The sequence below is a fragment of the Sciurus carolinensis genome, chromosome 6 (assembly GCF_902686445.1).
Source record: "Sciurus carolinensis chromosome 6, mSciCar1.2, whole genome shotgun sequence".
NCBI classification, from domain to species: domain Eukaryota; kingdom Metazoa; phylum Chordata; class Mammalia; order Rodentia; family Sciuridae; genus Sciurus; species Sciurus carolinensis.
This window is the reverse complement of record NC_062218.1, coordinates 10,571,537-10,715,715: the sequence shown is the minus strand read 5'-3', so window position 1 is coordinate 10,715,715 and position 144,179 is coordinate 10,571,537.

Genomic DNA, 144,179 nt, shown 5'->3' with positions numbered 1-144,179 from the left:
GAAAAGCTTATCTGGATCTCCTGGTTTCTAGAGCCTCAGCCATAGGCAGCTGGCTCCATTCCTCGGGGCTCCAGCTGAGGCAGAACCTCATGGCAGAAGAAAGTGGTGGAGGGAAGTGTCTCACTTGATGATCGAGGCAGAGAGACAGGTCTCCACTTGTCAATTACAAATACATACCCCAAAGCCAGGCCACCAATGACATACCTCCTCTAGCCACATCCTACCACTTCAGTTGCCACTCAGTTAATCCTGGCAAGGATTAATTCACTGACTTAATTAAGGTTCTCATAACCCAGTCATTTCACCTCTAAACCTTCTCTCACACAAGAGCTTCTGGGGGACACCTCACATCCAAACCATAATAGTGTGCGTATGTGTGTGTGTGTGTGTGTGTAGGTCTAAAGTCAGACAAGTGGGTTTGAAGTGTATTTCTATGTATATACATGTTTCTCTATGGTATTAAACTTCTGGCTTTCCCTTTTTTCAATTCAAATACAAATAATTCTAAATGGTGATCTTGTTCATATTATAATATTTGTTCATGGAATTCCTTACTTAAAATCAGCACACTACAGTGACACAGTCACATCTATGTTTATAGCAGCTCAATTCACAATAGCTAAACTATGGAACCAACATAGGGGATCTTCAATAGATGAATGAATAAAGAATCTGTGGTATATATACACAATAGAATGTTACTCAGCCTTAGTGAAGAATGAAATTATGGCATTTGCAACTAAATGGATGGAGTTGGAGAATTTCATGGTAAGCATAATAAGCTAATCCCCAAAAATCAAAGGCCAAATGTTTTCTTTGATTAGCAGATGCTGATCCATATTGGGCGGAGGCAAGGGAAGAATGGAGGTACTTTGGATTGGGCAGAGGGGAGGGAGGAAAAGGGAAGGGGTATGGGGTGGGAAAGATGGCAGAATGAGAGTGACACTGTTAACCTATGTACATGTATGATTGCATGAATAATGTGACTCTGTGTCATGTACTACTAGAGAAATGAAAAGTTGTGCTCCATTTGTGTACAATGATCAAAATGCATTCTGCTGTTATGTATAACTAGTCAGAACAAAGAAAAAAGCACTGCACTTTTGAAGATTAAAAAAAAGGTTCATCAATGTATGTTCTCCTCAGACACCTCTGACAGATCATGTCAGACAAATCTTGGTTTCTATGGCAAATGTGACATTTCCTGTGATGTAGTCATAAAGTCATGAAGCACCAGTTTTATCAGAGCAAGGTGGGATTCTTGGCTTCCACTTCATATGTTTGCTGCGAAGATGAAAGAACCAAATGCTTAAATTAATCTCCTGCATGCCAAGCATCTGCCATAAATAGTATAGTTTACTCTTTCCTTCCCCCCCCACAACTTTTTTTTTCCTCTAGGAAAATTTCAAAGGCAAATTTAGATGCCAATACTCTAATTTTCTATAATTTCTCTGAAATTTATGATTAAAAATTTACATTAACAGGATTAGTCTTGTCTTCTCCATCATCATTAGGCAGTGAAATAATCCACTCTACAGGAGTATCCACCAGATAACTGAGGCAATTTAATTAAACCAGTAGAGGATTCTCAGCCTCAGACCCATAAGACAAGAATCCAGGATAAGTGGCTATCAGCTAATGGAAACTTCTTGCTTCTCCAACGAACTGAAGAATTCTATTAGTAAATATTCTATTTGCTCAGTCCACAGTCTAGTTTCTGAGTTTGCTCATGGCATTCCGCCCTAGAGCACTAAATTATCTGCCTGGCACCTGCCTCCTCTGTGCACTCTGACCATTTTCCCCACAACCCTAACCTTGGCTCTGCACCCTCTGAAAAAGTGACCCATCATACAGAACAAGCTTAAAGTTGCTCTACCTGACAAATGTCCCGCAAGTCCACTTCTCTGTGCTTACACAAAGAACTGGGTCAACTGAAAAATTAATGTCCAATTCTCTAGTAATATTTGGAAAAGAAATATCTAACTCCTGCCAGCACGTCTTTTCCCAAACCATTTATTTACTGCTGTGCTTGTCCCCTCTCACTCCCAAGGCATGGAGACACTCACTGTGGGCTTGTCTGAGTAGCCAACAGAAAATCTGTCACTCAGAATGTGTCTGTCACAGAGCAGAGATGTCTGCAGGACTGTGACTGCTCAGCATTTTCTCACCTTACAGTTTCTTTCCTTAGTATTTTAAAATTCCTCTGGCACAGAAAAAAAGCGACTTCTTTTAATTATAATTATAACAATCCTAGTTAATGTATGGGCTCCATAAACAGCATTACCACTTGAACACGGCTTCTATCCAACTTCTTCTTTATGTTTTTTTTCATATATGTATTTTACACACATACATTTGTGCATATATATATATATGTTTGTGGATTATCATGATATCTTTATTTTTATTTATTTATTTTTATATGTGGTGCTGAGAATCGAACCCAGTGCTTCACAAGTGCTAGACAAGTGCTCTACCGCTGAGCTACAACCCCAGTCTTTCCATATTTTTAAATTTGCTTTTAGTTGCCAATGGACCTTCATTTTATTTATTTATTTGTGGTGCTGAGAATCAAACCCAGTGCCTCACACACGCTAGGCAAGCACTCTACCACGGAGCCACAACCCCAGTCCTTAGCCCTTCTTTATATCTTTGAGGGTCAACAAAAATATTTTACATTTTTTATTTACATGCACATGTTATTACTTTCAATTAAGATAGATGTGTTTATTGTAGTAGATATTATACAACATGCTGTAATGTAAAAAGATATGAGAGATTAATAAAAGTCTATATTCTATGATAGTAACAGTATTGGAAAAATGAACACTTTTAAAGTTCTGTAGTTTCACGGAACAGAAACAACACATTTCCAAAACCACTAAGTTTTTATGCATCCATGCTTTTGAGAGTTTCCTGATTTTGAATTTAGAGTCAATCAGCTCCAACTCAGCCAGGACATTCTCCCACTAGCAACATTGGTAATGTTTTACTAATTTTAAAAAAATTATATTCTAAACCCAGAAACAACAAATGCCAAATAGTGGGATGATTGTAATCATGAAGTGCACTAGAAAGGTTTACCTCCCTCTCGACACCACTGCATCACTCTCTGCTAGATAGTGAATGTACAATTGAATCCTGCTTTGCCTTGGTTCAATTTCATTTGCAGATTCTTAGATATTTCAAGAATATTATCAGAATTCCCTCTACTGGTCTCTTAGGAATGATGGTGGAGTGTTCCTGAGTAGAGACTATGTCTTTGAAATAATATTTGAAATATTATCATCAGTAGCTAGTTCTGAATAGTTGATTCATTCCATTTTATACCAGCTGATGTCACTGGGTGAGCAGTCTCAGGTGTGTAGACTCTGTGAATTATAGTAATCACATTCAGAAATGATGAAGCTAGGGACATCCGTGACTTGCACTGTATTCCTGGGATGAGGTTGTGACCGCAATGTCATCTGCAGGTGCAGGTTTATTTCATTTGCTCCAAAATGAAAATTTATTCTCTCACATTCCATCAGAGCATATCAGGTAGCAAATTACTTCTTGCCTTAGAGCTAGGTTGAGTCAAAGGCTTCTACTAATAGTGACACCTGAGGAATTTGTGACAGATGACTAAGCAGATACATCTCTCAACAATATTGAACGAAACATTCCACATGGGAACTGAAATGACTTTGAGTGTCACAGAGATCTAGGTCAGCTCCAAATACTGAACACTTGGATGTTTGTACAGAAATTGTAACTCTGAATTACAGATCAGGTTTACAAAATTTGGCATCCTTAATAGTATTTACTGAGATAGTTCTCAAAGTCTCTTCCCACTTCAATATAAAATTCTTTTACTGAAACTTTGTGAATTCGTTTCTTATTTGGACAATTGTCAGATAAGATGAATATAATTTTGGTTCTCTTCTAAGAAGAAAAATTTCTTTCAGGCACATATTTTCAGGTAATTTCAGAGTGTAATGTTATCACCTGGATTTTTAAAGTGATAATCTGCAAATATTCTCTGCAGGTACAGGTTCTCTCTGGGTACCCTCCTGAGGCTCTCTGTGAACTACTATGGCTAATTATAACTAAATGTGCATCCATTTCCTCCTCTTCTCCATTTTCTTTCAAAGTCACGCTCCTTTCCTGGCCTCCAACTGGTGTCATCCTGATTGTGTCCGGCTCCTTCCCTTTCATGAAAAGCAATGGCATTATCAACATCAGCACGTCCTTCAGACGTCGTTCTTGTGTTCATTCATTCAACACTTAGCCTTTATTTCAGGTCAAGGGGAGGCATAAGGAATATGAGGTGAAAAGGTGAATAAATCAGCATGTCGACTGAAATATATTTATTCTGGAAATGTGGAAGAGAGTGTTAATATTCAACAGATTTTATCCTTAAAAATTATTGACAAGTCTTCCAGACAGAATGAGGTAGCAGAAATCAGATTTACCCTCCATCTTTAAAGAAGCAAAACATCAATCAAACATATGAAACAGTTTCAAATTTTGAAGAACTTACAGCCCTGGACACGTATCACTGACACAAGGGGGGAAAGGATTATAGATTACAGAGAATTTCCAAGTTATAATACAGGGCAACAGAAAACATGAAGTGAGCATAGCAATCTTGTTGAGTTTAGGCAAAAAAGTTAAGTATTGGGGATAGAAAAGTAGCTGCAATTCATTGACTGAGGACTCAGTAGAGAACTTCTTAAGGGAACTGTATAGATGGACACAAGGATCTGGCAAGTTTCCTCAGGTGTTCCATTGAATACTGATCAGTGCATTCAAGTGAAGAAACTATTGCAACTGACTGAGGAGAACCACCAGGTATAGGTGGGATACTCCCAGAGCTCATATCCATGAATTGTAAATAAACATAGTGTAACTATATGCTTTCTCATTGGAATCAAGGTTAATTGATAGACCCTCATATACAAGATACACTAGTATTGACAAAGGTGCAAGACATTTTCAAGGAGAAAGGATGAAATTATCAACAAAGAGTACTGGATCAATTACAGATGTGGTGGAAAAATCTCGGATCTTTGTGTGTGTGTGTGGCGGGGGGTGGGGGGTTACCAGGGACTGAACTCAGTGACACTGGAGTACTGAGTCACATCCACAGTCCTATTTTGTATCTTATTTAAAGACTTATTTTTAATAGCTAAAAACTGTAAACAAACACCAATTGGTAAATATTTCTGAACTGGTTAATGGATTTTAAAAGTATAAGGGAAGTACTAGGGATTGAAATGGAACAAATTATGTTACATACATTTATGAATGTGTCAAAATGAATCCCACTCCTACATATAACTAAAATACACTAATAAAAATATTAGAAAGTGCAGTAGCATTCCAGAACAGTGTAATAATCTTTAACAATAAACACAAATGATGTGCTATTCATACATTCAAAAGAATAGATTTGAAATTAATCTCAAAATAATTATAAATAAATGAAAACCCTCAACAATAAATGCAAACTAAATACTTGGATTTATGTAAAATGTCTAGAAAATTCTAAGTAATCTGTAGAGACACAGAAGAGAGCATTGTCTGAGAATTGAAAGATGTAAGGGGAGGGAGATTACAAGACCTCAAGGTAGTTTTGACTTCATGGATCTGGTTGTGAGGATGGTTTCATAGGTATAAACACATGCCAGCATCATCAAATGGTCCACTTTTTGTGCTAATGAGTCTCAAGTTGCTGTGACTAATATACCCTACAAGACTTATCTGTTCCCAGGTGTATAGAAGGCTTAGAGGTAAGACCTAAAACTATTAAAAAACAGGGAAACACTTTCAGATATCAGCAAAGGCAATGATTTTTTTTTAAATACAACAACCCCCACCACAGAAAATGAAAGCAAAAATAGAAAAAATGGAAATCTCTGAAACTGAAGAGCAATTGCTCAGCAGAGGAGACAATTAACAGAGTGGGAAAAAAAAAGTGTCATATCCATGTGACAAAGGATTAATATATATAGGATCAGAATATCTAATGAACTCAATAAATAAATCAAACATCCAAACAATCCAATTTTTAAGTGGGCAAGTGATATGAATAAACACTTCTCAAAAGAAGAAATACTTTCTTATCTGCATGAAACTTCTATGGGGAACAAATATTTGCTTTCTAACTTTAAATCTTATATTTTGATTATAAGAATATTTATTAGGTGAAATTCAGAAAGTATAAAATTATGAATCATACAGAAGGAAAAATGTATAAAGAATATATATTGAATATTGAAAAGTAACCTGTAATTTTACTACCATACTGCTAATTATTTTAGTGTATTTTATTCATTAAAAAATACATTGGCAATTGAAAAAAAGAAGAAATACTAATGACCAGGAAATATGTGAAAAATGCTCAATGTCATTGGCCATTGGGGAAATGGAAATCAAAACTACAACAAGATATCTCCCAATTTGAATGACTATTATCTAAACAAATAAATAAAATCACAAGAAGAAAATAACAAATGGTGAGTATATGGGAACTCTCATGTACTATTAGTGAAAATGGAAATTAGTACAGGTGCCATGGAGAACAATATGGCAGCTGCCCAGAAACTTTTTTTATTTTTATTTTTTTGGCATGTATTGTAAACAGGATTACTTTCTCAATTTAGAAATCAAGATCATTTGTTATTGGCCTGTAGCAATACTATTATATTTGACCTATAAAAGTAGGTCAAATATTGATTTGGTTTTCTACCATATTGCTAAATTCATTTATTAATTCTAATCATTTTGGTGGAGTCTTTGGGGTTTTCTACATATAAAATTGGGTCCTTCATTCTGTTTGTGTCATCTGCTATGCTTACTGAATTGTAAATATTGAACCGTCCTTGCAATCCTGAAATGAATCCTACTTGGGAAATGGAATAATGTCTTCATGTGCTGTCCAATTCAGTTTGCTAGCATTTTGTGGATGATTTTGGCATTTATGTTCATCAAGGATATTGGCTTTTATTATTTTCTTTTAGGCTGTGTCCACATTTGGTTTGGGTATCAGGGTAATTCTAGTTTCATAAGAAGTGTTTGGAAGAATTTTCTTCTCATATTTTTTTGGGGGAATAATGTAAGTTCAATTGACATCTCATAGTTATCATCAATACTTTAGTAGCATAATTTCAATTTGCTATTTTTATAACAATTTTGCTAAATTGAATTATAATTGATTTTATTTTCATTTTTCTATTTTTCTCATTTTTATATCCAAAAGGTATTTGTTGTAAAGAAGAAATTCTATATATTTAGGAGTATAAATTTCCCTCTAATCATAGTTTTATGTATATCCCACAGATTTGTATATGCTTACATTTTTATTATTATGCAGGTTGAAATAGTGTCTTAAATTTTTGTTTGACTTACAGATTATTCTGAAACTCATTTTGACTTATGTTTTTAATTTTTTAATTAATTTAAAATTTGATTCAATTGTGATTGAAAAACATTAAATGATTACAATGCTTTGAAATTAGCTTTTGTTATTGTACTCATCAATTTTTGCAATTGTTCAATATTGAAATATGTAATGTAGCTGTTTATGATGTTGTTTTGATCTTCTGCATCTATGATAGTTCTATTTATGCTGATTATACAAGCTGGAAACATTACAGCACTTCCTAGAAGTGTATTTGGGGAATTGTTTAGTTTTTCAGATAGATAGGGTATTTTTTCTTCACTGAAAGGCATCTACTATTTACATAGGAACTCCTGCTTGCTCTTCTGTGGTCAGGTACAGTTTCATCTGAATGCTTTTGGGATTTTATTTTTCTCTTTTAGCATCATGTTTGTCTTAGTTTAGTTTGACTTCAATTCTTTTGGTGCCTGTTAATCTTTATGAATTTGTAAATTCTTGTCTTTTTAGTTCATTTGTGAAATTATCAGTCTCTCTTTTTCAAATGCCTTCCTTGCTTTATGCCACATTCTCTTAATTCTCTTATTCTCTTTTGGCTGATATTATTCTTACTGTATTTTTGTTAAAATTTTACTATTATTCCAAAATTCTATGAGGAGGAATTACTTTATGTCTTCATTTTCTGTAACTCTGTTTGAGATGATTTCCATTGACCTACTTTTATATTATTGACTCCTTTCTGTAAATCCATCGTAGTTTGAATTACTTCCTCTCCCCAAAGTTGAGCACTAGAGTCTAGGATGTGTTATGTGTTCCTGTATAAACTCAAAGAATGTGAACTTCAGAGATGATAAGATAAGGTAAAATGAGGTCATCAGAGCCGGCCTTAATTCAATGTAACTGGACCTTAGTGAGAGGGAAATTCTGGACATTTACTCACAAGGAGAATGACATGTTAAGATGAAGAAGAGACTGGAAAATGCTTCCACAAGCTAAGAAATATCACAGATTACCAACCACTACCAGACGCTAGGTGACAAGTAATGAATGATTGTGTCCCCCTAAATTTAATATGTTGAAAATGAGCCCTCGATGCGATGCTATTTGGAGGTGGAGCTTTGAGACCAGGAAGGCAGAGCCCTCAGGAATGGGTTTAGCCCCTGCATGAAGGGTTCTGAGCGAGCATGCCTCATCTGCTCTCAGCTTCTCAGCACACAAACTCCCAGTACTTGATCTAAGGATTTCCAGCTCTCAGAACTAAGGAAAGTGAACCATTTTTATTGAGACCACCCAGTCTACAGTAGTTTGTTACCCAGTTCACCGATAGGACACCCGGTGATGACATGGAGCAGACAGAACTTCACTTTCAGCTTTCAGGAGGAACCAACCCTGGCGTAATCCGCAGTACGCTCTTAATCTCAGTCAGTAAATTTTCATTTGAGATGTACTTCCACTTCTTCAGTTTTCATCTGTATTTACTGTTCCTTTGTCCTGTTTCTAGTTTTCTACCTTTACCATTCATGGAAAGGCATTTTTCTTTACAACCCTGAGCATTCTTAAAAATATATATAGAAATCCTAGCTTGCTATTTCCAAAATACAGGTCGTTTCAATTTGGAATCTATCTTTTCTTTTGATAGTGGGATATATTTTTCTGCTTCTTTTAAGTCCAACAATTTTAAATTGTGCTGCATACATTGTGAAGGTTATGCTATGGACTGTCTGAATTCTGTCATATTCAACTAGATACTGTTAAGATTCTCATTTGTTTGTTGCAGTAAGAAATAATTTAATTAGGAACTGCTCCCTCTTGGTTAGCATCTCAGAGTGTGGACATTTTATTCTTTGTGGTGCTTCTTTTATCTTGTGCCATGCATAGAGGCTGAAGTATTAGCTGGAGATGGCTGCAGAGTTTATTCATACATCCAGTGTCTACTTGTTCCAGACTCTCCTTGCTGGGGCTCACTCCAACCCACCCAACACACACTCTTTCCGGTGTCTGTGCTTATCCCTGCTTCTCTCTCTCCTCCTTCTTTTGTGAATATTCTATCCAAGTTCTAGCTTCTGTATGTGAAGTGCCCTGTGTTTGAAGTCTACATGCTTTTGTTTGGCAGGTGAGCTGGCTAACAAGGAATGGAACCCAGTGGAACTTTTCCATTGAGCTACCTCCCCAGTCCTTTTCATTTATTTTCACGTAGGGTCTCTACATTGCCAAGGCAGCCCTCAAACTTGCAATTCCCCTTCCTCCGCCACCTGAGTGACCAAGATCACAGGTGTATGCAGCTGGTCTTAGGAGATCTAAAAGCTTCTAACAACAAGACCTTCATCAGCTGCCATTTTGCTCTTGGAAAATCCTACTTCTTTTGGGAATCTAACTGCTTTTATTTATGCTGTAATATATTCAGGTTTAGATTCACTCCACCCCAAGACTGTACAATATTTTCCTTCAATATTTTCAAATGATTTAATATCTTGTTTTTCACTCTGTATGAATTCATTTGTGGTCACAAGGTTTTAGGGACAAGAATTATATACACAAATTTTCAAATAAAACTGAAGGCATTTTTATTTCTGAATTCAAAAATTCTGCATTATTTACTGATACATATAATAAAAGAGTATGTTTTTCACTTTCAGGATATTGGGCACTATATGCCACACACTCTCTTGTTTTATTGTATTTTTTGAATACATTATTGACATAGTCCTCATTAGTAGAATAATTTTTTAAGCACATATTGCTTTTTTTTAAATTATATAAACAGAAAAAGGCTACTTTAGAACATTTTTCATTACCTTCTTTGGATCTCTAATTCCATTTCCTCAATTTCTTTACAAAATCATTTTGAGCAAATTTCTTCTTGCCTGAGATATTGTTTGCTAAGAGCTAAACTGAGTCATATTTAATGTTTTGATTTGATAATCCTGATGAGAAGAAATGTAATGGGAGTGTTGGCTTCAAATTAAATGTGATAATTGGCACCATAATAACAACTTTATTTATTAATTGTAATCTCTATCATAAAACTGTGTCGATTGTGCTAGTGTTTCATTTACAAATGCAAGGCAGCATTATGAAGAAAATTTATTGTAATGTCACTAACAGAGGAAAGCAAAAGAAAAATAAATATGCATTTATGTTTCAGTCACCCTTTTCATGGCCGTGAATAAGACATCTGATAAGAACAATTAGAGGAGAAAAAGTTTATTTGAAGTTTCAATCCATAGATAGTCAGCTTCATTATTCAGGGCTCAAAGTGAAGCAGAACATCAAGGCTGAAGGGTGTGATGGAGGGAAGTGGCTCATAGAATGAACAGAGAGCAGAAAGAGAGACTCCATTCACCTCAAAGGCACACCCCAGTGACCCACCTCCTCCTCAGCCACACTTACCTGCCTTCAGTTACCTTTAGTTAACCCATCTCGGGATTATCATTGATTGGGTTAAAGCTCTCACAAAGCAATCAGTTCACCTCTGAATGTTCTTACACTGTCTCTCACATGAATTTTTAGGGATACATAGATTTTATTTATACCTAAATAAATTTATACCTACATAATATTTATTTATACCTAAAATATTTAAATATTTAGAATATACAATATAAATACACTTGTTTTGTTCAAGAGGGGAAAACTTTGGTGCCGTGAGCATGAGTCTGAGCCTGATTAGTTTCTGCTTACTGGAAGATTCAGTCTCTTAAAAATGTACTTTGTGAAGTAGCATATTCACATTTATCAGAAATCATTTATATTGTTAGCTTACAAATATTTAAATAAACAATAAACTTAAAAATGTGACGGTTACCTGCCAATGTGTTTGCTAAAAGAAAAAACGATTAGTTGTTATTATAAAATCCCAAGGCCTTCCATGGATAATTAGTTTCTTTGTCATCCTGAAAAATAAAAGATAAGGTTAGTTAGTATTGATGTAAGAGTATTTCTTAGTATTAAATCCACAATAAAAATATTCATATTATTTATTTTTAGGAATAAATAACTTGCAAACCACAGATAAACTGGTCTAAATCATGTGTTCTTCATTAGAGTGAAATTTATATTCACTTACATACATATTAAAAGCAAGTAAACAGCAGACTCAAATAATAATATAAACTATATTGACACGCTTGATATGATCTGTAAAAAGGATTTATGTTTTGTTATATCAATTGCTACATAGACACATGGGGTAAGAATTTGGACATTCAGATCACCTATACCTACTCCAAAGGTTTAAAATCTACCTATCCTAAATAATACTCTTCTAACTTTAAATTCATAATTTATATACTTGATAGGTGAACATAGATCCCTAATCTATAGATTTAGTGAAATTAGTTCTTAATGAGGTTGTATATTTTTTAATCTAAGTTCTTACTTGGAAATAATATTTCTGATTCTAAACCTAATCATGTATCTATATTTTTAAAATTATTTATTCATAGTTGAATCATATATTGAAATTCTTTGATTTGTTACATCAAGTTGATTTTCAGATAGGATTTTCATAGATTCCTTGTCAAAATGAAGTCGAGTATGGAAATGCTGAGCACCTGTAATATGCACAACACAGATTTTGAACAAACTTTCATAACTTTCCAGTCTAATTGCTATCATCCATCACATATATTTTATTATAATAGTCTAACTTATATAGTATGATACTAATAACTTACAATTTAATGCTTATAAATTCAGATCCATGCTTATATTTAATGTTTGAAGTTGCATTATTATAATACTTCCACATGCTTATTAGAAATTCTGAAATTGAACTATCTTACACTACTTTTATTTTCCTTCCATTGTGAATTCTTTAATTTTCACCTTGTATTATCCTTTGCATGGTATATTATTTTTCTTTCAATTTATGAGACTTTTGTTAAGCATATTGATAAAGATATCATTAGATAACAGAAATTTTAAGAAAAGTGCATTCTTTTCTCACATAAAAAATGAGGGATGCTCAGCTTGCACACATCCCTATTTCCCAAAGCCTTACAAACACCCGTTCCTCCCAGTTCACCATTCCACAGTGCCTGGATACTACCATGTTTCAATGACGTGGCCCAATCTACTCTCACCTGAAGGGGCTGAGTTCCTCCCCAGATTGGCCCTCTGTGTTGTAGGGAAACTGTTCATTGGCTTGGAAAATCCCTATCTTTGTAATCAAGATACTGGCAATTTATCTACAGAATGTTCCTCAGTTCCTAGGGTTCACTTGTGCTCCCAGTTTTGACATTAGAGAATACTACCAATGCAAAGGATCGGCCCTCTTACACTGGGTATTCTCTTTCATGCATTCCCTTCTCGTGTATCGTACCCTTGCTTTCTTAATATCCGTTTGGGAAGAATTTTTTTTTTTTTTTTTAACCAGGGCCTAAAAATGCTAAATTCTCAACCATCTCTCTACTATCATTGCAGCTCATCCTCAGATGCACCTTGAGGAACACCTGTCTTCTTGCTTGTAAACACACATCCACACAGGAGAATGCTGGCCTGCAGCTCCACACCGCACGTGGAAACTCCCTGCTCCTGTCAATCTCACCACCATACAACGGGGTAGCTCTTCCTTTGCATTTCTGGTGTGCATACGATGACTACAGACAGAGCCGAAGCCTCCTTCTCCAGATCTTTCTGATAGAGGTTGCTGCTCTTGAACACAGGACCATTTTGTTAAAGCCTAGGACTGAGGCCCAGCTTAGTTCCATGTTGGAGACTTAAGGTGGGAGGATAAATATGTACTTCTCTGTGGGGAGGTCCTGAGTGGACCCTTCTCTGAGGGGGGAAAAGAGCCTGAGTTGTCCTCTTTAATTCACAGAGGGGACCTTTGTAGTCAGTTTTCTAAAAGACAGATGGAGAAAGACAGAGAACCCCAGACAGAATGCTGAAAAGTGGGAGGTCTGATTGTAGCTCAGTAGATTGCTTGCCTTAGTGCACAAGAGGCCCTGGCTTCAATCCCCAGCAGTACAGATCCTGAAAACAAAACAAAACAACAGAGGTGCCTGCCATGTAGAAACCTAGCACATAACATAATGATAATTACGTTCCCTAATTCAACCCAGCAACGGGGACTAAGAGTAAAGAGAATTCCTCGTAATGGGTAATAGTGCTCCAGAATTAGACTAACATGGAGGCTAAGTCAGGCCCATTTGCTGGACCAACAGGCCAGAAAATATCGCACTCCCTGCCCGCAGAGAGATAAGACACAGGCCTGGTTCTTTTGAGCTCTTTATTTTGCGCGCTTCTTCCTCATAGTTCTTTCTTTGTTCTCTCTCTTTGTTCCCTCTTTGAGGAACTTACACTTCAATATATACAGTACTTGTAACCAATCAGCCTTTGAGCACGAGGGGAGAGCATTAACATATACAGGCAGCGAAGGCAGGCATATAGTGGACCTGTACTGTCCATCAGGGAGCTTAGCCAATCCCTGGAACTTCCTCAAAATAATGTCAGTTGTTTGTGCAAAAGTTAACTGCTCTGGCTCACTGCCAGGCGCCATCTTAGCCTTGCCACACCTAGGGCCAGGGGTCCGGCCGAAACCCCGACAGTTCCCCCTTTTCTCTTTTAAAAAGAAAAGGAAAGCTCGGGACCGTGCCTGTCTTAGGCGGAGTGGTCAACCACCGTCCTTACCCGTCATCGGATAACTGCAGAGCATGCTACAGCTCCTGTCTTAGGTCGGTACAGTGGTCACCTCCTTCCTTACCCGTCTGGCTAGCGATCCAGCCTCGTGAGCCATACTTGTGGGGAACTGCCGGCCTCTAGGGCAGCTATGGCCTGATGGAAGATGATACGATCTCTAACTTGATCTAGGCGCATGCGCATGATAAAGCGTGTGAGGAAGACAACAGCAACAACCATGAACATACAAAAGGCTCCCATACCTGCCCATTGTTTTACAAAACTGAAAGAAGAGGATAGCCAACTTAGCACTTCGGACATAGGGGCTACATTAACTCTAGTAGCATTGAGGCTAACAATTTGAGATCTAAGAATAGCAGTAAGATTATCAAATTCGTAAGACCAGTTTGTTTGTAGCTGAGCAGACAAGATTCTAGACAAGTTTGCTGCATAGCTGAAGTTATGGTAAGCTACAGGTGTAACGCACAGTCCCGCCAGATGATAAATACATCCCACGTTTAACAGTTCCTGTAAAATGTCCATTTGTTCTTGAAGTAAGTCCACTCGCTGGTTCATAAGGAGTATGCCTGCTGTTAGATGTTGGTTTAGGGTCTCTTTAGTCTGTAAGGCTGCAGCTATATTTTTGGCCAAGTGATTGACTGCTGTTGCTGTAGGTATGGCAGTTGCTAGTGCTGCTGTTGCAGAAACCACTATTGCAGTGACCATAGCCGCTGTGATGTCAAATTCTCTCCTGTTTCTTGATAGTAACACTGGCAATTTTGCATCTGTAACAGAGACTGGGACTGGTAGGAAGGTAGGAACACACATTAAGTCTGCCAGCAGGAACCTAGAAGCATTTTAACATTGAGGGATAGCACAAATCTGAAGTACAATTGAGAGAAGCAGTTGTTTTGTTACATAGTTGAACTGTTCCTCCTAAGAGACTAAAAAGAGGTAGTAAGTTAGTTTATTCCGTGGAAACACACAAACTGAGCCGCAGCTCCAGTAAAGCACCGGGTTACCCTTATTACACAGAGTTAAAAAAAACCCCAAACAAAGAGACAAAGAGAAAGTTTATCTTTAGGGGACCTGAAGGTCTCCTCTATTCCCCCTTTTTGTTTATAAAGAACATTTTTGAGGGTGAGATGTGTATGTTCAACAATACCTTGTTTTTGTGGGTTATAAGGTACATCTGTGGTTAGAGTTATTTTAATTTTAGTGAGGAATTGGTTCTTACCAATTTTAGTTTTTAAAGAAAAATTTAGACTTTATAACGTAGTACAATCTTTAACAGTTGCTTAACCATAATTGTATAAACCCCTATTTTTAAGACAATTGTTTTAAAGAATAAAACTTAAGAGACACAAAGTTAAGAGTAAATTAGTGTTTTTAAGAAATCCTTGTCATTTTACCATGTCATTTTACCATATAGATTAAACTTTGGCTTATATCAGAACATTAGTATTTCACCTTAGGAAAAACCTTAAATAGCTTTAGCTGTTTTACATACACACAACCAACTTAGTTACACACAGACTTGTTGAAACTTGCCCTTTGTTACACACAGACTTTTTTATCCAGAAACATTTTCTTTTCCTTTTTATTAAATACATTTTTAAACCCAGAACCTTTTATTTTCTCTTCCCTATTTGTTGACCCCTTTTTGTTCACATTCTGAAACAACTCTTATGAAATTTCTGAATTTAGATAAATCACCCTATTTTAATAAGATTAAATATTTTGTTGTTTATAGTACTCTTAATTGAAACACAGTTGAAACTTTTGGGACCCTTTATATATAGAATTCCACTTGTTAGGATATAACTCTTAGTAACCTTGTTTTTAGTTTAGTGATGACACAAAGCAAGTTTAAACCCTTTTATTTACCAACCTATGAAAACACCAATAATGTTTAAGTATGATACCCCATGAAATTTGAGGAGTTAAGAGTACTTGATGTTATTTAACAATTAGCATTTTAACTTTGTAAATTAACCAGACGTCTCTACAAACACATTTGAGTAATCCCATACATGTTAACTCCAATTTATTTATTTTATAAAAACCAAGATATCAGACAAGTGTCCTGAACAGGATCCGTTGCCTCTTTCCTGCTGAAGAAAAGTCCTAGAAGCAATTGATATTAGACATTGTTTAACATTAACATTTCATTAGTTTGACCACCTGGAGACTTGTAAGTTATTTTTAAAAATATTTTACTTTTATTAGTTTACCCAATTTAAATTGAACCCTTTTAAATCACGTGAATAAAAGTATTTGGATCCATTTTTAAATTTTAATTTTAAGAGCGCTCAGTTTTGATGCAGATAAGACATAACACCAGACAGTACGACATACAAATAACACAAAATCAAAGGCCTTGTAATTTATAGGTGAATGTTCATTGCAATGAAACAGCTGTTTAAAAAACTTCAGTTGAATAAAAAATAGAACTGATCAAAAATAAAATCATTAACCTAGGTATGTAGGATTAAAATTATGAGCTCAAAAATACAGCATTAAAGAAAAAAAACAAAACAAAACAAGAATCCTGAAGAATAAGTCAGTTTTATGCAGCGGCCCAGGAATTTAAAACGGACACTTTTTTTCTTCTTTTCTTCTTATCTTTAGGTTACCCCCCTTTTCTCCTTGAGACGCTGTAGTTACATTCCAATGTGGCAGGGGGAGGGAGGATCACCCAGGACTTTTTAACCCCTTTTTTACCTGGTTGAGAAATCAGGTTAGGTTTGAATGCAGAAAATCACAAAACATTACTTTTTACTACTTTTAAGGAATGGAGCTGCTGAGCTCTCTGCCTAGGGGGACCCTCCCCTAAACTGATTTCCCTCTTTCTAACAAGTTGTTCCTTACACCCACTTTCATTTTTATTTTTGTTTGTCCCTGATCTTATTGACGCCCTTTTTGATCTTTTAGACCTTTTCTCTTATATTTTCTCCAAAACCTGACTGCCCTCAGTCAGAGGCTCCACAAAAGAGTGTTTTTTTAACTATTGCCCACAGGTCTCGAGTCTTCACCGGTGTCAATGTCATCATTAATAGGGCGCTTAGACTGCATTGTTAGCTTCCCAAATGTCCTTTCTAGCTCCTCCCCTGAAAGTTCCTCTTTTGAATCTTCCCCTTCTGAGTTATTATTTCTTTCTGAGTTCTGAGAACAGAACCGTTTCTCTTTAATCTCTTCTAAAACCTGACTTCCCTCTTCCAGGGGTCCCTTTAGATTTTGTTTATCTTTATGTTGTAAGCAAGATTTAATCAGGGACCAACTGGCTAAAGTTCCAACAGGTAACAGCTTTTGTTTTTTTTTGTTATGTGTAGATCCTCTCCCAGGTGCTTCCACTGAGGAATATATTTAACAACCCTTTATCTAAAAACCACGGAGAGACCTTTTTTATGGTATCAAGGAATGCTCAAGCTGTTCTGCCTTCAGCGGCATTCCGTGATTCCCCAACAACTCCCTAAGAGGCTGCTTCATTCCAGTCCCAGACAGTTCTGTTCCTATGATTAAATCTTACAGCACTAAGAGCTCCAAGCACACAAACAAGCCACACAACAAACACAAAAATAACACACACCACACAAACAATCTGGTACCACTGCATCTATCTATGAAGTTTTAATTTTTTTTTTTTTTTCTGGGTTCTTTACCCTTCACTGCCGGCTACCAATGACGGACTCAAGGTCATAAATGAAATACCAATGACGGACTCAAGGTCATAAATGAAATACCAATGACGGACTCAAGGTCATAAATGAACTACCAATGACGGACTCAAGGTCATAAATGAAATACCAATGACGGACTCAAGGTCATAAATGAACTACCAATGACGGACTCAAGGTCATAAATGAAAATAAATAATTACCTCTTACTTTATCTGTAGATTCCCGGGTTTCGGCGCCACCTATCGCACTCCCTGCCCGCAGAGAGATAAGACACAGGCCTGGTTCTTTTGAGCTCTTTATTTTGCGCGCTTCTTCCTCATAGTTCTTTCTTTGTTCTCTCTCTTTGTTCCCTCTTTGAGGAACTTACACTTCAATATATACAGTACTTGTAACCAATCAGCCTTTGAGCACGAGGGGAGAGCATTAACATATACAGGCAGCGAAGGCAGGCGTATAGTGGACCTGTACTGTCCATCAGGGAGCTTAGCCAATCCCTGGAACTTCCTCAAAATAATGTCAGTTGTTTGTGCAAAAGTTAACTGCTCTGGCTCACTGCCAGGCGCCATCTTAGCCTTGCCACACCTAGGGCCAGGGGTCCGGCCGAAACCCCGACAAGAAAATATAAAACAAATCTCTTTAGAACAGGGCATTACAGAATTTTTATGACAAATCATCTACATGTTCCTCTCTTTGAATCCTTCTTGGTAATATGGGCATTTCCACTGACCCATCCTGGTTTCCTTATGTAAACTTTGGTTGAAGTAAGAATTTAACAAATGCAAAGACATAAAAAGGAACTCATCACCCATGCATATGCTATATAATATTTTTTGCAGTACAATTTTTGCTTCTTTTGCAAATTATTAACTCACTGTCACATCTGTGACTGTAGCTCTGAATCTCTGCATGTAGGGAGAATGAAAAAAAAAAAATCTCTGAATTTTGCTCTGGAACATCTGCTCTATTTTTGGAAAAACTTAAAAAAATAAGGAGAACTGGGTGCAGTGGCACATGTCTGTCATTCCAGAGGCTGAGGAGGCCTAGGCAGGAGAATTGGGAGTTCGAAACCAGCCTCAGCAAAAGTACAAAATAGGGCTGGGGATATGTGCCAATGGTCAAGTGCCCCTGAGTTCAACCCTCAGTACCCCTTCCCGCAAAAAAGTGAAAACAGAAAAAATAAGGAGAGAAAGCACTATTCACTTGCAAATGACATCTTGTTTTCCCCAAACAATATTTACCTTCACTAAGGGATGGTTTTCTTAAATGGTAGAGGTACAGATAGGGTTATATAGCACAAATATACAAAAGAAAATGTCAAATTACTTTAATGATCTGTCCCTTTGTCAAGCTGTTTCTGATTTTTCCACACAAGAAGTTCAAATAAATTATGTATTATATTTAAAAGAAATTGCATTAATACAGTAAACTTTAATCAAATATATACAAATACACTTCAAACAACAGTGGGTTTATTAAAATACTTAGTAGCAAGGTGCAAGTGACAGAAAACTTGAAGTTTTGTTATAAACTATATTTTTTAAAATATTTTAGTTGTAGATGAACACAACGCCTTTATTTTATTCATTTATCCTTATGTGGTGCTAAGGATTGAACCCAGTGCCTCACACATGCAAGGCAAGTGCTCTACCACTGAACCACAACTCCAGCCCCAAAATAGAAATATTTTTATGAAATAGTTCATGAGCTAGTAAATAAAACCAATTCTATGTGGGAATATTCTCCTAAATGAAAAGTAATAGAACCTAGTTTTTTAAAATATCTGAAGGAAAGAGAAGGAATTGGGTCAATTCAGAAGCACTCACAACATGCAAAATCTGTTTTACGTTTTTTTACAGACAGGACAAAATTACCTTTACGACTGGTTGAAGAGAAGAGGAAATTGTTTCTTGATTTTTTCACTATTTTTATAAATGTTTTTGAAAGTTTCAGAGGATTAGGTCCTAATATTCTAAGACTTTTAACATTTTTGATACAGTCACCATTTTATCATATTTAAAACAAATATTATAAACTCCGGTAAAAAATGAGTGGAAACTCATTTCATTATTAGTGAACTTCAAAATACTAATCAATGATAATTAAAACACAAATATCATACATCATAAAACTCACAATCACTATTAGGCAATCTTATACTATTTCAAAAGAAATACAATGTGTGACCGAATTTATTTTTGTGACATTGCCATCTGTTATATGATAAGTGAGGTTTTAAGAATTTTTATAAAAGCTTTATTTCATGTCATAGTTGCTCACTGTAGAGTGCAGTCACTGGTTGTCATCACCAATGAATTTTCTGCATCCTTTACACTTTAGTACATCAATGACATGTTAACTCAGTGGCAGTAAAATTCTCAGCCACAAAATTTTAATCTCAGACAAATCCAATACCTTCACTTAATGATTTTTATATATGGGGATTAAAGCTGAGACATAAATTTTGAAGAAAACATAGTTCTGCAGGAACAGGGTAATGTTGGACAGTCAGGCTGCTAATCCTTTGATGTTTGAAAAAACATCTAAGAGGTAGTAGTTATCAACAAAGTATTGTGCATTCTTAAAACAAGAGACTAGGAACCCAGTGGAGTTAGTCATGTACTTACACATTTATCAAATAAGAAAAGATCTTCATTAAGTAACAAAGGAACTCTCTAGGGTGCAAGTGAATATTTTTCAAGTTCCAAAATATCAGATTGTATTCTTCAGCTAACAAGTTTGAGGAGAACTGGAACTATCTCTGTCTCACCGGCAGATTTTCCTGAGCATTTCAGCCATTTTTTGACCAACCCATTCCTAACCTGGGTGTGTCTTACTAAAGTCTGTTTTTCAATCTCCCTATAGATATTTCATTCTGGTTACTTGGTCACTTGGTTTTCCTACTTCAGATGGAGATGTTTGTGTTAGTTTTCTAGGACTTTGTTAAAATTTCAAGAATGAATGACTTAAACAATAAAAATTTAATTTCTCACAGCTATGGGTGCTAGAAGTCCCAGCAGGATCTGTTTCCTCTGAGGCCCCCTTCCTGGGTTTTAGGATGACTTCCCTCCCACTGTGTCTTCACATGTTCCTTTCTTTGTGTACACCTCCTGGTGTGTCTGAATTTCCTCAGGAGAATCGTCAGATTGAATTAGAACCCACACACACAATCTCAGTTGATGCTTACTAAAGGCCCTATCTCCAAATACAGTCAGTGTGATAGACAGGGGTAAGGTGTACACTTAAATTTTGCAGTTTGATGTCAGATAGTCAGGCTGATAATCTTGTGATACCAAGATTTTGTAGATGAAGCCTCTGAGTTGACTTATGACATCACCAAACCTAGTTTCCTTGTCTCTCTCACCATGTCCTCCATGTGACTCCTCAGGAACAACAATCCTACCCTTTCCTGGCTTACCTTCAAAGGTCAACCTCTACCCCTGCATTCATACAAGGATTCTTGCCTTGCACAACTCAGGATTCTAATTCTGCTGGTTTCCATTCCTGAGTCTAGGTGCACCAAAGAGGTCAACACAAATGAGTTTCTTTTGAATTTTATGGATGACAATTTATTAAAATGTCATCTTGGTTGTAATCAAAGTTTTTCCTAACTATATGACTTTCCATAATTCATTCATTATTTCTGCATCACTGGACTGGCACCGATAGAGAATTTTCGTATGTGAACTCCAACATCTAGTTTGACATAAATTCAGACACAGTGCTGTTACAAGTGGCTTGGTTTTCTTTTTACATTTTTACCATACACTGGATGAAGAAAAAAAAATTAGGTACCTATTTCCATTTCCCCTTTTTGTATACCAATGTGAATCCCCATCTTATAGATAACAACTTCCAGAATAAGTAATTATATGAGTATTGATAAATCCTTTATAGAATATATCTTATATAAGTATTTATGTTTGAAAGTTGTCACAACTTCTAACAAATTTTATGATTACAAAATCATGGTATAATAAAGTTTTTACATTCCCATTTAGCAGTTGAGAGAATTATGGAAAACTTAATTTACTTAAATTTTCTTGGTGGAGGCAAAGCCTCCCAAATTCTTGCTGGAGGGCACTGCTGTGTTCTCAGTTGTTTGTCCAGTCCCTCTTTTATTAAGGTATTCCCATAAGTGCATGTGTTGCTCAATGAGATATAAGCAAAAATAAAAAGTAAATGACTGGGGGTATTTTCGATGGTGGAAGCTGGGACAGAAAAGTACCCTTTGGGAAACCAACCAATATCAGCAGTGAATTTGTATTAAAATGCAATAAAGATTATTATCAGTTTATTAGTCTCCTGCTCTATGACGATGAGATTGACTGTAATAAAGGAGTTGCATTTCCTCTAAAGAGTTCAAGCCATTTCAAACTGCAGGATCTTGGTTATATTTTTATGTGCAAAGAGTCATTTGTTTCTCCTTTCCTCTCCTGAATCACAGTTGTATTGTCATTAACAGCATTATTATCACTCTGAGTCATTTACATATGAAAAATACTTCATTAGTTTTAGTTTTCTTTTTTAAGCACTTCATTGTTCCATTGCCATTTAGCCAATTTTTGTGAAGCTCAGAGTAAATTTTTTTTCTCAATTGTGGTTTTCATGGTTTGCATTAAATAGACTTCAGATTGATTCCAAAATACCTTTCAACTCAAAGCAGCCTTCTATAAATGCTGATTACACAAACGGAACTCTAAGAACTTACATGGCATCGAAAGCTTACCTGAAAATATCTCACACAGGTCTCTTCTACCACTAGGAATTTCATAAACTACGCCTCCAAAATAACTGTAGACTTTTAGACGGAGTGGTACCATAATGGGATTAAGAGTGTCATTTAGGACAAGCAACTGTGAACTCTTGTTAAGCTAAGCTAATCATTACATAATAGGTATATACCAAGGCATTTCAGTTTTATGTATGTGATCCTGGATTCTCTTCCAAGATTCATACTCATATATTGATGCCCACCTTTATGTGTAACAGATATCTAAAAGTAAACATTAGCGGAATTTGATTTTTGATGCCCATCCCAAATATTTACTGCTTTATTTCATGAAAGATGCGTCTGCTTCAGTCAGTACTATAATCTAGAGACCTGAGACTGTTTGTTGACACTTCTTCAATATCCGAACCCAGTTAATCACTCAATCGTGTTAAATCTGTCCCCATACGTACCAATCCTCCCCATTGCTGCAAATTCCCTCTCATTTAGTCCAAGTTCTTCTTTGTCCAAACTTCATCATCCGTGTCTTCACTTCTTCTTTTCTCACTTCCTCCAAGTTGTACTTTTTTGCAAAATAATAAGAGAGGAATTTAATGTTATACCTCTTTAACTTTTAATAACTGAAATGTAAAGCTTGCACAGTGAGGAAGACCATACTAATTTATCTTGCTCAAGTTGGTAGCGATCGTTTTCCATCTCTGCTTCCTGACCACCTTGATCTTGTTCTGGTTGTTTTCAGATCCTCCTTATTAAACATGTAACATCATGAACAATTTTTTTGACTCATTAGGAAAATCTTCATTTTCTTCTTGACCTTCTCAATTTAAATCTGTCTGTAAGGAATTATTTATATTTGAATATTTGGTTAAATGTGATTAATTCAGAGGGTAACTTTTGAGCCCCAGTGGTTTTATAAGTTTCTCATAAAACTTGCAATTATCTTTCTGCATGTATTTCAACAATATATTTATTTGTTTATTTAAATTGTGTCTACACTCAAAAGACTATAGAATCAACAAAGTATGAATTTTATTTATCACTACATATTCTTTGCGACAAAACTAGGCAGTTGATAGATTTTGAATCAGTGATTAAGTCACATGAAAGTATGATGTGGATATATTTGTATTGAAGAGGCTCATAATCCATTGGGGAAATAAATTTGTAAGATAAAATAATTAACAACCCAAGATAAATATCTCAACTGTTTTTTCTTTTTTAATTTTTTTTTATTAATTTTTAAATTTATTCTAATTAGTTGTACAGGACAGTATTCAACTGTTCTTTTATTACACAAACTAATATGTATTTGCATATTCCCAGTTTTTCCATTAATGCCTTTCCTGTCTCAGATTCCAATCCACATGGCATTCAGTCATTGAATTCTAAGGAGGAACTTCCATGAGTGTAAAAATGGTAATCTCACAGTAGGACCATCTTAGAACATGGTGGTAGGAAACCCATTTTTCCACCGCCCTGGATAAAAGAGTGTGTCTCCCTCTGACTTGTGCTGTGGGATGCAGAAAAGTTTCCAACAAGCTCAGACTCAGAGGAAAACTCTACAAAGACTCAAACATACACAGGTGTTAGAAAACAAGTGTTAGTGAGGAAACCTCTTTTGTAAAAGCAGCATTGTATCTCTTTGATAATCAGAATCAGTCTTCTCCAAAGAATGCCTTTTAAATATGTCTGTTCATTCACAGACAATCACAGTCCTAAGTGACCAGGGTGCGTGGACCTGATTTCAGTTGTGTTTGTCCTACAAGGTCAATTAAGTGAAATTATTTAGTTTTTTTTTTTGTTCAACCTATCTGTATTCTAATTGACTTTGCATTTTATCATTTACTATGGGTGGTAAGACAAAACTTTCAAATATGATGGTGGGTTTGCCTATTTCTGTTATTTTAGTCAACTTTTGTTCACATATTTTTTTCAGTGTTTTTAAGGTATAATTGAAAAATAAAAATTGTACTTGTATACAGAAGGTGGATAAAGTGATTTTTGATTTATGAACGTGGTGAAATGATTACCACCATGAAGCTAATTAACATATCCATAACCTCACACTCTTATCTTTTTTCTGGCCAAAGAATACTTAAGATGTACACCCAGCACATCTCAGTGCACAAATGAATTAAAATCAAATACAGTCATGAATCTTGACATCAAGTTTCCAGAGCTTACTTGTAAATATAAGCCCTATCAAACTTTTTAACAAATGTTATTCAGTGAATACAAATTTTTACTGGAATATTTTTCTTGCTGAATTCATATCCTTTTTTTACATTTTGAAATAACCTATTTTTACTCTAGTGACAAATTTTCCTCAAAATCTACTTTATTTAATACTAATATGTTTTTTTTTTTTAAATTAGAATTTTAGGATGTGTGTGGCAGACACTCTTTTTTCTCCCAATTCTTTATATTTACATGATATTCTTCTCATATTTAAAGTGTTTATCTTACAAACCATCTGTCCATCTATTTTCTTCCAAAGGAGATCAATACCTTTGATGACTTTCTGCTTCTTGCAACATATTTTTTCATAGTGAAAGCCCTGAGACTCACTATGCTGAATGCTGACATTGCTTCATCACTGAGTATTATAGTCTCTCAAATAGTTTATATCCATCCCATTGAATTAGATTAGAGTACATTTGTACCCGTGATTTCAACCTTACATTATTATGCATGGACACAGAAAGTTTTTTAATTAGCAAATGACAAAAGGCTCACCTAATAATAGCTAAGAAAATAGGCTTACTTATCCTGCCACCAGGGGGTCACACCACATGGCCTATCAACAATTAACCAGCCTCTCTCTTTTCAGCTCTCAGAATGCTCCCGGATCTCAGGTTGCCCTTTCCTTTGGCGCCAAGTCTCATGCCTAAATTCACAGGAAGTGTGGGTGACTTCTTTTTGGATGGATCTTTTCCTTGTTCAGAAACCCACTGAAAGATTTAATTTCACAGGATGTAATTATAATTCATGGCTATGTTCATTTGCAAATTGAGCTCAGAAGCCAAGTATCTGGAAAATGGTCCTGAAATATCAGTCATCCCCCCAAATTAGTAGTTTTTGTTTGTTTTGTTATTTGCAAGCAATAGGATAGAATGACTTTTAAATTACCAAATACGAATTCCATGAATCTTACACTGACTAAAAGAATTAAAAATGTCGAGAGTAGTTATGTGGAGAATTCAATATCTACTTACCATTTTCAATAAGCAAGACCAGTGCTGGTCTTTGCATGTGTTATCTGATTTGCAATTATGACCATTCTATTTGTTGTCTGTAAAGCTTGCTCTGGTGTACTTGAAACCCCTTATTCAAATAAATCAATGAATGTCCAAAGAAACTTAGTTGACTTTTTTAAACCATCTATTAACCTCCTCATAATTTTTTATGTTTGGTCTATTGATCTGTTAGAATGATCCGAATTGCTTGTGCAAATAACCTGGAGAGATTATCAGTATTAAGCAGAAAGGGCACCCAAAGCTTTTCCATTTTCAAATTGATGACCTGAAGTACTCATTCTGTTGATGGACAACAAAGTAAACAACGTAACAAAAAAGGAGCTTGAATCTTATCAAGAAAGGCACTCAACTCCTGGTATCTATAAATATATGTATATATTATATATTTATCTGTTTATAGTAACTGTGTTTTCGGGAACTTGAATATGTTCTCTCTCCTGTCTTAGTGACATATCCAAGGTTTCTATATAAAACCATTCATGTAGAGTTGCAAGGTTCTAAATAAAATGCAATGAAATGCTCTTTTTTTTCCTTTGAATAAAGAATAATTGCAACAGAGCACATGAGCTTGTGAATCTACCAAAGAAGTACAGTTAAGTATTCTAAAGAATTCGAACAACTAAATGAACAAACCCAGTAACTTTTGATAGTTTTTTCTGTATTTTATTCTATTAAAATGGAAATAATTGTACCATAAATTTAAGTATTGTCTTGCACACTGTTTCAGAGAGCATTTCCATGAGTAAGCATTTCATACAAATAATTTGCTTTAACATTGAGAGTTTATATCTTCCTGAAAGTGTCTATCATTCACTTATATGAGTGGTATTTCTTTTGAGATTATATTTACCAGCAGATGAGTAAAATTAGGAAATTCTATATTTTTATCAATGATGAACACACTGGAACCTAGAAAAATTTACAAATCTTTTCACTGTTACATAGCTTTTTTTTGTTTGTTTGTTTATTTGTTTGTTTGTGTTGTGTTGTTTTAGCAGGGATTGAACTCAGGAACACACAACCGCTCCAGCCCATTTTTGTATTTTTTTAGAGACAGAGTGTCGCTGAGTTCTTAGGTCCTTGCTAAGTTGCTGAGGCTGGCTTTGAACTTGTGATACTCCTGCCTCAGACTCCAGAGCCACTGGGTGTTACATAGTTTTTGAAGTGGAGATAGGACACTAACAATTAGAGTAATGCAAATTAAAACAGAGCCACGTGCGGTGGGGCACACCTGTAATCCCAGCTGCTCCGGAGGCTGAGGCAGAAGGATCATGAGTTCAAAACCAGCTTCAGCAAAAGTTAGGAGCTAAGCAACTCTGTGAGACCTTATCTCTAAATAAAACACAAAATAGGGCTTAGGATGAGGCTCAGTAGTTAAGTGCCCCTGAGTTCTCTTCCTGGTATCTGCCCCAAAAAGAAAACAAAATAAAAGAAAACCACATGGAGATTTCATCTTGCTCCAGTCAGAATAGCAATTATCAAGAATAAGAGTAACAATAAATGTTGACAAGGATTTTGGGAAAATGGTACACTCATATATTGCCAGTGGACTGCAAATTGGTGGAACCACTCTAGAAATCTGTATGGATATTTCTCAGAAAACTTGGAATGGAACCACCATTTGACCCAGTTATCCCACTTCTCAGCATATACCCAGAGGACTTAAAATCACATATTACAGTGATGCAGCCACATCAATGTTTATAGCAGCTCGAGTCACAATAGCCAAGCTAGGTGCCCTTCAACAGATGAATGGATAAAGAAAATGTGGTACATACACTCAGTGAAATATTACTCAGCCTTAAAGAAGAATGAAATTATGACATTTGCCAGTAAAAGGATGGAACTGGAGACTATCATGCTAAGTGAAATAAGCAAATCCCAGAAAACCAAAGGTCATATGTTGTTTCTGACATGTGGATTCTGACTCACAATAGGCCAGGGGTAGAGGATGCATTGGATGGGACAGGGCAGAGTCGGGGGAAGGAAGGGGGACATGGGAATGGGAAAGACAGAAGAATGAACCGGACATAACTTTCCTGTGTTCATATGTGAATACACGGCCACTGAAACTCCACATCATGTACAACCACAAAAATGGGGAATTTTGCATAATAGGTCAAAATATATTCTACCGTCATATATAATTAAAAAGAAAAAGTGAAAACATGAAGTAGAGAGAGAATAGAAATCCTAGGACTTGGCGAATCACTTAACGCACATCCCGACTGACAGGAGAAGCCTCTGCACTACGGCTGAGCCACTCCCCCTTGCCATGCTAGGACAGCACGGTTTACAAACATTGCACCTCCCTCTGACTCAAAGATACAAAAATGCCTGGCACATCTGGGTTCAATTGTCCCTTCAATGGCACAAAACCAGAGCAGTGTCCCAAATGATTTCTACACCACTGGGTACTGTATCCTGCAGATATTCTTAGGAGGAACAATTTGACTAAGTTTTATTTCATTTTATTTTATTTCTTTTAGAAGTAGAACTTTGCTAACATGCAAAAGATCACAACACGCCCACCTAGAAGGGACAAATAATCTCAATTACCGTGTTCATCTGCAGCAAGCACAGCCTCGCTTCACCTCTTTCCATTCTGTCTCCTGTAGCCCCACCTACTGAAATGTATAGTAATTAATAGTTCCATGAAGAAGCAGCCACATTCATGAAACAGAACATAAAACTATTTTCTTTTTTCAATACTCTTATTTTATTTTATTTTTATAGACTGCATTTTGATTCATTGTACACAAATGGGGTACAACTTTTCTTTCTATGGTTCTACATGATGTAGTTTCACACCATTCATGTGATCATTCATGTACATAGGGTAATAATGTCTGTCTTTCATAACCCTGCAGCCTCCCTCCCTCATTTCCCTCTACACAATTCAAAGTTCCTCCATTCCTCTCTTACCCTCCCCCACGCCCCGATTATATATCATCATCCACTTCTCAGGGAAAACATTCAGCCTTTGGTTTTTTTGGGATTGACTTATTTCACTTAGCATGATATTCTCCGACTCCATCCATTTACCTGCAAATGCCATAATTTTGTTCTTCTTTATGGCTGAATAATATTCTATTGTGTACATACATCACAGTTTTTTTATCCATTCATTTAGGGCATGTGAGTTGGTTCCACAATCTAGCTATTGTGAATCGAGCCGCTATAAATATAGATCTGACTGCATTACTGTAGTATGCTGATTTAAAGTCGTTTGAGTATAAACAGAGGAGTGGGATAACTGGGTCAAATGGTGGGTCCCTTCCAAGTTTTCTATTGTAAAAATGTTGGAGCTGGGCATGGTGGCATACACCTATAATCCCAGCATGTCTGGAGGCTGAAGGAGGAGGATTGAGAGTTCAAAGTCAGTCTCAGCAATTAGAGAGGTCCTAATCAACTTAATGAGACCCTGTTTCTAAATAAAATGTAAAAAACATGGGGGATGTGGCTCAGTGGGTAAGCACCCCTGGGTTCAATCCTGGGTTTCCCCAAAAACTGTTGATGGAAATTTGGTAAATTTTTTAAAAGTACTACTCTATTAGCCACATAGAAGTGTCCTCACAGAATAATTGGTGAGTCCTTGCAGAGAGACAAGACAGTGATATAATTACATAGAGAGATTTTTTGAGAGAAACACTGAATATTTTTCTAGTATTTTCATATTTTAAATCTTATACAGTGATTACAAATTCTTTAGGTTTTCCTACATAATATCGTTACATTTTTCAAATTACGAGTATACAATATTTTCAATAACCTTTAAAAACTTCATTTTTGTTCATGTAAGAATTAGTAATATTCATTGCCATGCATATATATGGCCCATGTTTTCTATAAATACAAACCCAAAACAGGCAACTGCCTACTGAACATATCATTTCTGTGTCTGCTGTGAGGACTCCTTAATGATCTTTAAAGTTGCCTTATGAACTAGAGGATGGAATCATGCAAAGCCCAGGTCCCCAACTCCACTCTGACTGCCTCACTTAAACCACAAGCAATGTCTGCTGCTGAGAAGAGAAAGAGACTCATTCTTCCACCATCCGCAGATGGCACAAGTCTTCAGGATGCACTTCCATATTAAAATAATTTAATCTTAAAATGAGTAAATACATTTACAGTGCAGGATACAGTTATGCATTATACTAAAGCTGAATGTTACCAATACTATCTATATAAACACATATTATATAACTATATATTATCCTTACATTTGTGTAGAGATAATTACATATATAAGATACGTATATTGATTTTCTTAGATTTATGTTTTTTAAATGAAGTATCTTTTTGGTTTACAACATAAATGCAACAAAACTTAGGTTAGGGAAACAATGAAGCACCTTACTATTTTGCTATTTGAACTAATCCTTTAATTTGCTAACTATCATTAAAGATTTCTAAAGAAACACATGTACATTTATATGAGTATCCTATACCCAAATGAGGATCTTGAAGCTTCCTATGCACCTTAGGAACCTTGGTTAAGATTGGGAAAATATCACACCAGAAAAAAATATAAGGAAATGGGTCACTGAACAATCACTCATTTTCCATTTTAAATAGAAGGTACATAGCATATTCAAATTTGTTCATATTTATATCTAAGGTTTTGGCATATTTACTAATTGAAATTTGACTTAAGGTTAAGGAATTAACTTTATCACACTGGCATATTGGAAACCACTAGATAAGTGAGGATCTTATGAAATGTGGTACAAAAGTTAAATGCCCCAAGCATAATACAATGTTAGAAGCATCTTTTTCCTCCAGTAAACTGAGAAAATGTCATATATATAAATATATGTAAACAGTGGAATATTTCTCAGCTTTGAAGAAGAAGGAAATGATGGCATTTTCTGGCAAATGGAAGGAATTAGAGACTATCATGCTAAGCTAAATAAGTCAAACCCGAAAACTAAAGGTCAAATGTTTTCTCTGGTAAGTAGATGCTAATTCACAATAAGGTGGGTAGGGTGCTAGGGAAAAATACTTTATATTAGGTAGAAGGGAGTGAAGGGAGGAGAAGGGGAATGGGGGTAGGAAGGATAGTGGAGTGAAACAGACATTTTACTTCATGTACATGTATGACTGCATGGCCAATGAGATCCTATTTTATTTACAATCTGAAAAATGAGAAATTACACTCCATTTATGTATGATTTATCGAAATGTATAAATACCTTCTGTCATGTAAAACTAATTAGAACAAATTAAAAATTAATTTTTAGAAAAGCAAATAGATGCTTTTAAAAACTTATTTCTGCATTTTATTAGAGTTCACATAGACATGCTCAGGAACTCATATTTATAGTTTCATATTGCATTAGGAAAAGAGGAAAATGTTAAAAGTCATATATATACATGTCATGTATATATATACACATATATATATTTATTTAAGATTATATTCTCAAGGTCACTTATAACAATCTTTCTATTTAATGTTTGGCTTATTAAATTATTCTCTTCCTCTTCCCCTCACAGAGACCATATATGCATCACCAAGTAATAACTGTTCCTTATTTTACTGGACTATTTTAAGCTAATTACCAAAAAATAACCATTGGTATTACATTGCATGGAACCTGGCTGCTCTGTCTTGGAAAGTGTGTGGCACTGGCAGGCAGGCTTAGTCCACAAGGGGGTTGAGTGTTGCAGGGAGAGCGCCATCTTTCCTCCCTTACCGTAGTTTATCAGAACATGGAACTCTTTGGACCAGAAGTTGTAGTATTTCAAATGCCAGAATGAGTGTCAGGGCCCATGAAATAAGAAGTCACTTGGGCTAGGGTAGGGAGGCCAGAGGGACTACCCATGTTTAGGCAGCAGAAACCTAGCACGAGAGGTGTTTATCTTGGGAAGTGGTTGGGATATGCCCCACTGCCTTCTGTAGTTGCCCCTTCAGACTTGCTCAGAACGAAACACGCTCACGTGCAAGTAAATTAGGACACATTTCTCAATGGATGGTGCATAACTTTTTTGTAAATCTTCATAAGATAAGTAAAAATTTGGATGGCAAGGCACAATTTTATGCAGCAGCCATGGCTATTAATCACCATTTTAGTATCTGTAAATAAGACTGTTCAAAAAATCATTTAAAAAAAAAACTAAAAAAAAAGTTATTTTAAAATATGAACATGTTTAGTCATGTTAATTAAAACTAAATGTAACATCAGGGAAAATCTATTGATCAAGATTTTGGAGCATCAGAATGCAAACTAAAATTAAGGATTATAGAAACACGTGTACATGTTTATTACATTCTTTAATGTGAATATTATAAATTATTTGTGGATGAATCATTTGCCTTGATTTTACTAATTCTTCTTCCTACTGTCTAGGAAGAATATTTTCCTATTACTTAAATATGTACATCACACAAATTAGTATATGTATTTGAAATTGTCAAGAGAGATGGGTTGGAGAAAAATTGGTAATTAAAATATTATAGAAGTAAAATCCTAATAGGATTGGCTCTAACCCTCAATTTTCATATCATTATTAACTTGCAAGAGTTGGTTTCACTTGAGCTTTGAAGATAAGCGTCATGAGTTGGATAACAACATTAAAGCAAGGATGTAACTTACCTACCATGATAGTTCATTCATACTTCATTTATGATTTGCTATTGGCTAATTAATACTTTATTTTGAATCAACATTAAGTGATAACTAAAATTAAAATGTAGATATCTCTTTTGTTAAACATTCCATTTTTATGTAGAATAAATTAAAGAGATCAATGCTGGTCGGTAATGTTTCGGGAGCAAAGAAGTTTAACTCTCAATCGAACTTCTGGCAAAGTTTTGGTTTTCTAAATATTTCAAAGTTTTGGACAGAAGAGCACTTATCAATTTTAAAGGGACTAAAATTAATATGTTTATAAAAACTCATATTAAATGGAGAAATACAAATGAAAGAAAATGTTGATTGTGCCATTGTTACATCTTCATATAAAACCTGTGATCTTTGAAATAATCTACATTGCTACATAATGTCTTTAAAAAATATGCAATGCATTAGGAATACAAGAAATTTATTCTCAACATCTAAGAACCATCTTTGATGTGAAAGATGCTAAAGGGCATGTGAAAAAAAAAAAAAAAAAAAAACTATAGTAACTTACCTGTATAGCTGCCAGGCAGGAGAGATTCAGATGATAAATTATTTAAAGAAATAAAAAGAAGACACTGCAGGGTTCTCGTTGCTTATTAAGGGTGAATGATTTTCAAATTCAGTTCAGTTTTATTTCAGCACATTCTTTCTTCTACTTAAGCTTTATTTCATTACGAATATAACAGTAAAAAATGTTAAAACTGTTTTCATAATTTCCTAGAAAAGATCATGGGAATTCCTGGTTAGTATTTCCTCCCTCACATCATATTGAACCATTAACTTGTAATTTTATTGGAATGATAAATTATTAAGTGGCTAATACAATTAAAGATTCATAATGATCAATTTCTTGCTGATACTACGATAAGAGAAGGTTATTAAAAGATTCATGAGATGCATGGAAAAAAGTCCTGTTTAACAGCCATGTTGGTTCATTGTATAGTATTAAAGGAAAAATAGACAATCGTGAATTAACCTAGCAGCTGTGTGGTCCACGGCTGAGTCTGTTCTCGGGCAGTGAGCTTGGCCACTTCTAGAAAGACCTTGGAGATGGGAGCTATCTTCAGGAGTGTGCTGATAAATGTCTGTCAGTTTTCTGAGGTAAAGAAAGGCATTTCAATAACATTTATTAAAGCTGCGAGATAGACTTTTCTCAGTCTCCATGGTGCAAATCTTTAGGACTGAAGTCAGGCCTACGTGACCTCCAATGGAGAGAGAGAGAGAGTTAGTCCTCACATGCCACATACGCTAGTTCCGGCCTATCTCTAGCTGGCTTCTAGCAGTTATAAAGCTGCAGTGTGCAAAAGGAACTGGACGTGACCCTCCCAGCCCCAAAGTAGGCTGGGATCAACACAGGAAAGTCAACTAGGCCACCATGGAAAGGAAAACCTCAAAAGGCCAACCTCACCACTGGGGCGTGGGGAACCTGCATCTTTGTCCCTTAGCCCTCACTTTTGTGATGACACTAAGGTCATCTCTTCACAGCCTTGTAGAATTCTCCAGAACATATGGTTTCAGATGCTCCCAGTGGGTTTCTGCCTTGTGCTCACACTTTGCCCTTGCTGGCTCTTCCCGGAATCCTGGGATTTCCTCCACATAAACTACTTGCCTGCTAACCCTTGTCTTAATGTCTGGGATAACAAACAAAAAGGTTGCCCTTCTTGCCCTTCTACGTCCTGAATCTCCTCAGTTGTCCTGCTTCCTACCAGCCGCCTACTTCATCTCCAAATGGTCTGCTCAGGCGAGGTCCAGCCCCTGTTCTAACCAGGCTTCCTTGCTCTGTGCCATGGCAGACTCTGAACCTCTGCAGCGGACTCACTGGGTAGGCAGTACCTCTCCAGAGTGCCATTACTTAGCGGTGTCTGCTCTGATCCTGCTCTTGGTCCTTCCCAAGCATGAGCCTCCAGAAAACTGGGAGGGGAAGCAGTTCTCCTGTACTTTATCTACAACACCGACTCACTTCCTCCTGTGGAGACTTTAGGTATTGAGTAGCCTTGGCTCCATGTCTCCCATAGAAGTAGGACGGGCTTTGTGTACTTGAAATTTGTTCTGTTTCTATGGTCCTATATAGCAGAGTTTCTCAATGACTAACCATTGACGTTTTGTACTGGATAATTCTTTGCTGTGGGGGGTTGTCTCTACAGGGGAAGGTGTTTAGCCACTGCCCTGGCCTCTGCCTAAAAAATGCCAATAGCATTTTTAAAAAAGTCTCCATTTTCAAATGCCCTTTGGAGGAGGCAGAGGATGCCTCTTTGAGAACTACTCCATACCTTTAAGAAATGCCCATTTGTGTCTACAGCACTTGGAGTGTTGTCTGGAAGAGATACACACAGGACTCCACTTGATTGGATCTGAATGTCCCTGTACTTCACATATTTTTATGATAACAATAAAAATAATCCCTAGAGTATTGTTAACACCTTTGTTTTGTGGCATTTATGGTTGGCCTTAGTTCACATTCAGTGAATTTTTTTTTCCTTTCATCATTATAAGCAAACTAAATGATTCATATCAAAATAAATAGTTCTAGTCATGTTAGAACTAAATTCTTATGTGGTTCAAATATTAGTCAGCTTATAATCATAATTGTTACAAAGAAAAAACTGTATATGAGAAAGGACTAAATCTTCCACAAACCTCCTCTATTCCAGTCTCGGTTTAGGCAGTTTCTTGGGAATTATTTCACTCAAGGACAGTTGTTTGCTTCCTCTCTGTCTTCTCAGTTATTAGCAAATAAGAGAAGAAATATGTTAATTAAATTTAAAATATATTAAGCAGTGCAGATTTTAAATTATTCAATATATTTCACAACACAACACAGATACACAAAGAAATTTTGGTATCATTGCAGGCTTCAAAGAACGCATACATAATGCAATTTTTCTAACCCAAAGTTAAAACATTCATTCAAAACTAACAGTTATCATTAGTCATTGAGTGTTTGTTTGTGTCATATACTATGCTTAGCTCATGATATCTGGGGTGTTTTTTTGCATGAAAGCTCACAGCTTGAAACTAGCACAACAGCTCCCCTGTTGAAATTATGCTCATTTTTATAATGTAAGTCCTTAACACAAGCATGCAAGTGGCAAATTCACAGGTCTAACATCCAAGAGAAAACAGAGCAAAGATGGCCAGCTTTAGATATCCATGAACAGATGATGAAAGTTATCAATTTCCTAATTTAAACTATAGAGAAATATTGAAGCAATTGAATGTTAAATGTTGTGACAACTTGAAAATGACAGGTATTCTTAGTTTCAGTGAAATAAAAAAATTAGACACCATATTTTAGTATATAATCCATGCAGCCAGGAATTAAAAAGGGAGAAAACAATGGAGGTGAATATACTAAAATTAGATCTTATATTTTGTAAAGAATAAAGTCAAATATTAAACACATATGCACACCCACTATAGTGAAGGATATTTAAGAATCACCATCAAGGAACAGAACCAGAAAAAGTTGACTTTATTACCAAGAGCAACTTGGAGTAAAGAAGAAATAACATTGTATTCCCTTGAATGGATGCAAATTTCAATATGAACATTGAATCCCAAAGTACTGAAATATTTCCCTAATCCCATTCATTTTAATCAGAGTATTCTCATAGATTTGTATAAAGTTATACAGCAATTTACACTTTAATTTCACACTATTAGTCTGAATAGATCCAGTAGTGTTCAGTCTAAAGTGTCACAAGTGATACTTGAACATTACTTTTTCAATCAAGGCAAATGCTAGGACACTTTTAGTAGACAACACATTTATTCTAACTGCCCTGAATTATTATCACTAGTTTTCTAGTCTTTGAAAATAGTAGAAACTGATTCTCATGGTTTCATTAAAAACTAGAGAAGTCAGTCATATTAGCAACAAATCAATGAAATAAAACTTAGAAGCACATCAAATTTTCATGTGAGGTAACTGAAGAATCTTTTGGATACAGATTTAAGTCACAGTGATTAAAAAAGTTCTTTACAGAAAATAATTCACTTTATATTATCATGAAAACCCACCACTTGAAAAACAGCCCAAAGGTCCAAAGAGATTCTTGGAAATCTGTAAGATGAAAAGTAGAGATGCTATAATATTAAAATTTCCCCAGGGTCTTATCACTCATTCCTTCACCCCTTCATGAATTTATTCAATATTCAGTATCTGTTTGGTACCAGACACAGTTTTCGCTACTGAACTTGGAATAATGAACAAAATGATGAAAATTCCTATAGGCTTGATATCAGAGTATTTACATTTTAGTCTGCAATATCGGAAATGAGCAAAATGGATTGAATCAGTTTCAAGTTAAATTACTTTAAGGGCAAAAGGTAAAATTAGGTACTTCTGGGACAAAAGGGATTGTAAATGTAATTAGTGTTGTTAGAAATTCATATACTGACAAACATGATATTTGAGGTAAAAATGAAAAATAATCTGGAAAGGAAATAGAGAGAAGGGAGTCCAGGCAGCAGGAGCAGCAGGCCTAGGTTTATGACCTGAGATGGGCAGCTGCTGGGTGAAGAGCCGGCAGGGGAAGGACTGGCTCAGGCTGAGCTAGGCGGAGTCAATGAAGGACAATACCGAGGACCGGAGGCAAAGGGATTTTTGTAGGGCTTTGGAGGCCACTCATGCGGAAGAAATGAGGAGAGGTTTTGGCAAAGGACTGAGTATATCCATCTTCCAAAGGAACACAGTAACTGAGTTATTTTCTAAAAGAATCATTGACAAAGGGTTTAGGAGTCGAGTGTGGTGTGTAATGGAGCGTCAAGAACAATCCAAGAGACCCAGGGGGAAAACACTGAAGTCAAGAGGTATGAAATGATGGGAGAAGAAGAGAAGTCAGGCTCTGGACCTATTCCGAAGGTAAAACAAGCAGGATTTGCATGAATAGACGTGGAAGACAAAGGGGAGAGATAAGAATCATGCCGATGGTGACCACTGGAGAGAAGAGACTCTGGCAGGAATTTAACCAGGTAAGAAAAATAGGAGTTTTCTTTCAATGTGCACTTTGCTTTCCCAGTGTCTGCTTCCAAAATTACAGCCAAGTTCCAATGGGAATTTTGACTTTCTGTATTTCTTGGCCTCTCTTTGGCCCTTTCCCACAGCAATCTAAGAACTATGGTTCTCATTTATTCTCATCTCATATGTTGGCACCTGACAGAATATGTTGTCACTGTGTGTGGCAGACATATATGGCTTCCAATTATTAAAAATCATTCCAGGAGATCCAAGATGGCAGACTAGAGGGAGGCTGCATTCCTTGTTGCTCCGGAACTCCGGTTTCAAGCAGAGGATATCTGTTTCTTGATGAGGCAAGATCCCCTGCTGTTTACCCCCTTTGTCTGCTGTGATCACCTACAGTCTGCCAGCATCTCGATGCCTTTTTTGAGTACAGATTACTCACTGTCAGCGCCTATCATCTGCCATTTGCCTGCCTCTCGCCTGTCCATCACCTGCCTTACACCTATCCATCACCCAGTGCACGAGGTTCACCTCCCGATCGTCAGACAATAGTCAGCAAACTGATTGCCAACCGCCCATGGAGCACCAGCTACCTGCTGTTGCCTGGAAGTTCACTGTTACAGTACCTGCAGGTTTGATTACACTTGGCTGCTGCCATTTTGAGACAACGGCCAGGCCTCATAAGACCCCTGGCCAGACTGACTATACCCCGTCTCCAGAATCCCTCAGGCTGACTGATCACTCCCTGCCTATGGGGCCCTCACATGGACTGACTGCTCCCTGCCACCAGGACCCCCACACCAAGTGACTGCGCCCTATAACTAGAACCCCAGATCGACCTATTGCACCCGGCCTCCAGGATCCCGCAACCACACCAAACACACCTGACCTCCAGGACCCCTCCCTGACCAACCACACCCCACTTCCAGGACCTCCAGCCAACCACAGCCACACCCTAAGCTGCAGCTCCCCATTTGCCAACACATTTGGAAGCCATAGCTGCCATCTTGGATAATCCTGGAAGCCTTGGCTCCGATCTTTAGGAGGGGCAAATTCCATCCTGAGATGCCTGCTGGAGACTTGAAGCTCATTGTCAGGTACCTCTCATGCATCAGGCTACTGAAGACTGGGAGGTTTGATTACTATATGACTGTTATACTGTAGATTTTCTTTTTTTTCCTTATTGAAAAATTCTAAGTTTTTATTTCTTTACTTTTCTTGCTCTCTTTTCCTTTTGTTTACCTGTTCCCTCAGAGTCTCTTTCTCCCTTTTTTGCATGCTAACATCCAATTTCTTTTGATTACATTCTCACCCTTTCTATAATCTAGAACTTCTGTATAGTCTTTTCTTATCCCATTAACAGCTACATTCTACATCCCTCTGCATCCTCTTTCTCCTCCATTAGAAACTGCAGACCTTATTACAAATCTGTATGTTTTACTGAAGATAATATTTGAACGCATTCTGTTTATTATGACAATATTGTTATTATCCTCATAGGGGCTATTTGGTCTAGGATTGCATAGTGTCTGAATTGGGCACTGCTAATATTGATCTCCCCTTAAAGAAAGGGTTTTGGAAACCTATAGGGTCACTATAAGCCTATGGGGGAAATCTGCAATACCCCAGATCTGCACTGCTAAAGGGAAGATACATGAACAACGTAAAAAAACACAGGAAGAAAATGATCCAAACAAATCTAGATTCTATATTAACAGAATCCAATGACAGTATGTAAAAAGAAATGTCAGAAAAGGACTTCAGATTGTACATGATTAAGATGATTCGCAAAGCAAAGGATGAGATAAGAGAGCAAATGCAGGCAATGAATGACAATACCAATAAGCTGAAAGAGCAACTGCAGGAAGCAAAAGATCATTTCAACAAAGAGATACAGATTCTCAAAAAAACACCAAATGGAAATCCTTGAAATGATGGAAACAAAAAACCAAATAAAAAAAGTCAATGGAAAGCATCACCAAAAGACTAGACCACGTGGAAGACAGAACCTCAGACAATGAAGACAAAATATTTAATCTTGAAAATAAAGTTGCTCAAACAGAGAAGATGGTAAGAAATCATGAAAAGAATCTCCAAGAACTATGGGATATCATGAAAAGACCAAATTTAAGAATTATTGGGATTGAGGAAGGCACAGAGAAACAAACCAAAGGCATGAACAACCTATTCAATGAAATAATATCAGAAAATTTCCCAAAATTCCCTGAAGAATGAAATGGAAAATCAAACACAAGACACTTACAGAACACCAAATGCACAAAATCACAACAGATCCACACCAAGGCACATTATAATGAAAATGCCTAACATTCAAAATAAAGATAGGATTTTGAAGGTCGTGAGAGAAAAGCATCAGATTACATATAGGGGGAAACCAATACGGATAGCAGCAGACTTCTCAACCCAGACTCTAAAAGCTAGAAGGGCCTAGAACGACATATTTCAAGCTCTGAAAGAACATGGTTGCCAATCAAGAATCCTATACCTAGCAAAACTAACCTTCAGATTTGAAGATGAAATAAAATCCTTCCAAGATAAACAAAAGTTAAAAGAATTTACAAATAGAAAGCCTGCGCTACAGAATGTTCTCAACAAAATATTCCATGAGTAGGAAATGAAAAACAACAATGTAGGCCAGCAAAGGGAGGAATTACCTTAGAGAAAAACACACTCAAAGGAGAATCCAAGCCAAGTTAAAAACCAAAAATAAGCCCAAATGACTGGGAATATAAATCATATCTCAATAATAACCCTGAATATTAATGGCCTAAACTCATCAATCAAAAGACCTAGACTGGCAAAATGGATTAAAAAGAAAGACACAAAAATATGCTGCCTGAAAGAGACTCATCTCATAGAAAAACACATCCACAGACTAAAGGTGAAAGGATGAGAAAAAACTTACCACGCACATGGACTCAGTAAAAAAACGGGGATTTCCACCCTCATATCAGATAAAGTGGACTTCAAACCAAAGTTAGTCAGAAGGGATAAAGAAGGACATTTCATACTGCTTAAGGGAAATATAAATCAGGAAGACATAACGATAGTAAATATTTATGCCCTAAACAATGGTGCATCCCTGAAAATCAAACAAATCCTTCTCAATTTCAGGAATCACATAAATCACAACACAATAATTCTGGGTGACTTTAATGCACCACCATCACCACTAGATAGATCTTCCAAACAAAAACCAACCAAAGAAACCATAGAACTCAATAACACAATCAATAACCTAGATTTAATAGACATATATAGAATATTCCATCCATCAATGAGCGGATTCACTTTCTTCTCAGCAGCACATGGAACCTTCTCAAAAATAGACCATATGTTATGCCACAAAGCAGCCCTTAGGAAATGCAAAAAAATAGAGATACTGCCTTGTGTTCTATCAGATCATAATAGACTGAGAGTAGAAATCAATGACAAAATAAAAAACAGAAATTACTCCAACACCTTGAGACTAAATAATATGCTATTGAATGAAACATAGATAACAGAAAACATCAGGGAGGAGATAAAAAAATTCTTAGAAGTCAATGAGAACGAAGATACAACATATCAAAATCTCTGGGACACTATGAAAGCGGTACTAAGAGGAAAATTCATTGCATGGAACGCATTCCAGAAAAGAATGAAAAGTCAACAACTAAATGACCTAATATTACAGTTCAAAGTCCTAGAAAAGAACAGAATAACAACAAAAGTAGTAGAAGACAGGAAATGATTGAAATCAGAGCTGAAATCAATGAAATTGAAACAAAAGAAACAATTCAAAAAATTGACAAAACAAAAAGTTGGTTCTTTGGAAGAGTAAACATAATAGACAAACCTTAGCCACACTAACAAAGAGAAGGAGAGAGAAAACTCAAATTACTAAAATTTGTGATGAAAAAGGAAATATCATGACAGACACCACTGAGATACATAACATAATGAGAAGCTACTTCGAAAATCTGTATTCCAACAAAATAGAAACTACCGAAGACATTGACAAATTTCTAGAGACATATGTTCCTCCCAAACTGAACCAGGAGGACATACAATTTTAAACAGATTAATAACAAGCAATGAAATAGAAGAAGCCATTAAAAAACTACCATCCAAGAAAAGTCCAAGAACATATGGATTCTCAGCCGAGTTTTACAAGACCTTCAAAGAAGAACTCATTCCAATACTTCTCAAAGTATTCCGGGAAATAGAAAAGGAGGGTATTCTACCAAACTCATTCTATGAAGCTAATATCACCCTCATATCCAAACCAGGAAAAGACACATCAAGGAAAGAAAATTTTAGACCAATGTCCTTGATGAATATAGATGCAAAGATCCTTAACAAAATATTGGCAAAATGTATCCAAAAACATATTAAGAAAATTGTGCACCACGATCAAGTGGGGTTCATCTCTGGAATGCAAGGGTGGTTTAACATCCATAAATCAATAAACGTAATCCATCATGTCAATAGACTTAAGGATAAGAATCATATGGTTATTTCAATTGACTCAGAAAAAGCATTCGACAAAATACAACACCCCTTCATGCTCAAAACACTAGAAAAAATAAGGATAGTAGGAACATACCTGAATATTGTAAAGGCTATTTATGCTAAGCCCATGGCCAACATCATTCTTAATGGAGAAAAACTGAAAGCATTCCCTTTAAAAACAGGAACAAGTCAGGGGTGTCCTCTTTCACCACTTTTATTCAACATTGTCCTCGAAACTCTAGCCAGAGAAATTAGGCACACTAAAGAAATTAAAGAGATACGAATAGAAAAAGAGGAACTTAAGCTGTCACTATTTGCAGATGACATGATTCTATACTTAGAGGATCCAAAAAATTCCTCCAGAAAACTTCAAGACCTCATCAATGAATTCAGCAAAAGAGCAGGCTATAAAATCAACACGCATAAATCTAAAGCATTTTTATATGAAAGCAACGAAACATCTGAAAGGGAAATGAGAAAAACAACTCCATTTGCAATAGCCTCAAAAATATAAAATACTTGGGAATCAATCTAACCAAAGAGTTAAAAGATCTCTACAATGCAAACTAGAAAACATTGAAGAAAGAAATTGAAGAAGACCTTAAAAGATGAAAAGATCTCTCATGTACTTGGATAGGCAGAATTAATATTATCAAAATGGCCATACTACCAAAAGTTCTATACAGATTCAATGCAATTCCAATTAAAATCCCAATGATATACCTTACAGAAATAGAGCAAGAAATAATGAAATTCATGTGGAAGAATAAGAAACCCAGAATAACTAAAGCAATCCTTAGCAGGAAGAATGAAACAGGGGGTATCACAATACCAGAACTTCAACTATACTACAAAGCAATAGTAACAAAAATGGCATGGTATTGGCACCAAAATAGACAGGTAGATCAGTGGTACAGAATGCAGGACATGGACACAAACCCAAATAAATTCAATTTTCTCACACTAGACAAAGGTGTCAAAAATATGCAATGGAGAAAAGATAGCTTCTTCAACAAATGGTGCTGGGAAAACTGGAAATCCATATGCAACAGAATGAAACTAAACCCCTATCTCTCACCCTGCACAAAAATCAACTCACAATGGATCAAGGACCTTGAAATCAGACCAGAGACCGTGCATCTTATAGAAGAAAAAGTAGGTCCAAATCTTCAACTTGTTGGCTTAGGAACAGACTTCCTTAACAGGACTCCCATAGCACAAGAAATAAAAGCAAGAATCAATAACCAGGATAGATTCAAATTAAATAGCTTTCTCTCAACAAAGGAAACTATCAGCAATGTGAAGAGAGAGCCTACAGAGGGGGAGAAAATCTTTGCCACTCATACTTCAGATAGAGCACTAATTTCCAGAACTCAAAAAACTCTACACAAAGAATACAAATAACCCAATCAACAAATGGGCTAAGGATCTGAATAGACACTTCACAGAAGATCTACAAGCAATCAACAAACATAGGAAAAAATGTTCACCATCTTTTGCATTTCTCTTAGTAATGCAAATCAAAACTACCCTAAGATTCCATCTCACCACAATTAGAATGGCGATTATCAAGAATTCAAGCAACAATAGGTGTTGGAGAGGATGTGGAAAAAGGTACACTCATACATTGCTGGTGGCGATGCAAATTAGGGCAGCCACTCTGGAAAGCAGTGTGGAGATTCCTTAGAAAACTTGGAATGGACCCACCATTTGACCCAGTTATCCCACTCCTCGGCCTATACCCAAAGGACTTAAAATCAGCGTGCTACAGAGATACATCCTTATCAGTGTTCATAGCTGCTCAATTCACAATAGCCAGATTGTGGAACCAACCTAGATGTCCTTCAATTGATGAATGGATAAAGAAACTGTGATATATATATATATATATATATATATATATATATATATATACACAATGGAATATTACTCAACTATAAAGAATAATAAAATTATGGCATTTGCAGGCAAATGGATGAAATTGGAGAATATCATGCTAAGTGAGATAAGCCAATTTCAAAAAAACCAAAGGAGGAATGATCTCACTGATAAGTGGATGATGACACGTAATGGGGGGTGGGAGGGGGGCAAGAATGGAGGAAGTAGGGACTGTATAGAGGGAAAAGAGGGGTGGGAGGGGTGGGGGGGAAGGAATAAATAACAGAATGAATCAAACATAATAACCCTATGTAAATGTACGATTACGCAAATGGTATGCTATTACTCCATGTACAAACAGAAACAACATGTATCCCATTTGTTTACAATAAAAATAAATCTTAAAAAAATCTTTCCCTCAGAAGATAAAGAATATCTTTTACCTTTTATCTTTATTCTTGCACCTTGGATTTTGGAGGCTTTGGTGACTGCTTGGGGAATGAACATCAGGTGCCAGTGACGCCATACTGATTCTCTTGAAACAGATCACTTCTATTCCGTGAAATGTCCTTCTAGTTTACTGATGAACTGAAGTTCTACATGATAGTAGTAGTGCAGAGGTGGCTCAGTGGTAAAGCACTGACCTAGCATGTTGGAGGGCTTGGGATCAACCCCCAGGCGACCAAAAAACCAAACAATTGTACGTGAGAGTGGGATTCGTTTCACCACATATGCACATGCACCTAAAAATTGATCAATCCTATTCCGCCAAATAATTGTTTTCCTCCCTTCAACATGTCTGCTTGCTCTGCTCTACTGATCCATGGTCTGTTTTTAGTATTATCTTTATTAGTGCGTTATAACCACATATAAACGCTCTATGTATTGTGGTATATTTGTACAGGGACATGGCATAATTTGATAGGTGTCATTGTTGAGTACTTCCCCATGCCATCCCTTCTCTCTCCTTCTCAATTCCCTTCTTGTACTCTATTAGTCTCCCTTCTACTTTCCTGAAAGCCCCTTTTTTTTTTGCTCTTTTACTTCCCTCTGTCCCTAACTTCCACATATGAGTAGAAGCATTCAACCCTTGAATTTCTGTGTCTGGCTTCTTTGATTTAGCATGTTTTCCAGTTCCAACTATTTTTTAGTAAATGACATAATTTTGTTCTTCCATGTGGTTGGGTAAAACTCAATTGCGTATGTGAACCACATTTTCTCTTGTCATTCATCTGTTGATGCACAATTAGGATTGTGCTTTAACTTGGCCATTGTGAACTGTGTTTCAATCAACGCTGGCACGCCTGTGTCACTGTGTCCTGCTGACTCCTATCTCTTGAACAAATATCAGTGGACCTTTTCATGCAACTTCTTGTCAGTAATCACTGTTATTTGTATTCTTTTTAGAAATTTCTGTATTCTATTTAGTTACCCATGACAGTAGAATACATTTATGCACTTTGGTATATCATGCATAAAAGGAGTATAATTTATTTTTTTTCTGATTGTACACATTGTAGGATCACATTGGTCATGCAGTTATACATATACATGGTAATAATGTCTGTTTCACTTTACTAACCTTCCTACTCCCATACCCTTCCCCTCCCTTTACTCCTCTCTGACTAATCTGAAGTAACTCTATTCTTCCCTAGTGTCCCCCCATATCCTTATTGTGAATTAGCATCCACATATCAGAGGAAACATTCAGTCTTGGATTTTTTTAGATTGGTTTATTTAGCTTAGCATGATATTCTCCAGCTCCGTCCATCTACCCATATGTGACATATCAGTGTATATGCCAATACATACACACATATATATATATATATATATATATATATATACACACATATATACACCAATTACCAACATATATATATCACATTTTCTTTATCCATTCATCTGTTGAGGGCACTTGTGTTGTTTCCATAGTTTAGCTATTGTGAGTTGAACTCCTATAAACATTGATGTAGCCGCATAGTGATTTAGTAGGCTGATTTTAACTCCTTTGGGTATAAACTGAGGAGTGGGATAGTTGGGTCAAATAGTGGTTCCATTCCAAATTTTCGGAGGAATCTACATAATGCTTTGCATAATGGTTGTAATAATTTGCAATCCTACCAGCAATGCATGAATGTATCTTTTCCCCCACATCCTCATGAATATTTATTGTTACTTGTATTCTTGCTTGATAATTGCCATACTGATTGGAGTGAGATAAAATCTTAGAGTACTTTTGATTTGCATTTCTCTAATTGCTAGAGATACTGAACATTTTTTCATATATTTGTTGATGGATTGTACTTCTTCTGTGAAGTGTCTGTTCAGTTGCTTAGTCCACTTATTGATTGGGCTATTTTCTTTTCTTTTTTTTTTTTTTTTGGTGTTTTCTGAGTCTTTTATAAATTATGGAAATAAGATCTTTATCTGAGGTACATAGGGTAAAGATTTGTATTCTTGATCATTGTCATTCTAACTGGAAATTTCAGTGGTGTTTTGATTTCATTTCCCTAATGGTTCTAGACTTTAAATATTTTATCATATATTTGATAGCCATTTGTATTTCTTCTTTAGAAAAGTGTCTATTTAGATCTTTCTCCCATTTTTTTGTTTGGGTTTTATTTCTGAAGTAGCCTTTTGTTTTCTTTATATGTTCTGGATATTAAACCCTGTTGCAAAAGTAGCTGGTGAGGATTTTCTCTCATCTTGAAATGTCTTTCTTCATACTCTGGTTTCTTCTCCTGTGCTAAAGCATATTAATTGATGCCAAAATGCTTCCTGGCTCTTGGTTTTTATTTTAAAAGTCTTTTTATGAAAGTTAATGCATATACCCATATGTTGGACTGTTAACCCTATATTCTTGTCTATCACTTTCACTGTTTCTCATCTATTTCCTAGGTCTTCGATCCACTTTGGGTTGATTTTGCGCAGGGGAAGAGATAGGGTTCTAGCTTTATTCTTCTATATTCAGCTTTCTCAGACCATTTATTTAAAAGGCTATCTTTGTTCTAACTTATTTTTGGCACCTTTGTCAAGGATCAGATAAGTATACCTAATGGGATTTATCTTTGTCTTTTCTATTCAGTTCCATTGGTCTTTGTGTCTGTTTTTATGGTGATACCTCAATGTTTTTGTTACTACAGCTCTGAAGTATAATTGGAGGTTTGGAATCATGGTACCATCAACACTTTTCTTCATCCTTCTTTTTGCTCAGGATTGTTTCAGCTCTTCTGAGTTATTTACTCTTTTTTCTCCCCTGAGGATTTAACTCAGGGATGCTTTTACAACTGAACTACTCTCTCAGCCCTTTTGTTTTTTATTGTGAGGTCTTAAGTTGCTTAGGCCCTCACTAAGTCGCTGAAGCTGACCTTGACCTAGTGATTCTACTGTCTCATACTCCCAAGCTTCTGGGAAGACAGGCATGCACCACCGCACCCCGCAGTTTGTTTATTCTTACACATGAATTTTAGGACTGATTTTTCTAGTTCTTGAAGAATGTCACTGGTATTTTTTAAAATATTTTTTTAGTTGTAGACAGACAAAATGTCTGTATTTATTTATTTAATGTGGTGCTGAGGATCAAACCCAGTGCCTCATGTGTGCCAGGCAAGTGCTCCACCACTGAGTTACAACCCCTGCCCATCATTGGTATTTTGGCGGGGATTGCTTTGAATCTGTATTGCTTTGAAAATATGGTCATTTTGACAATATTAATTTTGTCTATTCAAGATCATGGGAGGCTTTTCCATCTTCTTAGATCTTTAATTTATTCCTCAGTATTCTATAATTTTTGTTGTAAGGACTTTCACATCCTTTATTTGATTTATTCCCAGGTTTTGTTTTACATTTTTTTCTAGAGGCTTTGTAATCAGACTATTTTCCTAATTTCTATCAAAGCAGTTTCACTATTGGTATATAGGAAAGATTGGTTTTTTTTTGGTCTTGATCTTGGAACCTCCTACTTTGATTGATTTATTCATCAGATCTAGAAGTCTTCTGGTACAGGTTTTTAGTCCTCTAAGTACTGAAAAATTTCTTCAGCAAATGGAGATATTTTGACTTCTCTTTTTCCTATTTGTTTTCCTTCTCTTGTCTGATTACCTTGGTTTAGGTTTCAAGAACTATATTAAATAGAAGTTGAGAGAGTTGGCATTTTTTACTTGTTTCTGATTTAAGGGGAAATGCTTTGAGGTTTTCTTCCTTCAGTAGGATGTTGGTTTGGGGTTTTTCTTATGGTCACAGAAGAGTGAGGAGCCAAAGCTCTAAGCCTTGGTTCTTGTGATCCAAGAAAAAAAAAAAGAGTGAAAGTCAAACACCAAAAACCATGCAAAAGAACTTTATTATGATTCAAGTAAGAATCGAGCCAAGAGCACTCTCAAGAGAGGGAGTGTGCTGACTGAGCAGAGGAGAAAGGAGACCATGTCGTCTCCAGGTTTATTGCTGTGTCATGATTGCCTCGAGAACTGGTCCGCCTTCTCGTGCTTCACCAGTCACGTTTGACTCCTCTGAATTTTTGGCCCTAGGTGGTTCTCTCTGGAACTGTCATGTTGACCTTCCTATTCGGGGGGCTTCAGCTACCAGTCAATCCTAGGTTAATGTGGTCCCCCAGGTCAGTGGCTGGTGGGAAATTACCTTAGTGCACCTGCTTTAATCAGGTAACCTTCCTCCTGAAATATACGGAGTCACCCACGTCCACGACTCCTACCTTCTCCCTGATCTCAGTGGACCCTGTCAAGAGAGAGCCCGTTAATCCTTCTTTTTTTATTCATGTCCCCAATTAACTCCCCAGTTAGCTCCTTCTTTTCCTGTTTACTTACAGAAAATAGAAAGGTCTATTGCATCTGATGTTTTTCTATATGTCAGCTGCTACAAGTTCTTTACTCCTCTGCTTGGAAGAAGTTTAAAGAAGACACTAATAATAACTTAAAGGAAACCTGCAACCTTGCCATGAATTCTCTGCTCATTACTAACTACTACCTGACAATATGTAGACTTGACTTTCTGATGTCAAGGTAAGTTCCTTGTATTCCTAGTTGTTTCATGTTTCAGTTATGTTTTTATCTGGTGGGGGGTGATAGTCTACCAGGGACTGAACCCAGGGGCACTTGACCACTGAGTCACTCCCCAGCCCTATTTTATATTTTATTTAGAAACAGGTCTCACTGAGTTGATTAGCACCTCTTTTTCGCTGAGACTGGCTTTGAACTCAGGACCCTTCTGCCTCAGCTTCCAGAACCACAGGGATTATAGGTGTGTGCCACAGAGCCTGGTTCATTCATGTTTTTAACATAAATAAGTGCTGGATTTTGTCAGGATTTTCCCGAAACTGTTGAGATGAACACGCGATTTTTTTCCTTAAATATATTTATTTGATGAATTGTATTTATTGATTTAATTTGTTGAACCAACCTTTCACCTCTAGGAAGAAACACAAATAATCACGGTGTATCTTCTTCTTACTTTGTTTTTGAAATACAGATTGCTAATATTTTAAATATTTTTGCAAGTATACTCATCAGGAGAATTGGTCTACAGTTTTCTTTCCTTGATGTGTCCTTGTTTGCTTCAGAAATATCCTAAATAATCCATCTATCTCAAGACCCTAGAAAAGCAAGAATAAACTAATTCCAAAACCAATGTAAGACCCAAGAGTACAAAGATCAGACCTGAAATTAATGAAGATAGAATATAAAATTCATACAAATAATCAATAAAACAGAGATCTTCCTTCAGAAAAGATAAACTATATTAATAAATTCATAGTAAAACTAACCATAAGAAAGAGAGAGAAAACTTATACCATTAAAATTAGAAATTAAAATGAAGATATCACCATAGATATTCTAAAATATAGGGAATCCTTACGAAGTATTTGAAAAATTTACAATTCCAATAAATTGGTAAATCTGGAAGATATTGACAAATGTCTAAACGCATAGGAAGGATGTAGCCAAATTGAACCAAAAGGATACATAAATTCTAAACATACCAATATCTCTTGAATTGTACTATCTGGACTTTCTGAGCCATCAGGTAAGAGCTCATTTTACCTCTTAATCATCATTCAGAAGAGTTTTCAACCAGTTTATAGTTTAAGCTGATTCCATCCTTCCTTCCGAGGTTGCAGGCACATAACGCATGCTGTACTTGGCTCTTCCAATCAGACCAGCTACTAGCTGAACACCACTGAGTGGATTTAGCCAATATTGCAGACTTGAGCCCTACCCGACACCCTGAACTGACGCCTGCCAAAAAGTTGCAAAATTAATAAAATATGTGTTTAAAAGCACATATTTAAGGCAATATTTCATGCAGCATTAAATAACTGAAACATTTATTTATCTTGCAAATGTTGTCCATGGACTTTGATCCTCTTATCCAAGTTGCTTTGGGTGGAAAGATGAATTCCTTGTATCTATGTCACCATACTCTTTCCAAAATTCTTGCTATTGATTCTTATGGTTGACCACCATCAACCTTGTTTATCAAAAAGAAAATGATTTTGTATTAATGTGAAATCCACAGATTTTAGATGCTAAACCATAAACGTAATGAATGCTTTAAATCAAAAAGTAACATTATCATGGCCTTTTATCAAAGATAGAATACATAAATTTGGCAAAGCAAGAGTCCATGTGGGAAAGGATCATCTTCTTATGCCTCACAATACTTTCATTAAAAAAATAAATTCTTCCTCAATATTGCAGATTTTATTGATTCTGGCATTTTAATTCCAAGGGGTAGAACAGTTCTTTCACAGTTCACCATGATTCCTAAAATTCAATATAGCACACAGCCACTGTAGTGTCTTCATGCAACTGAACCAAAAGTAAAATATGAGATTCCTATGTGCCTTGGTGTGATTGATGGTCATCAGGGGGAATGCACACAAAGGACTTGGCAGAAACTCAGGGCATCCTCTTAGGTAATCTTTTGCTTTCCTAGGATTAAAGTAACTCATCAAGTCAGAAGCAACAAAGTCTTAGATTGTTTGCAAAAAGAATTTGAATCATTCCACCATGTAAAGAACTGCATCTTTTTTCAAGATAAGGATAGTAACCACAATGGAATAGAAAAAATAATTGGATCCAATATGACCATTTGTGAAGTATTCATGTCTGTTCACTTGGAAAAATGGTGGATAATCCCAGGTATCCTTGATTATCTATTAATGTTTACTTTTACTTTCAAAATTGTCTTAAAATAGAAGATAAGTTACATGAGTAACTTATAGGTAAAAGCTATCATTTCCTCTCAGATTACAGAATATCCAGGTTGGAAGGGATTGCACTAGAAGAGAGTTAACATAACCGGATATTAATGTATCTCTTGATCTTTTAAGCTCCTATTTTGTAATCTACATCCCAATAGTTCATAGCCCCAACAGTATGGTACTATCCAGGTCAACCAATTGTTTACCTAAGTTAAGTAAACTTTCCTCATCTTCATGACGAAGGGGAGAGTAAGTTTTCAGCTTGAAGAAGACACCTTGCTGAAGATGGACCCCTGATGTCCACCAAGACTGCTAAAGAGAGGCTCTGTCTCCTGGATGACTATATTCCAGAAGAACCATTCTTGGGTCTTTCAGAAAGACAATACTGAGTGGAAAACTGGCAAGAGCATTTGCGAAAGATTTACATTTCTACTGGGGACTCAAATGGGCTCATCACCCTCATAAAAAAGATTCCCAATGAGAAGCTTTAGAAAGTAAATGTTCAGAGAAAAGGAAGATTAAGGACATAGAGGTGGTAAGAAACCCATCTAAACTTTAGTCAGCTGAGGAAACGTTCTCTATTTCTTCATTGAAAACAGAAGACACATTATCATTATCTTGCAGTAAATTTCAAAAGGATAAGGTAGTGTAGTCCTAAGGTATTAGAAGTGTCATATTATATATCTCTAGGAGAAAGAAAAGTGAATGACCTAAAGAAATGCACCAGGTTTGGGCCAGTTAAGGAGTGAGGCTTGTGAAGTGTGTGGCTTGTCAGGAGAGCCGTCTGAAGTGCCCCATGCTTCTCTCCAGCCATGCTGTGCTCTGCAGGTGAAAGCGGAAAACAGGTGCAGGTTTGGATTCAATTAGCATCACAGTATAGCCTTACACAAGTTGGAACAAGGCAGTTGATATGAGTAAGAGAATGATTATAATGATTAACTGCATGATTTATGACTTATGTTTTTGTGTAGCACAATAAATGAGTGATATTTGGAAGGCTGAGGCAGAAGGATCACAAATTCGAGGCCAGCCTCAGCAATTTAGTAAGACTTTAAGAAACTTGAACACTATCTCAAAATAAAAAGTAAAAAGTTGGGAAAATGGGTCATTGTTTAGCTTCCCATGGGTTAAATCTCTGGTAGAAATAAATAAACAAGTAAGTGATAAAACCAATGGATTTTGAGTCCTGGAGTAATTGAAGCAATAATGAATTTGGAATGAAAGAAAGGGTGATACAGAAACAGAGACATTGCTCCTAAAGAAAGAGAATGATAGATATTAAGGAAAGGAACGGCAGTCACTGGTAATGTATGATAAGGCTAGGAAATGACCATGGATGTGAGTAGCTAAAATCAGAAATGAGAAGGTCATCAGAAGAGAAGATGCCAATCAGAGAACTTTTCTTAATTGTACCTTACAATATTATAGAAAATCAACTTTTGTTGATACCTTTACCTTGTCCTTTCTATACTTGTCACACTATAGTATAATATTAAAACTTTATTTGGAAATGGTCGTTGAGACTGAAATTTAATTTTCTAATGCTACTTCTTTTTTCACATACCATTACCTGCAAAATTTTAAACAATAGATTTGATTGCAGGTATCATTTTCCCTTTTCTTTTGTAAAATTACCACTACTGTTTAATAATTGAAGTATCTCCTCTATTGTTTTGATGGCTGTTACATACCTGAATAAGCCTGCTGTCTTCTGTTTCTACTTTGTGAAAACAATTTTCTTTTTGTATCTTTAATGGATACTGATTATGGAATTTTTTATGAGGAGAAATATAATTTTAGTGCTTCTTAGTCTAATAAAAATTCTAATTTCATATTTGTATATGTGTAACTTACTTTATACATATAAAACTTATTTATACAGACTTTTTTTCTACTTTCTTACATCATTTTTGCATTTGTGAAATGGAGATTTCTTTGAATATAAGCTAATAAATATTTTAACTTAAAATTTTTAAAGATGTTTACTTTGAGGAAGAAAATTATTCATAAAATTCTCTCCTACTGAGCTATCATTGTGTAGTGTTATTCTCAATGTCTTCAGAGTCCAGTCATAATGTGTGGAAGTCTTTCTAGTTTGTTTTTTGGCTGAACCAAAAACTGCAGTCACTGGTAATGTATGATAATGCTAGAAAATGACCATGGATGTGAGTAGCTAAAATCAGAAATGAGAAGGTCATCAGAAGAGAAGACACCAATCAGAGGACTTTTCTTAATTGTACCTTACAATTGATTAAAAAAAATTGTACCTTACAATATGATAAAAAAATGACATTAGTTAGGATGTTTTCTAGGTAGGGCATATTTGTAAAACCAGGTATGCTTATTGTCTTTTTTGTGCAATATCTTTAGTCACAATTATATTTCATGTGTGCTAATCTCTTCTGGTTTTCAGATTTTCCATCATATGAAGATTGAAGAATCTTTGTATGCTCTTCTATTTTATGATCATTTCATCTTGGATTTCAAATAGGCTTTGCAATGTTTTACCTGTTCTCCTGGGATTTGTCATTCATTCACTTCTCAGTGTCACGTCTGGAGTGGCAAATGTCCTTCAACACAGTCAATTTTCCTCACCTACGCCAGCTCTTCCCCCAGACTGCGCTCGGTGGTGACCCCCTGGATCCCGCAGGTTAGCTGACTAGTCCTCTTAGCTTTCTTTTGCATTTTCCTCTGTTTATTATTTTCGGGCCTGTCTTTGGAATGCTTCATCTAAATCACTTTCTAAGTTGCATACTTTTAGGTTTCATACAGTTTCTGATGTTTCCAAAATTTATGGCCCCAGAACATTCTATCATGAATTCCAAAATGACAAAAACAAATTACTGACTTTAAGTCCCTTGAACATTTCATAAAATCATCAAAACTCTCTTCCTATGAAGATCATTTTTTCATCCAATCTTAACAGGCGTGAAACAGGCTTCTGCATCCCTGGGGACAAGCTTGCAGCAACACGCACACTGAGCCTTCTGATTCCTGAAGTATCCTGCTCGCTTGCTCTTCCTTCAGGGGGTGGTGGCCCTGGTGTTCTCACTGAGAGGCCCTTGGGATCACTCTTATCTCCTCTTTCACATATCATATGTCCCACATGCAACATGCTAGCAAATTGTTTTATCCACCATTCAATATAAGACTAGACAGACCCTCGTCTCATCCCTGAATTTTCACTGCAGGTAAATTTAACATCTGTCTAAACATTGCACAGCATTGAGAGGGAAGAGAGTATTTCCAAAGGAAAATGCAAAGGCTGGTGAGTAAAGAATATTGCATTTCAGCTCTAGCGTGGCCACAATCACATCTTCCTAAACACAAAACTTCTCAAGGATTCTTGGTTCCATTTATGAAATAAACGTGAAGGAAAAAAAGGTAGAAATGTTAGTATATTCATTTCACATATATACAACCTATTTATGTAAATTATGTTCTTTTAAAGTATTTCTACAGTCTTTAACATATTCCTGCTACAGATATTTAAATTAGTTATATATACACATCAGGAATTAAACATTTTCAGGCTTATCTTTTCCACACCTTTATTGGTGCTTTATAGATTATAATTGTACATAACTGTATGATTTTACAGATTTGTTGCTGCATATCTGTACCTGCACACAATATAACAATATGATTTGACCAGTATGATTCCCCAGGATTCCCCCGTCCCTCCCCTCCTACTTCCCCTGGTTCTTTTCCTCTACTCTACTGATCTCACTTTAGTTTGCAGGAGAATCTCCCCCAACACACACCTTTCTTTACCTTTTTCCTCTCTAGCTTCCACAGGTGAAAGAAAGCATTTGATGCTTGACCTTGGTTTCACCTAACATAATGTTCTCAAGTTCCATCCATTTTTCTGCAAATGACATAATTTCATTTTTCTTTATGGCTGAACAAAACTCCACTGTGTATTTACACCACATTTTCTTTATTCATTTATCCACTGATGGACACCTAGGCTGGTTCCATAGTTTAGCTATTGTGAACTGTGCTGCTATAAACATGGGTATGCATGTATCACTGTAGTATAATGACTTTGATTCTTTAGAATAAATGCTAAGGAGTGGGAGATCTGGATCATATGGTGGTTCCATCCCTAGTCATTTAAGGAACGTCTGTTCTGATTTTCATAATGGTTATGCTAATTTACAATCCCAACAATATAGTAAAAGTGCCCCTTTTTTCCCATATCCTCTCCAGTATTTATTATTGTTTGTATTCTTGATGGCTGCCACTCGGACTGGTGTGAGATAAATTCTCAGTATGTGCATTTTCCTAATTGCTACTGACGTTGAACATTTTTTCACATTTTTTGTTACATTTTTTGCATTTCTTCTTTGGAGAAGTGTCTGTTTAATTCATTTGCCCATTTATTAATTGGGTTATATGTTTCTTTAGTGTGAAGTATTCAGAATTCTTTATATATTCTAGTTACTAGTCCTCTGTCAGAAGAATAACTACCAATTTTTTCTTCCATTCTCTAAGTTCTCTCTTCACATTCTTAATTGTTTCCTTGACTGTGCAGAACCTTTTTAATTTGATACTATTCCATTTATTGACTCATTTTTTTCAATTAACTTAGTAATCAAAACACATGTTTATTGTCTTTTATTTTTTTTCTAATTACCAAGGTAACCAATGTTTGTCACATTGCATTCTGTATTGCATTCTGTAAAAATGGCCACATTGGTCTGTTCCACCCTTGAAATATATGAACCCAAAAGTTCCACTACTTATTTTTAAATGACCATTGTGGTCATTTTTATAGCATGCTATATCACCCAGAGATAAATATCAGTTACCGTGCTACATTTGGTTCAAATATCATCAGAAAACAGTCATCTGTAATCCACTTCCTGAACAGTGGATAAAATATAATTTCTAGAATAAATGAAGTCTGGCATGGTGGCAGACACTTGTAATCCCAGCAGCTCGGGAGGCTGAGGCAAGAGGATCATGAGTTCAAAGCCAGCCTCAGCAAAAGGGAGGCACAAAACAACTCAGTGAGACCCTGTCTCTAAATACAAAATAGGGCTGGGGTTGTGGCTAAGTGTCAACTTCTCCTGTTCAATCCCTGGTACCTGTCCCTCCATCCAAAAAAAAAAAAAAAAATAGATGTCTTGGGAAAAATTAAATTTTAAAATGTGTAGAGCAGAGTATTGAAGGAAATAGGAAGAACATGGAACAAAATGAAGGTAGCTTATCAAAGAATCTGAGACCTGGAAATGGGAAGTTTGGAACTTTAGAAGGATGTGAAGGAGAATCCTCTGTCCTCAAGAAGCTTATGATTCTGTAGTCATGAGGTGACTTCTATTGTCAAACACAATGCTAGTTACTTTCATGTGTCATCTGGAGCCGACCCTGCAGATCAGCTCTCTCAACTCCATGAGAAACCACTTTGCACATGCCTTCCTGTACCATAAAGACAGGAAGCTAAAAACTGCATTCACAGGTTTCCTGGCAGTCAGGAACTTGTGTTCTACTTGAGAGTTTCTTAATGTTTCATTGTTCCTGGCTGTGCATCCTCCAAAATCAAATCCCTTGATTTCCTAGAACCTTTTTATTCTATATAACACTCTATAATAAACCACTTACTCCTTGGATTAGCTTATCTGCATGGTTCTCCAGAGAAACAGATCTGAAAGGATGGTTCTATTTTTGCACATGTGTGTTTTGAGAGGGAGAGAGAAAAATTTTAAGGAATTGATTGACTGTCACCACTGGGAAGGTGGGCAAATCCAAACTGCTCAGGGTGGGCCACCTGGCTGGGGACTGGGGTATGAGTTGCAGTTTGAATCCAAAAGTAATCTTCTGGCAGAATTCCCTCTCTGAGGAGGCCAGCCTCTCTATAGAGGCCTTCGACTGATTGGCTGAGGTCCACTCACATTATAGAAGGTCATCAGATTGACTCAAAGTCACTGATTCACATACTGATACCATCTTGAAAAAACTTTCATAGAAACATTAAGAATAAAGTTTGATCAAGTATCTGGGTACTATGACCTAATAATTCACAACATAAAATACACCATCACAACTAGTTGGAGTAGATTTTCTTGTTCACGTGAAAAACTCTCATATCACATAATCTACATAATTGGAGGTTGAGGACTGCAGTCCTTATTTCATTGAAGATAAAAACAGATGATGAAACAAATGATGTACATGAAGCTAACAAGTAGAAGAAAATGATTTGAGGTTGGAACCTGAGATTCCAAGTCCAATGCTCTTTCTATGATGGTGCTAGTAAATCCACCAGGTAAGATGGCACTAGCCATGTGGAGAGTTAAGGGCTAATACAGTGGCAGGTCCCACCCCTAACTACATCATCATTCTGTAATTTGGTGTCCTGCAGGGTTTTATGGAATAGGTGGTTCGTAAAATGGGTAAGATTTGAATATGTGTCAAGGACAAAGAGAATATTTCAGATGAAGGGAACAGCAAGCAAAAACAGGGTGGGTACAGATACACGCATGTCGGGAGGGTGAGGCGACTGGGCTGACTAGGAAAGTGGCGATGACAGAAGGGAGAGGCCTGTTGGAGCAGATGGAGGAGATGTTAAGGTCTGTGGCACAGGTAGCCTTACGGGTCCTGGGGCAGGGACAACTGATGAGCCTCGTGCCCAGCTACTCCTCCTCTTCTGGCTCCTGGTCTTCATTTCTATTCCTGGCACATGAAACCACAGTTTCTCCCGGTCCCATAACTTGCCGTATTATCACCTCCTGGCTCTCACTTCCAGTGACAGGCATTTTTCTCTCACACTCTTTCTTCATTTTCTTTTTTATTTTCATTTATCGATGATTGACATGTTTCCTGAGTCTTCGTCTGAACTTATACGGAGGAGTATGGACCCTGCACTTTCCTGTAGGTGTCGCGTAGGTTTGAGGCTAATTCCCTAACCCACTTTGTGTTGATTTTTGTGCAGGTTGAGAGATACGGATCTAGTTTTATTCTTCTGCATATGGATAAGCAGGTTTCCCAGCCCCATTCTCAGAAAGCCTGTCTTCTCTCCAATGTGAGTTTTGGCGCCTAGTCAGGGGGCAGATAACTAACTGTGTGGGTTAGTCTCCTGTCTTCTCTTCTGTACTGCTGCTCTGTGTCTCTGTCCATGCCAGTACCAGGGAGCTTCTGTTACTACAGCTGGTCATAGAATTTGATGTCAGGTACTGCGTATTGCCCACGTTGGATTTTTGTATTGGAATTGTAATGTCTATTCTGGGTATTTTATTTTTCTAAAATAATTTTAGGACTATTTTTTCTAGTTCTGTGAAGACGATCATCAGTATTTTGATGGGGATTGCATTGAATCTACGTTTTTCTTTTCTTATTATGGCTCATTATTTTTAAATGCATTATATAATATTATCATTTTTTTAAATTATTTGCTTATTTTTTAAATTTTTTACAGACTGCATTTTGATTCACTGTACACAAGTGGGGTACATCATTTCATTTCCATGGTTGTGCACGATGTAGATTCACACCATTCGTGTAATCATACATGTACATAGAGTAATGATGTCTGTCTCAGTCCACCATTTTTCATACCCCCTCTCATTTCCTTCTACATAATCTAAAGTTCTCACTGCCCACCACCATTATATATCAACATCCACTTATCAGGGAAAACATTCTGCCTTTAATGTGGATTTATTATTCCAAAGAAGTAATTTAAACATCATATAATAAAAGTTTTTTTTCAATTTTTTTGTTTAAGATAATATTAATAAATTATTTAAAAATCAAATATAATGATATACTCTGTCCTTTTACTTATTATTCTCTACAATGTGACATACGATATGATTTTAATGATCTAGTTGTAAAGAAAAATTTTAAAAAAACTTTTCTAAGCAAATTGCATTCAGGTTAAACTACATATGACATTTTAGGTAGAAGACATTTTTAATAAGTTAAGGTTTGAAACATTCTTGATATTATTTTTAATACCAGTCAACATTTAAAAGTAGTAATTGATTTCACTTATGATGCATTTTCTTATAGTTGAAATTGAAAAAGAAATTAGAATAAACAATTTTTTACTTTATTTCACAAAATTAAAGTGCAAAATCCACAGAGCAGAAAGTAGTAGCAAATATATTTCTAATAATGTTTCCATATTTATAAATACAACTATAAGAATTTTATATTTTATTTATTTGAGTTGGAACGTTTTCTATTATTATGTATACATATGTGCTATTAATAATAGATAAATTTTTAATATCTCATCTCAAATTGAAATCTACTAATATATGTTAGACAGTTTAAAAGTATAATATTCTTTTTTTAATTTTAATTTAATTTAATTGTAAACAAATGGGATACATGTTGTTTCTGTTTGTACATGGAGTAACAGCATACCATTTGCATAATCATACATTTACATAGGGTAATGTTTGATTCATTCTGTTATTTTTTCCTTCCTCCCCACCTTCCCACCCCTCTTTTCCCTCTATACAGTTCCTCCTTCCTCCATTCTTGCCCCCCCCCACCCACCATTATGTGTCATCATCTACTTATCAGCGAGATCATTCTTCCTTTGGTTTTTTGAGATTGGCTTATCTCATTTAGCATGATATTCTCCAATTTCATCCATTTTCCTGCAAATGCCATAATTTTATTATTCTTTATAGCTGAGTAATATTCTATTGTATATATATACCACAGTTTCTTTATTCATCAATTGAAGGACATCTAGGTTGGTTCCACAATCTGGTTATTGAGAATTGAGCAGCTATGAACATTGATATGGCTGTATCTGTGTAGTATGCTGATTTTAAGTCCTTTGGGTATAGGCCAAGGAGTGAGATAGCTGGGTCAAATGGTGGGTCCATTCCAAGTTTTCTGAGGAATCTCCACACTGCTTTCCAGAGTGGTTGCCCTAATTTGCATCGCCACCAGCAATGTATGAGTGTACCTTTTTCCCCACATCCTCTCCAACATCTATTGTTGCTTGTATTCTTGATAATCACCATTCTAATTGGGGTGAATGGAATCTTAGGGTAGTTTTGATTTGCATTTCTCTTATTACTAAAGATGGTGAACATTTTTTCCTATGTTTGTTGATTGCTTGTAGATCTTCTTCTGTGAAGGCTCTGTTCATATCCTTAGCCCATTTGTTGATTGGGTTATTTGTATTCTTCTTGTAGAGTTTTTTGAGTTCTTTATATATTCTGGAAATTAGTGCTCTATCTGAAGATGAATGTTCTTTATAGAGAAGGATCAGGAATCTTAACTTAATAAAAAGCCTTTCTAAAGTGATAATAAATCTTGTTTCTCAATTCCTTCATGCTTTTTCTAACACTTTAATAAATATATGACCCAGTATACTATAACCAATCAAAAATCAAAATTTAATTACCATCTCTTACAATAGACAAAGAATTAGATGCTTCAGAAATAAAAGAAAATGAGATGTTCCTCATCTTGAAATGCTCAATAACAAGAGGAATGTATAACACAAAGGTGACCTATTTTTGTACCCTGTAGTTAGTGAAATTTTATTTCATGAAAGATTTTATTATATGAAATTTGTTTAGTAGTTGTTCCATTTACTGAAACATTACTTATGTACATATAATGCAGCAATAATATATTTAGTTAAGGCAACATGACTATTTGGATTTTGATTATTGACTGTAGAAAAATAATATCTAAAGGAGATTTGATAGGAATTTATAATTATAGAAGCATTTGCATTTTTATCAGATAATCTATGAAAGAGTAATGTTCTAATTGGTAATAGATGCACATTGTCAAAAATGATCAAGATAACCAAACATATACCCTTGAAATATCAAAGATACAAAACGTAGGCAATATTTGAACGATTCCAAATACAATAGCATTTATTGATGTATCATGATTATGCGTCTCAGTGAACATTATGCCACTTTTACACAGGCACATGATACCATTCGACCAATCTCACCACACACTACCTTCCCTCCCACCCACCTCCCTCACCCAGTTTATTTGCTCTGATCTACTGGCCTCCCAATTGTTATTATTGTGAATACTGCTATTATTTTAATTAGAGCATTATTATTATATGTATACATCTGAAATTCATTGTGGTGTATTCACACATGGATATAGCATAACTTTAAGATTTTTGAGCAAGTACCTTAACTCCTCTGGGGTTAGTAATCTAATATGTAAAACTAGAAAACCAATAGTAAAGACAAGGTTTTAAGACCCCACAGGATCATTGGAATCAAGTGCACCAGTATTTGCAAAGTGCTTAAAAGAGTTGACCCAAAGGATCAATAAATGTCAACTATATATGGTCAAAGCACTGAACATGTATCAAAGTGTATTTATTTTATTTTAGATTTTACATTATTTTATTTTTTGTCATTTACCTGTATAGAAGTCGTTTTATTACTATCTTTGGTTTATATTTTCATTTAGCTTTTTGTGCCTTCATGTGTAAATGCTTCTTTTCTTGTTTGTTCTGTTTAGTTATACATGATAGCATAATGCAGTTTGATCCATTCTATACGAATGGGGTACAACTTTTCATTTCTCTTTTTGTACACAATGTGGAGTCACACCATTTGTGTAATCATAAATGTACATAAGGTAATGATGTTTGTCTCATTCCACCATCTATCCTTCCTCTCACTCCCTCCCCTCCCCTCATTTCCCTCTACACAATCCAAAATTCCTTCATTCTTCCCTTGCCTGCTCCCCACCCCTGGTATGTATCAGCATTTACTTATCAGAGGAAACATTTGGCCTTTGATTTGGGGGGATTTGCTTATTTCACTTAGCATGATATTCTCTAATTCCATCCATTTACCTGCAAATGCCATAATTTTATTCTTCTTTATGATTGAGTAATACTCCATTGTGTTTATATATCACAATTTCTTTATCCATTCATCTATTGAAGGGTATATAGCTTGGTTCCACAATCTAGCTATTGTGAATTGAGCGGCTATGAACATTGATGTGGCTGCATCACTGTAGCATGCTGATGTTAAGTCCTTTGGGTATAAACCAAGGGGTGGGATAGCTGGTTCAAATGGTAGTTTCACTCCAACTTTTCTAAGGAATGTCCACACTGCTTTCCAGAGTGGCTGCACCAATTTGCAATCCAACCAGCAATGTATGAGTGTATCTTTTTCTCCACATCCTCCCCAACACCTCTTGTTGCTTGTATTCTTGATAATAGCCATTCTCTTTGGAGTGAGATGAAATCTTAGGGTAATTTTGATGTCATTTCTCTAATTACCAGAGATGTTGAATACTTTTTCAAATATCTGTTGATCATTTGTATATCTTCTTCTATGAAGTGTCGGCTCAGTTCCTTAGCCCATTTATTGATTGGGTTACTTGTATTTTTGGTGTAAAGTTTTTTGAGTTCTTTATAAATTCTGGAGATTAGTGCTCTATCTGAAGTTCATGTGGTAAAGGTTTTCTCCTCTCCGTAGGCTCTTTCTTCACATTATTGATTATTTTCTTTGCCGATAAAAAAATTTTTAGTTTGAATCCATTTCAGTTATTGATTCATGCTTTTATTTCTTGTACTCTGGGAGTCTTTTTCAGGAAGTTTGGTCTAAGCCAACATGATGAAGATTTGGCCTACTTTTTCTTCTATTTGATGCAGGGTCTTTTGACTGATTCCTAGGTGCTTGATTCATTTTGAGTTGAGTTTTGTACAGGGTAGGAGATAGGGGTTTAATTTCATTTTACTGCATATGAATTTCCTGTTTTCCCAGCACATTTGTTGAACAGGCTATCTTCTCTACATTGTACATTTTTGGCTCCTTTGTCTAGTATGAGATACCTGTATTTATGTGGGTTTGTCTTCTATTCTGTACCATTGGACTACCTGACTATTTTGGTGCCAATACCATGCTATTTTTGTTACTATTGCTCTGTAGTATGGTTGAAGGTCTGCTATTGTGATAAGTTCTGTTTCACTCTTCCTGCTAAGAATTGCTTTAGCTCTCCAGATCTCTTATTCATTCAAAAGAATTTCATGATTGCTTTCTCTATTTTTATGAGGTACATCATTGAAATTTTAATTGGAATTGCATTGAATCTGTATAGCACCTTTAGTAGTATAGTCTTTTTAACAATATTAATTCTTCCTATCCAAGAATGTGGGAGATCTTTCCATCTTCTAAGGTTTTCTTTAATTTCTTTCTTTAGTGTTCTGTAGTTTTCATTATAGAGGAATTTCACCTCTTTTGTTAGATTTATTCCCAAGTATTTATTTTCAGGCTATTGTGAATGGGGTAGTTTTCCTAATTTTTTCTTTCAGAGGATTCATCACTTATGAATAGAAATGCATTAGATTCAAGTGTGTTGATTTTATATCCTGCTACTTTGCTGAATTCATTTATTAGTTCTAGAAGTTTTATGGTGGGATTTTTTGGATCTTCTAAATATAGAATCCTGTTATCACCAAATAGTGATAGCTTGAATTCTTTTCTTATTCATATCCCTTTAATTTTTTTGGTCTGTCTAATTTTCTGTCTAGTGTTTCATGGGCGATGTTGAATAGAAGTGGTGAAAGAGGGCATCCTTTTCTTGTTCCAGTTGTCAGAGGAAATTCTTTCAGTTTTCCTCCTTTTAGTATGATGTTGGTCATAGCCTTAGCATAGATAGCCTTTACAATGTTGTGGTATGTTTCTACTATTCCTATTTCTTCTAGTGTTTTGAGCATGAATGGATGCTGTATTTCATCAAATGCTTTTTCTGCATATATTGAGATAAAAATATGATACTTAACTTTAAGTCTGTTTATATGGTGAATTACATTTATTGATTTCCAGATGTTGAACCAACCCTGGATCCCTGGGATGAACCCCATTTGATCAGGGGACACTATCATTTTAGGATGTTTTTTATGCAATTTATCAGATTTTTTGAGTATTTTTTTTTTATTTTAGTTGTAGATGGACATTTAATTAATTAATTTATTTATTTGTGTTGCTGAGGATTGAATCCAGGCAAACACACATGCCAGGCAAGTACTCTACCACTGAGCCACAATCCCAGCCCAATTTGCCAGAATTTTGCTGAGAATTTTTGCATCTATGATCATCAGGGATACTGTCTGAAGTTTTCTTTCCTTGGTGTGTCTTTGTCTTGTTTGATATCTGGGTGATACTAGCTTCATAGAATGAGTTTGGAAGGGTGTCCTCCTTTTATATTTCATGGAATATTTTGAGGAATATTAGAATTAGTTCTTTGAAGGTCTTATAGAACCAGGCTGAGAATCCATCTGGTCCTGGTCTTTTCTTGGTTGGTAGACTTTTGATGTTGTCTTCTATTTCATTGCTTGAAATTTATCTGTCTAAATTGTGTATGTTCTCCTGATTCAGTTTGCATGGATAATGTATCTCTAGAAATTTGTCGATGTCTTTGAGATTTTCTATTTTGTTGGAGTACAGATTTTCAAAGTAGCTTCCTAATTGTGTTTTATATTTCAATAGTGTCTGTCATGATATTTCCTTTTTCCTCATGAATTTCATTAATTTGAGTTTTCTCTCTCTTCTCTTTGTTAGTGTGGCTAAGAGTTTATCAATTTTGTTTATTTTTTCAAAGAACCAACTTTTTGTTTTGTCAATTTTTTGAATTGTTTCTTTTGTTTCAATTTCGTTGATTTCAACTTTTAATTATTTCCTGTCTTCTACTACTTTTGGTGTTTATCTGTTCATTTTCTAGTTCTTTAAGATATAATATTAGGTCATTTATTTGTTGACTTTTTATTCTTTCTTGAATTAGCTCCAGACCATGAATTTTCCCCTTAGTACTGCTTTCATGATATCCCAGAGATTTTGATATGTTCTATTTTTGTTCTTGTTTACTCTAAGAATTTTTAAATCTCCTCCCTGATGTCTTCTGCTATCTATGCAACATTTAATAGCATATTATTTAGTCTCTGGGTATTGGAGTGTTTTCTATTTTTTTAATTTTATCATTGATTTCTAATTTTATTCAATTATGATCTGATACAATACAAGGTAGTATCTCCATTTTTTGTATTTGCTAAGAGTTGCTTTGTGGCATAGTTTATGGTCTACTTTAGAGAAGGACCCATGTGTTGCTGAAAAGAGCGTGTATTCTCTCGTCTCTAATGGAATATTCTATATGTCTGATAAGTTCAAATTATTGATTCTGTTATTGAGTTCTATGGTTTCTTGTTCAGTTTTTGTTTGGGCGATCTATTCTTGGCGAGAAAGGTGTGGTAAAGTCATCCAGTATTATTGTGTTGTGGTATAGTTGATTCCTGAAATTGAGAAGAGTTTGTTTGATGTACATATGCTCCATGGTTTGGAGCATAGATACTTATGATTGTTATGTCTTATTGATTTATGGTTCCCTTCAGCAGTATCAAATGTCCTTCCTTATCCTTTCTGACTAACTTTGGCTCCAAGTGCATTTAATCTGATATGATGATGGAAATCCCTGGTTTTTTTTTTTTTTTGTTGTTGTTGTTGTTGTTTGTTTTTTACTGAGTCTGTGGGTGTGTTATGTTTTATCCCATCCTTTCACATTCAGTCTGTGAATGTCTTTTCCTATGAGATTAGTCTCTTGAAGGCGGTATATTATTGAGTCTTTTTCTTTTAATCCAATCTGCTAGTCTAGGTCTTTTGATTAATGAGTTTAGGCCATTAATATTCAGTGTTGTTATTGAGATATGATTTGTATTCCCAGTCACTGTGGCTTATTTTTGGATTTTAACTTGACTTGGGTTCTTCTTTGATTGACTTTTACTTTACTTTAGTGTAGTTCCTCCCTTTGCTGACTTTCACTGTTTTTCATTTCCTCCTCATGGAGTATTTTGCTGAGAATGTTCTGTAGTACAGGCTTTCTATTTGTAAATTTTTTTAACTTTGGTTTATCATGGAAGGATTTTATTTCATCATCAAATCTGAAGGTTAGTTTTGCTGGGTATAAGATTCTTGGTTGGCATTCATGCTCTTTCAGAGCTTGAAATATGTTGTTCCAGGCCCTTTTTGCTTTTAGGGTCTGGCTGACAAATCTGCTGATATCCATATTGGTTTTCCCCCTGTATGTAATTAATATGATGCTTTTCTCTCACAGCCTTCAAAATTCTAACTTTATTTTTTATGTTGAGCATTTTTATTATGATGTGACTTAGTGTAGATCTGTTGTAATTTTATACACTTGGTGTCCTGTAAGCCTCTTGTATTTGATTTTCCATTTCATTCTTCAGATTTGGGAAATTTTCTGATATTCTGTTATTTCTGAATAGATTGTGCATTTCTTTGGTTTGTATCTCTGTGCCTTCCTCTATCCTGATAATTCTTAAATTTGGTCTTTTCATGATATCTCATAACTCTTGAAGTTTCTGTTCATGATTTCTTATCATCTTCTCTGTGTGGTCAACTTTATATTCAGTATTAACTATCTTGTCTTCATTGTCTGAGGTTCTGTGTTCCAAGTGATGTAGTCTGTTGATGATTCTTTCTATTGAGGTTTTAGTTTGGCTTATTGTTTCCTACATTTCAAGGATTTATGTTTGTTTGTTTTTCAGAATCTCAAATTCTTTATTGAAATGATCTTTTGCTTCCCCCATTGGCTCCTTCAACCGTTTATTGAAGTCATCATTCATTGCCTACATTTGCTCTCTTATCTCCATCCTTTACTTAGGGGATCGTTTCAATTATGTACATTCCAAACTGCTCTCTCTCCCAAAATTTTTTCTACCTTGCTGTCAATGGATTCTGTTACCTCACCTTTAAGGGGGAGATCAATATTAGAGCACACAATACAAACAATATGCAGTCTTCAGCACAGGCCTGGGCCAGTGGGTGCTATCGATTCCCCAAAGTATATTTAAAACTAATTCTGCAAATTTAGACAGGAGCCAGATTGTGATTTCTTAAATACTAAACTTAGAAATTTGAAATTTATAGGACACTACTGATTATTTTAAAGACACAATCTGTTTCTTATTTTAGAATTTTTTTGGTAGTAGTGAGAAAACAGAGTGTAAGGACATTAGACAAAGGAAAGAAAAATATATAGGGATGTTTCATATTAATCAGAAAAACTGAGTTCATTTATGAAGGATAGGGATAGAAAAAATAGAAATTTTGAAAATTATTTAGAAAATAGGCATAAATTGGGTATGTGTTGAATTTGTGTAGTGTAGGGTAAAGTGGCCTGGTTGTGGATAGTAATTAAATCTAGTTATAATGACTAGACCTTCTGCAGTATGGTTCTAAGAGGCTGTTTTAAATTTGTTTCTTAGGAGTGTGGTTACTATAGATAATATAAATTAAAATAACATTCACTCTCATAGAGAGGTATAAAAATAATATTAAATATTTAATCATTTTTTCTGAGTAGTCAAATAATACTTTAACAGAATGTTAATTAACAAAAAAAGAAGAGAGGGGCTGGGGAGATAGCTCAGTCGGTAGAGTGCTTGCTTTGTAAGCACAAGGCCCTGGGTTCGATCCCCAGCACCCAAAAAAAAAAAGGAAGAGTGAGTCAATTAATTATGTCAATTGTTGTTTCTCTGTTCTAAAGGATGGGATGTTCTCAATATTTGAAGGGAAACTCCTAATCCTTTTGTTGTATGGTATAAATGTGCACATGAGCATCTCTTCCTATAAAAACAAAACACATCTAATTGTGTGGTATAATTTACTATTTCTGTACGTGTTCATTTCTTTCTTGGATCATTTCTTCCACAGAGACAGGCATTTGTTTTCTAGACAATATTATTTCTCACAAACAGAAAGAAATCACTCTTGAAGTCTACCTAGTTGATCCCAAATATTCTGTTTCCCAGAGCTTGTTGGGTTTGCTATGGGAAAACGGGAGGCCAGAGCTCAGGGACACTTACAAAAGCTGCCTCTCCTAGAGACTGCCTGACGCTGTGCATTTGGCTAAGGGCGCGCTTAGCTTGGCTTCATTACTGTTCATTCTCCTCATTCTGAGATCCAGGATGGAACATGCAGTCTCTCAATGGAACCAGTCCGCCAACGTGGTGGTAGAGGACTCTGATGAAATCACACGACATGTATACAGTTTGGATGGCTTCTTAGCTCAGCAAAACATTTTGAGATCCGTCATACAGTGTGTGTATGACAATGCATTCATTCTCATATGAATGAGTAGCATCTCATAAAACAAAAATATTCAATGTGTTTATCATTTACCTATTGGGACTTGTGAGTTGTTTAAAAATTTTGTCATTTATGAATAAAGCTCCTGTGAAATTTCACATAAAAAGAATTTTCATGGAACTAGATTTTCTTTTCTCTTGAGCAAATATCTTGAGGTAGAAATGCAGAGTCACATAGAAGATATAGGTTTATGTACATTAAAAATTATGTTGTTTTCTGAAGTCACTGAAATATTTTCAGTTCCCCCCATCCACATAAAATTTATTGTTTCACATTCTTAACAGCACTTGATATTATCTGTCTTTAATTTTAGCCATTATAAGGCAAGTGTATTGGAATCTGTTATGTTTTAGTCTGCATCTCTCTAGAAAAAATTAGGTCGAATGCCTCTTCAAATGTTTATTGCCCATTTCTGAGTCCTTTAGTGAAGTGTCTGTTCAGATATTTTGTCCATTTTTTATTTCTTATTTTCAATGATGATAAGGATTGTTCATGTACTCTGTATACAGGAAGTGATTGTCTTATTTATGCTAACATAATTATCTAGTTTGCATATTATATTTCCCCTTTCTTCATGGCCAATTAAAGTAGAAAGTATATTATATTGATTCACTTATCAAAATATTATTTGTGCTTTTTATCTTCCAGCTAATAAATCTTTGCTTGCTGAAACCCCCTCAAAAGTGATCTTCACTTTTTTTCCTAAGAACATTTATGTCCATGATCTATTTAATTTTAATTATTGTATACAGCATGAAGCAAGACTTACTTTATTGTTTCCATTGATATTCAGTGTATCTTACACAGATTGTTGAAAGTAAGACCATTGAATTACCTTCGGCTTATTACCATAGGCCTGGAGCAAAGGGAGTAATCAGAAACACTGAATTAAAAAAGGAACACTTTTAACAAAATATAATAATACTGTCTACTCTGTGTCAGATCCTGTTTAGACACAGTAGTTAATAATGTATTAATGAAGTCTTCTAGTGAGCAATCTCTGCACTTTTGACACATTCTGTTCCTGGTGCCAGAAACATATTTCATAAGTACTTTCAAATGATGTGCTGTGTTAGAGGATGCTGTATGCTGATGGTAAGGAAAAGCAAGCTAAGGGTGTTTAGTAGCACTGGGGCAGCATGGAGACTTGGCTGCAGTGGTCAATGGGGTCATCAAGACAAGACTCATTGAGAAAATGAGACTGTGCAGACATGGAGAAATAGCTTGTTAGCGATGCACAGCATGCAATGTGTATACAAAGACACAGTCCATCACTTGACTCCACTGGATTTCTCCCCTCCTGTCATAATCATGATTTAGTTGACTTTTATTAACGTGTACTAATTGTACATGAAGTCATTTAATGTGATTCTTAAAGTGCCCTTAGACACCAAGACTCTCCAAGGCATCCCTGCAGGGCAATGTGCTGAAATATCATTTCCCATCCTTCTGACCAGTGCCAACTGAAGGAAGCTATCCTGACACAGAGGCTGATGCTCCCCGGAGATAAAAGGCAAGATGGAACTGCAAAGCGTCAAACAGCAGAAGCGGACAAGTGAGAACATCTCAAAAGGCAGATGTCACAGCCACGTGACAAGAGCTGCAGGTGATTCAGGAAGACATCGAATTTCTTCTTTAGTCAAATAAACAACAAGTCCAGCTCTGTGTTTTTATACCCTATGACAATAAATGTCTGTGGATTCTTTAGAGGAATTATTACTTCTTAGGGTACCTTGTAACTTGTGAGTTCAAAGTTCTTCATGAAATATTCCCAAGACCCAGTGGCATTTCATCAACTGTCAAAGCACCATCTGCAGATTAGACCCTATCTTGAAATGAAATCTGTAACTGCACTTTAGACATTTTTGAGAAAGCAGCCTAATCCATTACCATCCTCAGATAGCTTTTACAGGGTTAAAAGACAGTCTTAAACATGAGAATTGCTTTCTGACTCAATGTCATGGTCACCCAATAAAGCAAAAGGACTCTGGTACCTGTTAGCCTGACCGTACACAGTCCTCTCCAAACATAAATTACCATATTGCATCCAGTAGGGTACACTGCTCATGTTTCATTTGACAACATCATTATTAATATAGAAAGGAGATAAGTTAAGAAGAGCTTATGAAATTAATTCTGGAGGCACATGTTCTGAAGTTCCAGTGGTTGTGTTCCCTAGTGGTTTTCCCTTTGCCTCCACAGACTGCGTGTGAACTGTACTTAACTCAAAAATAAAGAGAGAGGTAACTGAACTGTGACTTACTAGACGTACCTTTCACCATCTACTTGCCTGTTCTTAAAATGGCATTTCCCTTATCTCAATTGCCTCTCTTAGGTTGCTAGACTATTTCAAGAGGCATCCTGTCAGTGTGAGTCAAAGGACAGAAACAGCTGAGAACTGCATTAAAGGTCAATCAATGTTCCCATTACCAGTTTCAGATCTTACTTTGTCATGTTAACTTTCCTGGTAATACAACATGCTTATATGTTTCCTGTGCATTTGGATTCCAGATTTATAAATGATAAGACAAGAGAAAGCTGGTATTTGACATATTTTAGCATTCACCCGATATAGCATTTTTGACAGTTGTTTCTTTTGGTGAAAAGTAGAATACAAGACAAGATAGAAAAAAACTAAATTCTATTTTATTTTATATAAGACATTGGCAAATAGATTTAGAGATGTGTGAAGAATGGACTAAAGCAGACATATTCTTATTTTCCCCAGAAAAAGTAAAATGAAAGAAAATAACCTAGAAATTCCTTTGAGGGTTGTTGTCACAAGGTTGGTGACATGTAATTTCAAGGTGGAGAAAATTAAACTTTTGTTTTCTTGCATTTTTCTCTATAAGGTTAAAATATTGGACTAACTATAGACATTAGATTACAGAAAACATATTTAGATGGTGCAAACTCAGGCCTTAAACCTGATACCCTAAAAACATATCTAAATTTCCTTGAACACTGGATAAAGAACATTAATTATCTATTAAAGAAAACACAGGGGACAGAACACAGTTGAAGCAATGTGTCCTAGAATGAAAATTGAAGCTGAAGGCCACTGACTGAATCTTCTGTGTATGTATGTATATAAATCCCTTAACAATGTAAGTTAAGTAAAAATGTAAAGAGTAACTAAATGAAGGTAAATATCCACGGAGTTACTGAGTTTGGTTGTTTATACTTATGCTATACCACATTCTTTATGTAGAGAATTGAATCAAACCTGATCTAACTAGTTTTTAAATTGTATTAAGTTTCAGTCCCATACTCTTGATACATATTCTGTGGAACTATCACAAAAGGACACACATGCAAACAGACAATCACAACAGTATCAGAATCTAGCCCATTTGGTGGAGTAACAGTTAGTCTGGCCTCTGTCTTCACAAGACAGTGAACTTATCCTTGGCATGGTAGCCAGCTCCTTCTACATGCCAACTACTAGGTAGTAGCACACATTCTCAGATGTATTTCTGTTAAAATCACTTCCTTCTTGGGACTGTAATTTGGTTTCTATTTCTCCTGGCTCTCTCAATGTCTGGTGCTTCCTGCTCTGTCCCTCTTTTAGGATCATTTGACTTGGAAGTACTCCATCTTGGACTTGTTCTTCGTCAGATCTTTTGCACATTCTCTGGGTTATTTAACTTGCTACCCTCAGTTAGTATGTATACAAGCTGAAGACTTCTGATGCAGAATCTTTTGACTATAATTGCACCTGCTAAATACCAATAACTCAAAATGGCATTCCCCATATCTCATACAGACATAACACCTTCTCCATGACACATCCCAGGATTCCTCTTTGAGTTCCAGTAGTGACAAACTGCTCTGTATTTGACTCCAGCTTCCTCCCTATCACAGACTTCTTCCAACTTTCCTCTTCCATATTTTCCATTTTGTCTCTTAATGTTTGATCTTGGTTTCCCCCCTGTTCTGTGATGGTTCCCTCTGTTGATCATGCTTTCTCCATTTTTCCTGTCCTCCAGTATCATTCCTCCTGACTCCTCACAACATGCTCCTCCTCCTGCTCACATTCGTCAGAGAAGTCAGCATTTCCTTCCTCAGAGTTTTTCCTTTTAGCCTATCACAGACGACCTCCTCAAATCCTGAACTATTCCGTTACCATCCAGCAGTTCTCTCTTATGAATCTTTCCCATACCTACACATCTTCTTTCTAAGAGGGTTGGTGCATTTGTATTTCCTTCAAGCAGAATGCCAGCTCTTAAGGCCTACCCTTCCCATCATATCATTCCTAGGAGATGATGCCTACTGCATAATGGATTTGGTAACTATTGGTAATAAGCATATGTCCTTTCTCTAGCAAACAAACATTTATCAGGTCACAAAAACACAGTTTCAAATTAGTCTATGCTATCTATAAAGAATGCTATAAAGAAGGATGTGTTTTTCTTTGATCAGAATTAGTATGAATTTTAAAAGAATACCATTTTGCTAGTTTATTACACATATACATAACATTGGGGTTCATTTGGACATAAATATAAAAGCATGGGATATAATTTGCTCCAATAAGGTCCCCAGTGCTTCCCCTTTCCATCTCCTCCTCCCTTCCCCTGTTCTCTTTCATCTACTCTGCTGATCATTCTTCTATTAATTTATAGTTTTTAATGAGTGCTTCAAGGATATACATAAAGGTGAGATTCACTGTGGTATAGTCATGTACGTACATAGGAAAGTTTGGTTAGATTCATTTCACTAATCCTTTCATCTTTTGCCTGTCCTCCCACCTCTTCCTCAATCCCCTTCCTCTTCTCTATGAATCACTCTTCTATTTTCATGGGATGTCCCCAAAACTTTCCTTCTCCCCTTTTTATGTTCTGGCTTCTGCACATGTGAGTAAATATTCAACCCTTGACTTTCTGGGCCTGTCTTATTTCGCTTATCATAATAATCTCTAGTTCCATTCAGTTACCAGAAATGGCATAATTTCCTTCTTCTTTATGACTGAGTCAAACTCCCTTGTGTATGTGCACCACGTTTTCTTTATTTGTTCATCTGTTGATGGGCACCTAGGCTTATTCCATAGCTTGGCTACTGTGAACTGCATGGCTAATGTGGCTGTGGCCCTACACGATGCTTATTATAAATGTTTGGATGTGTACCAAGGAGCTGGGAAGCTGGGTGGTGAATATTTAAGGAATCTCCAGAGTTCTCTCCAGAGTGGGTGCACTCATTTGCAGTCTTACCAACAAAGAATGAGTGTATTCTTCCCCCAGCTTTGCTGCCAACATTAATTATTATATCTATGCTTGGGAATCATCATTCTGAGTGAAATAAAATGAAATCTCATTGCAGTCTTGAGATGCATTTTCCTGATTTCTAGAATTGTTGAACATTTTTTCATATATTTATTTTCCATTTGTATTTTATCTTTTGAGAGGGATGTCTTTAGTTCTTTTGTTCTTTTATTAATTTGATTATAAATTTTTGGTGTTTATAAAGTTCTTAATACATTCTGAAAGTTAATCCCATATCTGAGGAGCAGGTGGCAAAGATTTTCTCCCCAAAGGATAGCATATCAAGAACAACACCTTCAAAAATTAGAATTGAGGATTGCAAGAGATGAGATCACTACCTTTGATCACAAAATCACTACCTTTGTCTTTAGAGGAAGAGTTTTAATAATCCCTTTAGTATGATTTTGACATTCGAATCAAACGTTGTGTTTTTCAATAATTTTCTATTCTTTCTTACAATCATGTTATTATTATTAACATACAGTCCAAAACATATTCATGTAAGAAATGCAGGAGGCTTATATATCTGATTACCATTCCATGGTTTGGAAATGGTATTGAATAATGCTTATCCACCATACAGTTTACTGTGATTATACAAGATAGAAAAAATATAGACATGACATTTTATATACATTAAATTATTCCTTAAATGAAAATACAGTAAAATCATTTCTTTAATCAGTTAGTGTTAGCATTAAATGACATTCAATACTTCATTCAGAGAAAAACACAATAGAATATGTCATAAATTTCCTTGAGCTGGAGAAAGGAATAAAATAGGTCTTGTAATAAATGTTATTTCTAAATTAACCTGTTGAAAACCTTATATTTGTTATCAAACAATTGTGTTGCTGAATAATTTTACTGCCACAGAACAAATCAATCTGATTGCTCCTCAGAAAATTGAAATTTGGTGATATTACACTGCACCAATTTTCAGAATTAAAACTAAACATTGATTCTAAAATATATTCTTCTTTGCTTATCATCATGTTTGAGTAGATCATCTGCATCTAATTAAAAAGTAAAAGACAATCACAGAATATCTCATGTCAGATTTATTTCACTTGATCTTATATAAAAAAAAATCAACATCACAAATAGACTTTATGAAATATGAGACTTCCAGAGGTTTTCATGTAGTATCGAGTTAAAAAGTTCATTACATGATCCTTGACCCCATGAAAAATCAGGATTTATCTTCTGATGCAATTTTTAAAATCACTAACTTTCTTAAAAAAAATCATGAAAATTATCCCTTCTCTTACCCCAAGACTGAGAGTAATATCGGAACAAAGAAATAACCCTCAGCATTCTTATGAAGTTCCCAGTTTTCCTTTGATTTCTATTGGTTCTTTTTCACTATATTTGGCAGTAGAATCCATATTGATAAAATTATACAAGCATGGAGTGTAACTTGTTCAAATGAGAACCCCATTCTTATTATGTACAGGATGGTGGGATTCAGAGGTATTTTCATATATGTACAGAGGAAAATTAGGTTAGATCCATCCACTGTCTTTCCTATTCCCATTCTCAGTCCCTTCCCTTCATTCTTCTTTATCTACTGAACTTCTCTCCCTCCCGCCTTTTATTGTGGTTTAGCTTCCACATATCAGCAAAAACATTCAAGCTTTGGGTTTTGGGGATTGGCTTTTTTCACTTTGGATGACTTTTTAAGGTGAAGGTGATAGACCCTAACTTTGGTTGTTCTGTTTACTTGTTCATTTACTTTGTGGGAATGGGACTGTATTCTGAGCCTGGAGTATGCTCCATGTTTCTTTTGACTGTGACTCAGGATCGAAGCACATGAATCTCTACAGGATATTCTAACATGTCCAATATCTTGTACTGAACTCATAAAAGACTTTCACTTTTTGAAAGAGAAGTATCTATACACATTTCTCCAGAACTGACCACCTTTCAAAATCACTGTTCTTGGGACTTGTTCATCTTATTGTGCATCTATTTGTATATTTATATTTAAACTAGATGCAGTACCAGCAGCACATGATTGTGTGTTACTTTTCCTCTGATAACCATTGCTGTTGAACTGAGGTCTTGGACCATGCACACGATGTGACTATTGATATGATTGTCCAATACTTACTATTTATTATCTTTTGCACCATCTTTTTCATTGTTTTCTGCCTTATTTTAATTCAAGTCGGTGTGTTTCAGGATTTTATTACACCCCCTTCGTTGTCGGTTATTCATTTATATCTCGTGTTTGTGTGTGTGTGTGTGTGTGTGTGTGTGTGTGTTTGTAGTTACCTCAGGATTTGTTGTCTATATTCTACTTCTCAAAGTTACATACCATGTCACATATATTATTTATAAAAATGTGCTCACAGTTCATTGTCGCTTCTGCTTATTCTTTATGATGAAACTTCCTGTAAGGCACACACAGGAGAGCACACAAACACGAACACAAACATCTTCTACCTAGTCATAAACTCCACAATGCATTAGGACTGGTTTTGCTTTAGGATAGATTATGTTTTCCAAGTACTACAAATAAGAAAACATTTAGACGATCCTTCTTTGTACCATTTCCAGTAGTCTTCATTCTTTTGTGTGAATCCAGGTTTCCATCTGATATAATTATTTTTTGTTTGTTTGAAAATCTTTCTTTAACATTTCTTGGAGTCAGGAGATCCTGGTGCTGAATTCATTTAGTTTTCATGCATCTTAATATGTTCTAATTTTTTCTTGGGTATTGAATGAATTTCTTCTTTGAATTCTAAGTCAAAAACTATGATTTTAGTACTTCAAAGACATTTCTCAAGGGTTTCCTGGTTTGAATTTAATTCACAGATCCTTATATCAGAGACCTTTTTATTTTGACTGCATGTTAAGAGAAAAGGAAATAGGGTTAGTAATTGTGGATCTCTCTAAGTGCTCTCTATTGATTCAAAGCATGCTGATATATGTGTCCATGTCCCCTCACACAGACAGGGGAGACTAGTATTGTCTGCTTTTCATTGCTGTGACAAAACACCTGGGGAACTCAACTTAAGAGAGGAGGAAAGACACACTTTGGTTCAAGGTTTCAGGGGTTTCTGTTCATGGCCCACTGGCTCTGCTGCTTTGGCCTGATGTGAGAGAGACATCATGGCAGGGGTGCACGCGGCAGAAGCAGTTATCACCTCATGGCAATCAGGAAACAGAGAGACAGGGAGGGGACTGGGGACAATACACACATTCCAAGATGTGACCCAATAGCCAACCTCATCCTCCCAGGTTATGCCTCCTGGGGTTTTCTTCCCCTTCCCAGGGCACCACCTGTTAAGGACCAAGTCACCACCGGAACCCACAGGGGCCCTTCCAGACTCAAATCCTAAGAGTAATCATGGCTCCTAGATTTAGAATCTGGAATTTTTTTGCTGTATTTCTCTTAAGAAGATACTTATTTTAGAAAGAAATAAGTTAAAATGACATTTAAAATTTTATTTTAAAGAAGTAAAATAAAAATTATGTTTTATGGCCTTTTTTTTATTTCTAGTATTTCATTTTGATTCTTTCTTAGAGTTTTTGTCTTTCACTAACATTAACCTTTTCCCCCGGTGTGTTGTCCACATTTTTTCATTTCAGATCTTTCCTATTAATAACAGATATTTAAAACCCCTGTTCTGATAATCCCAAAATCTTATCAACATGGTAGGCTGATTCTGCCACTTGTCCTATCTTTTCCAGATTTTGAGGGGGAGGGAACCCATTAGTATGCTTGGTAATTTTTGTTGAACACCTGACCTGTATTCAGTTAAAGGAATTGAGTTAAATCTCTGAATGGGAGGTTCATGTTTACCTGGGTAGGAGTTAGGTGGCTTGCTGACTGCTGTGGTTGTGGATGTCAGAGTCTTCAATTTCTACTTTAGCTATTTGTCTCTCCTGATATCTTTAAGTTTCCCTAGAGATGCTTTCTTAAATAGAACAAGACCCTTGAAGTTTTTTCCAGTTGTAGTGCCTTTTTGTTTCATAGGATCTCCACAGATGGTATGGTGAAATGTGGGGCAACGGGAAGTCTTCCAGGATCCCCTGGTGAGCTCTCCATCTTTTAATAGGTCTATCACCCTGGGCTGTATCCTTCACAGGTTTTCCAGAGAAGGTTTTGCTGTTGTTTTTGTTTCTTTAACTTTGAAGTGAGACAGAAGGGCTAAATTGGGCTGGAGATGAGTGTTTTCCTTCTTCCACTTTTGTAAGGCTCTAGTAAAACTTATACTAATTAATATCTGGAAAAACAGTTTCCTTTGAGATCAAGCCCTTGTTAAGAAGAGCCAGCCAGGGCTGGGGAGATAGCTCAGTTGGTAGAGTACTTGCCTCGCAAGCCAAGGCCCTGGGTTCAATCCCCAGCACCGCAAAAAAAAAAAAAAAAAAAAAAAAAAACAAAGAAGATCAAGCCATAGTGCAAGCTAGTAATCCCAGCATCTCAGGATGCTGTGGCATGAGGAGCTCCACTTTGAGACCAACCTCAGCAATTTGATGAGTCCATAAGTAAGTCACTGAGATTCTGTCTTAAAATTTAAAAGGCTGAGAATGTAATTCATTGGTAAAGGACCTGTGGATTCAATCCCCTGTAACAACAACAAAAAAGGACAAAATAAAAATTGAGCATATTTCTAAGTGGTTACATTTTCTTTTCTCCTATTAGAAACATGAAGTCATTTTTCTCCAGTCCTGACAGTGAGCATCAGGTGTGTGTGACCCCTGATGATAAAATACACAAACTGGGTCATCCCGCGTAAGACTTTCCTTCCAGAAGTGTGTGCCATGCCATTCTAAAGCAGCCTGTCAGCTAGCACCAGCTCTGCTAGTCTGTGCCAGCCTCTCTGCAGCAGTCAAGGTGGGGCCGCCCTGGGTTTTCAGTTTTCTGATGGTTCCTGCAACAGGGATTGATTTTCTGTTTTCTAATTTTTTCCTTGTTATGAGGATAGAAGTGATTATTTCCAAAAGTGTTTGTACATTGGATTGGAAACCAGAAGTTAGACATGAATGTTTAAGTACTAATAATGTATATTATTTGCTAAACATATTAATTCACATTTAAATCAAAATATTGACATTTATGTTTAGAAATAAGAAATAAGGAAGATCTCTAATATTCTTTTTTGGCATCTTACATGAGTCACATTAGTGCTAATGTAAATTAAATTTATGAAAATATTCCTTTAGGACTGCTTGTGTAAATTTCTCAACAGTGGGAACTTCTTCACTGTGGTCATAAGATTTTTAACTTCTGTGGTTAGATAAAATAATTGGTGTTACATTTAGATTTCCTAAATTTATTGATATGTTTATAAGTTTTACAGATGATTTTTAAGTGTTCTATTTATGTTTAGATAATCATGTTAATTTTCTTTTTTTCTGGATTAAGATATAGACATGTTAAATTCTATCAATTATGTCATATTTCATAAGATTGCAATTATGATTTTACTTCTTGAGAATAAGTAAATACATATTAGCCCATGATTATTCCGCATTCTTATTGAATTAGTTGGTCTTCTCTCTATATATATTTTTTGGATGTACAAGGTTCTTTCTTTATTCTTAAATTTTCCCTCGTTAGTTGTTTTAACAATGCACCATTTTTAATATTTATTTATTCTAATTAGTTGTACATGATAGTAAAATGCATTTATGCACTGCTTCTCTATTTTTTATATTTTCCATTAATTAGTCAATTTTCAATTGTCATTTTAAAATTTTTTCTCAAACTAGTTCATTAAAAACTTTGCTAAACTTGCCATCTAAATATATTATTGCATACTTTTTGCATAATAATACATATTACATACTTGCCATTTTTGGTGTACTCCATAAATGCATGTGATTATTATTCATCAGTTAAAAGTAAAACTAATTTGAATTGAGAATTTGTTATTATTGCTTTATTTCTAGCATTGATTGTACAGCTCCTTTAAAGTTTTTTTAAAAACTTTTAATTTTGCTGTAACTTCAGACTTAATAGTGCCCACATTTTCTTTATATCTTATCTCCACTTGTCACAGGTGCCAATATTCCATCATATTTCTGTACTTTTCAAATTCTCTTATTTTTGTTCTTTGTGTCTCTGTCTCCCTCATTTCTGTATCAATCATGTCCCTTCATTTTTATTTTTTTGTGAATTTTGTGGCAGGATTTTTGCAGAGTTGCAAAAGTATGCTATATCTTGTTGATTAGGCTGTCCTGATTATTCCTCATGATTTGGTCCATGAGGTTATAGAAATTTCACAGGAAAATCACAGTAACTTTGTATTCTCCTCTGTGCTTCTGGTCATGGGTACATGATGCTTCTGTGTCCCATACATTGTCATTTTAATTATAATCACTTGTTTAGAGAAGTATCTGCCAGTTTTCTCTGTTGTAAATTACTCTTTCCTGTCATAGGCAGTAAGTTGTTGTTTGGAGGTACTTTGAGCTGTTTCATGTGGTTCTTTTTAGTGACCTGTCAGAGTGGCAAAGTGTGGTGGATTTTGTTTGTTTGCTTGATTAGTTGTGTGGAGGGTAGCACAAAGAATGGTTGTGGATTTCTCTTTATTTTCTGTTTTCTTGCAGGAAAAATAAATTCCCCATGTTCCTTCTATTTCTTTTTACCATCTTTGCCAAAAGTACTTTTTATTTTTATATTCTTCTCCCCTGAAGCATAATATCCACTGGTTCAGAAGCTATAAACAAACTTTATTCTTTCAGCAGCTATATAAAATTTTTAAAATTTATATTTCAGTATATTTTCTAGCAGTTTAAAATGTTTCAAATCTCTATTCTTTTCTTATTTATATATCTTAGTATACTTTAGCAACAGATACCCCTAGGCCAACACTCCTGAACATCTTTCTTTTTATACAATCTGCAGTATCTATTTACTTTTTAAATTACCAAAATATTGTTAATATGTATTGAAAGTCAGTGACACAATGCTTTTTTCATGCATTTACTTCCAATTTGTCTTTCTGCTTTTTCCCACATTTTGGAAGAATGATGTGCATTCTATAATAATGCTTTTCGTGAGTGTGCGTCTATGGATAGGGATGCTCCCTTGGTCTTTGTGGATCTGAGACAGTAGTTTACCTAGAGTGAATCCAATTCTAATTTTTATATATCTTCATGTTATCCTGGTTTGCAGCTTTATTTTGTGTGCATGTCAGTATATTTGGTTTAATCTCTTTCGCCTTGTCATTCTTCCCCAAGTCTTGTCTAATATCTGGAGGATTGGATTTGCTAGGAGCCCCAAGGCTGCCAGTTCAAAACCACATCTTTGAGTTCACTCACAGTGTCTGAAATCAATCACTCAGCAATGTGTGCTTGACGCAATCCACATGGGAAACTGTGACTCTACTCTCTGTGTTCCGTAGGCTATACGCCCAGGCCGCCATATCCCCAGGCTATAGGAAACAACTTTGTCAATCTCTTTGAAAAGAAGTCACCTCTTTCAGCATGTGCTTTGACTGAGCTCCAACTTTCTCATGGAGCACATTTAATCTCCAGCTCCCTGTGAACAAATGACTCACCTTTGCTTTTGTCCAGAGCCAGAACTTAGCTAACTTATAAGCTAATGAAAATAAGAAGTAAGAAATGATACTTCAAATCATAAATTTGGATATATATTTCCCTATTATTTTGGCATTTAACAAAGTATAAGAAGAGATGCATGAATTAAGTTGAACTTAGAAATGCAAATTAAAATAAAGTAATAATTTTGTAAAAAAAATTTTGAGAAACTTCTTCAGTTTTATAGGAATTGGTCATGACCCTTGGAGTCCTTCTAAGTCTTGCTAGGTGTTTGTTTGGCTGAGTGCTAGGTCTTACTTTGCTTTCGTTAGCTTTAAAACCTGATCCACCATCTTCTAACTTGTTCTATAGCAAAATCATCTGCTAATTTAAACATTTATTCAGTCAGATATTCACTTAACATGTGGTATATATCTGGCAATGGTAGTTGACTAAGTAAAAGACAGTGTAGACAAAATTGCCAATACCATAATTCCACACACTTATGGAGGTGTCTAAGCATACACAAACACAAAACTGCACACACAATTACAAACATATTATACTGTAAACTGGTGGTGTATTATAAAGCAAGCAATAATGGAGAACAGTCCAGGAAATATACACCAGAGGCATCACAACCACAGGGTAAGTGAACTGAGGGATGTGAGTCCAAAAGAAGCTATTTGAAAGTGTGTATGAAAGAGTAAAGAGTTTGTACATTTTCTCTTTTTAAATTCATCTTTTATTTATATGTGCTCTTAACTATATATATGTAACACATATGCTATTTTATACAGAATATTCTAAAATGCAATACATAAAATGACATCATATACTAATAATGGTATATAATTATATGGTATGCTCTTGACATTCCTAATAAAAATCGTTTTGTGTTTTAATGGAATTATTTTGTTATGGATATCCTCACAGTCTTATGAATGTGTATGATACATGACAAATTAGAAGGCTTTCAAAGTGGTCAACTTAAGTTAAAATGTAATTATTTTGACACCTGCTATCACATAAGTAGTTACTAGCTAAAGTAGTAATCACATAAGTAATTATCAGTTACTAGCTAAAGCTACATTGTCTTTCATCTTAAATGGACAGATTTTCAGATCAGGTTTTAGAAATATATTTTTTATAGACAATTTTTTTTTTCCAAAATGGGCTTTGATGATCAGGAAGATATGGGACCATTCAGAAATAAAAACAACAATAATAATAATTATAATTACAATAATAGAAACTATTATTCTTCCTAAAAAAAAAAAAAAAGAATGAACTAAATAAGACGTCCCCATGCCAGATGTGGCAATACATTGCTATCCTTAATAATTTAAGTATGTGTTCTTGATTAAAGCCATTCTAATTGGAGTGAGATGAAATCTTAGAGTTCTTTTAATTTGCATTTCTCTAATATCTAGAGATGTTGAAAACTTTTTAATATATTTATTAATCACCTGTGTGTCTTCTTCTTTAAAGCGTCTGTCCAGTTCCTTGGACTATTTATTGATTGGGTTCTTTGTACTTTTGGTGTAAAATCTTGTAAGTTCTTTATAAATTTTGGAGATAAGTGCTCTATCTGAAGTGTGTGTGGAAAAGATTTTCTCCCACTCTGTAGGCTCTCTCTTCACGTTCTTGATGTATCCTTGCTGAGAAAAAGCTTTTTAGTTTGAGTCCATCCCACTTATTGATTCTTACTTTGATTTCTTGCACTTTGGGAGTCTTGTTGAGGAAGTCTGATCCTAAGCCAAGATGACGAAGATTCAGGCCTACTTTGTCTTCTATTTGGTGCAGGATCTCTGGTCCAATTCCTAGGTCCTTCATCCATTTTGAGTTGAGTTTTGTGCAGGGTAAGAGATAGAGGTTTAATTTCATTTTACAGCATGTGCATTTCCAGTTTTCCCAGCACCACTTGTTGAACAGGCTATCTTTTCTACATTGTATGATTTGACTACTTTGTCTAGTATGAGGTGACTGTATTTATGTGAGTTCATCTCTGTGTCTCCACTTCTGTGCCATTGGTCTGCCTGTCTAATTTGGTGCCAATACCATGTCATTTTTGTTACTACAGATGTGGGAAAAAAGGTACACTTTTACATTGCTGGTGGAGTTACAAATTGGTGCAATCAGTCTGGAAAGCAGTGTGAAGAATTCTCAGAAACCTTGGCATGGACCCAATTATCCCACTCCTCAGTTTATACTTAAAATTAGCATACTACAGTAACACAGTCACATCAATATTTATAGCAACTCATTCACAATAGCTATATTGTGGAACCAACCTAGATGCCCTTCAATAGATGAATGGATAAAGAAACTATGGTATATATACACAATGGAATATTATTCAGCCATAAAGAATAATAATATTATGGCATTTGCAAATAAATGGATGAAATTGGAGAATATCGTGCTAAGTGAAATAAGCCAATCCCAAGAAACCAAAGGCCAAATGTTTGGACTGATAAGTGTATGATGATATATAATGAGGTTTGGGGGGTGGAGAGTGAGAGAAGCAAGGAGAAACTTTATGTAGAAGAAAATGAGAGGGAGGGGGGGTATGAAAAATCTGGAATGAGACAGACATCATTACCCTATATACATGTATGATTACATGAATGGTATGAATTTACATCATGCACAAACAGAAATGAAATGATGGACACCATTTGTGTACAATGAATCAAAATGCAGTCTGCAAAAAATAAAAAAAATAAATAATTAAAATAATAATAATAATAATAATGTAAGTATGGATATATTGGAAAAATAGAAAACAAAGCTGACAAATGGAAGAGAATAGAAAGCTCTGAAATATACATACACATGCATAGGTAGTATATACATTAAAACATAATGCTTAATAAAGATAATACAACAAATTGATGATAAAATAATCTTCAGAAAATCGTATAAACAGAACTATTGTAAGGGTTCAATTAATATACCAAAAGGCAAACTCAAGGTTTTTATAATCATATGTAAGAATATTATGAGTAAAATAAAGTATTAGAGAATATGTCATTTAAAATGGTCAGTAAGGTCTTTACATTGAAACTTCAAACACAGAATTTTTGAAATGTTAATAAATAGACAAACATTAATCTCTGAAAATATTTATTTGAAAGGAATGAAAGGAAGAAAAGAAGGAAGGAAACAGAAGGCAAGAGCAAAACACAGAGGTGGGCAAGGTATTCTTCCATTCATATTCAGGATATATAAAACACAACTAAAATCAAGATGAAAGAGTAGACAATCTGTTTAGTAAGCTGAAGAGAGATTTAACTAAGCCTTTACAGGAGGGTACTCAAACACCCAGAAAACTTAAGGACACATGCTCATTTTATTTGCTATTAGGCAAATGCAAAATGAAGTCCAGAGGAAGTACAGCTGCAGACCCACCAGAACAGACTTCCCCACCTACAAGGGTGTCTCCCATATTGCAGTGAGAGTAGAAGTTTCTGGAATGAGTCTGGGGCAATGTTCTTAGTGTTTTCTAAAGCTTTACAAATCCATGTAAGATTCAATAGTAGTATTTTTTGTTTGTTTTTTTGTATCATATTCTGTTTTATGAAAGCTATATTTTATAAATCCTCAAGATTGGCAATGCATGCTTTGGTTATTATTTGTTTTAACATAAAAATATGTCCATGCATCATTACATACATTGCATTCCTCTATCGCAGATTTAAAAATAAAATTAATTTTATGGTGTTAGAAGTCATACTTCTAACTTTAAAAGATGAAGAATCAGTGACTAGGAGGTTATCAGAAGACTCATGAAGTGCTGTTTTAACACTATTTCTAAATTTTCCTGTTACATATTTATTTGAAAGGAATGAAAGAAAGAAAAGAAGGAAGGAAACAGAAGGCAAGAGCAAAACACAGAGGTGGGCAAGGTATTCTTCCATTCCTGTTACTAGGAGGTTATCAGAAGACTCATGAAGTGCTGTTTTAACACTATTTCTAAATTTTCCTGTTACATATTTACAGAACTACCTCTGGGAAGGGAATGGAGGGTCACACTAATGGAAGTAACCTTTGCAAGTGCTCTGTGGGATTAAAAATAAGAGAAACAACGCACAAGCACTGTTTCTCAGTTGGTAACACCGCTCCTCTGAGGTACATGAGTTAATAATTTTGAAAAAAACATGAGTGAGTACTGGGACCCAGTCAATGAGAAATGTCAGGGGTACTGGGAGCCGGGTTTCTCATTGCTGAAGCGGAGGTTACAGATGGGACAGGGAAGGAAGCTAGAATTCGTCACCTGACGATTGAGATTGCAGAAATCAACATAAACTCATTTTTTAAAAAAAAAAAAACATAAATTCAGATAGAGAAATGTGGATATATTTATAGGTATATATTGTTTATGCAGGAGTCAAAAACAGCACCGTCAGCCAAGAAGGCTTAGAAGCAGCAATACCCTGGGAGCAATGAACACATCTAACACCTCTCTTAAATGAACGGAAGGAGGGGTCCTTGAAAAGGCAAATTCTAGAACAGGGGCAGGGGATACCATGAGCAGGTGATTTTCTAATTGCAAAATGTAAGGAAGCACTCGAAAAATAAGTAAAAATCCTATAAAGGTCAGTGCACATGGAAGAACCCAAGAGTTGACCGAAGTGATCTCTCAACAACAAAAGTTGTAAGAATTTGGGCAGTAAAAGTGCATGCCCACCCACTGCGCAGGAATAGCCCACAGTACAAGCCACGTACCCGCAAGTCCATATTTTAAAGGTAAATCATACCATTAACAAACAAGTGAAGGGGAAGAGTAAATCACCAGGAGTGTAAAATTCCAAATAACGTATGCAGACTCTCCTCCCTCACAGAGCCGAACAGGAACTCCCCACTGGAATGTGGAATGGGCACATTGACATTTCCCCAAATAGTACAGTATGGAACCGGGCGGGAAAGAGAGTACTGACAGCGGAAGAACTCAACCAAAGCTACTTCCTTGTGTGTAGTCTTGGCATTGTGGGCTGAGACTGATGCATGACCTGCATTGTCTTCCCACGCAGCTGTTCTAACCAAGGAACACCCAAACAGGTTCCAGTTGTGAAGATTCTACAACCAATTGGACCATCACCCTTTAAAATATCAAGGTCATTAAAAACAGGAAAAAGCATAAGTATCTGACAGACACATGCGTCTAGAGTGATGTGCAATCCGAATAGTATCTTGCAAGAGAAAAGAAGTATTAGGGTACATTAAGAAATCTGAATAAAATATGAACTTCAATTAATAATAAATATCAAGATTGGTTTTATAATTCTCACTAATGTACCATACAGATAATAAGATTTTAATAATAGGGCAACCAGCAATTCAGCCTCAGTACTATCCTTACATTTGCATAAGTCTAAAACTATTCTCACATATGCTTAGGACTATAAAATATATATATATGGAGAGACTGTGCACCTGTCCACTCAGAAAACAAATGATAAATCTGTACTTGCCATTTAAATTCACTGTGAAAGTAATATTGTTCTAAAATGATCTATTAACAAGAAATGCAAGTACGTCTGTGTGCGTGTGTGTTTGTGTGTATAACAGGAAGACTCAGAGTATTCCACGTATGAAACAAGATTTGAAATTATATAAACTTTAAAAGAAATAATAATATATTTGTCTCAATCATTCCAATCAATCCATATAGTTTAGTTAGTTATAGGAAAATACCATTCAAATTTTATAAAATAGGTTGCATGTCAAGATCTTATCAAAAATTATTCAGTGAGTTCATGCTACCCATGGACATGTAATTTTGCTTACCTTTTTGATAACCTAGATTCCAATACAAACCCTTTGTAATATCTGGTGTAACAGTTAATAAAAATGATCATAATACCATCTTTAGCAATAGTTAACATCTGTTGTTATCTTTTTCCTGCCTTTGTGTAAAGTGATTTGAACACAGTGATTTCTTTAGTTTTGAGACATCTTCTGGAGGAATCCATACCATGAAACCTTTGTGTTTCTGGAGAAATGCAGGCACAGACATGTTGCAATGGGTCTTCAAGGGAATGCGGCTTAGGAGGAGATCTTCCTTGGTTCTTTCATTCTTATGAAAGTGGGAGAAAAACCATCTGTTTAAGTTTTAAGACCAGATATTAGTTAAAAAAAAAAAAAAAGATATTCTTGAAGATTTATAGTGTCCTCAGATTGGACTTTTTCATTCAATAAAACATCAGTGAAATGAACACAGTTCTAGCTTTTTGAATAAAATCTCAAGGTGACTTCAAATATAACAAAATGAAAAGAGTTATGAGTCAAGACAATCTTAAAGAATAAAAAAATAGTCATTTACCCTTTTAGATATGAAGGCATTCTGAAATGACAATATTTGAAACTGTGGGATATCAGCAAACAAATGGAAAATTTTAGAAGATAAACTTAGAAAACAGATTTCAAGAGTCCATATATTGTGGAACCTTGATTTATTATGAAGATCTCCTAAGGGCAGCATGAGAAAGATGGCTCTTTTAAGAAGTGGTTTCCCCAAAGGGGTGTTTAGTGTTTCTATTTGTTTTAGAATTAATTCCACAAGGAAAGAAGCCATTATGCATATCAACCTTGGAATGGATAAAAAGCTTGAAGTGCAAATGATGTTACAATAAATACTTCAACAGGAAATTTTATGTGTCAACTTCACAGGGCCCTTGTGCCAGGACAATTGGTCAAACATTATGCTGTGTATTTCTAGGGGTATGGGGGGTATTTTATGAGACTAGGATTTAAATCAATGGATTAAGTAAAGCAGATTTCCCTCTAGAATATCAGTGGACCTCAAATCATCAGTTGTGGATTGAATAAAACAAAAAGACAGACTTTGCTGTCTAAGGATTCTTCTACCAGTGCAGTAGTGCATACCTATAACCCCAAAATCTTGGGAGGCTGAGACAGGAGGATCTTAAGTTCACATCCAACCTCAGCAACTGTGTGAGGTCCTAAGGAACTTAGTGAGACCCTGTCACAAGACAAAAACTGAAAAAGGCTGGGATGTGGCTCAGTACTTAAGCTCCCTGGTACCAAAAAAAAAAAAAAAAAAAAAAAAAAAAAAAATTCTTGCTTTGAATTGGAATATCAGAGTTTTCCTGTCTTTGGACTTAAACATTTGGTTCATCTTGAGCATTTTGGTCTTTGGAATAGAATTGCATGTCCTGGCTCTGTAGCTTACCAATTCATCCTAAAATTCTTGGGGCTACAAAACCTCCATAATTTCTTGGGTCAGTTCCTTATAATAAAAAAGAATGTACACAGGACTAGGGTTGTGGCTCAGTGGTAGAGTGCTTGCCTAGCACATGTAGGTACCACGTTCGATCCTCAGCACCACAAAAATACATATATATAAATAAAATAAATAAATAATAAAGGTATTGTGTCCATCTACAACTAAAAATATTTTTTTAAAAAAGAATGTATCCATATATGTATATACATATATTCATATATGGAGAGAGAAAAAATACACATATGTGGAGAAGAGAAAAATAGTATAACCATACACATAGTGTATGTATGCATTTTTTCTCTCTAGAGAATTCCTACTAATACACATGTCAATGGCAATGATGACATATCAAAATAAGCTGTATATGTTATTTGTCAATCATAATAAGACAGTTGAGCATAAGAAGTCATAATGAAAAAAGAAATAATATGATTCGGTATGATTCTATAGGAAAACAGTGAGGAAAACATGTGAGGTTAGTGCACTCAGGACAGGTGTTTCTTCTGGGGCAAGGGCGTGTGATGGTTGGCTGGAGCAGGAGGCCCTATGTGAATATCTAGATGTTCAAAGGTGTGTGCTTTCACATCTATTTCCTGACAAAGCTGTCCACAACAACTGCACGTTTATTTTTTGGTAGTTGAATTGTACACTAAGAATTCATGCATTTCCTCTGCAGGGTATACAAAGATTAATGCTTCTATAATGTGGTCTCTGTCTGTCTGTGTGTATTTAAGGAGACCCATCATCTTTTATTTAATAACAGTCCAACAAAACTTCAGAAAAATTTGACTTCAAAAGTGGCCAGGGCTACTCCTTTATGTGTGATTATATCAGCTGTTAACCAGACAACTAATGAGAATCTTAATATTGTATTATAAACTTTGCTTTTTATGAAACAAACAACATAAATTCAAATTATCTTCACAGGATGCTTAGTTGCAGGAAGTAATATTTCTACAATAAGCAATAATAGCTTCATGGATTTGAAATATTGAGAGAGATGGAGGTGTTTGCTCTCACCTACTAAGGCCACAGGTCACCTGGCCCAATGGCAGTAACAAGGAGAGGGACGATGGTCCATACTGAGAAAGCTGCCCTGCACAGAGTGCATCCTGAGTGTCCGAGGACCTCGCTGGAACTTGGACGTTTCAGCTGGAAGTCACATATCCCTGCATTAGTTCATGACACATCATTCATTAAAAACTCAATGAACACCATGAGGCTCCCTCTTCAACTTTTTTCTAGCTATTTTTCTTTTTTTACTTCAGTTCTCCATTTTGAAGCAAAATTAAAAAAAAAAAAAAAACTTGAAGGGAAACTGAAGAGAATATTTACTTCTGTGGAAACTGAGGTGCAAGCATGAAACCCATTTCTCCAAGGCAGATGGGGTTCACCTCTATCCATGTGAAGGGCTTTCCATTGTGCATTGTACCCAGGAAATGCCCTGTGAGTGGAGCCAAGTGGGACAAGCAGATTGGTCTCTAAATATGTTTTTAAGTGAATGTCAAAAAGATTTTGTGTATTTTCCCATTTTTAATTATGAAAACTTTTTATTAGTTCCTTTTAGGGTTTATTCTACATAACGATCCAAGCACGGCATAAGATTTGTTCCACATGCGTCCCCAGTACTGCCGTTTTCCCTCCCCTCTCCCTTTCCCTGTTCTCTTCTCTCTACTCTGCTGATCTTTCTGCTATTTTTTTCTAGTTTTTTTTTTTTTTTTTTTTTTTTTTTTAACATTAGTTCCTTAGGTATATTGTGAAAGGGCCTTTGAATATTGAGGTGAGTGGATATAACATAAAATAAATCCAGTTGCTTTAGAATAAGGAATGGATGAACTGAAGTTTTGATCACAGAATGACAGAATCAGGATTCATTGCCAGACAGTTCAGGAAGAAAATTATTTAGTCACATGGTTTTACAATCTCTAGTTTTACAAAAAGCATTGCTTGGTACTCATATCTGAGAGAATTCAATTTTACATGCATTTATAAAAAGGACATTGAATGAAGAACTTAGTTATCTATTTTATCACCTTAGTAATTTATGTGTACAAAATAACTCAAGTGATATTTAGGATATAATAGGTATGATAGATATAGACATAGATGTAATGACTGTTCCCTAAGATCTTACTCTTTTAGCAGAATGCATAGTGGCATAATGCAATGCTGTTTTCGGTAAAATTAGTTCCTACAACCAAAACACAGAACTCTGATTGATAGACCGTTGGGGTCTTAAGCTCCCTTGCTCTTCTCGACCAGCGGCAAGGGAAGGGGACACTCCCCAACAAGGTCAGATCAGGATAGGTAAGGCCGACTGACCACCAGCTCCCAGCCCTCCAGGTGGAGGACAATCAGACGCTTCAGGGAGACCTGTCACAGCAGGAACTTGTTTATTGAGGAAATCACACAGCTTTTATGTAGGGTGGGGGCTAGGCGGGAACCAATCAGCTTAAAGGTCAGCAAGGCAGGGGGGTTCACGCAGGCGAGAGTCCCATTGGACTATATGGCAAGCACGAGCTGATCACGTTTACAGAACTGTTGTTAACCAATCCCTGATGGTGGTCCGATTCATCCTCATTAACTTTCGAAATCGCCTTTGAGCCTTGATTTTGCTCACTCACCAGGGAATAAGGAGTCAGCCTGAGTTAGTTAATGTGTCATTAGTCCCAACACATCCCCCTTTTTGTTTTATATTAAGGGTGTGTCTGTCTTAGGTTGCCCCTGGGAGGGTCTTACCCATCATGGACCATCACCCTAGCAGTTTGGGGGTCCGCCTTACTCGAAGGTGTGCCTGTCTTAGGTTGTCCACGGCAGAGCAACATCCTTACCCGTCATTGGACAATGAGGCTCTAGCCCTCATTTCCTGTCTTAGGTCGGTATGAGCTCCCCATGAATCTTACCCGTCATTGACTACCACCTTAGCACTTCAGGCGGGCCCCTCAGGAGGAGCAGGGCTTAAGGGAGAGACACTTAGACCCTAGTGTCTTGATATGAGTGATCCATGATCTTATAGGGCTCCCAATCATCATTATGAAGGGCGGTATAATGCTTTTGGACCACCATGAGCTGCACAGACTGAGCCTGGCTGTTCAGTAAATGGATAAGCTTATTGATTATGCAAGGCCCAAAGGTGAACACAAGGATAATGGTGATTAGTGCTCCCCTAAGCGGGAGGAGGTAGGGGAACCACCCCTATAACCCAGTTCAGAGGAAATTCGAGTGGAGCTCGCTCGTACGACGTTCCAGATCTTCTTGTAGGTTTTTGATTTTATCTTGTACAATGCCAGAGTGGTTGGCGTAGAAACAGCACTCTTCACCAGGGAACAGGCAAAGCCCTCCTTCCTTTGCCATTAGAAGATCCAAACCATGACGATTTTGTAGGATGACAGCAGCCAAGGAATCAAGTTGAACCTATAGATCTAAGATGGTAGAGCTGCAAAGTGCAATGTTAGGAGCTCTGTGTAGCTCTCAAGGAAGTCCACTGTCCAAAGTTATGAGGTCAGAGACCCTAATCTCAATCACTGTTGTCCCATTTTTGCTACTGCACATTACACTCTTTCTTAAATGTCCTTGTAAGCAGTTTACATATATTGACTCCTGAGTCCATATGAACATTAGTTAACACAATTTAATGTTGTATCTAAACATGAATTAAAGAAAGGCTGAGAGAGCTTTTAATTTTCCTTTTGTGTGGCAAAATGTTTTCATGTTTCACAATATTAACCTTTAAACAAATCAGGCTCTAACTTTTAGAAATACATTTACATTTGAAATTCTTTATCTCAGTGTAAAAAGTAACAAATTTTTTATATACCCTATTGATAACAGGTCCTATAATAGAACATTAAATGATAGAAATAAATCCCCAATAAAATTTACTCTTTTTAAGTTTAAAATTACTATTACAGACAAGTTTAGTTTGGAGAATAGCAGCTTGACAAATTCCCTGCTTTAAAAACTTATATACCTGGAAAATATGAACACATTTAATATACAAAGAGTGACATTTCACAATTACCTTGACACTTTTATATTACTAAATTTAGTTTTTAAAGAAAAATTTAGACTCTAACGTAGTACAATACTCTAACAGTTGCTTAACCATAATTGTATAAACCCCAATTTTTAAGACTAATTGTTCTAAAGAATAAAACTTAATAGGCCCAAAGTTAAGAGTAAATTAGTGTTTCTAAGAAATCCTTGTTATTTTACCATGTCATTTTACCATATAGATTAAACTTTGGTTTATATTAGAACATTAGTATTTCACCTTAGGAAAAAACTTAAATAACTTTAACTGTTTCACATACATACAACCAACTTAGTTACATGCAACTTGTTGAAATTTGCCCTTTACTTACATAGACTTTCTTAGCACTTACTTAGACCCTCATGTATTTTATCACATAAGCACTTTCTTACCCAGAATCATTTCCTTTTCCCTTTTACTAAATATATTTCCATACCCAGAACCTTTTATTTTCTCTTTCCTGTTGACCCCTTTTTGTTCACATTCTGAAACAACTCTTAGGAAATTTCTGAATTTAGATAAATTACTCTATTTTAACAAGATTAAATATTTTGTTATTTATAGTACTCCAATTGAAATACAGTTGAATCTTTTAGAACCCTTTGTGTATAGAATTGTACCTGTTAGGACATAACTCTTAGTAACCTTGTTTTTAGTTTAGTGATGACACAAAACAATTTTCTCTACAAACACATTTGAGTAATCCCATGCATGTCAACTCTAATTCACTTATTTTCTTAAAAATAACCAAGATGTTAGACAAGTGTCCTGAACAGTATTTGCCATCTTTTTCTTGTTGAAGGAAAGTCCTAGAAAAATTGATGTTAGACATTTTATTAACATCAACATTTTATTAGTTTGACCACGTAGAGACTTGTGAGTTATTTTCAAGACATTTTACTTCTATTAGTTTACCCAATTTAAATTGAACCTTTTTAAATCATGTGATTAAAAGTATTTGGATCCATTTAAAATTTTAATTTTAGGAGTGCTCAGTTTTGATACAGACAAAACATGACATCAGACAGCACAAGATACACATAACACAAAATCAAAGGCCTTGAAACTTTATAGGTGAATCTCCATTGCAATGTAACAGATGTTCAAAAACTCTGGTTGAATTAAAAAATAGAACTGATCAAAAAAGTCATGAGCTCAAAAAAAAAAAAATGTTGAATTCAAAAAAAACAAGAGTCCTGGAAAAATGATACGGCCGTTAATTACTTTAGTAAAGCACCATAAAATTTGCTTTTGCTGGAGTTCAGGTAAGACTTTTTGCTCTTTTTTTTTTTTTCTTTTTTTTTCTTGGGTTTGAGACTGGTCTCCTACTGAGTCTTCTAGCTTCCTCCATTTACATTTCAATGTAAGCCTTGACTGAGATCAGGATCTGAAAGGGGCTAAAATGTTCTAGCAGAAACTTTATGCCTAGGGCATTTTAGCCCTTATTCCTGGTTAGTAATCAATTCAGGTTTGGATGCAGAAAATTGTGAAACAATTATCTCCCAATATTTGTGGGGATTGGGGCTACTATATCATACTCCTTACTAGGACATGCCACTGATGGTTGGGTTGGTTACTCCCTCCACACTGGCGTATGTGGGACCTCATGGCAGGAGGACTAGGTGGGCTGGGCTGGGGAATGGAAGCAGAAACAGCTGAGTTGAAGTTGGAGGAGGAGGAGAGATTAAGAGGGGGAGAAGAAGGAGGCGTTCAAGTTTGCAGGAATAGCAGAGAAGCGCAAGAAAGAAGAGACTTGAAGATAAGGAATCCCTTTCCATCTGCCCACTCGCTTGCAGAAGCTGTGTGCCAATATCTTTGGTAGCCACAATCCACCTTCCCATGGAGCGATCTTTCATCCTTGCACAGGCCAATTTGTGATTGGTGGTCATTCCTTCCCAAACTAACATTTTAACATTTACCAGGAAGGCCATACAGGGAGGGGGGAGGTTAGAGTCTGTGAGTTCTTGCCCAGTATCATAAAATGGCCACCGGGAAGATTTCCCACCATCCAGAAGGAGGAGGGCGAGGGCTTTCATTGGAGTCTCATGAGGCCCCAGAATACAAGATGGCAGAAATGAACTTCCCCGGGGCGGTAGTGGGCCCTCCCTATGTGTAGAGGCTGGCTGCCCTCATGGTTCCTCAACCTTGGGAGGAGCAGATGGAGATGGATTGGACTCCTCATTAAAGGTCTCCCAACATTGTTTACTATGTGGCAAGTTTCTGGAAGGAGATGCAACGGGAGGAGCCAGCAGTTCTTTAGGCGGCGGCTCTTTGGGGAGAAACTTGGAGCCCCCTTTGGGAGGTCCTGGAGAGAAGCAGGCCTTAAGGGCGGATAATATAGGGCAGACTCCTAATGGGGGACCCTCCCCTAAATTGATTTCCCTCTTCCTAACAAGTTGTTCTACAGGATCCCATATGGAACAGTCAAAAAGATTAGTGGCGGGAAGCCAAGAGGCCACCCGAGTAAAGGTGTCCCAGGCTTTTTCCGCCTGTGTATCAGACCACTCAAGGCCCCTACTCTTCAGCATGAGTCTAAGACCTGAGAGCGCAGGGTCACCATGTGTGGTGTGTGTTGGCCCCATCTTTTCAGGGATGCCTTACCTCGGAACTCACTTGGCCCGATCTGCCGGTACTTTCGGTTTCGAAACTGCCTCTTTGCTTTGGCTGCGGTTCAGCCTTGAGGGGCCCCACGTTGGGCGCCAGATGTTGGGGTCTTAAGCCCCCCTTGCCCTTCTCGACCAGCGGCAAGGGAAGAAGACACTCCCCAACAAGGTCAGACCAGGATAGGTAGGGCCGACTGACCGCCAGCTCCCAGCCCTCCAGGCAGAGGACAATCAGACGCTTCAGGGAGACCCGTCACAGCAGGAACTCGTTTTTTGAGGAAATCGCACAGCTTTTATGTAGGGTGGGGTCTAGGCGGGAACCAATCAGCTTAAAGGTCAGCAAGGCATGGGGGGTTCACGCAGGCGAGAGTCCCATTGGACTATATGGCAAGCACGAGCTGATCATGTTCGCGGAACTGTTGTTAACCAATCCCTGACGGTGGTCCGATTCATTGTCATTAACTTTCGAAATCGCCTTTGAGTCTTGATTTTGCTCACTTGCCAGGGAATAAGGAGTCAGCCTGAGTTAGTTAACGTGTCATTAGTCCCAACAATAGACTTGTATAACTTGAAAATGACTTTAAAATCCAAATTCAAGTTTTTCCTTTTGGATATTTGGGAAGATGGCTGATGTGGAATTACCTTTACATCCCATTATATTGCTGTACTCACTCGTTACAGGGGTAGTTTTGTATTTTTAATTAACATATGTGTATAATATATTTGTATATTTGGCATTTTCTTCGTGAATAATCACAAGTCACATCACCTGCCTACACAGTATTCTTTCTTTCTTCCCAATACGGGTACAGTCTATTTCTGTTTTTTGTTTTATTGTACTGGCTAGGATTTTCTGTACTATGTTGAATCACAGCAGTCAGAGAGGACCTGTTGGTCTTGCTCCCGATCGTGCAGGGAAAGAGTCTCATTTTTAACCTCAGTATGAAGTGGCTGAAGTTTTTCATAGAGCATTAACAAGCTGGTAAAGTTTCATATTCCTAGAATGCTGACAGGTTTGTCGTTGTTAATGCCATTGTGTTAAATTATGAATAGCTATGGGATGTATTTTCAAACGTTTGTCTATTATATGAAGTGATATGAACATGCAACTTTTTTTCCTTTACTCATTTGATAAATGAATGCATTGGTTGATGTTCAAGTACTGAATCTGGGAAAGACAGTCATTTAGTTATATTATGTGGTCATTTTGATACATTTCAGCATTTGATGTGCTGATGGTAGTGATTGTAGTTTTGCAGCGCTATCTTCAAGATTGCCTTATGTGTACTAGTGAACTCATAGAATAGAATGAATAGTGTTCCCATATCTCTCTATTTTGGAAAAATTTGTGAAGAATTTTTAAATCATTCTCTAGCAGTTTAGTAAACTTCAGCTATTAAACTAGGGAAGCTATCTGGTCCTGGACTTCTTTTTGTCTTATTACTAATTCAATCTCATTTTTGTCTATCAGATTTTCAATTTCTTGTTGAGTCCAGTTTGGAAGTCTGTTTCTTCCTTGGAATTTTTCAATTTCATCAAAACTTTATACTTTGTTGTCAGGAAGTTGTTCATAATATTATTTTACTTTTTTTTTTTTTACTTCTTTAAGGTCAGTGGTAATAAATCCTCGTTTTCTCCTGTCTTTCATAATTTGAGTAATCTCTGTTTTTCTTAGTCACTTACATAAATATTATGAATTTTGTTGACTTTTTTCAAAAATCTAACTTTGAATTTGTTGATATTTGTAATTCTTCACAATTTCTGTATCACTGTTTTCCACTATAAATCTCATTATTTTCTATCTTTTCACTTTGGGAATAAACCTGATATTGGTTTTCTTTTATTTATTCTTTGTGTATATGTGGGTGGAATAAATAAATTCTCAATTAAGATCTTTTTTATTTCCATTTTAAATTATTTATTTATTTATTTATTTATTTGTTTGTTTATTTTTTGCCATGCCGGAGGTTGAACCCAAGGCCTTGTACTTGCGAGGCAAGCACTCTACTGACTGAGTTATTTCCCCGGCCTGATTTATTTATTTTTGTTTTGGTGTTTGCATCTATAAATTTTCTTTTAAACTGTTCTTTAAGTCTATGACTTAATCTTGGTGATGTTGTGTTCTCATTTTAATTCGTTACTAATTTCCCTTGTAGATTCTTCTTTGAGCATATAGTTAGCTGCAAGTGCAATTTTTAATTTACATCTATTTGTAAATTTCCTAAATCTCTGTCATTAATTTCTAATTATATTATCACATTTCTGAGAATGTTTTGTACATGCCCAATTATTTTAAGAATTGTCTATCTCTTAGTATATCTTCTAACCTAGAAAATGTTCCATATGAATTTGGAAACAAAATATGCTTTCTGCTTTGTTGAGCATGTGAATCTCCGCGTGTTCCTTAGGTCAAGGTCTTACCTAGTACAGTTACTGCCCGCTTTCTACTTCTTTGCTGATATTCTGTATAATTTTCTGTTCACATTGAAGATAGAGTACTAAGTGTTCCTCACTGATATTCTTGTCATTTAAAAACATCTGTCTTTATCTTGAGTAACTTTTTGTTTTTTTTATGACCAATATGTCATAGTTGTAGCTACTGCAACTTTTCTATGGTTACTGTTTGACGTAATAATGCTTCTTTCGTTCCTTTGTGATGAACCTACTTGTATCTTTGAATATGAATATTTGCTTTAGATGGCACATAGTTGTATTTTGTTTTCTCATTAGCCATTCTGTTACCATTTTATTGCATTGTTTAATATATTGACATTTAATGATAATTTTGACAAAATTAGTTTTGAATGGACCATATTACTTTGATTTCTTTATTTTCCCTGCATTTTTTTTGGTTCCACTATTGTTGCTTTATTTTTTTCCTAAAGTGAAAATGTTCAGGGTAACTCTTGAATAATCATTTTGAATACTATTTGAGTTAATTTTACTATGTCCTCTAACTTCATCAATTTTTGAGAAACTAGATTTGTTCTCACTTCTTTGAGGTGACACAGAGCGTGTTCTTCCCATACAGTTTTATTTTTCTCTACCCCCTTTTGGACTAGCATTGTTAGACATATTACATTCATGCTTGCTTTTTCTCTGAAGCTTATTAGGATTTTACTAAAATTTCTTTAGTATACTCAACATGTGTCTTAATCTCTGCCTTAATTTTTAGTGATCTGAGCATCCTTGTAAAATAGTCAGTTTTAGGTACTTGATCTTTTTACCATAATAATTTTTAGATATTATATTTCTTGTTTATTTTGAGATTACAGTAATCTTTATAACAAAATTCAGTCTTTTGAACATAACTCTAATTGAGTTCAAGTCTAGCCTATTTTGGAGCCATTCTAACATGGAGTAAGGTGAGAGGCAGAGCCTTATCTCAGGAAAGTCAGCACTTTTGACAAATAACACAACACAACATTACATCTAAACCATGAATCAAACAAAAGCTAAGAGAGCGTTTAACTTTCTTTTTATGGAAAAAGTGATAAAATGCTTCCGTGTTTTACAATGTCACCTTTAAACAGATCGGGCTTTCCTTATTACCTTTCAAAAATACATTTAAATTCCAATTCCAGTGTGAAGAGTAACACAAAATTGTATATATAACTTATTGACAACAGGTTACTTTATCCAGCTATAAAACATTAAATAACATGAATAAATAATGATTTTTTTGATTTTATATAAATCCAGACTATTGCTACAGAAATTTTAGTTTGGAACCGTAATAGTTCTAATTTCCATCGTCCATTGCTCAATCACAATCAATTAGCCTCATTACAAATAACTATAACTACTTAATTTTTACATAAGCTATCACTTATATATTTCATGTTGTGAACCCAGTTTTCCAACTTCCAAAATCTTTTTACTCCTCCTGAGCAGAATGTCAAATGCAGCAAAGACAAAAAACAAAACAAACAACCAAAAAAGCACACAGGTAACAACCAGCTAAATTTAAATTTCACAAGATACTTTTTAGTATATTTTATGCAATATTTAGAACATCATTGTTTATGAAATTATTGTTCATTTGAAATTGAAATTTCACTAGAAACCTTGTATTTTACCAGGAAGTCTTACTCCAGAATGGATTTTTAAATCAATCTTTTCATGAATTCGATCTCTGCCCCTGTTTCTTTTTATTCAAACAAATTTTTATAGTTTATGATTAGATTCACTCTCTGGAAAATACTCGGTTCTCGAAAATGTAGTCTTGCCTGCTTACTAGGTATTTGAATTTTAAAACCTCAATCCTGCAAACAGGGTTGGAAATTGAAACCCAGCTCTGCTCTGCCCTAAGCTTGCACAGTTGATCATGGCTGAGGGTAAATTTTGGATGTGTGGCCACTCTCTTCAGGTGAGTCATTGATGCTCCACAGAGATCCCAAGTGTCCCTGATTTAATCACACTTTTCCCTAACTTCTTCTCTGATGCTCAGGACGGATTGGTGACTGCCTTCACTTCACTGAGGAAGCAAGATATATCAGTAGCAAACTGTTTCATTCATTTACCAACCTGGCTTCCTCTGAGCCTAGATACTCTACCATCATCATTATTGTCACCGAACTGTTCATAATTCAAATGTTAAATTTCTCCACATTTAATTTGTCACTCACTTAAACTTCTCTTATACTGAGAACATATTTTTCTAGAAATTGTGTGTTTACCTTGATCACCTCTCACCCACTTCTCTATTTAATCATATTTGTTATGGTTAGATATGAAGTATCCCCCAAAAGGTCTCATGTGAGACAATTCAAGAAGGTTCAGAGAAGAAATGCTTGGGTTACAAGAACCTCAACACAATCAGTGAATTAATGGCCTGATAGGATTAATTGAGTGCTAAGTGAGGGCAGGTGGGGTGTAGCTGGAGGAGGTGGGGCACTGGGGGATGTGTCTTTGAATATATATTCGCATCTGGCAAGTGGAGTCTCTCTATCTGCTTTCTGATCGCCAAGTGAGCTGCTTCCCTCCACCACGCTCTCCCACCATGATGTTCTGCCTCTCCTCAATCCTTGAAGAATGGAGCCTGCTGTCTATGGACTGAAACCTCTAAAACCATGAGCCCCCAAATAAACTTTTCCTCCTCTGCAATTGTACTAGTGAGGCCATTTAGCCTCAGCAGTGAAAAAGTTGACTAAGATAACATTTTAAATAATGTTTTTATGTTCAAATTTTGTTTTGCATTTATAGCCTCCCTTCTCCATGGCTTTCTGAAGATTTTGAGGAAGGGATGACTTATGTGTGTGCGTGTGTATGTGTATGTTTAAAATTTCTTTGACACATTTTCTATAAATATCTGTGGAGTGGAGTGTGATATCTCAGTCCACACATGGAATGATGAGGTCTGAGTAATTAGCATATCCATAGAAGAATAATTAGTATTAACTGTAGTACATTGAAATATCTCTATCAGAACAGAACATGTTTTCATTCCTTTAATCACATACAAACATTACAAAACATCCCTCATTGTTCCCCATCCAACATATTCCACTATATTTCTTTGTTCCCTTTTTGTAGAATAAAACTGAGGAGGATGGTGTATATTTTTGTCCTCAGTTTTCCTCTTTTCCTTTTCCTTAAGTTCCTTTCAGTCAGTACCTCCCAGACCACCACTGTGATGCTCTTTCCGAAGTCACTAATGACATCCACTTTGCCAATCCATTCACCCGTGGTGACACTTAATTTCTTGACCACTCAGGGTATCTAATACAGATGACTAGACCCCATTTCTTGAACAACATTTATTCATGGCTTTCCAGGAGTCTTTCCTTTCCTGGCCTACATCTATCTTCACTGCTCGTATCTTCTGACTCTTTGAAGTTCTGATCGTCTTTTGGGCCATCACAGTGGGTATTTCTGAGATTCTTCCTTGGCCCTATTTGTATATCTTTGGCCAATCCCTGGGTGATGTTGCTGAGGACCACTAAATGCTTCAAGTCCAATGAGTGTCCCAACTGATTATCTGACATGAATACATTAAGCATTTTGCATTTTGCATTTAATCTGTCTAGAACTAATATCTTCTCTTCCTGCCATGTGCCCACTACTCAGATCTGTACTTTCCACCACCTGTGCCACCAGGTGTCTGTCTTACCTGCTAGTCGAACGGTACCTTTTGGAAACAAAGGAAAGCTCCTAACCATGGTTTGCTCCCAAGCTGCTTCGTCAGAGAAAAGACACTGTCTACAACACGCAAATCAGTTGGCAAGTCCTCCTTGAACCCAGGACTCTGCTATGTGCCTCTGCTCACTCTAGCCTCATTGGATTCCTTATTGTTGTTTAATATTATTTTACATTACCCACTCCTAAACCAGATTCGCTGACCAGAATGGTCTTCCTACTCAAATCTCCATGTCTTTTTCAAAATTGCCTCCTCAGGAAGGCTTTCCCTGACAACCCTGCTCACAACTATATCCTGTCCCAAACAACTTGTTCTTTGCTGGATTAATTTCTTTAAATAAAGCTTATGAACAATAAACTTTTCACATTTGTTCCAGATTAATTTTGAAGAGTGACAAAATCATTTGGTTCCTAGAGAGGAAACCCTAGGGTTAAAAAAAAAAAATGTTTCAGATATCCTTTAATTTTTTTTCTTGGAATTAAACCCAGGAGAGCTCCACCACTGAGCTACATCTCCAGCTCTTTCTACTTTTTATTTTAATATGGTCTCACTTAATTGCTGAGGCTGGCCTTGAACTTGTGATCCTTCTGCCTCAGCCTCCTGTGTCACAGGGATGACAGGTGTGCACTACTATATTCAGCCAGATATCTTAATGTGGGTAATAATTTTCCTCATTCTCTTCTATCTCCTTGTCCAAATAAGTATTTTATTATGTCAATAAAACAAATGTTCCCCAAACTTTTCCACGTTTGATGTTATTTAATCAATTTGGGTACTTTTTCAGAAATGCAAGATTACAAATTTCATTTTAATGATGAATATTTTTAAAATATCCCAGATGTCTTTGAAAAAGTCAACAATACCATGTGTATTTCTCCTGCTAGAAAAATAAATGTATACTCTGATTTTCTGGTTAAAATCTATCTATACAGCAGCTTTCCTTTTCAATTTAGCTGCTATTTCATGTTTTCTACTCAGAAATAAATGACAAAAAGAAAACTTGGTAAGTGATTTTAAGTTAAACATAACCAGGTAATTGGAATCCTCTTGAATTCCTTTATAGGTGCATGAAAGAAATCATGTTTTTAATACATTCAGCCACAAAATAAGTTTCACTATTTTTGTCAGATTTTGAAGCTTGCTTAGGGATTGCACATATGGGACCATATCATATGTTATCTGGGATAATTTTATTTCTTTTTTGACAATTTCAATGACCTTTGCTGTTTTCTTTTCTTATTATTCTTTTTTTTTTCCTGCCCACTTTATTGGTTCTTTTTATTTACATCCCTTTGGTCAGTTTTTTTTTAAAATACACAAATAATTGTGAACTTATTAATACATGGAAGTGTGAATGAATTCAGAGATGCCAGTGCTGATGTTGAGTTAGACATTGTCATGACCTTAGGGATAATTCCAGCCTCATGTTAGCTGGAAAATATTTAAAGCACGTATTAAAATATTGGGTGTGATGCAACCTGTGATAGTTCTTCCTTTATCCACAAGCAAGTCATTCTGAACACACTGAAAATAGCAATATGTACAAATCTATACTTCTGCAATATGTGATGGATCATATAGACACAGAAAATAATGTATATTATCAGAGAACATATGAAACCTTTGATGACATAAGATAAATGCTATCTTCCAGTAATTTTAGGGGTTTAGGTATTTGGGAACAACACAAATCGATATATAAATTAAATGTAAAGAAAACTATTTCTACGGCAATTCTAAACACATTGTTAAATCGTGTTTCCCAATACCTGGCAACACAGAATACAGGAAATAGGGACATGACAGCTCTTCTTTCTCCAGTGAGTGGTTTTGTGCAGAAGGTAAGTGCAGGAGTAGCTGAAGAAAAAAATGTTCCTGTAGTACTCTCATGTTTAACTATGGAAATTGCTAGAATCAACTTATTATCAATTATACAGGAATGGAATGAATGAAGTACCTATGAGGAAATAGTGTGCAAGAAGCAACTTAATTTCATGAAGAGAAGATCCATTTGTTTAGAAACACAGACCTTATGTAGGGATCTCTCTCTTCCTCCCTTCCTTTGACTCCCTCCCTCACCCTTTACTCTCTTGTTCTACCATTTTGTGTAGAGAATAGGTCTAAATCCCTTATTTTACTTAGAATTTAAGATGTGGAATATCTCAAAGTTTCAGGAGATCAAAACATATTGATATCCATTTACAGACTCCTGAACATCTAAAGGTTGAAAAAAATTGGATCTAGTTCCTTAGTGAATTTTAACCACTCAATAAGTTGTCATCAATTAATATGTAATGAAAGAATGGTAAGGAAATAAAGGAAAAAAATAGAATAGAAAATAAGTAATGTGCAGAAGAACACTGATGTTCTTTCAAAGTTAAAAGCATCTGATGCTCCATAAAATCTGGAAATCCCACTAGTCTGGCACAAGCACCTGCTACCATATAGCTGCTGGTGGAGTCCATGAGGGCAGATGAAAGTTACCTGTTACCTTCACGTCAGTTTCTGTATTTCTGAGACTTCAAATCAATCACCAACACTTTGTCTGAAAATTTAAAACCAAAAATCTTCATAACCAAAACATCTTCATAGGCCCTTTTCTGAATCCATACATCTTTATTGAACTATTCACAATTGAGATAGATAAAATGTTTTAGATTGTGAAAATTTGTGTGTGAATAATATGAATCTGAGATAAAGTTATTTAGAAATATTGATGGAATGATGAAAATTAAATAAAAATCTTTTAAATCATAAATAACCTGAAAAGGCATGTGTATATATTGACATATCTTGGGTTTTTCATCTATTCAAATATTGATAAATAGTTTCCCTATTATGTGAATGATGTGCAATGAATTAAGGACTATCAACTAAAATTGTGAAATACCAGATATATATCGATATGTAAATAGATATACATGGAAATATTGTATATATAAAAACATCATATGGAAATTACTGCATAGAAGAAACCTGTGAACATATTGCCACACTTAATGTCACCTGAAATCTTATTTTATTCTGATAAATAGGCAAAAAACATAGACTCTAAATTCTGACCTTTAGTAGTGAAAATAAGTTTAAAACTAGACTCTCAAAATTCAAGGAACTTCTAATCTAAATACACTGTTATAAAATACAGGAAAATATACAATACACAAACTTTTATTTCAAATATGTGTTTATTTGAACATTATTTATGAAACAAAATAATTTAAGTCTGAATTTTAGTCTTTTTTGGTTAAAATGAGGCTTAATGAAAAGCAGGTATAAAATAATAATAATCAATATTAATAAATGATGGTCTAAAATAATGTTTGTATTAAAATTATATAAAGTACACATATAAAATTTATAAAATGTGTTTTCCTATCTATTACTCAGAAACAGAATATTTCAGGAAAATTAGAATGATAAAAGATGTCTAGATATCATTGAGTAGGCATCTCCAGACCTTCTGTTTGCTTTTTTGTTTTGGTACCAGGGATTGAACCCAGGGGTGTTCAACCATTGAACAATATCCTCAGTCTTTTTTATATTTTATTTAGAGACAGGGTCTCACTGAGTTTCTTAGGGCCTCACTGAGTTGCTGAGACTGGCTCAATCCTCCTGCCTCAGACTCCTCCTGAGCCTCTGGGGTTACAGGCATGAACTATTGTTCCTGACTTTTCCAGTTGCTTTTTGAAAGGATGTTCAGACATGACTTTTGTCTAATGTATGTATGTCTTGGAACCAGTATAAATTATCAAATATGGATCTTTAGCCTTCGGTCCAGAAATACCAAGTAATTGAACCTCCAGTGTAGATACCACTTCTAGTTAAGTGGCAGTTCAACCAGAACTATTTCTGCTTTTAAAGCCAGCAATCTTCACATGTAAATAATCATTAAACTATTGAAATATAGACAGTCATATTTGCCATAAAAGTTGCATCTTATCATTTTCAGCAATTATATGGAACTCGAGGACATCATGCTAAGTGAATTAAGTCAGATACAGAAAGACAAATACCATATGTTCTTTTTCATATGTGGTTTTAAAAAAAACCATTGGACTGGAATGTATCATAGTGATGACTAGAAGCTTGTGGGTGGGGAGGGAAGGAGTGAGTTGATGGGTATCCTAGCACAGTTAGAATTCATAATCTCTGGTGTACAGTTACTACATAACAATATCAAACTTATTATATAAGAATAACTACAACTAAAAGAGAGGACTTCAGAGTCTCCAAATACAGCAACGATTAGGAGAAGGAAAGTGCTGCATCTATTTCCTGCCACTCCAACACCTGACACGGATCTGTTGGAGTAGAGGACTCGACACTTGACACATTTCTGTTGAAAGATCATCCTCCCTCTTGGGGGCCATAGGCGTGGCATGTCTCCATGTGTAGTTGCTTCTTAATATTAATAATCAGTATATCATTAGAAACTTACTGGAAAAACATTGGGAATTTGTTACTGTATTGGGACACAAAATAGTACACAATGAAATTTAGTAGTAATACATAGATAAAATGTATAAAAATAAACAATTGCAGCTATGCTTGAGTTAAAAGGAAACTGTGATTACTTTAATATAATAATCTCTAAATATAGATGGATAAAGAGGCATTCCTCTGAGCTTAGATGTGGTGTTTAGCCTTTGTTGCTTTCCAAGTTTTAATAATTGACTCTAGAAATACTTTACATAATAAAAATATTCGGGTTAGTCATAAATATAAATTGTGTTTTTCCTATGTTTAATCTAATTCTTTGAGAATCAAAATAAGATTGTAGTCCACCATTAAATGAAATAGAATAAATATTAACTATAAGTTGATTTCTTTGCCCCTTGTTAATAATAGTAAAAGCTTTTCACTGTCAAATACTGGAGTTAGTGGTGGGGGTGGTTTCTCAGAAAATCCAGTGACATGTTTGCTCTGGAGGTTGAAGGTTGGCATATTGTGGTGCCCTCGGTTTGGTTGGGGGACAGGGTGGTTTTGGTCTGTCTAGGAAATAAGGTTGTTTTGGTCTAGGTTGTCATACAGAGGAAGGTGCACTTTGAGAAGAAGCATAGATTATACTTTTGAAGGTTTTTCTTATTTTAAACTAACCATAAAATGATATAATCATTACTAAAGAAAAAATGTATAAAAAGATTGACAGAAAAATAAAGATTCAGACTCAGCCTCAGAACACTTGGTGTCTCTGTCTGCTGTTTCTCCACCACGCCGACACCTCCCACCCACCTAGGACCCCCGACTGCTGCTAGGGCGGGACCCGGCAGCAGAGTTAATTACACCAATTAGATCAGAACCCATAAATCACGTTTGAAACACTCACTCTCTCACCCGTAAATATGTACAATTATTATGTATTAATCAAATTTGTAAAAATGTTCATGGAGTTGGACATTAATGATTGTTGCATAATATAACATATACTAAATTATTGCTTTAAACGCCATAAAGTTGTACAATTAAAATAATAATTAATAAAAAGAAATACTCCAATCCCCTAGCCAGAGAAAATGTAGATCCAGTGACATTTATTACTACATTAAAAATGCCAATGGAGCAATACATTTGGAAAGAACAAGGACAATTAGATTAATTGGGGTAAGAGGTCATATTAGGAAGAATTTTAGAATTAGAGATTATGGCTGTGATGCAGTGAGTACCATACACAAAATAATAAATGAAATAAATACAAGTCAATGACTAGATGCAGAAAAAGATAAAAAATTTGTAGATAAAAGGAAGTAATTAACTTCATATGTTACAAACTTTAAATGAAAATAAAACATATAATTCCATACACTTGAAAATGTAATAATCATGTAGCTATATATATTTATCTTCATATCTATACATACTTATCAAAAAGAGAAAAAATTATTTAATGTATAATTAGCTTTAAGTAAACAGAACCACAGCTAATGAAGTTATATGTATAACATCTAAATACTTGCCTATTTTACAAAACACCCAGTATAAATTTGAAAAAGATTTAAATATTGGTATCAGCATAGTGATTAGAAAATAAAATTTTGTGCATTGGATATATTATGCTTTATATGTACTTCATTTATGTAAATATATTTTTTACATCGTAGCCTCTGACAATTTAGTGGAAGAAGGGAAAGTGTATGGATTTTAAAAATAATACTTGATTTTTAATTATATGCAAAGTAGCTATAAATAGCATAATGTTAATAAGCTAGTGTTAAATAAACATTATTAGATCTCATAAAATAAAATGTTACAATTAAAATAATAAAGGGTTTTGTATGAAACAATGTTCACATTTTCACATTTATCAATCGAACACTAATCCTTTTGCCAAATATTTACCTTTTTCCTTCATTCCCTGGAGTGCTTTTCAGCCTAAGGCAGCATTATCTATATAACAAAGTTTATTGTAAAGGGCATAAAAATAGTCCTAACCAATATAAAACCAAAATCTAGAATATGTTGAGGCTCAAGCTCAGCTCTGCCAAAGTGTCTGGAAATCTCTATGGGACAAATCAGAAATGATAAAATGTTTGTGTGCAGGTACAGGAACATAACAACACCAGAAGAATAAAAGTATGAATTCCCTTTAAAAAAGAAAAGCAAACCACATTTATGAGTAAAATCCAATAAGCCTGAAAACAAGCAGGCAGCAGAATGCAGGCCATACGGCACCAGGAAGAGGCAGACTAGCCCCAGAGGGACCGACGCTGAGGTCCAGAGCACCTCACCTAAGACTCAGCCCCAGCTGTTGGAAGCTAAGGAGAGAGAGACAGCAACCATCAGGGGAAGAGGTGTTTAAATAACAAATACACTCAAGGAGAAATATTCAAACGGTATTGAATAAGGACACAGGCAAACACAAAGGCACAAAGACCAGCAGGTGCAACAAATGCTGAAACAGAAAACGTAAAATATAATATCCCAAATCTGAATGCAAGAGATTGCCTCAGAGAAAAGAACCTCGCCAGTGGGAAGTCTGTTGAAGAAGATTGAGAGGTGATAATATCTTTCTCTGTCCTTCACAACGTTAGTAGACAAGGATGATCCCACAATATAGACAAATTAAAAGTGCTTGCGACACATAGCTAATACTACCCTGGAAACTGAATATTATCTTTAAAACTGTGTCTAAAAAACTATGCTAAGATTTATCAATACAGTTGAACAAACCAGGTCCAAACTGATTTAAAGGTCAATATTTAATGTGGCCCCATAATTTCTAGGTTCAAAAGATAGTATCAACTAAAGAGCCAGCAACATTTGAGAGGGCAATGACACCCTCGTACTTGAGCACCTCATACTTCTGAGGGGAGCAGAGTTTTCAATCACCACGTGGATTAATGGCAAGCAATATGTGCTGCAACTGTGTGTGGCATAGACTTAAGGGTAGAGGTCATTGGAGATACGAGCAAGGCCATCAGGTGTGTTGTAGAATGGCTGCAAATCCTCATACTAGCTAGTCACTTGCGCCTACTCTGTCCATTGATTTACCTGTGCTTCTGGCTGATAGGTGCAGGTGGGGTAATATTCTGTTAGGCACTTTACAACGAAGGTGATGCTGACTCAGCACAATTCCCAGAGAATGGGCATGATAAGTCTTCAGTCTTTTGTATAAAAGCAAAGGTTTTGGTTGAGTGCCATGTTACATGTCTCTTCAAAATCTCATCCTTTAAAATTGGAATTATTTAAATGTATGCTAACATTGAATAAGGAAAGAGAGAGTAAGTAAGAAACTAAGTAAGGAACAAAATACATATAAACAGCAAGAAAATGTTAGGTTAAAAATAACAAAATCAAATGTAATGAGAGACGGGCTGATGGTGCACACCTGTAATCCCAGTGGCTTGGGAGCCTGAGGTGGGAGGATCACAAGTTCAAAGCCAGCCTCAGCAACTTAGCAAGACCGTAAGCAACTCAGTGAATTAATAAAATAGGAAGTAGGGCTGGGGAAGGACTCAGTGGTAGAGTGCCCTTGAACTCAATCCCTGGTACACCCCTCGAAATAAATAAATAAACAGATAGCCTTACTACAATCAATTTTGGAGAACTTATATATTCTGCCTCAAATTTTTGTATAAATGAAATATAACCAAAATTCAAATCTAGTTGAAATTGTAAGCTAAGGAAATTGTGTATGAAAGTATAAAAATCTTCAAATAACTGAAGTATGCATGAAAATAAAGAAAGAATGAAAAATGTTTCACTCTCCTAGCTGGGAAAACATAATCACTTAGCATAAAAACAAAAATGACACACCAGAGAAAAATCGAATGTTCAGGAATAGACTCACATATGTTTTGTAAAAATGACTTCACAATTCAATGAACATGAGACTCCTTCCTAAATGGATTAGTTCTAAAAACTGAGGGTCTGAATATGGAGAAATCTCAGTGTGGGTCCACCTCCTAATTAAATGGAGTGAGAGTTGAGCAGGGACAGGAAGTGGCCAGGGGAGGTGGCCAGAGGAATCCATGTTCATCAAGTAAAACAGCAAAGCCAGTGGAGAAAGGGGAGGGGGTAAAACTTCTGGCAGCTTATTGACGACAATGTGTCCCTTAAATAAAGTCACCATAGAATGTATATTCTAAGGAAAAGAGTGAAAGAGGATTAACAACAATCAAAGTTCTTCCAACTTAGTAGAAATGTTTTATACTTGAAGAAGAGATCTGTGAAATCAAGAACTGACAAGGGCTTAACATCTCAACTATATGAGAGATTTGGGATGTGGCTCATTCCTAGAGTACTATCTTGGAATGCCTGAGGCTTTCAACCCCAGCACCTCAAATAACTAATCAATCAATTCAATGAGAGAGTGAAGAAATTTAAACAATCCAAGGGAAAACAATGATATCCAAGAAAAATTTAGAATGGACTAAACCCAGAAAAAGATCTCAAAAATCACCAGGTGTTGGCAGAGGGTTTAAACATACTTCTAGTCAAATGAAAACATGACAAAAGAAAATAATGAGATAGCAATTTTCTGTTGATGGGTTTGAAAATCAAATATCTACATGTTATGACATGGTGTTTCCACTTCTGAATCTGTCAATTCATAGAAATGATCACAGAGAGGCACAGTCCTCTCTACAGAGATGTCACCCCATTAGCGATTGTGCTAGAGATCAGTTGGAGTTAATATGATGACCCAAAGTAGCAGAGAAATAAGCAAAAGCCCCTGAATCATCATTCCAGTTTGTTGGCGCTGGATAGAAGCCCAAGTGTATAACCACACAATTGTGAGCAGATTCTACTATTCTACTGCTCAGGGAGATATTCCAGACAGGAAGAGGGTCATGTGGCCAAGCCTCAGTACGTTGAGTTGTATCCACACAGTAAGTGTTCATGTTGTTCAGTATGCATTAGTATCTGAGGACACAGGCATCAGACACAAAGAACTTCTAATTTGAATGGAAAATGACTATGTAAGCCTTTGTACTTACTAAAATTAATGGAAACTAACAACCATAACAATTTAATACAGAAAGTAGCTTTGGAATTTGGTCAAGCCATGTTCAGATAAAATGTATAAGCATATTTGTGAAAAATTCTTTCAGATTTTCTGAAGTCTGAATTGACTGTTTCTTCTGAGGAGTAAGGAAAACTGCAAAAGCATCCCCAAAATTTTAATCATTGCATATCTAAGGGAGGATCTGTAAATGGGACATGGGAAAGTCTATTAAAGCTCCATATCCCCAGAACATTTTTTAATAGAGTTTGTGAAAGTATGTTTCATATTCTTTGAGTGTTCTAACAAATCTGACAGAAATGTACTACTGTAGAACTTTGGGGAATTATATTATGCTAGCCTATATTTTTCCATAAAAGATATAAGATATTTTAAACTTCCAAATATATGTGTTCCCAGACACTTTGGGTCTTTGTGAGTTTACTTTTGTATTAAAATTATATAGCAACTGGACACAGTGGCACATGCTTATAATCCCAGTGACTCTGGAAGCTGAGGCAGGAGGATCACAAGTCTCAGCAATTTAGTAAAACCCTTTCTCAAAAAAACAAAATAAATAAAAAGGACTAGGAATATAGCTTATTGATTAAGCACCTCTGGATTCAAGCCCCAGTGCTACTCCCCTGAAAATATATAATATAATTCTATATGTCTATGTATAAAAGCATATATGTCTCTATATATCTATATATCATACATACATCTGTATAATACATAGATAGGTAGACTTATATAGATTGATATATAGATACATATATAGACATAGACATATATATAGAGACATAGACATATGTCTACATATGCATCTGCATATCTTATCTATATAATGCACATATATAGGTATATATTTATATATACATATATGTGTATATGAGCACATTTCCATGTGATATATTTTGACAAATTATTTTCTATATACAATGCAATATTACTCAACTTTAAAGAAGAATGAAATTATGGCATTTGTTGGTAAATGGATGGAGTTAGAGAATATCATGCTAAGCAAAATAAGCCAAACCCAAAAAACCCTAAGTGGAATGTTTTCTCTGATATGTGGAGGCTAATTCACAATAAGGGGTCAGGATAGGGAAGAACAGAGTTACTTTATATTAGGTAGAGTGGAGTGAAGGGAGGGGAAGAGGTATTGAGCAGGAGAAAGGATAGTAGAGTGAAACAGACCTTACTATCTATGTACATATATGACTGCATGCTGTAGTACATCCTACAGCATGTACTAGCAGGAAAATGAGAGATTACACTCCATCCATGTATGATCTATCAAAATGTATAAATGCATTCTACTGTCATGTACAACTATTTCAAACAAATAAAAAAAAATCCATGAATTTTGGTGGAAGGTATGGACCTTAGACTATAAAATATTATGTTTATAAATTGTAAGAAAAATTAGTGACCTAGAAATTTTCATCTCATGTACCAAATAGCCAACCACTATAACAGAGTGCCTACTGCTCCTTTCAATGTCTGCTGGTTCCTACTGTGTCTGTCACTCACTACATGCACCAGCTTTTCCACCTGATTCTTTTTTTCTACTAATGTCTCTCACTGAAAACCCTGCAGCTATTTTCCACCATTATAGAATATGCATCGTGACTTGTTAGCGTACTTCTTATTACAGAGGCTAACCATTGCCTTTCTCGTTGTAGTGTATTTATTTTTTTGCATACCAGGGCACTTAAAGCAGGGGTGCTTAACCTCTGAGCCACAACCCAGCCCATTTTATATTCTATTTTGATACAGGGACTCACTAAGTTGTTTAGGGTCTCACTAAGTTGCTGAGGCTGGCTGTGAACTTGCAATCCTCCTGCCTCAGCCTCCTGAGGCACTGAGATTATATGTGTGTGACACTGAGCCCAACCTAGTTGTAGTACATTCTTAAAGAAATTATAAACATGTGAATTTAAATCTAAGTAGAATAAGAATGAAAGTAAGAACTTATAATTTTTTAAAGCAGTTACAAATAACTTCTCTGTGATCCTGCTATTTAACTTCATGGGCATATTTGTTTTTCTACCCCCTTCATCTATTTTTTTCATCTAATGAATACTGAAAATCATTTTCTCTCTAATTTCACTTTAAAATGGGCAACAATTTCTATTTTTCATTATAAAGGAGCCATTTTAGATAAAAAATTGATTATCTGAAAATTTAATTTCATCTCAACTGAAAAAGATGACTACTTTTATGTGATTACATTTGAATATTATATTTCAAACAATATTTTCAAACAAAGATACTTTGGGAGTCTTTTAAGATCTAGGACTACTTGAATATTCAGTTGTTACAGAAAATACAAATTTTGGGAAGTTCTGTATTTTAACAAGCAACCAAATTATCTTTTTCATTTCAAAATCTAGGTTTTATTTCCAGAGAAAACCAGTATATTCAGCAATTATTATTGTTCAGTTTCTCTACCGTATTGGACGGCCCCAGTGTTGTGGGGGGCAGCTTTGCAGTCTGGCCGACTGTGAGTGGTGACGCAGAACGTTCTGCCTCTTTCCAACTGCAGCTGATAAGCCATTATGTAGCCTCCGTGAGTTGACTTAGCAGTAAGTGCATAACACAGTCATTGCTGTGGTAATTCCCTCACAGCGTGGTATGAAAACAAGCAGCACTTATCACAGAGACAGTCCTAACGATAAAGGGCATGTGCTGATTTACATTTGACAAATACCAACATTATCTATTGAACATACATAAATTTCATAACAGAATAATTTTATTGTTTCTAGTAGGATACTTTTGGAGAAAGGGCAAATAATAAAAGAGAAAAGGCTTCCAAAATGATTAAAACATTAGAAACATGTCTAATTGAGACATTTAAACAAATTTAGAATCATTTTAGTCCATTGGTTGACAAACGTTTGAGGAGGTCACATTTTCCTGTCAAAAGCAGCCCAGCATGGGCTTCATGTTGCACTTTGGCGGGAGATTGACGTGCTTCCAGGACACATCTGAAAGAGAGAACGTTCGACAGAAGAGACTTACCCATCAACCACATGTCAAGACCACCATCGACCGTAGCAGTAATGGTACATGTACTTATTTTTATCAACTTATTTTTATTATGCGTTAATCAGGGTTCTCCAGAGAGAAGCAGAAAAGATATTGTGTGTGTGTGTGTGTGTGTGTGTGTGTATACACATGTGCATGGGCACATGTGTAAATTCACTAGGAGGACTGGGTAATGCAAATATGAGGCTTGTCTCACAATCTGCCATCTGCAGGCCAAAGAACCAAGAAAGTGAGTGGCATGATTCAGATCATGTCTGAGGGTCCTATAATCAGAGTGGTCAATGGTTTGAGACCCAGTCTGGGTCACAGGCCTGGGAGCTCCTGGTCTTTGTTCCAGAGACTGAAGTCCCAGCAACCAAAACTTTGGTATCTGAGGACAGAATAAGATGTCTTCTCAGCTCATGGAAAGAGTAAATTCTCCTTGCCTGTCTAGGCCCTCAACAGGTTGAAAGATGCTTACCCACAAGAGTGAGAGTGATCTTCCTTTCTCAGTCTACTGATCCAAATTCTCATCTTTTCAGGACATGTCCTCATGAACACCCAAGAAATAATGTTTTACTAGCTACTGGGCATCCTTTAGTCTAGACAAGTGGACACATAAAATGAACAATCACACAATCAAATTAAATAATTTGACAAATAAAATTAACCATCACAAAATATGTTTATTATAGATTTAGTCATTATTTTAAAGAACTGTTAAGCTAAGCTGGTCTTAGAGAATATAAATTATTTCAATTGTCTCCTCTGTTCACTACAAAAGCAGAATACCAGTGTGCTTTTTTGCTTCGCCATAAATTTATGCAAAATGTTTCACAGAAATAACCAATTAATAAGAAGTAATTCAAAAAACATCAATCGAGATTATGTTTAAAGCAATTAAATGATAAAAATGTGAAGAAATCAAAATAAGTCTTATACAGAATAAAATCAGTGTAATGAACATAGAAATTATAAAAGAGCTAGTGACAGTGACATAATTATCAAATGGTTAAACCAGAAATGTTTCACTAAAAGAATCCTGGTTTCCAAAAGCTTAAAAGTAGGAGCTATCCTTAAGGGGCAGTTAGAACAGGTATACCAGGCAAACACATAAGCATGTAAAGGAAGAACCATCAGCGTGAGCTTGTAGAACACCGTGTAGACTTGGAAAGAAGAGATTTTCCCCCTAAAACTGAGATCAATGAGCCCTGTGTAGTAATTTTATCAGATAGCAATATAAAAGATGGAAACTGTATAACCCAAGCTTTACACGTTCTTTAGATACTCAATAGTTGTTCTATAGTTAAGGAGAATTTTTATTCCTATCTGTACCTTCTGCATTATCTCTTTATTATTTGAATATATTTTATTCACATTTTATTCTCAAAAAGTCATGCTCATCCACAGTCCTGCACCTTTTTAGACAGAAGACTGTCAGACATTTTTTCTAAAGTGCCAGGTGGGAAGTACTATTTCAGATTTGGGAGCCGCGCATTCTTCGTTACAACCATTGGACTCTGCCACCGAAGCATAAAAGCAACTTTAATCAATACATAAATGAATGGACATAACTAGGTTGCAAAAGCCTTTGCGTGAAGCAACAGGATTTGGCACATAGGCTACAGTGTGCCAAGACCTGCTATATAAGCTTAAAATACATAATTTTTCTGACCAGAGTTTACATATCTTTCCCTTTTTCCTCAAGATCCGTGGTATAGATGAGATTACATTATTAAGATTAGCATAATTTTTATTATTATTATTTCTTCATCAGAAAGATAGTTTAACAACATCTTTATTATTTTTTCTCTCCCTCTTTTGTTTGTACCTCTCTGGGTAAAACTGGTGCCTAATGTGAAAAACATGATTGAATTCTTGCTATTCTCCATAGACAAAAAATCTATACCCCATAAATTTAGGACAATTTTGAAGGGGGAAATGTTAAAGAGAAACAAGATAAGATATTTTCCACCAATGTTGTCAATAAAGGAGATAAGCTTTGGGGCTGGGGAATAGTTCTTAGAAATCAATAAGTAAAATGCAGATACAATGAAAATAGGCAATATATTAAAACATGAACATAAAATGAATAAATCCAGAGAGCCAATAATCATATCCAAAACCTCATTATCCATTATGGAAGAATCACAAAAGAACAAATTTTAAAGGTATCAAACCTGATACAATTTTATCAATAATAAGATACCATTACCCACTCACTCACCTGGCAAAAAACAATTTTTAAAATGACCACCACAATTAAATGTTGACTGAGTTATATACAGTAACACATCCACAAATTGATTTGGGGAGTATAAACTGGTAAAAACACTAGTTTGTCATTAGGTAATAATTTGAAGGTGTGATTAAATTATTTCAGTAAATTTCATTCCTAAATGTTTATTCTTCAAGATATCTGGTGGCTTGTGTATTAAGATATACATATGTAATTCACTGTTTTAACTTTATTCTTAATAGCTCCCAAATTGATAACAGATCAGATTCTCTTGTTTGAGAAAAAGGATAAATCAGATTTTGATGTAATTATATCATTAGATATTATATTGCAAAGATAGTTAATGGGTTAATTGTATGCCAATATTGAGGCAGATTATCTCTAACATAATGTGTATAGAACAGGTGCACACCAGCATGCAGTTGGTTTGATGAAGTTGTATAAAACTCAAAAAGAGAAAACTTCATGCAATATTTAGAGAGGAATCATTCACACGTAATGTGTTAGGTAAGATGGTCCACAAGACTTCCCTGCCTCCTGGTGTAAAAACTCTACATATTCCCTGAAAATCTTAATATGATGGATATTAGCCCTGTGTTTTGGTTATGCTATAAAGGTGGTGAGCTTACAATAGGGAGAATATTTGAGTTATCCCAATCTAATGTATGGTCCCCTTAAAATCACAGATTCTTTGAAACTTGAGAATGGTTTGGCAAACAACTTCTGGCTAGAAAATGGAGGGGATCCTATGGAAATGATCTTTTCAGAGCTGTGACTTACCTCCAGATGTTAAGCTGCACAGAACTCAAAACTGCTGGCAACTTATGTGAACTTGGGAGCAGATTCTTTCCTAGAATCTCAAGACTGGAAATCAGTCTGCCCAGTGCCTTGATGTCTGCACTAGGATACCACAAGTAGGGAATTCTACATTACACTGTGCTTCTCATCAGCATAACTGTGAAATAATAAATGAGTGTGATTTTAAGCCATTAAGTGTAGGGATTTCAGGCCAGTCAATGTACAGGGGAGCAAAAGTCCTTTGAGTCCAGCAAACTCCTCAGGACAATAGGCCTTCTGTGTGAATGGCTTAGAAATGCTCTCCAGCTCCTCTGTCCTTGAAGCCTGGAGACATTATCTTGTTATAATAACCTTTGGTACTAGTGGACTCTGAGAAGCAAGCAAGTTGTGTGATCTGAGCATGCACAATGCACTATGTAACCTAGTGTAACTTGATATGACCCTGGAACAGATAATAAAACTGGACTTACTCTCCCACGGAGGCCACTTCTTATTGTTCGCCATCCTGTGTGCTTGACTCTTTATTACTCTCCCCTTAACCTTTAGAGTGGACCCCTATTAACCTTTACGACTAAGTTTGAGGTAATTTAACACATAATACAAAAAATGTCACAAGTTATGAAACTGAAGAATGCAGAGAATGCAGAGAAATTACTCAAAGAACATGGTTGTATCCAAATAGGAAATCGGCTATGAGTGGTCACGCAGGATTCAGCAGGCAGCTGCCCTGGGCTCAAGTCTCTGGGTGGGGAGGAGTCAAGGAAGCACACTAAAATCTCAAGCTCCAGCTAGGAACTGGACTTGATGAAATAATATGATTAAATGAAATCTAAAGGCAAGGCAGCAATATATTTCTTCTGTATGTTCTAGAATCGTTACACAAGAAAATTTTGGTCATAACTGAATAAATATGTTCAAAAATGGAGAAATATATTCACATGCATACTGGCATTATGGTGTAATTTTTAAATGCATATTTGACAAATACATATTTTGTGTTTATATTGAAAATCAATATTATAAGTAGAAGTCTATCTGCAGATACTATACCTCATAAGATAAATCTAAACACTACTTGAAAGAGCACATAACCTTTCTCATGTGAGAAATATGTCAAGAAAATATTTGAAAATATCTAGAGACATAGTTTTTGAAAATATCTAGAGATATGTGGTTTTCACAACTATGGGTTCTATTGGCCTCTAGTGGGTAGGAACCAGTGACATTGCTCGGTATCTTGTAACACACAAGACAGGAACCTACAAAAAAGAAAAACAAATTATTATTCTAGCCAAAATGTCAATAGTGAAGCAGTTGAAAAAAGGAGGTGTGTTCATTATAACTAAATTAATGAACATCTAAATAACAAACTATAATACATTTTAAGATGCAACATTAAAAATTAATATCTATATATCATCATCCACTTATCAGGGAAAACTTTAGGCCTTTGTTTTTTTGGTGGAGGAACTTTAGATTACCTAGAGGGAAATGAGCGGAGGTGGGGTATGAAAAATGGTGGAATGAGACAGACACCATTACCCTATGTACATGTATGATTACACGAATGGTGTGAATCTACATCATGTACAATCATAGAAACAAAATGGTGTACCCAATCTGTGTACAATAAGTCAAAATGCAGTCTGTAAAAAATAAAAATAAAAAAATAATATCTACTTTAAAGTCTCCCGATGGAGATTTACACACATATATATACATATATATGTACATATTTTAATTTTATATCTTATACATGCATAATATAAACATAGCAAATATTGAAAAGTGATTGTAAATATAAAAAATGTTGTGTTTCAGTTCAAAGCATATTATAATCTGTATAGGGTTATAAAATGAAGCATTACAAATATAAGCCTTATGTGCCTGTATAATTTATATGATTACCCTACAAATCAAATCATGAATGTCAAACTATATTTTTTAGATTAATATCAATAACTTCTACTGTGTGTGTGTGTGTGTGTGTGTGTGTGTGTGTGTGTGTTTTCTTTATATTTCCATGACTCCAAAAATTTATACTCAGTAATAAATACATAATGTTTGGATAAAATGAGTCATGATATTTTCTAACAGATCAATGTATTCACTTGTAAGTAAGGTCAAAATCAAAATTCATCACATGATGTGTGAAACTAATACAATCATTAGCTAAAGCTTGAGTGAAGAGGAATAATTAAGCTTCTTATTAAGAAGAGATCACACCAGCTCTATTTTTTTTTTCTGTCTTCTAATGTCATCTCTGTGAAGTTAGTAATGCTTGAATACCCTGCAGTTACTCTAAAAATAGTCTTCAAGGTCCTTTTTACATAGTCTAAATAAGAGGAAAATTAACTCTTTATGCTTACTAGCCTAATAAAGTTATTCAGTTTATATCAAGTTTTATATTCAGCAGCTCTTATAATTTAAATTATGAAACAGATTAAATAGTTATTTTACTTTTATACACTAAAGTTCATAATCTTGCAGAGTTTTAAAAAAATATCTTGCCAAGTTTCAGGATTAAATAAAATGGAAAAACCAAAGTTTATTCTATTGCTCATCTTTGCTATTAAAGAGAAAATATCTTTTAGATTCTTACACAAACTAACAGTTTTGTCTTGGAACTCATTAATGTTAGAGTCTAATAGAAAGTTCAATTCTTCACTTCCATAATAATTTCTCCCCTTTATAGGTTTCTCTTTAAGTATTATATGTTCAATTGTTTCTTTTGGTATAGTTAACTTACCAGTTTTAATTAGATATTTATTTATGATAAAGCAAAGTAACTTTGCTTCTCTCTAATCACATAGTACACTACAATAAATATATTTTTAAAAATTTTTGTCAAATGATGAAATACTTCTATATTCTTATTTCTATACCAGTGAATATTAGAGACTTGCAAAACATCCAATCTATTTTAGGTATCCTAATATGAAAATCTTCAGGTCAAGTTACAGGTATTTTCGTTTTATCATTTTAAGTGCCAACTTTGCATATATCTTATTGTTTCTTAAAATGAGTCACTTGTGGGCTGGGGTTGTGGCTCAGTGGTAGAATGCTTGCCTAGCATGTGTGAAGCACTGGGTTGGATTCTGAGCACCACATATAACTAAATGAATAAAATAAAGGTCCATCAACAACTAAAAAACTAAAAAAAAAAAAAAATGAGTCACTTATGATGAGTAAACAATACACCTCTGCTGTCCATAATTGACTTAACCAAAACATATTGACAAAAATGTTTCTCAATTTTTGGTCTACTAGAAATGGTTGACCATGCAATAATCCATGACAATAAGCATCACATGAATTTACATCAGTTCTTATATTGACTCCCATTCTACCCAGAAGGCAAAATTATAACACAGGTACATTGATAAATATTTGGTGACAAATGTTCATTTCATTCTTCATAGTAGAAAATTATTAAAGTAATTTCATTTATTCACATTAGCTTATTATGTTAAACATTATTTTGTAAGTTTAGGCAGATTTCATTATATTCTCTGAATCTTCAAAAATAATCTGTTATATATTTTTGATTATTCTTATGTTTATAGGTTCAATTTTTATTTACTTGAAGTTTTATAATCTTTGTGAAGCTTAATTGCATATATTTGGTCAACAGGAATATTTTCAACCTATTTCTGTGTTCTTTCAATAAAAATTCATTGATTTTTGAAATATTTTTCTCCTTGAATAAAAAAAAAATTCTCAGAAACATTTTATATTTCCCTTGCTCTAGGACTAGAATTAGTCATTTCTCTAAAGAGCCCTGTTTATTTGATGCATATAAAGAGAATCTGGCTTCATGTATTTTCCTTTTTTTGGAGTGCTTCCATTTCTACTTTCTCTTGATAGGCAGAGTAAGAAAATATGTTAAAAATTTGACAAAGATGATAATGTTCTCTTTTAAATGTGTTTTATGATAATTCTTTCTTTTCATATCTTACTTTTATACATATTTATATTCTTTATTTTTTATTCATTAATTTAGCTAATGAGTTATTTTCTTTAGCAAAATAAAAGGCTTAGTATGTTAATTATATATTCCTTCTCTACCTCATTATCTCTGGTTTTATATTTATTATTTTTATTCTAGTATGTTTCTGTTACTATTGTTAATATGATTGTATTTGAATTTATCCTATCAAGTTATCTTATTATTTTTTATCATGGCTTCAAGTTTACAATATATAGTCCATTGATTTAAATATGTCACATATAATAATATTTTATATCAAATTATGGCACTTGTGATATGTTATAGTAATTAATATATGAATTTTGTAATTTTTGTTTATGTATACATTTCAGGATTGAATTATTAAGAAGATTTTTTAATTTAATTTTCAATTAAATTACCATTTGGTACAGAAATTTCCATTAGATAGCTATCGTTAATATATTATTATTGGAAACTTTTAAAAATATTTCTATTCCACATGATTTATTGATATTCTCTTTATAATCTTGGACAGAATAAATGTTCCAAGTACACATGCAATGGAGGCATATGTCTATTATCAGGCTACCTAGTTTGATGTATGTGTCAACCATTTACCTTATTTATTGTCTACTTACTTCTTATATATTCCTCCTTATTTTGTTGATCTATCAGTTTATGTTGACAGAGATGGTTTCATGTTTTAGTGTGATGTCCATCTTCCCCAAAGAACCACAAGAGTTTTAAGATAATATATCTCCACTAATGATGAAGGTACAATAAAGCTAATTGGATAGTTCTGTAAGACTGTTGTCCACTCAAACCAGTGATCCGTGGAGAGGGTGGTGTTTGTGTCTTCTGGGAAATTTCCTCCCACTTTTTGGGAGAATTTCGGGATCCATCATGTCACTCTGGGCTGGGCTCTGATGGAAGACTATGTGCCATTGGAGATTACTGCAACTTTCCAACTTCCATGAGGACACCAGTCATAATAAGAATCCAAGTCTGTATATTAAAAAGCCAAATAAAAAGGGCTCTTGTGCCACTCTTCAAGTTCTCGGACATCTATTTTATATAAAATTAATGTACACAAGTGAATAATTATCCTCACAACAATCTGAGTTTCCTGTTCCTTAATTTCAAAATCATATTAACTGATCTCTGCTTCTATTATTTAACTGTTTGCAAAAACAATCCTCTTATACTTTAAATCCAAATTATAGATATACTATCTAATGAGAAATCATAAGTCCAGACATAAAAATCACAAAATCACTTAATTAAATGAGAGCATAGAAATCGTCAAGACTTATTTCCCTGATATCACAAGCCAATAGAAATTTGACCTCTGCCTGGGTGAGGAGCGTGCATCTTCACTCTCAGATACCTGCCTGTAACTTGCATCAATACATCTGAAAGATAAGGAACACTCCCAGGCCTACTGTACTTTAGGCCTTCTGCAACTGAAAGAAATACAGATTTTCTGTCATATTCTTAGGCAAAAAGTTGTATCTCTCACATAAAACCATTGATTTGATCACCTTAGAATATTTTTGTTTCGAAAATAAAATTTTCATATCCATTTTTGCATGTTATTTCTAGAACCACAAGGAAAAGGAATATCAAAGAGAATATAATAATACATTTTAACATCTAGTACAAATGCCAAAGGACTTCATAAGGTTTTTTTTTGTTTTCTTTGTTGAACATTTTATTTGGTTTAATCATAGATTTCAAATATGTCTAATCCTACAATGATTTAACTAGTTTAAATACCTGATAAATCCAAAGTCTGCTACTTTAAAATGATTTTTGCAAATAAATTTTTCAACTTCCATTATTTAACAAGTTGATCACACATGTATATTTCCTATAATTTGATGTGATGTCCTTGGCACATCTTGAATTGTCTAGTTATATAATATCTTTTCAGGAGTGGCAAAGTTACATCCTTATAACTCTATTACACTTTTGTGAAAGTATGTGGGGCAGTTTTAATTTCCTTTTCATCTGAAATATTAAATTTGTATTCATTCAGTTCATGGCCGAGAAGAAAAATAGAATTTATTTGGAAAGGTTAGGTGATCATTTAATGTCGATGTCCATTCACTCAATTTTATTCAGAATGGGAAATTACCTAAACTTACTCTTTTCAGAAATGGAGATAAAGTAATAGAGATATTTATAATGCTTTATCATATAATGAAAATTCTGACTGCATTATGACCTATTATGTTCATAAAGTGACGTTGATTTAGATACCATGTATGTCCTTATTTTACAGTGATTACTGAAACTTAGAGATATTAACTAACAACACCGTAAAGGCAGATAAGCCCTAAATTTGGAAGTATTTGCTCTTCAGTTACAAATTCTAAACCAATATGATATTTTGCCTCAAAGTCAAAGAGAAGTTTCTGAAAATGTGTACATAATGTTTTGAAAGATAAATAAGAACATTTTTAGCTCTCTCACTCTCTCTCAAAAAGCAAATTGATAACTCTCAAGTGGCTACTCATGGAAAGTGAAAATAGAAATGTCAACAATAGGTAAGATGACTTGGAAAACAAAACAGAAAAAAAGTACTAAAGGTGGTGTCATGACCAAAGAAATATCACAACACGTAGATGTAGAGAGAGAGATTAGTACATCCCAAAAGGCTGAGGGTCCTCTCCATGGAAGCATTTTCAGGATTATGGAGCAGCATGTAGTCAAAGGGAATTTTACATTCGTATGCTTTGATTTAGAAAATCATGATATATTACTATGAGATGTGTTACTAAATATTAGAAAATGTGAAAAGCAAAATATGCATTTGCACATGAAGAGATTTTCGAATAATGCCTGTCCTACACAAGCAGTCAATTCATTTCTGTTAGCCTCACAATCATTTTCAACGGCAGATGGGAACAGAAGGTACTTTCCAATTCAAACCTCTTATTGTTACCAGAGCTTTTAACTTATTTTCTCACTAAGGATCAAAATACACTATCATTAATGACCCCACAGTAGAGAATTATTTCTTAACCTGACATAATGAAGTCAAAGCACTCAATGAGATTATTTTATATATTTCTTTCTATAAAGTCAATTGTGCAATAATTTTCACAAGAGAGATAACTTGCACCTAAGCAAACAGAATAATACAGTCAACTTCTTCCTAGAACAAATCAGATAAAAGTTAAAATAATTGGACAAAAAAAGAAAACTGTTGTGGAGTTAAGGCAGGAACTAGGAAAATTAGTAGTTTATCTGTACCTGGGATTGAAGAAACTGTTCGTCTTTATAGATGGTCATTCTGATCTGTCTCAGGGAAGTTTACACTTTGGGATGATTAGTAGGCATATCCACATACAGTTCTGCTGTCTTACTGTGCACTGGTGCATTTCACAGTTACGGGGGACCTTCATAGATGTGTGAACTTTATGACCAACTGTTCTCTCACTCATTCTTGTCTGCTTCAGGCTCTTGACTTCTAGTTTCCCATCTTGACTGATCTTGTTTCAGCCCTCACCCTCTTCTTATGCATCTTCTCTCTATGAATCACCACTTACATGACATTCTGGGTGTCAGATATTTTATTTACTTGGTCATGGAAATTAAATCAGATTATTATGAGCTCAACCAATTTCTAGCAAAGCAGCAATTATAAAGGATTGTATGAATAATCTCTATTTCTTAACTTAAAATAAAAGCCCAAAACATTAGAAATTGCTTATTTTCCAAAACTTGCAATAAACTTAACCACGCTTTTAACTTCCTCATAAAAAATAGCATTCAACAAGTAGGCTCTGACTGTGCTTCTGTTCTTCAAGATCTGTGGTTCAGTCAGCTTTTTCACTGTTGTGACCAAGAACCTGATGAGAACAATTAGAGGAGGAAAAGTTTATTTAGGGGCTTATGTGTCCACAGACAGTGGACCAACTCCTTTGCTCTGGGCCTGAGGTGAGGCAGAACATCAGGGTGGAAGGGTGTAGGGGAGGAAAGCCGTTCAGGACCTCCTCGGGCCACATCCTACCGGTCTACCTTTACCACCAAGTCAATCTCTATTAGGAGATTAATGCACTGATTATGTTAAACCTCTTATAACCCAATCACGTCACCTCTAAATTGCCTTGCTTTCTCACACATGAGCTTTTGGGACACAGCTCATATCTAAACCATAAAAGTCTGGAAAAATGCAAACATCCTTTTCTTTTTAAGCTCCAGCCACTTACATTGCACTGATACTCAGGAATGCACGTGATATATTAGGTATACCCAATATTATTGCATCAGACATGCCCAAATAGAAAACAGACAGAATGCTCAGATCAGGATACTTTGAGCAGATTTCACCAATGGAATGAATTTTGTAGATATGGAGGAGGTTTGAGAACTCTTACAGAGTGATGGCACTTCCTGGGTCAGAGTGATGGGCTGGTGGACACCCCATGCTAAATGGATAGGAGAATGGCTGTGTTACCTGGACCCAGGAATTGAGTAGGTCCTGTGGAGAGGACCCCACACAGGTGCTGATATCTTCTGCTAAAGAGGTTGAGAGCTAGAAAGAATAAGTATTACAAATGTGGAATCGGGATCACATCAATCACCCAGACCGCTCCCCCACTCCCCATTGAGTCCCACTGCCCAGACACAGAGAGGACAGAAAGTAGGGAAACCCATGTTGTCACTTTAGAAGGTTAATTTTCTGTCTATACAGAATAGAGTAGAGAAACAGAGAGAGTCTGTCCTCAGAGGCATGAGACAAAAAATAAAATGAAAAAGGGAATTAACCCAAGTTTTTGAAAAATCAGAATGTGGAAGGAAGTGGCTCTATTCTTTAAAGAAGACTGGAATGCTCTGTAACCTCTGACCTAGGAGAGTGCCAAGAAAGTTTACTTCCCTGTTGTCCAAAGCTCTTGGTTGAAAAGGTGAAAGCAGGTTAATGAACAAATGGACAAAAATGAATGAATGATAAATAAAACTTTTACACTTTGAAATGCATAACAACGAATAGTTAACTCTTGGTTGACAAAAACCAAAAGGACCTTGGACATTCTGTGAAGTAACCGCTGGAAATTACATGGCAAAAGTCTACTAAACAAACACAGAAGGTTATTGCTGACAGTAAGAAAAAAATTGGAAATAAAAACATGTTTTAAAATATTTTAACACAACTCAGTAACAAAATGTTGGCTTATGGACTCTTAAGGTCTTCCTATTTGTGACCATATATTTGGGGGAAAGCTCTCATTAAAGAAAATTTATTTAAATCAAAAATAAAATTTCAACTATCTGTAACTAAAGAAGAGGAAATATTATTTTCATTTAAAAAGTCATGTGTGAAAATGGAATAAGCCACACATTTCTGCAATCTTCGGTTCCAAACACTTTGAAGAGCTGTCATGCAGTCTTTAAATAGCAGCCAGAAAACCTGGCCCTATCCTTTTGAAGTGCATGGAAGTCTACAAGTATCATGTTGCTAGACATTTTAAAATTACATTATAATTGCATCATTAAAAATATGCAAGCTTTATTTTAAATCCACTTTATTAGGAAGGTAAGATTTTTGTCTCCTTTTTTGCTTTGAGTTGCAACACATTTTAGACTTACTAAATATTAGAGATTATGATGTTATTATATATTCTAGCAGATTTTTCCAGACCATAATACCAAGTCATGTTTCAAAATGTGTAACTTTGGTTAAATAGCTCATCAATCATAAGGCAGATTTGCATTATTCATTGTAAACTGTATCCATTAAGATGTGAATATTTTTCAACTAGTTCCATATTGGTGAGACGAATCAATAGATGGTGGTGAAGTTGACTATAAAGAAGTTTTAAATTCTGTCTAAAATGATCTACTCATCAATCAAGTTAAAAATCATTCAAGCTCTGATTCTGCTTTGTGGACCAAATGATAGAAGGATGTTATACTAAAGAAGAGTCACAAGTGGCATGATATCAGGGAAAAACATCTATTACTAATGCCTTTTGACATTTTTGTCAATAATGTGGTAATAGAATTTTTTTGCAAGAAAGACAAGACTACCTCAATATTGGAGGGGTATTTGAAATCCCAGGTTTCTGGGGAAATTCCTGGAGGTGGATTTCAGTAGCCTCAAGAATTGTCACCAAGTCTAAAAGTATGTCCATTAGAAGTGGTGAGCTTCCAGACAGAAGTAGCTGATGCCGACCCATATTCCACTTCACGTCCCAAACTAGACACTGCAGAGGACCTGTGAGTACTTTACAAACTCTGGCAATTTGGAATTCAGTCTGGCATTAAAGACAAGCACTAATCATATCAACACATTGTGTTACCAAAATTGTTAAACATTGATATTTTAATATGTTCATTATTGTTTTTGTTATTGAATGTCATAAAAAAAGTGTCTTAGTGACGTTGCACTTAGATTGTATACTGATGTAGAGTGTGCTGTAAAAAACGTGCTAGGTCATCAAGCTAAGAAAGAGGAAGAACTGAAACATGAGGATCTGTCATCGCACAACACATAAGTGAGACTGAGTCACCATCAGCTTGGTAACAAAGACAAGCTAATGCCATCATCTGCACATGGCACTGAATGGGTGTGGTTACACGTGAAAGGATTTGGGTAAATGGCATCAGAGTAATTATTGATTCTGTCTTTGACTTGGGGGAAAGGACCCAGGCAATCTGATTTAATGTCAAGATGCCGATCTCAAATGAAATTTACAAAGGAAGATTGAACTTGTCATTATTGCTGTTTCTTCAAATATTTCCAGTGCTTCACTTCCACCTGCATCCAGGATGTCTGGTTGACTACAACAAGCAGGGTCCCTTGCTTTTGGTTGGAAAGGCAACCTGAATGGGAAGAATCTCTTTTTATTAAGTCCGTGAGATTTAAAAGTCATATACTACTACATAACTAGCCATGACAGCAGGTGCTGGACCCTTCCATTTATGCACAATTACAGCAGCAGGAAGCTACTGCACAGCAATGCACAACTGAAATGGAGGGAGAAAATGAAGAATAAGAAAATGATCTTAACAGTGAGTGGCATCTCCAGAGAGCACATCGTCATCTCCAGAGAGGGAGTGACCCTATGGAGGGGGTTGCCACAAACCCCAAAAAACAAAACCAAAGAGCATTGACAGATGTCTAAACATTTGGACAATAATTTCTAAGTGGTTTTTGGGGCTTTCATGTGTATGGTAAACTAAGAAGAATTCAAATATTCAGAGTCCTTATTAATACGGAAAAACTCAAAAGTTGTACAACAAAGCAAGCAATCATAGCAGACACGTAGCCCAATATAGAGTTTGACTTTTAGTATGATACTAATACAAACAAAAATAATGAAAAGCCAGTATTGCAATGGAACTGAGTCTTAGGTGGACCAGAAGAGGTAAGAAATGGCTGCATGAGCAAGACAAATCTTTTAACCACTAGATTAGAAGATAATGAGTGCATATGGCACAAAATGAGTGTTTGAGTCACCTGTTCTTCTTTGCAACCAAAACACTGGACAAGAACTACTTAGAGGATGAAAAGACTTTGGGGGCTCATGGTTTCAGAGGGTTCTGTGATGGATGGTCCTACGCCATTGCTCTGGGCATCATGGGGGAAGGGCCGGCTGAGGAGAGCTGAGCAGAGGCAAAGCTGCTGAACTCCTGGTGGTGTCAGGAAGCAGAGAACGAAGAGGTGAGAGGAGCACAGGGAAGATGTGCCCTTCCAGGCTTGTGTCCAGTGTCCCCTCCTCCAGGCATTCCCTACCTGTCCACAGTCACCAGCCAGTCAGTCCATTCAAAGGAAGATGGATCTATGAGGTCCTGTCTCTCAGGATCTAATCGTCTCACCCCTGAATACTCCTGCATTAACAGGAGCTGTGGGGGAGGCCTCATGTACCACCACAACAGTGATAGAATGGGTCCTTCAAGAAATCGGATTAGAACCATAGCATATTGCTTAAAATATAAAGGTAAAAATAAAGCAATGAAAAGCACTGATTCTGCCAGATGCAGTTTCACACGCCTCTAATCCCAGTCACTTGAGAAGCTGAGGCAAAAGAATTGAAAAGTTCAAAACCAGTCTCAGCAATTTAGCAAGGCCCTGAGTAACTCAGCAAGACCCTGTCTCAAAATAAAACATAAAAAGGGCTGGGGATGTGGCTCCATAGTTCAAACCTTTATACAAAAAAAAAAGAAAAAGAAAAAGAAAAGAAAAAAAAATCACTGATTTGGGGGAGGAGTCTGGGATCTGGGGATGTGGGTTAGAAGGACTGTTGTTCATTTTCTTAAAATATATGAGAATTTTAATACTACATGCTTTTAAATAATGCATATATGGTACAACTTTAAGTGTGACATTCATATTTTAGTTATTTTTCTGCAATTCTTCTGCTTGTAAATACATTCACTATAAAATTTTGGCACAAACAAAAGCACATCTGAAAATTAAATTTCTCAAGAAGCTTAAAATAGTGTGCAGGGAAACCTGAAGTGTGTTAGTATTTCTCTAGGAAGATTGTGTTAAAGTGCTCCTGAAGATGACAAGTGTTTACAACTCAAAGGCATCTGAGCCTCCTCTTTATATCCTGCTTTCCTGTAACTCTTGAGATCCCCCAGGTCCTTTTGTCTACAGGGTTGAGGATTATTTATGTTCAATTTCTAACACACCCTCTGGGAAACATCTTTGAAAGAACATAATCTGAAGTCACTTATAAGATATACAAACTTTTTTTTGTAAGATGTCAGTACAAAGACTATTTAAATGTCTGCTGCATGTCACCTTAGTCTAACACAAACAATCAAAATTACACCTTAAAGGCATTTGCTTTGTCCGACATAAATCGTTGCTCTATGCAGTCGGCTCATTTGCAATGGCAGCTGCTGGGATGTCAATATTTAATGAGTAAAAATACATTTTATATAAGAGCCCACTGGGATCACTTCTAAGGCTAATTAGTGTTTCTACTCAAGTCTATAAACAGCTTTTGGTATTATTGTCATTTCATAATTTTAGAAATAGTTCAGTCCAAATCTGTGTAATATATGTGTGATTGCTAAAAATATTGTATTTTTGAGATCCTTTAAAATATGGTTTTGTTTTGTCCAAGCAAAAGACTGAGGAGTACAAATTGGAAAGCCACTGAGCATGTCCTATGAGGAAGAGGACCAAGGGGGAACAAAGAAGATGAATAACAGGCCAGAAGACCTGGCTGCCAAGACAGAAGCCTCAGGATCACACTCAGGGGACCATGGGCTTCCCTGTGGGGGGTGTAAATGACACTGGGGCCAGTGGCAGCCCGCGGTGATTTGGGCAGGTGCTTGAACACCTGTGGGCGGGTCCTGCCTGGGTGCGTTGCCTAGGATCACTCACTGACATGGCAAACAGACGAGAACACTTTTTGTAGAAAGTAAGAATCAGAAATTGTGAGGAGAAAATTGAGGAAATAAGACTTATTTTAGGAAAAACTAACATTGATGACAGCGATGATAAAAAAAGAAGTGAGGGGGATAAGAAATAAATGCCTCAAACAACAAGTGCAGCTGACTGTTAGCACAGCCTAACTGGAATAGTTACAGGGCGGTCAGAGGAGGAATGGAGATGTTGAATGGGACACAGAGAGAGAAGAAGCCAGAGCGGGAACCAAAATACACCGAACAGTGAAAAGAGTCAGAGAGGTATTTGTTCAGTAATCAAATTAAATTACTGACTAGTAAAGTGTTTATGAAATGTATTTGAAAATCTCATTTTTGATTTTAACTATACAGATAATTTCAGGGGTTACATGCAATGCATATGGATAATAACAACATATGAATATTTGAATATGTTCATCTTTATTCTCATTTACTAGGAAAATGTTCTAAAATAATTTTAAACAAAATTTTATACTTAAAGGAATTTGGGACATTTATTTACAAAACCAAGTTTTTCTTTTGTGATTTTTTCTTTGGGGGAGGAAGGTACTGGGGATTTACTCCAGGGGCAATTTATCACTGAACCACATTCCCACCCATTTTATTTTGAGACACAATTAGGACCAAAGTTGTTTAGGATCACCCTAAATTGTTGAGACTGTCCTCAAATTTGTGACCCTCCTGCCTCAGCCTTCCAAGCCGCTGGGATTATAGGTAAATGCCACCTATCCAGTTTTTGTGATGTTTTAATGTGCATCCTTAATGAGAATCACAACTGTACCAAGTCTATTTCTGTAAATTTAAATATATGGATCTTGTTTTCCTAAGGGTATACTGAGTATAATTGGAAACTAATGTGATATTATTTTTGCTTTAAAAGTAATTCAAATTTATTTCATGAGACTACTGTGAAATGGGGTAGTTTTTTTTTTTGTCAATCAGTGGATTCATTACTGATGTAGAGGAATGTGTTTTATTATGGGTATTGATTTTATATCCTGCTACTTTACTGAATTCATTTTTTAGTTTTAAAAGTTTTTTGGTGGAATTTTTTGGATTTAATAAATATGTATCCTATTTTTTGCTATACTAGTACAGCATAAACATCTGTTACAAGAGACTACATTCAAATAAAACTCAAATCCAATAGACTTTTTTAATATGCACATAAATCTTAAAACAAAAAAAATATTTAATCATGTCATCAGCAAATAGTGATAGTTTGAGTTCTTCTTTACCTATTTGTATCCCTTTTATTTCTTTCTTCTGTGTAATTACTCTGGCTAGAGTTTCAAGGACAATGTAGAATGAAAGTGGTGAAAGAGGGTATCTTTGTATTCTTCCACTTTTAGAGAGAATGCTTTCAATTTTCTGTTTAGAATGATGTTTGCCTTGGGTTTAGCTTATATGGTTTCTGTGTTGAGTTATGTTCCTACTCTCCCTAATTTTTCTAGTGTTCTGAACATGAAGAGGTGCTGTATTTTGTCAAATGCTTTGTCCGTATCTACTGAAATGATTATATGAATCTTGTTTTTAAGTCTATTGATATGATGAATTACATTTATTGATTTCCATATGTTCAACCAACTCTGCATCCCTGGGATGAACTCCACTTGATTGTGGTGCACTATGTTTTAAATATGTTTTTGTATGCAATTTGCCAGAGTTTCATTGAGAATTTTTGCATCTATAATCATCAGGGATATTGGTCTGAAGTTTTCTTTCCTCAATGTGTCTTTGCCTAGCTTTGGTATCAGGGTGATATTATCCTCATAGAATGAATTTGTAAGGGTTCCCTCCTTTTCTATTTCATGGAATAATTTGAGGAGTATTGGTGTTAATTCTTCTTTGAAGGTCTTGTAGAACTTGACAGAAAATGCATCTGGTGCTGAACTTTTTTTGGTTGGTAGGCATTTGATGGTATTTTCTATTTTATTACTTGGAATTGTTCAGTTTAAATAAGAACATATTAGTATTTGAATATTCTCATCTTTAATCATTCTCATTAAGAAAATGTTTTAAAATAATTTTACTTTTGTCAATTTTTTTCAGTTGTTTTTTTTGTTTCAATTTCATTGATTTCAGCTCTGATTTTAATTATTTCCAGTCTTCTACTGTTTTGGGTGTTGACTTCTTCTTTTTCTAGGACTTTGAGAGGTAATGTTAGGTCATTTATTTGTTGGCTTTTCATTCTCTTAATGAATGAGCTCAATATAATGAACTTTCCTCTTAATAATACCTTCATACTGTCCCAGAGATTTTGGTATGTTGTACTGGTATTCTCATTTACCTCTAAATATTTTTTTACGTCCTCCCTAATTTCTTCTGCTATCCTTTAGTCATTCAAGAGTGTATTATTTGATCTCCATGCATTAGAGCAGCTTCTATTTTTTATTTTATCATTGATTTCTAATTTCAGTCCATTATGATCGAGTAGAATGCAAGGTATTCCCATGTCTCCCTGAAATTCCCTTTACCTCTGCTCTCATTTCTTTCTGAGATCCAGTCTTTTGGTACCATTTTCCTTCTTTTCCAAGGAGCTTCTTGCAGTATTTCTCAGGCTGCAAGTCTGCAGCTGGTGAAGTCTTCTAGTTTCAAAATTCTGACCTAGTCTTTTATCTTAATTTTTAAAGTCTTTTGAAGGATTAAAAACAACAACAAAAAAATACTTTATGTGTAGGATGAAAGATTTTTAATTCCTTAAGTATGTTAAAAATGCTGCTCTGCTGGTCTCTGTGGCAGACACCTGCAATCCCAGTGGCTCAGGGTGAGACAGGTTAAACAGATTTAATCCTTGGTTCCAAAAAAAAAAAAAAAAAAAAAAAACCCAAAACAAAACAAAAAAATGATATACTCCTTTCTTTCCTGATTTTACTTTTTTTAATGAGTGACCTCCTGATATCCTAGTTTTGCTTCTTGGTATTACACATATTTGACTTACCACTGACTTCCTGGACACCTTCACTTCACCGAGGGACACCATCCCACTTCGTTCTCCTCCCCTCCCTTCTCTGCTTCCCCTCTGTCCTTCCCTCCTCCCCCTTTTTTTCTCAGGGCTTATTGAACTGCTTGGATCTGAGAGTTTATAGTTCACATCAAAAGGGGAAATTCTCAGTTGCCATCTGTCCAGTTACTTTTCCTTTTTCTTCCCTTGGGTATGATAATATTTTTTCATTGTATTATATAAAATTTCCACAAACTTCCTAATCAACTCACTGGTCTTCTATTAATTTTTCATTCCTTACTTCTACTATGGCTTTTTGTTGCCTTCACACTCATTTGTTTGCTCTTTCTGATGTTGAATCGGCTATTCACTCCATCAAGCTTATTTTTCTTCTCAAACATTTTATACATATACATATGTATAATTATATATACATTTTTTTCTTTTTATTTTTCTGGTACCAGGGTTTGAACTCAGGGACACTCAACCATTGACCCACATCCCCAGCCCTATTTTGTATTTTATTTAGAGACAGTATGTCACTGAATTGCTTAGGGCCTTGCTATTGCTGAAGCTGCTTTTGAGCTTGTGATCCTCCTGCCTCAGCCTCCCAACCTGCTGGGATTATAGGCATGCATCACTGTGCCAGATAATGTAGATGTATTTTTTTCCTGCACACTGGATTACATTTTCTTAAAATGAACAGCTCTGAATGCATGGATTGTGATTACAATAAATTATCTTCCTTGTTTTCAAATTATTATATCTGTGTCATTTGGGGACTATTTCAACAAATTCTTGTTATTTTGTACACATGGGGCATATTTTGCTGCTTCTTTGAATGCCTTGTAACATTGATTTGTTGTCACATGTTGTATATTTATCCAACTGTTGAGTGATGAATATGCTTATATGTGTGTGCATTTGCACACATATACAAAGGAATCATCTTCCTAATTCATGAATATCCATTTGTAAATGTATGGGAATTTGTCCCTTGGTATCTGTTGGGATTGATTCCAGTGACCCCAACACATAGCTACCATAATCTTCAGATGCTCAAGTATCTTACATAGAAATAGCATAATATTTGCATATGACATGCACAAATTTTCATATACTTTAAATCATCTCTAGATTATTTATAATAATTCATCACAAATGCTATGAAAATAATCATTATGCTATATTGTTTAATCAGTTAAGATAGGAGAAAAACTTCCTGTGTTCAGTACAGGGGTAATTTTTTTTATCCCAAATATTTTTCATCCATGTTTAGTTGAATCTGTGGAAGCAGAACTGGCAAATATACATAACCGGTCTTCTCTCTCTTCTGTGCATGGGTGAACTTATGTTATTTGATCATTTTTTTAGGTGGGATCATCTCAAATCTGAGTATAGTCTAAGGATAACTTATTACTCAATACTCAAATCAGAACTTTTTAACTACTTCACAAAAAGTGTCATGAATTAAGAATTTTTCTAGTCTAGGTGGTGGCACAAGGAAGTATTTCACAGCCTGAATGAATATGGATGAATTCCATTTAATTCTTTCAGAGAATTTTCCCAAGCAATGTATCAATTGGTAATCTATTGAACATCCACTGGGGAGTGATCTCTGTGCACCTCCGGATCTCTCTGCTACTCTGCTCTTTCTCCAACTGCCTTCATCTCCCTGGAGTTGGGGATCACTCCTGCAACCCAGTGCTGCAGTCTGGAGATTCTCTCCAAGCAGGAAGCAGAGGCACCCTGGGCTCACCTGACCTCTTCCCCACATCTCAGTCACCATTATCCTTCATTGCCTGATGTCTTCAGGATACTGAACCACGTGATGTCTATTTTGTTCAGTGTTTTTTTGTTTGTTTGTTTGTTTAAGTCAATTAGCAGGAATATTACCATTCCTACCACTCCAAAAATATCCATTTCATACATTTGTCAATTTATTTACAAGTCAGCATTAGAGTATGAAAATTTAACATTTTACATTTTATTATACTGAGCTGAGTGTATTATGTATATCTAACAATTTAAGATAATATAATATCAGAAGGAGGGTGTCTACAAATGAAATTGTGTGTTACAAATTCTTATCCATTGAATAAATATGAAACATTAACATTAAATGGATTTTAATTACAGATGAGTTTTTTTTAATATCCCTAGAGTAATCATTGAAATCTTAAAAAAAAGAAAAAAAGGTTTAGCTAACAGCAGATTTAGAAAATTTAACAAATCAATTCAAATTAAGGTAAGGCATCTGAAAGGAAAAAAATTGGAAAAGGAGAAAAATAGCAAAATTGAGTATTAATCCCCCAATTAACAGTAACTATATTGAATTCAGATGAAGTAAACCCTACAATTGCAAACCAGATATTTTCACTTGACTTAAAATGATGTACCCCACTTGTTTACAATTAATCAAATTTCAGTCTGTAAAAAATTAAAAGCTAAATAAAAAATAATAAAAAGAAAGAATATAGGCTACTTACAGGAAGTGCATTTCAAAAATAAAGATACAGATAGCTGGAAAGCAAAATGATGTAAAAGTGTTGAGCATAAAAAACCAAGAATGGTTAAAGACCAGCACTTCTTTGAGTACAGCAAGGTGAACCCAACATTGTGTGTAACTTATTGCACAAATAAAAACTAAGATCCAGTCAAAACAGATATCCTCACAAGAATTGCTATAAAATATAAACACAAATACTTGAAAATGATGAAATAATAATTCATTAACTACAAATATATTTTCTCATACCAGAAAGTTTCTTAAAATAAGGAAAAGTACTGACAAAATTAAATGAAGATATGTTTGTTGCATTTTATCAATTCAACTCCTTAGATTGTAAGGGGAAGTGGGAGGAAAGAGCTGGGTAATGCTGGGTTTTATGAATATTAGTGGATCCATTCATGCATTTTCAGAGCAAGCATAGCTTTGTGTACATATTTGAAAATTACTGAGTACTATCCAGTCTAAAATTTTGAATGTCCAAAAATTGAACTCTTGAACTTCGGTTTCATGGTGTTAAAAACAGGTTCAAAGGATTTTATTATAGCATTTCTTTGTAGGAGATTTCAAAAAAAATTTTTAAGTGTTCATCACAGGACACTGAATAAATGAACTGCATTATTATTGTATGATTAAATGCCACACTACAGTTGAAACTAATGACCTATACTGGTAACATGGACATGATTAATGTCAGAGAATTAAGAAATAAGTTACTCTACTGATTGTTCCTTTTGCTGTGTAGAAGGTGTTTAGTTCTCCATGTAATCTCATTGTAAGTTTTTGCTTTCATTTCCTGTTTCGTTGAAGTCCTATAAAAAAAAAATCATTGCCTAAACCAATACATTGAAGGGTATCACCGGTTTTCTTCTAATAATTTTGGTTTTATATCCAAGGTCTTTCATTCATTTTGGTTTTATTTTTATGCAGATTGAAATATGGGGACAAGTTTCAATTGTCTTCAGGTAAACGATAATCAACAGAATGAAGGGAAAACCTATAGAATGGGAGAAAATGTCTGCCAGTCATATATCTGACACAGGATCAGTATTCACAATACATAAAGAATTCAAAAATCATTTTTTTCTTTTAATTTGTTCTAATTTGTTGTACATGACAGTAGAATACATTTATGCATTTTGTTTAATCATATATAAATAGAGTATAAGTTTTAATTTTTCTCATTGTACATGTTGCGGGATCATATTGGTCATGCAGTCATACAGTTACATGAGTTAATGATCATTTGGGTTTGTTCCTAGAGATGAAAGGTTGGTTCAAAATTTAAATCAATATATATAATTACTCAAAATAATATATTTAAGGAAAAAAATTACATGTTCTTCTCAACAGTTGCAGAAAAATCCTATGACAAAATCCAGCACTTATTTATGTTAAAAACATGAATGAGCCAGGCTCTGTGGCACACTCCTATGATTCCTGTGGTTCGGGAGACTGAGGCAGAAGGATCACGAGTTCAAAGCCAGTCTCAGCAAAAAGAGGTGCTAATCAACTCAGTGAGACCCTGTCTCTAAATAAAATATAAAATAGGGCTGGGGATGTGGCTCAGTGGTCCAATGCCCCTGAGTTCAATCCCTGGTAGACCATCACCCCCCACCAGATAAAAACATAACTGAAACATGAAACAACTAGGAATACAAGGAACTTACCTCAATATCATAAAGTCAAGTCTACATATTGTGAGGTAGTAGTTAGTAATGAGCAGAGAATTCATGGCAAGGTTACAGGTTTCCATTATTATTAGTGTCTTCTTTAAACTTCTTCCAAGCAGAGGAGTAAGAACTTGTAGCAGCTGACTTACAGAAAAACATCAGATGCAATCGACCTTTCTATTTTCTATAAGTAAATAGGGACAAAAAGGAACTGACTGGGAGTTAATAGGGGACATGAATAAAAAAAAGAAGGATTAACGGGCTCTCTCTTGACAGGGTCCACTGAGATCAGGGAGAAGGTAGGAGTCGTGGACGTGGGTGACTCCATATATATTTCAGGAGGAAGGTTACCTGATTAAAGCAGGTGCACTAAGGTAATTTCCCACCAGCCACTGACCTGGGGGACCACATTAGCCTAGGATTGACTGGTAGCTGAAGCCCCCAGAATAGGAAGGTCAACATGTCAGTTTCAGAGAGAACCACCTAGGGCCAAAAATTCAGAGGAGTCAAATGTGACTGGTGAAGCACAAGAAGGCGGACCAGTTCTCGAGGCAATCATGACACAGCAATAAACCTGGAGACGACATGGTCTCCTTTCTCCTCTGCTCAGTCAGCACACTCCCTCTCTTGAGAGTGCTCTTGGCTTGATTCCTACTTGACTCATAATAAAGTTCTTTTGCATGGTTTTTGGTGTTTGACTTTAACTCTTTTTTTTGTTGTTGGATCACAAGAACCAAGGCTTAGAGCTTTGGCTCCTCATCCTTCTGTGACCATAAGAAAAACCCCAAACCAACATCCTACTGAAGGAAGAAAACCTCAAAGCATTTCCCCTAAAATCAAGAACAAGTAAAGAATGCCAACTCTCACCACTTCTATTCAATGTAGTTCTTGAAACCCAAATCAGACTAATCAGACAAGAGAAGGAAAACAAATAGGATAAAGAGAAGTCAAATTATCTCCATTCGCTGAAGAAATTATCTAGTACTAAGAAGACTAAAACCCTGCACCACAAGACTTCTAGATCTGATGAATAAATCAATCAAAGTATGAGGTTCCAAGATCAAGACCAAATAACAATCTTTCCTATATACCAATAGTGAACCTGCTTAGACAGAAAATTAGGAAAATAGTCTGATTCACAAAGTCTCTACAAAAAAAAAAAAAATCAAATAAATAAATCAAATAAAGGATGTGAACGTCCTTTATTATGAAAATTATAGAGTACTGAGGAATAAATTAAAGGTCTAAGAAGATGGAAAAGCCTCCCATGTTCTTGAATAGACAAAATTAATGTTATCAAAATGACCATAATTCCATAGTAATACAGATTCAAAGCAATCCCCATCAAAATACCAATGGTGGCCATGGGTTGTAGCTCAGTGGTAGAGCACTTGCCTCTAAATAAAGATATTTTGTCTATCTAGAACTAAAAAAAAATTTAAAAAATACCAGTGACATTCTTCAAGAACTAGAAAAATCAGTCCTAAAATTCATGTGTAAGAATAAACAAACTGCTGGGTGTGGTGGTGTACACCTGTAGTCCCAGAAGCTTGGGAGGTTGAGACAGTAGAATCACTAGGTCAAGGTCAGCCTCAGCAACTTAGTGAGGGCCTAAGCAACTTAAGACCTCACGATAAAAAACAGAAAGGACTGAGAGAGTAACTCAGTTGTAAAAGCATTCCTGAGTTAAATCCTCAGGGGAGAAAAAAGAGTAAATAACTCAGAAGAGCTGAAACAATCCTGAGCAAAAAGAAGGATGAAGAAAAGTGTTGATGGTACCATGATTCCGAACCTCCAATTATACTTCAGAGCTGTAGTAACAAAAACATTGAGGTATCACCATAAAAACAGACACAAAGACCAATGGAACTGAATAGAAAAGACAAAGATAAATCCCATTAGGTATACTTATTTGATCCTTGACAAAGGTGCCAAGAATAAGTTAGAACAAAGATAGCCTTTTAAATAAATGGTCTGAGAAAGCTGAATATAGAAGAATAAAGCTAGAACCCTATCTCTTCCCCTGCGCAAAATCAACTCAAAGTGGATCAAAGACCTAGAAAATAGATGAGAAACAGTGAAAGTGATAGACGAGAATATAGGGTTAACAGTCCAACATATGGGTATACACTATGACTTTCGTAAAAAGACTTTTAAAACTCAGAAAATAAAAACCAAGAGCCAGGAAGTGTTTTGGCATCAAATTAATATGCTTCAGCACAGCAGAAGAAACCAGAGTATGAAGAAAGACGTTTCAAGATGAGAGAAAATCCTCACCAGATATTTTTGCAACAAGTTTAGTATCCAGAACATATAAAGTATACAAAAGGCTACTTCAGAAATAAAATCCAAATGAAAAAAATGGGAGGAAGATCTAAATAGACAGTTTTCTAAAGAAGAAATGCAAATGGCTATCAAATATATTATAAAAATATTTAAAATCTAGAGCCATTAGGGAAATGAAAATCAAAACACCACTGAAATTTCATGTTGTTCCAGTTAGAATGGCAATGATCAAGAACACAAAACTTCACCCTATATACCTCAGATAAAGAATTTATTTCCATAATTTATAAAAAACTCCAAAAACTTAACACCAAAAAACAAATAGCCCAATCAACAAATGGACCAAGCAACTGAACAGACACTTCACAAGAAGAAGTACAATCCATCAACAAGTATATGAAAAAATGTTCAATATCTTCGGCAATTAGAGAAATGCAAACCAAAACTAATCTAAGATATTATCTCACTCCATTCAGTATGGCAATTATCAAGTAAGAATACAAGCAACAAATATTCATGAGGATGTGGGGGAAAAGGTACATTCATATATTACTGGTAGGATTGCAAATTATTACAACCATTATGGAAAGCAGTATGGAGATTCCTCCAAAAATTTGGAATGGAACCACTATTTGACCCAGCTATCCAAATCCTTGGTTTATACCCAAAGGACTTAAAATCAGCATACCACAGTGTTGCAACCACATCAATGTTTATAGCAGTTCAACTCACAATAGCTAAACTATGGAAACAACACAGATGCCCTTCAACAGATGAATGGATAAAGATATATGATGCAAATTGGCATATATACTGATATGTCACATATGGGTAAATGAATGGAGTTGGAGAATATCATGCTAAGCTAAATAAGCCAATCTAAAAAATCCAAGGCTGAATGCTATCTCTGATATGTGGATGTTAATTCACAATAAAGGTGTGGGGGGGACACTAGGGAGAATAGAGTTACTTTCTATTAGGCAGAAGGGATTGAAGAGAGGGGAAGGGGAATGGGGGTAGGAAGGATTATAGAGTGAAACAGACATCATTACCATGTATATATATGACTGCATGACTGATGTGATCCTACAATGTGTACAATCAGAAAAATAAGAAATTATACTCCACTTATGCATGATACATCAAAGTGCATAAATGTATTCTACTGTCATGGTTAACTAACTAGAATACAGAAACTTTTAAAAAGAATACAAATAACAGTGATTACTGACAAGAAGGTGTGTGAAAAGGCCCACTGGTATTTGTTCAAGAGACAGGAGTTAGCAGGCCACAGTGACACAGATGTGCCAGTGTTGATTGACACACAATTCACAATGGCCAAGTTAAAGCACCAGTCTAATTGTCCATCAACAGATGAATGACAAGAGAAAATGTGGTTCACATACACAATTGAGTTTTACCCAACCACATGGAAGAATGAAATTATGCCATTGGCTAAAAAATAGTTGGAACTGGAAAACATGCTAAGTCAAAGAAGCCAGACACAGAAATTCAAGGGTTGAATGCTTCTACTCATATGTGGACGTTAGGGACAGAGGGAAGTAAAAGAACAAAAAAAAAGAGGATTTCAGGAAAGTAGAAGGGAGACTAACAGAGTACAAGAAGGGAATTGGGAGGGAGAGAGAAGGGATGGCATGGGGAAGTACTCAACAATGACACCTATCAAATTATGCCATGTCCCTGTACAAATATACCACAATACATAGAGCGTTTATATGTGGTTATAATGCACTAATAAAGATAATACTAAAAACAGACCATGGATCAGTAGAGCAGAGCAAGCAGACATGTTGAAGGGAGGAAAACAATTATTTGGCGGAATAGGATTGATCAATTGTTAGGTGCATGTGCATATGTGGTGAAACGAATCCCACTCTTATGTACAATTACTTGGTTTTTTGGTCACCTGGGGGTTGATCCCAGGCCCTCCAACATGCTAGGTCAGTGCTCTACCACTGAGCCACCTCTGCACTCCTACTATCATGTACAACTTCAGTTCATCAGTAAACTAGAAGGACATTTCACGGAATGGAAGTGATCTGTTTCAAGAGAATCAGTATGGCGTCACTGGTACCTGATGTTCTTTCTCCAATTAGTCACCAATGCCCCCCAAAACCAAGGTGCAAGAATAAAGATAAAAGGTAAAAGATATTTTTTATCTTCTGACGGAATGGTTTTTAATAAATAGAAGCCATATATGTCTGCCACACATGGTGACAACATATTATGTCAGGTGCCAATATACAAGATGAGAACAAATGAGAACCATAGTTCTTAGATTGCTGTGGGAAAGGGCCAAAGAGAGGTCAAGAAATACAGAAAGTCAAAATTCCCATTGGAGCATGGCTGTAAATTTTGGAAGCAGACACTGGGAAAGCAAAGTGCACATTGAAAGAAAACTCCTATTTTTCTTACCTGGTTAAATTCCTGCCAGAGTCTCTTCTCTCCAGTGGTCACCATGGGCACGATTCTTATCTCTCCCCTTCGTCTTCCACGTCTATTCATGCAAATCCTGCTTGTTTTACCTTCGGAATAGGTCCAGAGCCTGACTTCTCTTCTTCTCCCATCATTTCATACCTCTTGACTTCAGTGTTTTCCCCCTGGGTCTCTTGGATTGTTCTTGACACCCCATTACACACCACACTCGACTCCTAAACCCTTTGTCAATGATCCTTTAAGAAAATAATTCAGTTACTGTGTTCAGAGCGAGGTGAATGTTCCTTTGGAAGAAGGATATACTCAGTCCTTTGCCAAAACCTCTCCTCATTTCTTCAGCATGAGTGGCCTCCAAAGCCCTATAAAAATCCCTTTGCCTCTGGTCCTCAGTATTGTCTTTCACTGACTCCGCCTAGCTCAGCCTGAGCCAGTCCTTCCCCTGCCGGCTCTTCACCCAGCAGCTGCCCATCTCAGGTCATAAACCTAGGCCTGCTGCTCCAGCTGCCTGGACTCCCATTTCTCTATTTGGAGAGAAATTTCCTTTCCAGATTTTTTTTTTCATTTTTACCTCAAATATTGTTTGTCAGTCTATGAATCTCTGACAACACTAATTACATTTACAATCCCTTTTGTCCCAGAAGTACCTAATTTTACCTTTTGCCCTTAAAGTAATTTAACTTGAAACTGATTCAATCCATTTTGCTCATTTTCCGATATTGCAGACTAAAATGTAAATACTCTGATATCAAGCCTATAGGAATTTTCATCATTTTGTTCATCATTCCAAGTTCAGAAGCGAAAACAGTGTCTGGTACCAAACAGATACTGAATATTGAATAAACTAGTGATGGGGTGAAGGAATGAGTGATAAGACCCTGGGGAAATTTTAATATTATAGCATCTCTACTTTTCATCTTACAGATTTCCAAGAATCTCTTCGGACCTTTGGGCTGTTTTTCAAGTGGTGGGTTTTCATGATAATATAAAGTGAATTATTTTCTGTGAAGAACTTTTTTAATCACTGTGACTTAAATCTATATCCAAAAGATTCTTCAGTTACCTTACATGAAAATTTGATGTGCTTCTAAGTTTTATTTCATTGATTTGTTGCTAATATGACTGACTTCTCTAGTTTTTATGAAACCATGAGCATCAGTTTCCACTACTTTCAAAGACTAGAAAATTATTCATTATAATTCAGGGCAGTTAGAATGAATGTGCTTTCTTCTAAAAGTGCCCCCACATTTTCCTTGATTGAAAAAGTAATGTTCAAGTATCACTTGTGACACTTTAGACTGAACGTTACTGGATTTATTCAGACTAATAGTGTGAAATTAAAGTGTAAATTGCTGTATAACTTCATACAAATCTATGAGAATACTCTGATTAAAATGAAGGGGATTAGGGAAATATGCCAGGACTTTGGGATTCAATGCTCATATTGAAATTTGCATCCATATGAGGAAATACAATATTATTTGTGGTTTACTCCAAGTTGACTCTTGGTAATGAAGTCAACTTTTCTGGTTCTGCTCCTTGATGGTGATCCTTAAATATCCTTCACTATGGTGAGTGTGTGCTTGTTTTAATATTTTGCTTTATTCTCTACAAAATGTAAGATCTAATTTTAGTATATTCACCTCCTTCCTACTCCCAATCCCTTCCCCTTCCTTTACTCCCCTCTATCCAACCTGAAGTAAGACTAGTCTTTCTTAGTGACACCCCACCCTGTTATTGTGAATTAATATCCACATATCAGAGAAAACATTTGGTCTTTGATTTTTTGGGTTTGGCTTATTTCACTTAGCATGCTATTGTCCAACTCCATCTATTTCAGAATTTTATTCTTCCTTGAGGCTGTGTATTATTCCATTGTAAATAAATCCATAATTCTTTAGTCATTCATCTATTTAAGGACACCTAGCTTGGTTTTATATTTTAGGTATTGTGAGTTGAGCTCCTACAAACATGGAAGTGGTTGTGTCACTATAGTAATCTGATTTTACTTCCTTTGAATATAAATCCAGGAGTGGAATAGCTGGGTTGAATGGTGGTTCCACTTTTATATTCTGAGGAATCTCCATACTGGTTTCCATAATGATTATACCAATTTGTAATCCCATGAGCTACATATGAATGTACCTTTTCCCCCACATCCTGGACAATGTTGATTGCTGCTTGTGTTCTTGTTAATTGCCATTCTGAGTTGAGTGAGAAGAAATCTTAGAATAGTTTTGTTTTGCATTTCTCTAATTGCTAGAGAGGTTGAACATTTTTTCATGTATTTGGTGACCTATCGTATATCTTCTTCTGTGAAGCATCTGTTCAATTGAAAAAATTGACCAAAAAGTTCTTTTCTTAAAAAAAAAAATCAATAAAATTAATAAAGGCTAAGCCACAATAACAAAGAAGAAAAGAGAGAAAACACAAAATCCTAAATTATGTGATGAAAAAAGGAAATATCACAACGGAAACAACTGAAATACAGACGACAATTAGAAACAATTGTGAAAATTTATACTGCAATAAAATAGAAAATAATGAAGACATCGACAAATTTCTAGAGACATATGACCTGCCTAAGCTGAATCAGGTGGTCATCTACAATTTAAACAGAAGAATTTCAAGTAATGAAATAGAAAACACATCAAAAGCCTAGCA